Here is a 144,179-nt window from a genome sequence, read left to right on the forward strand (position 1 = left end):
CGCCAAAGAAGATTGGAAGAATGCAAAGAAAGAAGCGTGCGAGAATCCCGACAAGTGGAAGCAACAAAAGGTGGCAGCCAGAGCGCGAGTAGAGGCAGGGAGCTCGCATTACTTGGGGAGTGGCGGGTGGACATCATTTGAGGCCGATTTTGTAAGTGTTTTCGCATTGCTCTTTAGGTTTGATAGTTTAGGATTTAGGGGTTTTTAAATTCTAACATAATGGATTCTTTGTATGTTTTGACGGTGGTCGATGACAGGACGTGACCCCACACCGTACGAGCGCGAGTACGCAGGCAAGAAGGGCTTAAATGCCCTGATGGACATTCTAAGTTCTCGCAGCGGCATGGTTAGTATTAGGGTTTACTCTTTTCTATTTGTTGTTTATAAATTATATGTTTATACTTACAAAAAGCTGTCATATTGTTTTTTTTTACAGAATCCGACAGATACGCCGCTTGGATGCGATGAGACGTCTGATTAGACGACATCAGTTTAGCCATAGCTAGATAGCATTAGTTTCCTTTTGTCATAGCATATGTATCATGAGATGACGTTTATACGTCTTTTTGAAAACCAAGTATATTTTTTCAATAATGACAATGGTGTTGTAACTATTACATTTGCAAAGTTCAACAATCAAGTGATTTTGCCTATGATGTGTACAATTGTCATTGATTTACTTTCATCAATTTACTTTTGTCAGTTTTGTATCTTTATTCTGCAAACAATACTATGGATGATGGAGTTAATGGTTATATTGTCTTGTGGGTGACTACTTTGGGTCTATATCTAAGCTTGCACTTTCTTTCAAAGGTGAATCTGGGCTTATCTTGGATTCATTTAAGTTTACTCAATTATTAAAACATTCAATATGGTTGATGGGTGGCAAGGCATTCAATGCCCTGCCACCAAAAAAGAATTCTCTCGGGCGTTGCTATGACCGTCGCTATATAAGGCTCTGCAATGTCGCTATAAGTGGCCTATAAATGTCGCTATGATCATCGCTATAGCCATTTCTATATAGCGACGGCTATAGGGATGATCATAGAGACCATTATAGCGATGCTCAAAGCGACGTTCCCGTATCGACATTGGTAGGGACGGTCTTAGCGACGCCGGGGAGTATTAAAACCCAATGTATTTCTGTTGCTAACAGCGTCATAAGTGCACACAACCTCTTGTAGTGTGATGATCTTGGATCCCTGGTCTAATGTATTTCTCCCTGTTAGCAGCAAGCTAACACGGACACCATTTTTCAGAGTTCTCTTTGTAAAACATTTGTTATTTTGATAAATCGGGAATATTATAACTCCTATTTTCTCGGATGAACTTTGTAATTAATGAGCCGGGGCTACAAGCTTCCAGATTGTATTAGTCAGTCATTTTTCAGCTTTGGTAGAACTCCAGATTATTAGTTTTGACCACCCAAAAACCTTGGGTAAGGTATAAAAGCCAATTTTTGTAAGTTTTTGGATAAGAAATATACAGCGTGAGCTAACGGCGCTCACTTCTCTCCTTCTCGCGTTTCCTACTCTCTCTCCAGTTGTCACATTGCGATTGCGTTTGTTGCATTGCAACCGCAGGTAAGAGCTCTACGCATTGACGTAAGCCATTCACAATATTCCGTAGCTTTTGACGTCGCCAACCCACGGCCTAATTTCATCATAACTAGGAATTTACACTTTTAAATAAAAAACTAAACATAGGCGGGATATTGGGGCATCATTGATAAGCATTTAAATGCATTCTGGGTCGAAAACGACTAGGTCAAAATTCCACTGCTATTAATAATTACGATTTTGGAACTTGACCTAAAGTGGGATTTGAGACCATAAGCATGTGTGCTTAGGTCTTATAAACATTTCCTAGAAGTTTTATTACGTTTGGATGTCATCTGATGCTGTAACGGATGTGATTTGTTTGCCGATGAGCAATTGGCTTTTGGTGATTTCAGTCAGTTGAGTGTAGCTTGAGTTAAATGTGAGTTGTTAGTTGTTTTCCAAGAGATTGACAACCTCTTGTAGCCTCTATGCACTAGTCGAGTCAGCTTCGTTCCATGGTTTGACAAATTGATCGTGGTTCTTGCTAATACTGCAATAAAATAGGATGGTGAGGTTAGACATTCGTCCCACATTTGGTGCCGTTGCCGGGGATCAAAGAGACCTAAACTAAGAAAAAATACAAGCGTCTTGTATAGTTGTCCATCCACTTCCTCTAGGTTTGCCTAGAGTTCAAAACTTTCTTTTAGAAACTGCATAGCTTAAGATTGTAGTCTTTTGTTGTGTAGAGGTAGCTTGGAAGTAATCGTACTTGTCGAGTGCCTTTAGGATTTTAGGATTGTAGATTTAGATTAGGAATTGGAGAATGATTGGTAGACGAGACAAGTCTTAAGATCAAGGCTCTGAAAAACATAAAAACACACACAAGAAAACGAGTGTTTGTGGACACTTTCCACAACCCCATTGCATGAAAATCTAGGAGTAGGGTAAGTAGGATCCGAGGGGAATTTAGAACATTTCTCTCTCTGAAAGAATCAAGTGTGAGTTGTTATTGGAAGTTGCAAAACTTGAGGTCTACAGCTAGAAATAGCTCGAAAAGACTCGAATCCACTCAATCCGACTCGAGAGTAAGCCTAAGAGTTGTCTGAACCAGTTGGTAAGCTTAAAGACACTTCGAGGTAAAAATTTCAAGAGTTGGTCAAAACTCAAATTATTTAATTTTTCTTGATATTTTAGGACAAATTAAGTTTTGGCTTGATTCATAGGCTTAAAATAGCTCATATAAAGACTCTCTTTGAGAAAATTGCAAAAAAGTGCTCATTTCAAGCCTAAAGTTAATAATCGTGATTATTAACTTTCTACTCTAAATTGCCAAGGTTCATACCATTGACTCATTGCATGTGTACAAACAACTTTTGTAAAGACCCAAGAGATTTGGATCATTAAACTAGCAAAAGACTGGGTAAAAACTAATGTTTGTACTGACTTTTTGAATCTTGAGTATAAATTGGGGGAAAATTTATCCAAACTTGCTGAAATTTGATTCATAGGCTTATGTTGATGTGATAAAAATGTGTACATGCTCAGTTGACCAAAAAATTGTAAAAATTTGTCAGAAGTAAATAATCGCGATTATTTACATCTGCCCAATTTTTTAACTTTTTTTACCAAGTCAGCATACCTCTAGTTTCACCATGTTGTAATAAGCCCACAAAACAAATTTGGTACGATTTGGACCACTAGCGTGAAATTTGTGACTAAAATTGCAAAGTTAGTATGCAGACAAATAATTGATGACCATTTGACCAAAAATTGTCCAAACTTGATGAAAATTGGCTAGTGACCTTAACTAAGGGTGCTTAAAAGATCTGTGGCAAAGTTGGGGCAAAAATTTACAAAAATATAGCTGGAGTAAATAATCACGATTATTTACATCTGCTTCAAAACTTGATGATTTTGCAAATTTGAGTATACCACAAGGTCAAGCACATCAAGTAGACCTCACAAATCCATTTTGGTGAAATTTGGATCCCAAAAGTGAGACTTAAGCCAGATTCTTGAAATTAGAGTCCGCGGACACCAAATAGTTGATAAACTTGATCAGATTTTGTCCAAACTTGTTGAAACTTGTCCAGGAACTCTAGCAAGCTGCATACTTGCGAAACTAGTCAAAAAAGTGTAAAAAACTGATAAAAGTAAATAATCATAATTATTTACTTCTGCTATCCAGAGACATCAATTTTGACTTTTGAACTTATACAGTGATAGACCAACATAATATAAATCCACAGGGCAATTTTGGGTTCAATCAGATCAAAATTGATACATGTACACTCAGTTTACAAATTGCAAATTAGACCTTTGATTTTTTGTTAAAGTCAAATTTTGACTCTCGTAGCTCGATTTGAAGTGATACACAGAGATCAATCACGAGAATAGCAAAAACTCTACTGTCCTTATAGAAGAATAGCTAACTTGTTCAGATTTGTATAGGAATCAGGTTGCAGACGAGGCATCAGTGGCTTGACAGAAAGTTGTAATTGAATCAGGTGGAAATTGACGACAAGTCAATCCACAGGTCTATCCAGGGCTTCATAAGTCTATATGAACCTTAGATCTGGTCGGGTACTAGGAAATCAGGGCATACTCGGAGAAACCTCCAGTACAGTATCTACCGAAGAAAGCATTAATCAAGGCAATTCCTTGCACACAATTCCTAAAGAAGTTTCAGACACTTTTTCAGATTCAACATCCGAAATGTCTTCTTACTCGACTCACTCGGAAATCGGAATCACAGTGCGCTATAAGCATATACTATCTTTTTACAAGACTAATCGTCATGGAGCCCAGGTTTACTTGGACCCTAACGAGGAGTATGCTATTCGCATTGATGACCATGGTATTGAGTTCAAAGAAGAGGTTAGGGAAAACAAACAAGGAAAAATGTACATGGATCAAAACGGAACTCAGTATTTACAAGTCAAAAACCCTGACGTGATAGACAAATGGGGGTTAAAAGTAAACACCATAATCCTGGACATGTCAGCAAAAGAAGGATCACCAACTTTAGAATTCGAGGGATACGATCAAGTAGACTTGAAGCCCTTGAAACGGCTTAGTACGGATAATCCTAGGATCGGAGTCTATTGTTGGGAAGATAGAAACATAAAAGATCTTTTGTCGACTTCTCATGCCAAACTAGGACAATTAACGGTGATGAAGATCATCTATATCTTCAAGATCAAAGATAAGGTATCAACAGACCTACCAACCTACCTATTTAGGGATTGTTATAAGAACAACTTTTTTATGATGACTTTCGAGGAGGTAGAACAAACCAAATACCAAGGATATTCCATACGGGATTGGATATTGGGGCAAGGACCAGAAAAAATTCCAAGAGATGAACACCGTGAGAGATCATCTGAGAGTAATGTGAAGAAACCAGAAACCACCTCATCACGTAGAAAACCGGGTGACACTAAGACCAGTCCAGGGCTACATGAGTCACTATTTCCAACAGACTGGTTTGAAGGACTCGGAACAGGACCAACTCCCAGAAGACCTGGAGTTGAACCAAACAGACGCGTCAGACCAGTTGATTTCAAAAAATGGGTCAGAAAATACAGTGGATCAGGGGATCCATACGACCACTTAGCAAGCTTTAAGCAAGTGCTAAGAGCAGAGCGTATATTTGATTTCCATACTCAATTCGAGGGGTTTGGAATGACATTAGAAGGAAAAGCATTGACGTGGTTTCAAAACATTCCACCAAGGTCAATCATGGACTTGAACACATTAGCTCAAGGATTTGTAGCTGCTTGTTCCAAAACGGGGATCAAACATAATACGGTAGCTCAAATCTACAGCTTTAAATAGAAACATGGTGAGTTTGTTAGGGATTGTGCAACTCAAATGAAACAATACATTGCCAGATGCCCAGAGATGGAGATACCTACATAAGAATGACTTGTATATTTGTTTCTGGAGGGACTGCTAAACAATGAATTTCATGCTATACTCTATAGTAAAAAGCATACAACCCTAGAAGCGTGTGTGACTCATGCTATTGACCTAGGAGACAATTGTGAGATTTTCAATGAAGAAGATGTCCCTAAGGATAACCAAAGCAAGAAGAAAACATCCACAAAACCAGCACAAGTGGGAACGGCTGCTAGGGCACCACTCTTAGCCATAGAAGATATGCTAAAAAGGATGAATGACATGATGAACAACATGCAAAAAGCACCTATGAGAGGACCAGGACAAGGGATTCCTCCACAGGGACAACCAATTAGGCCACAAAAATGGTGTGCAATCGAGGGTAAATAGAACAACCATGAGACCCATGAGTGCTACTTCAGACCAAGTATAATGGGAATGTTCAGTACGTGCCCATGAGGCCACAAGGACAACCCATGTACGGATATCAGCCTAATATGGCCCAAGCTCAAAGACCACCAATGGGTATGGAAAGACCTCAACCTGTGTTGGGACAAAAACCTCCGTATCCACGACATAATGCAATGCCTATAAAGTACATGCACCCTGAAGGAGTTATAGATGAACAAGCATTAGTGCCTGTTACACCCTATGTAGAGCCTAGTTCATCTACAGTAATGGTAGAAGGAGATTGGTATAATCCACATCCACCACCAATGAAAGAGACCGTGACTTATGATCCACTAGAGCTAGCACCGGTGTATTATGCAGCTAATCAAGGTGTTAGACCTCCCATGGGAATGTTAAGTATGGAGCCTAATTTACCCTTGTAATTTTCTGTGGTAAAAGCGCACATTTGTAAGGCCCCCATTATGAGGAGAAGCCATCGTGCGTGAAGGAAAATCACTCACCAGAAACCAAAATTTTCACGGACAAGAATCAGGGGCAACTTTAAAGGCCTCGGGGACGGAGGCCCCCGAGACTTTTTTTTCGTCGGAATATTCTTTTTCACCGGAATATTATGGCCGGACGGCGACCGGAAAGTGGTCGAAAAACAACCGATCGGTTGGCCGGTGGCCGGTGGTCGGAAGTCAATGGCCGGTGGCCGGTGGCCGAATTCAAAAGCGGACTTGTCTTCTCAAGGGCGGCCACACATGGGCGGATTGGAGGGTCCGATTTGGACTTATTCGCACAAGGGCGGCTACACATGGCTTTCTCTCATAAGAGAGGGCAGCCCTTTTGGCCTATAAAAGGAGGCCATTTCTACACACATTTCATAGTGTGAAGTTGATGCAACAAGGTGAGTGTGAGGTGGTGAGAGTGAAGCAAGGCGGGAGCTCCATTAAGGGTATAATCCCTTTGTAAACTACTTCTTGTTTTGAAGTACTAAAGCCATTGAGTGGCTGCTTTCCCGTGGACGTAGCCCACATTGGGTGAACCACGTATATAGTGTGTACTCTCCCTCTCTCTCTCTCTCTCTACTCTATAATCTCGTGTATATAAATCTGTCTCTCTCCATTAAGTAATCTACTCAATTATCTATTTAGCTACGTCTTATTTCCTAACAACTGGTATCAGAGCAAGGTTTGCTCGTAGCTAAATTATCTCAAGGAAAGGATTCCTTGAATTGAGTGGGAGTTATGGCGGAGGAAGTGAAGCTCAAGATTGAGAAGTTCAACGGCAAAAACTACCAACATTGGAAGATGCAGATTGAAAACTATCTCTACCGGAAGGACCTCTATTTGCCACTAGGCGGTCTTGCGAAGAAGCCCGCAACAATGGCAGATGAAGCATGGATTGTCCTTGATCGAAAGGCACTGGGAACAATCCGGTTAAGCTTGGTGTCAACGGTGGCCTTCAATGTTTCGGAGATGAAGACCACGGAGGACTTGATGAAGTCACTTGACGATTTCTACGAGAAACCATCGGCATCCAATAAGGTATTTCTTATGAAGCGCTTGTTCAATCTAAATATGGCAGAGAATGGTTCAGTTGCAGAACACCTAAATGACTTTAACACAAACATAAGTCAACTGCGATCAGTGAAAATCAATTTCGATGACGAAGTGCGAGCTCTCCTTATACTATCATCTCTACCGGATAGTTGGGACAGCCTTGTGATGGCTGTAAGTAATTCTATCTCTGGCACAAATACTCTTAAGTTTGATGATGTTGTGGGTGTTCTCCTAAGCGAGGAAATGCGAAGGAGAAGCACAGGAGAATCATCAAGTGCTGCACTATCAATGGAAACAAGAGGAAGGCTTAAGGAGAGGTTCAAAAACCAAAAGAGTCGTGATCGCTCAAGGCGGAGCAAGTCACGCACAAAGTTAGTTCTTGAATGTTGGAACTGCGGCAAGAAGGGCCACGTCAAGAAGGATTGCTGGTCCAAGAAGAAGAAGGAGACAGAGTCTCAAGACAACAAGCCAACATCAGAGGCCAATGTGGCAAGTAAAGTAGAGCAAGATGCTCTAATTCTCTCATTAGACAATGTGTTTAATTCCTGGATAGTAGATTCCGGGGCTTCATTCCATGCGACACCACACAAGCAACATTTCCAAGACTACACCAAAGGTAATTTTGGGTATGTATACTTGGGAGATGATGAAGCTTGTGAGATTGTCGGCAAAGGTACAGTTTTTGTCAAAACTGCTAACGGAAATGAATGGAAGCTTAAAGATGTTAGGCATGTTCCTTCTCTTCGCAAAAATTTGATCTCTATAGGACAATTAGACGATGAAGGTCACAACATTGCATTCGGAAACAAACGGTGGAAGATCTCAAAGGGATATTTGGTGGTTGCCAAGGGTGAAAAAGTCGGTACACTTTACTTGTGTACTGTTAGCACGCAACCTTCAGCTTGTGCAGCAACTACAGAAGTTGACAGTGCGGTGTGGCACTACCGACTTGGGCATATGAGTGCCAAAGGAATGCAAATCCTTCAAACAAAGAAGCTTCTACCAGGTTTGAAAGAAGTGGACTTAGAGTTTTCTGAAGATTGTGTTTATGGTAAACAAAAGAGGGTAAAATTTCAAAAATCAGGAAATGAAAGAAAAAATAAAAAACTTGAGTTGGTTCATTCTGATGTTTGGGGTCCTGCAAGTACACCATCACTTGGTGGCTCATTGTACTATGTAACATTCATAGACGATGCGACTAGAAAAACATGGGTTTATGTCATGAAGAATAAATACGATGTATTTTCTATATTTCAAAGGTGGAAAGCCTTTGTGGAGAATGAAACAGGTACCAAGGATAAATGCCTCAGATCCGACAATGGAGGCGAATATTGCAGCCAAGCTTTTGAAAGCTTTTGTGCTAGCAATGGCATTCGGAGGCAAAGGACAACCCCAAGGACACCTCAACAAAATGGGATTTTGGAAAGGATGAACAGGACAATCATGGAACGAGCACGAAGCATGCTGCTACATGCAGGCCTACCGCTTGAGCTTTGGGCGGAAGCTGTAAGTACGTCTGTGTACTTTATCAATCGGTCACCCTCAACGGCATTGGATGGGGGAGTTCCAGAAGAGGCATGGACAGGTAAACCGGTGAATTATGCATTTCTCAAAGTGTTTGGGTGTGAGGCTTTCATGCACATAGATAGAAGCCTAGATCAAAGTTAGATGCAAAGTCCAAAAAGTGTTTCTTCATTGGCTATGGAGAAGGAGACTTTGGGTATCGCCTATGGAATCCTGAAGATGGTAAAATCTTAAGGAGTAGGGATGTAATTTTTAACGAACAAAATATGTACAAAGATTACTTGGAAAGAAAACAAACAAAAGAAACAGGTGATGAGTACATGGAGCTTGAGGACGGTGAAGACTCAAGGACTGCAAACGGTGACAATGTGCAACAACGTCAACCAAATGAGGAGCCTCAACCTATTCCCCGAAGATCTACAAGAGCAAGTAGACCTCTAGAAAGGTTTGTTCCTTCCTTCAACCATCTCTTGATCTCAGATTCTGGAGAGCCGGAATCATATGAAGAAGCTATGCAACATGAATCCAAAGAAGAATGGATGAAGAGCATGCAAGTGGAGATGGACTCACTACATCGCAACCAAACATGGGAGTTGGTTGAGTTGCCTAAAGGTAAGCGGGCACTTCAAAACAAATGGGTATGCAAGCTAAAGGAAGAAGAAGGTGGGAAGAAAAGGTACAAGTCTACGCTTGTGGTAAAAGGTTTTTCTCAAAAGAAAGGTATTGACTTCAATGAAATATTTTCTCCTATTGTAAAAATGAACTCAATTAGGCTTGTCTTAAGCCTTGTGGTTTCTCATGATCTAAATCTCGAGCAAATGGATGTAAATATGGCATTCCCTCACGGTGACTTGGAGGAGGAAATCTACATGCTTCAACCAAAGGGGTATGAAGTAAAAGGTAAGGAGAAAATGGTTTGCACATTAAAGAAGAGCTTGTATGGTTTAAAGCAAGCATCAAGACAATGGTACTTGAAGTTTGATCGATGGATGTTGGATCATGGATGTTGGATCATGGATTCACAAGATGCAACTCGGATCACTGCGTCTACACGGAGAATTTGGGAGATGGGAAATTCATCATCCTAATGTTGTATGTTGATGACATGTTGATTGCAAGTGCTAACATGCAGGACATCAAAGACCTAAAAGAGGAGCTGTCCAAATCTTTTTCAATGAAAGATTTAGGTGCTGCAAAGAGGATACTTGGTATGAAAATATCAAGGGATAGGACGAAGAAGACAATAAAGCTATCTCAAGAAGATTACATCAAGAAGGTACTAGAAAGGTTTGCAATGCAAAATGCAAAACTAGTTTCTACACCTTTGGCTGGTCATTTTAAACTAACGAAGGATATGTGTCCAAAGACACAAGAGGAGATAGCCTATATGTCTAAAGTTCCATATGCTGCAGCGGTAGGTTCTCTAATGTATGCTATGGTCTGGACAAGGCCAGACATTGCACATGCAGTGGGAGTTGTGAGTAGGTTCATGGACAACCCAGGTAAAGAGCGTTGGCAAGCTGTGAAGTGGATACTTAGGTATCCAAAAGGGACAACAACAAATGATTTGTATTTTGGAGGAACTGATATTTTTCTACAAGGGTATGCTGATGCAGATATGGCAGGTGACAAAGATACTCGAAGGAGCACTACTGGCTATGTGTTCACGGTTGGAGGCACAGCAGTAAGCTGGGCTTCAAAGCTGCAGAAAGTGGTTTCACTTTCTACCACAGAAGCAGAGTATGTAGCAATGACAGAGGCAAGCAAAGAAATTCTGTGGCTTCACAGATTCTTAGAAGAGCTTGGATTCAAACAAGACAATTGTGTCTTGTACAGTGATAGCCAAAGCGCTAAGAACTCAGCCTTTCATTCAAGGACAAAGCACATTGAGGTGAGATATCACTTCATACGCACTCTTTTGGAAGAGGGACAACTAAAGCTAGGAAAGGTGCATACAAGTGAAAATCCTGCAGACATGTTTACAAAGGTGGTCAACAAGGAGAAGTTGAGCTTTTGCTCATCTTAAATCGGCATTCAAGGATAAGAAGCCAGAATGGAAAGCAGTCACAGGTTTGGTTTGGAGATCAGTCTCCAAGTGGGAGATTGTTAAGTATGGAGCCTGATTTACCCTTGTAATTTTCTGTGGTAAAAGCGCACATTTGTAAGGCCCCCATTATGAGGAGAAGCCATCGTGCGTGAAGGAAAATCACTCACCGGAAACCAAAATTTTCACGGACAAGAATCAGGGGCAACTTTAAAGGCCTCGGGGGCGGAGGCCCTCGAGACTTTTTTTTTTCGTCGGAATATTCTTTTTCGCTAGAATATTATGGTCGGACGGCGGCCGGAAAGTGGTCGGAAAACAACCGGTCGGTTGGTCGGTGGTCGGTAGTCAATGGCCGATGGCCGGTGGTCGAAAGTCAATGGCCGGTGGCCGGTGGCCGAATTCAATGGCCGGTGGCCGAATTCAAAAGCGAACTTGTCTTCTCAAGGGAGGCCACACATGGGCGGATTGGAGGGTCCAATTTGGACTTATTCGCACAAGGGCGGCTACACATGGCTGTCTCTCATAAGAGAGGGCATCCCTTTTGGCCTATAAAAGGAGGCCATTTCTACACACATTTTATAGTGTGAAGTTGATGCAACAAGGTGAGTGTGAGGTGGTGAGAGTGAAGCAAGGCGGGAGCTCCATTAAGGGTATAATCCCTTTGTAAACTACTTCTTGTTTTGAAGTACTAAAGCCATTGAGTGGCTGCTTTCCGGTGGACGTAGCCCACATTGGGTGAACCACGTATATCGTGTGTACTCTCTCTCTCTCTCTCTCTCTCTCTCTCTCTCTCTCTCTCTATCTCTCTCTCTCTCTTTCTCTCTCTCTCTCTCTCTCTCTCTCTCTCTCTCTCTACTCTATAATCTCGTGTATATAAATCTGTCTCTCTCCATTAAGTAATCTACTCAATTATCTATTTATCTACATCTTATTTCCTAAGAGGGAAGACCCATGATGAAGCCTAGAACAGGAAACTGTCATAACTGTGGTGTTGATGACTGTTATGGAATTGATATCTTATTATTTATTGCAGCTGTGAATGACAGGTGGAAAAGGCTTGACTGAGCTAAGCTATTGCAAAAGGATATCATATTTTATGTACATTTTATTATTCAAGTGCTCTTTATGATCTTTGGCCATTTATGACCGGCCGGCCAGTTTGTACTCACTTTGACCATTCAAGAATCTATAAATTAAATACGTGCAAGACGGAAATGGTCACTCTTGCACGGGGGGATATTGCACCCAGTGCTTGTGTCTATTCTTCTCTCCTTCCCTCTCTTCTCTTTCGCCGTGCCAGGCGTAGCACTCCGCTCTCGGAGGTGGGCCTGCACATGTTCTCTGCCTCTGTTCTGCTCTCTATCTCTCTCTGTCTGCGTACGTCATTGGTTATGTGTGTTGCAACGATTCAAGTATATTGATTTATCGTTTTATGGTATGTATTGTGTTATTATGAGTATTTTGCAAGGCCATCGCGCTCCCTGATGTGGCAATGGTATCAGAGCTGAGGCTATGCTCCAAAGATTGCATATTCGGATAACCAAAAGCTAAGTGCTATTGTATTCTCCTGGTTTTAAAAATGTATAATTGGATGTCCTTGTTTTATATTATCTTTTTCAGGCAAATTTGGTGTTAATCCTTCATTAATTTGTAATTAGTGAAAGACATCTAAATAAGATAGTATAAATGACAATTTTATACTATAAACACGATAAATATCATCATAAGATTTGTATTGTAGACGAAGATGAACAGTAATAGGAGAAAAATTGGAGGTGCTTTGTCATAGGAAGGATCTTTTTGATGAGGTTTAAACTTGAGGCATTCTCCTTAAGCGGGAGATTCAATCACCATTCCACACATGATTGTTGAGAAGTAGAAGCGGGGCGATCACATAGGATGTTGTGGGACAACCCAAGAGTCAAGGGACATATATGTACCACTACAGAAGTGTCGAAGGGTGGCTGGCTCACATCGAGTAGTGTCGTATAAGAAAAGAAGTGGAGTGACAATAGTTGAGGAAGAAAACCCATTAAAAACGACCTTTTATTTTAATTGGGCAAGGCAGACTCTCGAAATCGGGCAAGAAGACGTCCCCTGAGCATGGCACTTTGTGTCTGCCTCTGCTACCCTCTACCCATGCAACTCTGCACAGACCCGCAAAAATTTTTTTTATTTGTATTTTTTTTGCCAGCATGCAATGGTCCCAGTTGCGCCGTCTCTGATGTGCCGCTAGCTCTCTCTCGACTATCAATTGCTCACCAAGAGCCGGCCTCATCACTTACGTGCTGCAGTGAGTCTCTCTCTCTCCCAATCTTTCACCCGTTCTGGTGGCATGCATGTCATCGACCATCCCTTTTGAGGGCATCTCTATCCCTCCCTTTCTCAACTAATCTTTCTCCCTCTCCCTTTAGTTGGCAGCCACCCCTTTGGTGGTATACCAACCACCAACCCACTCTCTCTCTCGCAGTCGTCGCCCTAGTCCTCAATCGCCAACCAGAAATCCTTCTCTCTCTCTCTCTCTCTCTCTCTCTCTCTCTCTCTCTCTCTCTCTCTCTCTCTCTCTCTCTCTCTCTCTCTCTCTCTCTCTCTCTCTCTCTCTGGCTCTCTTAAGTCGTCACCAGCATGCATTGGCTGCAAAACATCACTCGCATGCTGATCCCTGACCACACAACAACCCCACGCTTTCCCCCCTCTAGAGCAGCTGCAGCAAACGACCCCCCCTTCTCTCTCTCTCCACTTCCCTACGTCCTGCAGCAGCATCAACAACCTCCGTCTCCTTGATTCTTCACGCGGCTTAACCTGGCCTCCACTCACACAGCGCACTCAATCCTCCAACCAACCAGTGTAAATCTACTGCATGTTTCTCAGAACGAGCCTCGTGGCTTCGTATTTCTACAGAAACACCTCCGAGCGCGAATGGTTTGAGACTAATCTAGCTACTTTGCTACTTGTCTGATCACTGTCTCCCTCCATTTTCCAACCTCTCATATATATACATCATAGCTCTTATGGTCATAATGATATTGACGACATCTTGTGTGTTGACTAAGCTTCAACCGACTCCATAGATGCTACCTCTAGTTTGCACGTTCCCTCTCAATTGTGTTGTCCACATAGCAAGTAAGTTTCTCATCGTTATGGCTTGATCATCTTATACCCCTTGTTGCATTGCAAGTTGATACAATACTATCCTCACCAGGATAAATAAGTGTTTGCACCTTACAACACATGCCACACAGTAACCCATGCACATGAATATCTACATCTAAGAAGGACAATTGTAGGCATGGAGCTTGAACCTTTTGATATGATAGGCACACATCGATTGCTATCAGTTTATGTAGCTTTTTGCTCGGCAGCTCAAGTCTATCTAGGCCCAACAAAAAAAGTTTTACATGTAAGGTTGAGCATGGAAGCTACTTGGCACATCGTAGTAGTGATAGAGCCACTAGATATTGAGCAACAAATTGACAATGGCAATGGGTCTTGGTAATGGTCCGGTGCATGAAATATTATGGCGCCCACAAAACTGCGTAATGTGTTGGGCACATTGGTAGGTAGTGTTTTCAACTAGACAGTTACGTTTGCCAGTTTTCTCCAGCTGGACATAGCTCGCTAATGAGTACTCTTGCATATGGTGTAGTGTTTCTCTAAGATGAAATGAACGCTTTCCATGCTAAGGATCAAACTCCATAAATCATCATAAGCCTTGATCCAGCTAACTCACAGCAAAAGGCATTATCATTGTTGCTTAAACATAATAGCACTTGTTATTTTTAATAAAAGGAGGGCTTTTTTTTTTCTTTCTTTCTTTCTTTTCCACTTCAAATATCTCGAACTAAACCTAGCCCACACCAAGAAATTTGCCAATGAGCAATGAAGATGCTTTTGAGGATAAGGTGCTGCATCAACCCAATGGCCCAAGATCTCTACTTTCCTATAATCCTCCACCTCACTTTATTCCATCCTCATAACTTATTTTGGACGAAAGTGCAATTCGTCTTTTAATCCATAATTAGGAAGGTGTGTTTTGCGAGTATTGACACTCAAGGATCCCATGATGTTCAAGAATGACTTGTGAGTGGAAATTAAAATTTGGTTTTAGACACCCGATCCTTATAATGTATCCTTTTTAGTCTCAAATGGACTATCCCATCCCGAGAGTAACTTTCAATTCAAGTAGGGTTTTACTTTTCCCTTCTCTTGATTTCATGTAGTCATCAATTTAAGAAGAGAATATTAAGTAGACTCCTCTATATGACAATGAATTTTATTTTCTCTATGATGGTTAGATTGCTGTCTGCTTCAGCTCTCTTGCTTTTATATGATGTTTAAAACATAACTTTTTGAGCCAAATGACTTTAAGACTTTGAATATGTTTTTTCTAATGCCCAAGAGAACATTTTAAAGGCATGTGATTGCTTGCAATAGTCTTTATATTTAGGGAATGTATATAGAGATGAGTCATGATGGTTGAATTTTTTCACAAAGACGTTTTAGTGCTTTGTTTTTTAGAAAAAATAAAATAAAATTTGTAGATAAATCTAAATACAATGTCTCATATCAAGCTCCAGGTATGACATTTCTTAATGCACTCTCATAATTATACACCTCTTAAAACATCATTTCAATTATCCCTCATAAGTATGATCTACCTATGTATCTTTAGACCTAAAAGTAGCATTATCTAATTCACCACAAGTGCTTATCCCATCTCTTCTCTTATCTTGGCCCCTCCAAATTCTCCCACCCTTCACCACATCTGCTTATGCACAAATCCTCTAGTTTAATAGTGGTTTGATAAATTAATGTTTATTATATTTGATTTCTTTTAAGTGAGTCTTTTTGCAGATATCCTCACACCCTTATGAATACCCAAGCACCTTTGCAATAGGCAAGAATCTTCCAGATGCTTTTCCAAAGACATAACTCCCTTACTTGGTTACACTATGTTGCAAAATCCATTGTTTCTAATGTCATGGCTTCTACTTTCATTGATTGAACTCTTTTTTGAGATGACTTGTCATATCACTACTCACATGAGCTCAGTTGGTGTGCGATGATCGCTAAGATTTGGTACATGCTTCCACATTCCAATCTATTCCAATTTCATATCAAACAGGTCAATTATTTTTCTCTTTTTATGCCATGTCTAGTCCATTGGTCACAAGCACATAGATTCGTTGATTTAGGCAGTGTATAAATGCTCATCTTGGTGTAGATTCGTCGATCTAGGAAACACCAATTATCAGTGCAGATTCGCCGATTTAGGCAGCACAACAACACACTACAAATTCATGATCTTAAACAATACCATATGCAGACTCATCGATCTAGGCAGCATTAGTGCAGATTCGCCGATTTAGGCAGCACGTCGAGTGTAGATTCGCCCATTTAGGCAACACCGATCACAAAATCATGCTGCAGTGACTGGCCACCATTGCAATTGGTATGATTTTGTTACCCGGGTACATAATGAAAGTGATTTGGATTTGGATATATATTGTGGAATTGGAATTGGATTGGGAATTGGTATCTAATGGTTACTTTATCACGGCAGTGTTTACGTGATGAGACTTGACATTATGAGATTGATGATGAGTGTGACCAATGATATCCTGATTCATTAGGGTATGACATATACTGCTTATTCTAGTGGTATGGGACACTAGAATAGGTAGTATGTGGATGACGGCAGGCATAAGCTAATGTTGTTTAGTTTCATACATTTTTCTTTTATTATGTGATGTTTTTGATACAACATACTAATCACTGTTTTTAACAAGTATTGTTTGCAGATTTTTATCTTCGCAACTAAGGACAATTGCTTTCCAACCGAGAGGTATGTTATGGAATTGATATCTTATTATTTATTGCAGCTGTGTGACAGGTGGAAAAGGCTTGACCGAGCTAAGATATTGCAAAAGGATATCATATTTTTATGTACATTTTATTATTCAAGTGCTCTTTATGAGATTTGGCCATTTATGACCGGCCGGCCAGTTTGTACTCACTTTGACTATTCAAGAATCTATAAATTAAATACGTGCAAGAGGGAAATGGTCACTCTTGCACAGGGGGAGATTGCACCAAGTGCTCGTGTCTATTCTTCTCTCCTTCCCTCTCTTCTCTTTCGTCGTGCCAGGCATAGCACTCCGCTCTCGGAGGTGCGCCTGCGCATGTTCTCTACCTCTGTTCCTCTCTCTATCTCTCTTTGTTTGCGTACGTCATTGATTATGTGTGTTGCAATGATTCAGGTATATCGATTTATCATTTTATGGTATGTATTGTGCTATTATGAGTATTTTGCAGGGCCATCGCGCTCCCGGATGTAGCAATGACCATTGGAAAAACGAATGTCCAGAGCTTGAAAAAAATCTCAAACCAATTGAAGCCTATTGCATACAATGTTGCAAAAAGGGAGGAAACTTTCTGGAAGATTGTCCTAAAAATCCTTTGAACAAGGGAAAAACCATAGTAAACGTAGTCCAAGTGATGCCTAGTAGCTCATCAGAGAGTGAACCGATTGTTCCAATCAAGGTAATCACTAGAGTCCAGGCAAAGAAAAAGAAACACAACTCCTCCAAAGAATCAAAGAAACAAAAGGAACAGAAGGAAAAGATATTGGATGAGAAAACAAAAACAACGGGTTGAAATCGAAGAGAAAGCAAAGAAGCTAGCACAAGACAAGTTGAAAGAAGCTGGCAATGAATTCAAGGAAACAATCGTGAAATCTGGAGGATCCATTCTGGTTGATAAAATTTTTGGGCCTATTAATGCCACCTTGGAAGCCAACGAAGTAGGAATTAAAGCAGGCCAAACCATGGAAAACAAGTGGAAAAACTATCCATATCCAGACATGGAAGTAGCTAAGTTGGAAGCTTATCAAAATTTGGTAAGAGTCACATAATAAATGCTGGAAAAACAAAAACCCAAGCTTGAAAGTATTGCAAAACCTAAAGAGCTTTGCGGTAGAAGAAACGAAAGCAAAATCTGATGTGGTGGTAGAACCACACCTTGAAACAAATGAACCAGAGCTTATAGTGCCGGACAGCAAAGATGCCTTGGACGGAATCCCATTCGTAGAGGAAGACTAGCCAGGCCACTTATGGGAAAAAGTGAGAGAGATCAATGATGGGGGCCTAACTCTAAAGTCAGCTCCTATAGAGGAAGTCTGGTTGGATAACCTACCTTCTGATATGAACATGGATTTACAATCCTTGTATGGGGATTGCGGATCGGAAGCTTTAGGAATGTCGAAACCATTGACATTAAAAACATTACCTTCTTACTTGGGAGATAACGAAGATGAATCCATCGTGTGCAAGGCCGCTCAAGTAAAAAGAGTTGAGAAGACCCTAGAAGTAGACAACATTCATTCAATCATGTCTACACCCATCCAATGCACACTTACTTTGGGAGAACTGTTAAAACTCATACCATACTTGTGGAATGATTTACAGAAAACCCTAGAGAAGGTGGTGATAACGGGGTTAATCTCGAAGAATTTGGAAAATTTGAAAAATGAAATGGAAAACAAAGAGATTCGATCAGTTCCTATTGATAACCGGCTTTTGAAACCATGCCCGTGATAACCACACCCTAAGGAAGGGAGGGTTTGTTACCAAAAAAAAGGAAAAAAAAGAAACAAAAAAAGGTCCTTTAATTCACCATATCCCCCCCCCCCCCCCCCCCCCCCCCCTAAGGTTAACCACCAGTAGGGCGCCGCCAGTTTGGCCACACCCCTCCATTATCACCACAAGACTCTCTCTCTCTCTCTCTCTCTCTCTCTCTCTCTCTCTCTCTCTCTCTCTCTCTCTCTCTCTCTCTCTCTCTCTCTCTCTCTCTCTCTCTCTCTCTCTCTCTCTCTCTCTCTCTCTCTCTCTCTCACTGCCCAGCCCCGCCCATATTCTCTCTCTCCTACACACCCGCTGCATCATCCGGCCCGACAGGTGCCTTTGGTATCTCTATCACACTTCAGCCCCAGCGGGCCACCATAGATAGTATCCTCTCTCTCTCTTCCAAATATTCCCCCCCCCCTCTCTCTCTCTTCCAAATATCCCCCCCCCCTCTCTCTCTGCTTGTCCACACTCCAGCCCCGACGGACCATACCCCCACCTCCTCTTGTCCACACTCCCTTTGGCCTTAAGCACCCCCCCCCCCTGTTTTCTTCCCCCCCCCCCCCCCCCCCCCCCCCCCTCATAACCCCTATCTCTCTCTCTTCTTCTCCTCCCTTGGTGGGAACCACCCCTTTACTTACTCCCCCTCTCCTTCTCTCGTTGACTAAGCATACCGCCTCCCACCCCCCTTCTTGTCGCGCCCGCTGTCCATACCCCACCCCACTCCCGGGCCTTGCACTCATCCCCTCCCTGTCGCACGCATTTCTGCCATACACCACACCCCCAGCTCTATCCCCTTAACCCTCCCTCACCATCTCTTGCGCTCTCTCGTGCTCTCTCTTGCCTGCAAGCTGCACGGCTCCACTCCCACCGCATGCGCTCTCTGCACACACAGCCCATGCTGCGCCGCTTAACATACACACACATACCCCCCCCCCCCCCCCCCCCCCCCCCCCCCCCCCCCCCCCCCCCCCCCCCCCCCCCCCCCCCCCCCACCATCCTCATCCCATCTCTCTGTCGCCCACTACACTGCCGAAAAGCACTGAAAAAAAACTAAAATATATATATATATATATACATTATATACACACCACACCCCCATTCCCACGCACGGTCTCGTACACACCCGCTTCCATATACATATACACGCAGCTATACACACACACACACACACACACATATATACAAATATATTCACGTACCCATATATACACACGACACGTGTATAGGCACGCATTCTTTAAAAAAATCCAAAAAGAAGGATCTTACGCCATTAACATCAACAAAAAGAAGGAGGAACCCAAAGCATGCGCCGCCAACAACAAAAAGGAGAAATGCGTTGAAGGCATGGCCCGGTCGACCCCGAAAAGAAGTACGCATTACACCGACGCACCGGCAACACACCATTCGCCGGCATCACGCAACCACGATGCCATTTTCAGTAAATTCTAGGTTATGTTCATCATTTCTTCAGTTTTCACCCAAGCCTTATAAAATTCCCCAATTTGTAAATTCCTTCTCTCAAGGTGATGGTCACAAAGGCCCACCTAGAGATTCTCATCTTTTAATAACCTCCCAAAACAAAGCAAGGGTCAACCACACCGGGCCCACCACTTGCTTTGTCTCCTCGATTAGCTTACCCTAATCACATCGGGATTACCATAATCCAAGCAGCCAACACCTATAAATTGGCACTGAGAGGTCACTATCGGGGGGGGGGGGCAGTTCATGAGAGGTCAGCACTTGGTAGAGTGTAGTGGGAAGAGTTGACACTATTGGCATCACGGGGGAGGGGGCTTGTGTGTTGGTTTACCTTGGGAATTGCACCATGCAAAGGGAGCCACGTCTCGACTCCAATGGTTGATGCACACACGTATACATGCTCTTGGTAGCAAGCTTCACAATCATTGAGTCGTATTATAGAACGCACCAAGTAGTTGCACCATCTTCTCTCCCTACCTCTATATCACCACAGTGTGCTGCCTCGCTGGAAGGAAGGTCATTGTAAATACTGCAGAACTAATTCTCCCTCACACCCCGGAGGGTTTTCATCATTTGTCAATATCTCTCTCTCTCTCTCTCTCTCTCTCTCTCTCTCTCTCTCTCTCTCTCTCTCTCTCTCTCTCTCTCTCTCTCTCTCTCTCTCTCTCTCTCTCTCTCTCTCTCTCCCTCTCTCTCTCTCTGTGTGTGTGTGTGTGTGTGTGTGTGTGTGTGTGTGTGTGTGTGTGTAAGTTTGCGGTGTTCATATCATTGTGGTCTGCATCCTAGCCGCTCAAAGCTAGGTGGTGCCCCCCCTGTTCGCTTTATCGTGACAAGCTCGAGGCGCTCCATTCGGCCCCCGATGTTTTAGAGGTCTTCGGGGTTCGGGGTTCGCTTTGCTCCCGTCATTTGGTGCCCCCACGGAGGAGGGCTTCTAAGAACCCTTCGGTTTACAATGCTGAAAGTGACGCACGCCATCAATCATGGACAAATGGCTGAACGAATTTTCTAACTGGAGGACGGAAGAAGAGGAGACTAAGGAGGCACTAGCCGCCTTCATTGAAGTACTACTACCAGGCTGCAGTGTTGTCAGTATTCAAGAGGTAAATTCTCCATCTCGTGTTGCTCGTTCTAACCACAAATTGAGAGCATTAGGTGGGAGGTCAGTGAAGTGCCATCACTGTTGTCAACCAAAACACACTGTCAATGAGTGCCAGCAACAAAGGCAACAAAGGGGCTGAAATCGTCTACATCGACATTCATCGCGAAGAAGTCATTCACATCAAAGAAGGAAGGAAAATGGTAAGGCCTCTTTTCCCTAAAGAAACTGGAGTCAAAGTTATAACCTTCATTCCAAAATGGCCTAAGGGGGCTGCTCGAGACAAAGGTAAGGAGATGTTAAGCCAGTCTGGAAACACATGACCCTGAAGGGAGAAACATTTGGCCAAGCAAGTACTTCAAGCTCAGAAAGTCAGGTTGTCCCAGCTTGCCAAAGAGGAAGTCATCCGAAGCTAAGCGACGGAAGGTCGCCTACCGATTTGCATGACGCATGCGAGTGCTACCAATCCACTTCGACAATCCTGAAGAAGAAGTGGTAAGAAGATTCCCATGTCCTAGGGAAGAGTGGTTCGGCTACTGCTCTCGCTGTTTTGGAAGACGGGTAGAGGATCTTCCTCCTCTCCCTGTACAACTTATCCTGAAGAAGCTCTCTACCATGGGTGAAACCCAGTGGGCTGGAGACGAGTTGCAGGTGAATGGAGTAGAATTCATCCAACACGCCAACTACAAAAATTACCTGCAATTGCTACTAGCCAAGAGGCTGAGAGTGGTCAGACACGTCGCCATCACCCCATACGTGCTGAGCAACGAAGGAAAGGTAGAGCCCATGAAAGGCGACGACCTCCTGTTGATGTTCCAACTCATCAACACTGGCATGGTAAGAGTATAAGTAAGTATTCCACCCTCTGTGCATGATGGAAAACGGGCCGACAGCATTCCCGTTCAGATTCCCATAGCATATGCATGTGAATATCTATGTAGATAGGAAAGTCTTCTACCAACAGAAGATCGTGTACCTATTCAGTGAGGCGGTTCTAGGAGAAATCCTTAATTTCCCAAATCCTATCATTCTCCCCATATTGGATTACCATCATTTCTTTAATGTTTCTATCTTTATCATGTTTTAACCTATCCACCCAATCCTATAAAAAGCCGCTATGAGCCACTACTGTTGTTAAAAAAAAAAAGGTTTGTAATTTCTTGAGTCACTACCATGGCAAGTGTTTCTTTCCCCACTTTCAGTGGAAAGAAGGGAGAAGATCTCACCACCGACTTTTGGGATGATTTCGACATTGCTTGTGTCGTCTCCATAACGATTTCGACATTGCTTGTGTCGTCTCCAACAAAGATGACGACGCTTCACAACTTCGAATTTTTCCTCTACCGATGAAAGTAGAGGCCAAATCCTGGTATAATGCATTGCCCCAGGCTACCAAGAATGCATGGATGTGTTAAGGGCTGCTTTTGTAAAGAGGTTTGGTGGAGGCACAATCTCGGAGAAGCTATGGCAGCTACTGATGGAATTGAAGCGGGGAGGTCTACTAGAGTATGCCATGTATGAGTCCAAATTTGTGGACTTATGGGAGAGATGGGTTGCCTCACTGGAGGAAGGCGAAGGAGCGCCTAATTTCCTAAAGAAGAGCCGTTTCATTGCTGGTCTATGGTCGCCGCTTAGAGAGAAGGTGAAGGGAAGGTTTCCTGCAACATATGAGTTGGCAGTCGAAGTAGCCCGCCTTAAAGACAAGAAGCTGCGCATGCAAGCAAGAGTAAACGAGTCAGAGGAAACAAGCTCGGCCCGACCAACCCCAGTGACTGCAACAGCCAGTCATAGAACCCAACCACAAGAGGCATCAAAAGAGCAGCAAGACCTGCTGAGTCGCATCACCACCCAACTAGAGAGTTTATCCGTGCATCTGGTGCAGCAAGGCCATGCACCTGTCAGGAATCCAGAACAAGGAAGAGGACAAAGAAGGCAGAACCAAGAGTACCACTGTTACAACTGCGGGGAAGATGGACATGGTATGTACTACTACCCACATCCAAGGAGGCAGAATTTCAATAGAGGGGGAAGACAGAATCAGATTTCTCTGCCAAGAGCAAGACCACCACCACCTAGGCAACCAGGGCCCATCCCACCGGTCCAAATCCTTCAACCACCTGTACAACAACAACCACCACCCCAACCTCTCATTCCACCATTACCCCCACCACCTACTGTGACCCAAGCGGTGATTGTATTAGCTTGGAGTCTAAAGGGAAGGCAAGGTAGAAGAATCACTTCGAGAGAATCACAAAGGGAAAGCAAAGGTAGAATAAGTGGATGCTATGGGAGTGAAGCGCGCCAGGCACGAGGAGGCCTCTCAAAGAGAAGAGAAGAGGAAGGCCGAGTCTAGCAAGCAAGCAGCTAAACCACGATGGAAGATAGACATCGTGGACTTCTCACTAGGTGAGTATGCAAAACCCTATGACTTAGTTCAGATTTGTTAATGTAGGGCCCGAAGATAACTTGGCCCCAATTACTCCACCTTGCACCAAGAATGAGGAGGCAATGGAAAAAAATGATAAGTAACACGAAATCAAGACCCAGGATAGCTGGGGCTATCTCTGGAAAGGATCTCGACGACATCCTACCAACCATGGATGCTCACATCAAGGGGAAATGAATCTCAAACGTCTACATAAATGGTGGCACACAAATATGCGTCATGAGTGAAAAGATGATGCACCATCTAGGTCTAGAGGTAAGTAGGCTGGCACCCTAGGCCGGCACCCTGCCGAGCCAAAATGGAAAACAATGTAAGAGTAAAATGCGTAGGCATTGTAAATGCGATCAAAGCCCGGGGGATTCACCATGGAAAAATTACCGCACCACGTAAGTGCAAGGGAAGGGGTTTTTTTTACAAGTTACATAAGCGTATAAGTTAGGGGAAGGCCCGCAATAATTTATCTCTCAAGCCAAAAAATAAGGGAGGGGGTATCATATTTATTGGTTGGGGCAAGGGTGGGGGAGAAGTGAGAAAAGGGAAAAATGAGAGGAAGATTTTGTGTTTCAAAATCATGGCTGCTACAAAGATCCATGCAAGAACTAACACTTCTTTGTATCAATTGCTTGTTTTGTGATTACAGTTCCTTTGTTAAGGGATGAAAGCTATAAAGAGTTTTTATAGATGCAAATTTACACAAAGAACCTATCACAACTTTATGACCACGTTTTTTGAGTAACTTATATGGGGTAGAATTGGACGAGTAGCTAGAGTTCAAGCTGAGCGGGTACATAGTTTTAAAGTCAAACTAAAACACATTGAGGGTACAACTAGTTATCAACATAAGTGGTTCCTTAGTACGTTGCCAGTCACTATGCTAAACGCTCTTTGACTAGTTTTACTCAGTTAGATCATGTGAGACCTAAATTTTATATGTAAGATAGGGGTATGATAATTTTTTGCATTGATTGTTGTATAAGCGTAGGAAGGGGGGTCATATTCCCTAGGATGAGTCGTATATAGGAGTTTTATCAAAGTTGTCCGCTCGCAGGTGGCGTCCCGTTTTATATATAGAGTGAATTCCCCGGGGATCAAAGTAAAAGCATTCAATACATAAGTGGAGGTAGACATCTTCGTCATGCCACACAAAGGGGAGGGCTACCCCATCATTCTTGGGAGGCCTTGGCTTATGGCTATGGAGGCTAAACAAGACTAGAGCACCGGCATGATTAAGATGAAGGACGCTAAAGGGAAGTCCATATTCTACGACATGAGGATTGGAAAGCAGTGCAACATGATCTTGGAGGCTTCAGAAGATGAGTCCACCAGCAACTATTCGTCTACCTCAGGAGAAGAGACAACCACCACCGATGGAAGTGACAGTAGCATCGAAGTGATGGGGGTCATTCTTAAAGACCCAAAAAGATTGACACAATCTGAAACACACCCGACAAACGAAGAGGGATCATCAGGTACGAAGTCCTTGGAGGATGCAGGTAAGTTACAAAAAATGCTCTCAAAGGAGTTAACATATGAAGAAAGGAAGGAATATATCTCCATGCTAGGTAACTTCACTACTTTGTTCATTGATGGCTATGATAAGATCATAGGAATTACAGTAGTGCAACACCACATAAAACTCAAGGAAGGCAGTAAACCCATAGTGCAAAAGCTCAGAAGACTTGGAGTAATCCAACAAGAGGCACTACTTAAGGAAGTGAGAAGTTTGCTACAAGCAGGTTTCATCTACCCTATCGAAGACTCAGAGTGGGTCTCCCCAGTAGTAGTCACACCAAAACAAAATGGTAAGTGGAGAGTCTGTGTGGACTATAAACCTCTCAATGCAGCCACAAAAAGGGATCACTTTCCCCTCCCATTCCAAGATGAAATACTCAATGAAGTGGCGGGTCACGAACGATACACAGTGTGTGATGGCTACTCAGGATGCTTCCAGATTAGCATTGCGGAAGAAGATCAGAAGAAGACAACCTTCATCACACCTTGGGGATGCTTTGCTTACAGGGTGATGCCTTTTGGCCTCACTAACGCCCCGGCCACATTTCAGTGCTATGTGACCTTTGTTTTCCAACCCTACTTTGGAACGTCAATACGGGTTTTCATAGATGATTTTTGCATCTATAGTTCACGAGCCTTTCATTTAAGCAAAGTCTATGATGGCTTAACTACGCTACAAACCTTGGGTGGCCAGCTCAACGTGGATAAATGTCACATTGGTGAAAGCAAAGTCACTCTCCTTGGCCATGTAATTTCAACAAAAGGGATTGAGGCTGACCCTAGCAAGATTCAAGCCTTGGTATCTTTGTCGTCACCCACCACCGCTAAGCAGTTGGTTTCTTTCCTTCAGAAGGTAAGAAACTTAAGCAGGTTCATTCACTTGCTATCTCAAGTGGTCCTTCCCCTACAAAAACTCACCCAGAGGGATGTCACTCTCATGGAGTGAAGAGAATGAGCAGCAGTTTACTAAGGTAAAGAAAATCCTAGCTAAGCTTCCCACTATTTCACCTCCTAAGTGGGAGGAGCCATTTTATGTGAACCCACTATAGTGTAGGAAGTGATACACTCGGAGCCGTGCTAATGCAAAAGGACCCCCAAACTTCTTTCATGCGTCCTATTTACTTCTCTGGTCGTGTCATGAACCCATCAAAAAAGGGTTTTACCGAAGTAGAACACATGGTTCTGGCACTAATGTTTGCTACCACAAAGTTCCGCTCCTATCTCCTGCCTAGACCCTTTGTAATCCTGACAATGGAAGAGGTTCTCCCATATGTAATGTGACACATGGATGTCTCATCTAGGATCTCATAGTGGTTAATTAGATTACAAGAGTTTGACTACACCATGCAAGTAGAAAAATCCACCAGGGCTAGTTTAGCGGGAATTTACTTCAAATCAAAATCATACTCAGCCAACAATTCAATCCATCTCCTTTGTCTGTTGTTTAACAATGGCTGAGTGAAAATATACTTCAAACTTTGATGATCAGTACGCAATTCAAATTTGACACCAAGCAAAAGATGACGCCAATGTTTCAATGCATGAACAACAGCAAGCAATTCTAGATCATGTGTTGCATAGTTCAATTCATGTCGTCTTAATTTCCTAGACTCATATGCAACCACTCTTCCTTCTCGTGTCAAAACACAACCTAATTGTTCACCACTAGCGTCACATGACACAACAAATGGTTTGCCCATCTTAGGAACTTTTAAAACACAATTTTCGGCTATTTTAGCCTTCAAGGTCTCAAAAGCAGTCTCACAGGTAGAAGTCCACACAAAACCCTTGTCTTTCTTGGTCAATTCGGTCAAAGGACTTGCTATCTTAGAGAAATCTTTAATGTGTGCTCTCTCATATTGTGCTAGACCCATAAAGCTTCTCACATCCCTTAATGACTTATGTGTTGGCCACTCCACAATAGTCTTAACTTTGTCAAGATCAATGTGAATCCCCTCTTTAGAAATCACTCCTTTCCCAAATACACAATTTGATCCTTTGCAAAAGAACACTTACTTGCTTTGGCATACAATTTATGTTCACGCAAAACCTCAAATGTTTTCTTTAAGTGCAATGCAATGATCTTTTTCATTCTTAGAATACACAAAAATATCATCCAAGAATACCAGAATGAAGTCATCAAGATACGGGTGAAAATATTATTCATTAAGCACATGAAAGTTGCTGGTGCATTAGTCAAACCAAAAGCAAGAACTGTAATTCATAATGTCCATAACGTGTAACGAAAAGCAGTCTTTGGAATGTCCTCGGCCTTGATGCGGATTTGATGGTAAGCCAGAATGAAGGTCTACCTTTGAAAATATTGTGGCACCACTCAAATGGCTAAGAAATTCATCTATGTGAGGAAGAGGATATTGTTCTTAATGGTCTGTTTGTTTAATCCCCTGTAGTCAATGCATAACCCTATATGTAACAATCCTTTTTCTTTTGGAATAACACAGGACTACCCCAAGGAGATACACTAGGTTTAATGAAACCCTTTTTCAAAAGATCATCAAGTTGTATCTTGAGCTCTTTAAGCTCATCAATATTGAACCTGTATGAGCCCTTGAATAAGGTTTCTCATGGATATAGATCTAAATGGCGTGGTCTATCGCTCTAAGGCGGAGGCATACCAGAAGATCATCTGAGAACACATCCTTAAATTCATGTAAGAGATCCCTCACAAATTCTGGATTTGATATTCTTTCGTTTATTCCCAGATTCTTCTTTAATCTCGTTAGCAAACACAAAGAATGTCCTCACAACACCAACATGTCTCACGGTCTCCACCACCCTCACTCACATCTTCTCAAAAGTTTCATGGAATGAAATCAAAAGTGATTTAGTATTTCCTCCTCAGCTTTAATCATCACATGACCATCTCTGTTTTTAAAAACCCAATTATTCAAACACCCATTCACATTCCCTCTCACAATCAATGCAATGCATGATTCGCAGCCAACCAATCCATCCATTCACAGAAAAACATCCTACTTCCCGTACACCATCGCCAATAACATAAAATTCTCCCTTCTCGAATGTTTCTCTTTTGTTCATCAAAAAAGGTAAGTTTTAGAATATGACCCTATGTATAAAATGTTTCTTCCCATTGGCCAATTCTACAGTCTCCTAACGTGGAATCAGAATTCAATTTCAAAGGTTTGTGCAAGCTTGTTTAGACATAAAACAATCGTAATGCTATACTACCAGAATCAATGAGAAATTCACACAATTTCAGTCAGTCCTATCTTACCCCAAATTCTTATAACGGATGCCCTTAAATGATGGACAGACTTGTCAAACATTTCATAGGAATTTCAGAGCACTTACCTTCCTTGCTCACTTCCTCAATCGTGGTGTCCATCCGCATTCATATTGGCTTCCATTCGTGCAAGAACCCCCGCCTGATCGATCTCCTTATTTGGACATTCGAACGTCTTGTGACCTTGCTCACCGCAAGCAGGAAACATAACCCAAATTTCCTTGCTCGTTCTAGAAAAGCAGATGATGTATGTTGCCACCTACCACCGCCGGAGCGGTCGGTGTCGTCTTCTTTGATTCTGATTTGCAATCATTCTGACCCAAATTTTTGATTGCGTTGTTTACAGCATTCTGATTTGTACTCTGATTTTCGATTGAAATTCTGATTCGATTTGAAAAAATTAATAGGTTGTCTTCTCTGATTATTTGTAAAATTCCCTTTCTCGGGAAATTCAGTGTTTGTCTGAAAAGGCCTATTCTGTCGCGTTCTATTGCCCGTAGATATAATTCGCTTGGAGTAGGTTGTTGCGGCTCTCTCATACCTACTCAACACCTCTCTCATAATTTTTCGGCCTTCGCAATAGCATCCAAAAAAATCGGTAGCCCCCCGCACCCCATTGACTTGATAATACAAATCTTTAACACAGTCCTTCGATAAATTTGTTTGTCAAGGCCTCTCCTTCTACTTCCAGGTGCATACTTGTGAAGTCGCATAAACTTCTCCTTATATTCATGTACAATAAGACTTGGCTCGTCCTCAGGTTGCTGCTGGCTAAACTTGTAAAACTCTATCTTTTTAATATTTATCCATTTCATAGTGTGGAGAACAGTACCTTTTATACGCTTGCGTTTTAAATTCCTCCCCAAGTGATTGGAGTAACCTTTGTTCGTTAATTAAGTAGGTATTTTTTCCCACCAAAGCTTTGCGGTTTTGTCGAAGATGAACAACTGCAAAAACCTTTGCTTTTGCTTCTTCAGAGAACTTCTTCAATGCAAAAATAAAATCTTATAAACTCTTCAATCAATGCTGGAGATCTTTGCCAGTTTTTCCTCCTCTTTCAGATCGATGCGAATTAAAAATCGTTAATCTTTGCCTTCTTGAAGACTTGTTGTAGAGCTGCCCTTTCAGAATCTTCATCTGCATCTTCTTCATCCCGTCTCCTTCTTCGTCCTCTCCTTTCATTAGTTTTTGCTTTGTCGTCATCCCGTTCTCTTTCGTGTTGACGACCTCGACGTCCATCACCACTGTTCCCACCATCATCGTTTCCATCATCACCACCATCACCACCGCCAGGTGCCCCAGCACCGACACGTTGGTTATTGTTTACTGGTGGAATAGCATGGTTTCCGTCTACCTGTTCGTCATTAAGTTCCACATAGATATCAAGGTCTCGTGCTACCTTGCCTCGCAGAGCCTCAGCACGCTCCCGATTTGAAATTTCCACATCTTCTCGTAGTTGCCGAATCAGGTCTTCTTGCTCCTTTATCTTCTTCTCGTATCCGTCCATGTCCAGAATCAACCGCCTCGCTCTGATACCAATTGTCACAAGAACAGAATAATAGAGCTAGACAGCAAAAGATAGAGAAAGAGATCTTTGTATTGATAGAGTTTGATACAACAGAGGAGCAATAAAATAGAGTTTGATACAACAGAGGAGCAATAAAAAGAACAGAATAATAGAGCTAGACAGCAAAAGATAGAGAAAGAGATCTTTGTATTGATAGAGTTTGATACAACAAAGGAGCAATAAAATATATGGGCGCACTCCGTTGTACGGAGCTCGAACCTCCCGACCACCCCCGAGCTTCAGCTCGCTTGCATGCAGCGTCTCACTCGCACTCGCACTTGCACTTGTACTTGTAGAAGAAGAGATCGGTGAAGGATCCCCAAAACGCACCACCCGTCTTTCTATTCCGATTTTTCCTCCAAAAGCATGCGACCTCTCAAAATAGCCGCTTTTTTATTTTTGGCGTTCGGTCGACTCGACTTGCGCGCCCCCTAAACCTGCGAAAATAAGGTAAGAACGTGATCGCGAAGCGATCCGTAAAGGTTAGATTTTTTAAACTTTTTTTTTTCAGTTGTCTTCGACTGAACATAACTCCCAAACGGAGCCAAAACAGCCCAAGTCCGTCTCACACAATCTTGTTGCCCTCGTTGTGCTCTTCAACAGCTATGTGATGGAAAATTTCCATAGCCTGCTCTGATTTGCTAAAAATCAACCTGCAAAACAACATTTTCTACAAAAACGATGCAAAAACAGAAAATCCCATTTTTTTCTTAATCTTTGGCCCTCAACGAGCATCAAAACATCAAAATCTCTAAAGACTCAGAGAACCAAAGTTGTTCCTTATAACACAGGCTTCGATCGCTTCATACACCACTTTTTCAAAATCCCACGTTAACACCTTCAAAAATGCTCCAGAAAGTGTCTTCCGGATCAAAAAAATTTTATTGGACGAAAACAATCCACACATCCTTCTACACAGTGGACTAACTTTAAAACGACCAAAACTTCCTAGAAAAACAAAATTTATTGCTAAAACACCTCAAAATCAAGTCTTGTTAACAATGCATATATACGTGCGTGTATATGTGTGAGTGTATATGTGTGTCGACGGCCAATGTGCATAGGAACGAGCGTGATAACATATATGTATATTTATTTTTTTATATTTTTATTTTTTTTCTTAGTGTAGAGAATCGACGACGCAGAGGCGTGAGTGAGAGAGGGAGACTGTGTGCGAGGGGTGTGTGTGTGTGTCTGTGTGGTGGGTGATGGGGTGAGTAGGGGTGTGTGTGTGTGTGTGTGTGTGTTGTGTGTGTGTGTGTGTGTGTGTGGTGTGTGTGTGTGTTTACCAATGCGCCCACTGGGCTGCTCACGGCGGGGAGCGTGACGGGAGAGAGAACGGAAGATGGGCCAGCATGCGACGACGGGGGTGAGCTGGTGATAGGCCCGGATGAGGTGAGTGAGTGTGTGTGTGTGTGTGTGTGTGTGTGTGTGTGTGTGTGTGTGTGTGTGTGTGTGTGAGATAGAGAGAGAGCTTCCGGTTACTGTGTGCCCGTATGGGTTGCTCGATGCAGGGCGAGAGAGCGCGAGGGGTTGGGAGGGTGATGGTGAGGATAAGGAGTAGGGGGGGGGGGAGATAGAGTGCTTGTGTGGCTGTTGTGATGCAGAGGGTGCGAGTGAGAGAGGGTGTGGACGAGCGCGAGGCCCGGATGGGTGTAGCCCACAGAGGGCGAGGAAGGGGAAGAGAGAGGGGGGAGAGGGGGGGAGGGGGGGGAGGCGATAGTCACGGCGAGGGGGGGGGGGAGGGGGTTTAGGAGTTATAGAGAGAGAGTATGATGGCGGGTCCCACCGTGGGGGGGGGGGGGGGAGTGAGAGAGAGGGGGGAATGTGAGTGAGGGGGGGGGGGGGGGGGGGGGGGGGGGGGGGGGGGGGGGGGGGGGGGGGGGGGAGGATAGGGAAAGAGGTAGGGGGGGGTCCTCCGATGGGAAGAAAAACAGGGGGGGGGGGGGGTATAGGGAGGAGAGTGAGGCCGAGGGGGTGTGGACGAGAGGGAAGGGGGGGGTATAGTATGGCGGCCCGCTAGGGCTGGGATGTGGACAAGCAAGAGAGAGAGAGAGAGAGAGAGAGAGAGAGAGAGAGAGAGAGAGAGAGAGAGAGAGAGAGAGAGAGAGAGAGAGAGAGAGAGAGAGAGAGAGAGAGAGAGAGAGAGAGAATCTTTGAAAGAGAGAGAGAGAGAGAATATACAAAATGCATGGCGGCCCGCCAGAGGGGTGTGACAGTGGCATCCCGTCTTATGCGCCCACTGGGCCCGATGATGCAGCGGCAGAGTAAGTGAGAGAGAGTGTGTTGGCGGAGCCGAGCAGTAGGAGAGAGAGGCTCTGTCTTCTGGAGATAATGGAGAGGTGTGGCCAAATTGGTGGCCCCGCCAATGGTTAAGCCTAGAGGGGTGGTGAATGTTAAAGAAACCTCCTTTTCTCTATTTTTTTTTCTTGGTAATATGCTCTCCCCTTCTTGGGGTATGGTTCTCGCGGTCGCGGTTTCGAAAATCGGCTGTCATTAGCCCTCCCGTCTGGCTAGAGGCATTCATGCTTCTAGCCCTACCTCTGATTCCTTAGTCGTGGAGTTGGAGGGTTCTCCTGTTCTGGAATATCTAGCATGAGCTCTGGATCAAACCTAAGGAAATACCTTTTTAGCTTCCATCCATTGACTCTAGTCTTGTGAATTCTCCCATCTGCTTCCATCAGCTTATAGCTGCCATTGTCATAGCGCCTTTTGACAATGAATGGTCCTTCCCATCGGGGTTGAAATTTCTTGTCCTTCCTGGTGTCAAATCTGTTGTCGTATCTCAATACTAAGATTCCTTTTTCCATACCCTTTTCCTTAAGCCCTTGATTGAAGGTGAGCCGGCGTCGCTCTGCCTGTGCTGCATAGTGATTGATTGCATCTTCCCTATCTAGTTGGAGCCTTTCCAGATCCAAGATGTGGTTGCAGAGATTTACAATTGGGCGCTGTAATTGGCTAGCCATGACTCGTAAGCTGGCTATCTGTACCTCAATGGGTAGAATTGCCTCCTTTCCGTAAACTAGATGGAAAGGGGTGAAACCTAATGATGTTCAGAACGTCGTTCAGTAGGCCCATAGAGCGGCCATGAGATGTTTATCCCAGTCTCCTATGTGGTTATTCACCTGCTTTGTGATGATTTTGCAGATCATTCCGTTTACCTTTTCTACTGGGCCATTACACTATGGATAGTATGGTGTGGAATGTCGACGTGTAATGCCTAAATTTTTCATCAGTTCTCCCACCAGATCGCCTTTGAAACCTGGTCCCCTATCTGATATTATCTCAAGAGGAGTGCCAAAACCGCAACAGATGTGCTCAAATATGAACTTTGCTACCTCTTGGGCTGTAATGCGAGTGGTGGTTGCTGCTTGTGCCCATCGGGTCATGTAGTCTACATCAACTAGAATGTATAGTTTTCCTGATTGGGCCCTTGGTAGAGGACCGATTGCATCTATTCCCCATTTTTCAAATGGACCATATGAGATTATAGGAGTTTGTGGCTCATAGGTTAGTGTGCGATCACTAGCCACTTGACAGGCCTTGCATGTTTTACACCAATGATGTACATCCCTGTTTAGACTAGGCCAACAGTATCCTGCCTGTAGAATCTTCCTACTGGTGATATCTAAAGCAAAATGACCGCCACAGACACCATCATGGAAACTTGAAATTACCTCTGTGATCTCACTGGAGGTTAGCATTCGCCTAAGAATATGATTCTTGCCCTTACAATAAAAGTGTTCGTTTACAAGGCGGTATCTTGTAGCCTTCCTTACTAGCCACTATTTCAGGCCTTTAGTGTACCCTTTCGGACATTCTCATGTATCTAGAAAGCTAATGATATCAGGCATAGCATCACTACCTTGAAAGAGGGGTAGTTTCAGTTTGATTGCTCCTACGGTAACGTCTTGTATTCTTTCCTTGGCTCGAGCATCTGCCTCCTGATTTTCTGTCCTGGGGATATTAAATAGTTGCACTACTTCAAAATTCCTTAAAAGATCCTTAACTTGGCGTAGTTGACCAAGTAAAACTTGATTTTTACAAACCCAAGTGCCGTTTATCTGCTTTATCAGAAGCAAAGCATTGCCAAACACATTTAGGCGTTGAATCCCTTGCAAAATGCATTGTTCTAACCCAAGAATTAAAGCTGCATACTCTGCTTTGTTGTTGGAGTGGAAGTGTAATAGCTGCCCGGTGGAGAATACCCTTTCCTGTTGCTCATTGAAAATGACTATGCCAGCTGCTGCAGACTGGTCCATTGTTCTCTTGTATGCTCTGTCAAAGAAAAGAGAGTGAGATCTTTCTAGCTTAGGACTTTCTACCATTGGTGTCTATTCTTTTGCTTCCGTGTTGACCTTCAGCTTCTTCTCATAGTGGTGATAAGTAAGAATACCCGCTAGACTGGCCCTGGTGGAGTTTTCTACTTGCATGGTGTAGTCAAACTCTTGTAATCTAACCAGCCATTTAGAGATCCTAGATGAGACATCCATGTGTCACATTACATACGAAAAAACCTCCTCCATTATCAGAATTACAAAGGGTCTAGGTAGTAGATAGGAGCGGAACGTTGTGGTAGCAAACATTAGTGTGAGCACCATGTGTTCTACTGTGGTGAATCCCTTTTCTAATGGGGTCATGAAACGAGTAGAAAAGTAGATAGGATTCATGAAAGAAGTTTGGGGGTCCTTTTGCATTAGTACGCCTCCAAGTGTATCACTTCCTACACTGGGGTTCACATAGAATGGCTCACCCCACTTGGGGGGTGAAATGGTGGGGAGCGTGGCTAGGATTTGCTTCACCTCGGTAAATTGCTGCTAAACACGGCTCTCACCCATGCTGTCAATGCACACAAGCCGGGTTACAAGCAGCAAAATATATGCTTGAGGCTTGGCCTCTCACCATGAAAACTGCAAGAAGAGACTCCCATAACCAAGAAACTCCCCACACACACTCAAGGTATGAAGCAATGGCTATGGCACACAGAAAACCATCATCCCCATCATCCTCACTCTCTCCCTCACATTCCATGGATATGGCAAGAAAGCACGCAGAGAAGAGAGAAGCAAGAGTTGTGCCAATGCAAGAGAGTTTGAAAGATCCGTGAGAGAGGTTGATAAAGGAAGAGAGAGGTTCCAACTTCCTCAACCACCCTTCACACGGCTCCTCTCCTTTCCATTTTCTTTCTTGATATTCAAATTTTGAAATGAGTACAATATTGGCTGAGGTCTTTGACCTTTCATGTTGCAACTAAAAAAGAACTCCTAAAACCCTTCAATTTTTGAGATACACATGTACATGTTGGACATGGCATTTTATATTTTGCGGACCCGCTAAATATGCCAAGTCATATTACATCACATTTTACAATGGAAAGATCAATTTTATGAACGGTCGTAGCCAAAATGCTAAAGGTTTGCCGATGTAGTCCATAAAAATGTGCCAAAGTGCACAAAATACTAGGCGTCATCATTTCTCCCACACTTGAATGCGAAGTGTCCTCATGAGCAAGCTTGATGAAGAATCCACTATTCAGCTTCACTTTGTTGAACATCACTCAAACCCAAAGTCACAATCACTCATCTCCCACACTTAACTCAAAGACACATCTCTTACTCACACTCTCATAAAATCACTCACACTTCTTCTCTCACACTCACTTAAACTAACACCTACAAAATGATAGGGTTCCCTCACCAACCCAACACACGAAAACACCTAACACTCAAATGAGAAATCAATAAAAACACCCACAATGTAACCCAAAAATTTCCCAGCAAAAAGATATTATAATGAAGCTCGCCCTCATAAATGATATCACTTAGAAGCACTCCACCCGGATATTTGTAGTAAATGTATCTCTCAAATAGAAAAGCTTATTATTGATTAAAGTGAAAATAAAACTTGGATTTTTTATTTATTTTTTTAAAAGCCAAAGCTTTGACCTTGAATGTGTGCGAAAAGACTCCTTGGCCATGGAAAGTCTTGCTCTGCTAAAACTTTTGTCCTTGCAGAGAAAAATTATTAGGGCGTAAGGTTTTCTTTAGCATTCTAGAACTACGATTGCCCAAAAACATTTACGTCTCTGTCTGTAAAACCTGAAGATGACGTTGGCATCAAAAACCTTCAAAGAGAAACTTGGCAAAAGAGAAACTCCTTTAATGCTCTGTCGAATTTGGAATCGTACAGCTGGACCCTCTCTTCCTCCTGTTCATCTTCACCCGACGCTTGCTATTGTGTAAGCTGCAGGGCGTCTACGAGAAAACCATGGGCTCTTCAACCACATCCGCCACTGCTTCTATTTGTGGAACGTCGCCATCGCCTGCCACCTCCCTTAATTTCCTGCATCTAAACAACACCTCTGCCCTCATACCCAACGCTGCTTTACTGTTGCCGCTTGGCTTTCACCCATCTTCTTGACAATATTCTTACTCTCTAGCTCCCATTACGACCATCGATCTACAGCTGATCACGTCCCCTGTCATCTGAAGCCCTCTAACTGCTTGTGGCAGCATTCACCTCTGATGGAAACCTCCGCGCTCAGTCTTGCAGTCCTCATCCGCCATCTGCTTCTTCACCCACATTCTTGCTGGTTCACTCGCAGACATCTGCTTCGACACTTGCCGTCTACCACATCCGCTCTGCTTCACCCCCATTCGGCTCTGCAAACAATTTCCTACATTTCTTCTACTTCTCCTTGCTCTTTCCCACTGTCTGCACACCAAACCCCTTCTTTCTCTGCTTCCATTAGCCCCTCTCCTCTGGTGAAAACCTGCAACACTCTCGGCTCCTGCTATCTTCATCCTCCATCTTCTTGCCCCACAATAGCAACACGCTGCGCCTGAACACTTCATCATGAACCTCATGTATGCCTCCTTTCCCATCGACTCCAAGCCCTCGGCCTGCTGCAATCACGTCACAAGACTGTCTCCTCTTCTGTTGACTGCTCCTATACACCTACTAGAGGTAAGTTCCCATAGAACCATGTCTGAAGAACCCCATCCACCTCCTCCATTGAGGTTCAAGAATATCAAACCAGGGCAGCCATGCAGTAGACCAAGCTGGTGACTTCTATGTCACAGACTTCATCAGCATTCACAAGAAGATTTAGAAATTTTCTCATGTAGGAAAACTGAGTCTTTCAGTGTTTTTCATACCATGCATAACATCATGAGCTTCTGCTCGAGAGGCACCGCATACATAGCTAGGTGCGATTGGGGGCAGGGGACCCCGGCCCCCAATCGTACCTAGCTAGGTATGTGGCGCCTCCCTCACAGAAGCTCCTGATGTTGACACAATGTGGGAAATATTCTGAGAATTTGTCCAAAACTTTCTACACAGCCAACATAATGCAGCTTCCATGGTTACCTTGTCGCGGCAACGGAACCAAAATGAACACGGCTCTCACCCATGCTGTCAATGCACACAAGCCGGGTTACAAGCAGCAAAATATATGCTTGAGGCTTGGCCTCTCACCATGAAAACTGCAAGAAGAGACTCCCATAACCAAGAAACTCCCCACACACACTCAAGCTATCAAGCAATGGCTATGGCACACAGAAAACCATCATCCCCATCATCCTCACTCTCTCCCTCACCTTCCATGGATATGGCAAGAAAGCACGCAGAGAAGAGAGAAGCAAGAGTTGTGACAATGCAAGAGAGTATGAAAGATCCGGAAGAGAGGGTGATAAAAGAAGAGAGAGGTTCCAACTTCCTCAACCACCCTTCACAAGGCTCCTCTCCTTTCCCTTTTCTTTCTTGATATTCAAAATTTGAAATGAGTACAATATTGGCTAAGGTCTTTGACCTTTCATGTTGCAACTAAAAAAGAACTCCTAAAACCCTTCTATTTTTGAGATACACATGTACATGTTGGACATGGCATTTTATATTTTGATGACCCGCTAAATATGCCAAGTCAAATTACATCATATTTTACAATGGAAAGATCAATTTTATGAACGGTTGTAGCCAAAATGCTAAAGGTTTGCCGATGTAGCCCATAAAAATGTGCTAAAGTGCACAAAATATTAGGCGTCATCAGTTGCTCATTTTCTTCACTCCATGAGAAGACAACCCTCTGGGTGACTTGTTGTAGAGGGAGAACCACTTGAGATAGCAAATGGATGAACCTGCTTAAGTATCTTACCTTCTGAAGGAAAGAAACCAACTGCTTAGCTGTGGTGGGTGATGATAAAGATACCAGAGCTTGAATCTTGCTAGGGTCAGTCTCAATCCCTTTTGCTAAAATTACATGACCAAGGAGAGTGATTTTGCTTTCACCAATGTGACACTTATCCATGATGAGCTGGCCACCCAAGGTTTGCAGCCTAGTCAGGCCATCATAGACTTTGCTGAAATGGAGGGAGCGTGAACTATAGATGCAAAAATCATCTATGAAGACTCGTATTGACGTTAGTATGGTTGGAAGACAAAGGTCACATAGCACTGGAATGTGGCCGGAGTGTTGGTGAGGCCAAAAGGCATCACTCTGTAAGCAAAGCATCCCCAAGGTGTTATGAAAGTTGTCTTTTTCTGGTCTTGTTCCGCAATGCTAATCTGAAAGTATCCTGAGTAGCCATCACATACTGTGTAGCGTTCATGACCTGCCACTTCATTGAGAATTTCATCTTGGAATGGGAGGGGAAAGTGATCCCTCTTTGTAGCTGCATTGAGAGGTTTATAGTCCACACAGACTCTCCACTTGCCATTCTTCTTTGGTGTGACTACTATTGGAGCGACCCATTCTGAGTCTTCGACGGGGTAGATGAAGCCTACCTGCAGCAAGTTCCTCACTTCTTTGAGTAGTGCCTCTTGTTGGATTACTCCAAGTCTTCTGAGCTTTTGCACTACGGGTTTACTTCCTTTTTTGAGTTTTATGTGGTGTTGTACTACTATGATTCCTGTGATCTTATCATAACCATCAATGACCAATGTAGTGAAGTTACCTAGCATGGAGACATAGTCCTTCCTCTCCTCATCGATTAACTCATTGGAGAGCATCCGATGTAACTTACTTGTATCCTCTAAGGATTGTGTACCTGATGGTTCTTCTCGGTTTTTCAGGGGTCATTAGGAAAATTTTGAACTCATTTTTGGACCTTTTAAGAGTGCCACATCATCAAAGTTGTACAAAAGAAAGCAACCCTGTAGACCCCTCTAAATATTGCTTAGAACCCATGATATGACCTATCATTGGAAAGTTCTTGAAAAATGGATTCTAAAGAGCCAAGGTACGAAAAGTTTGGATGAATTCTATGAAAGTTATGCCAATTTTTTTCAATCAGCTAGGTTTTGTTACCGTTACAATAATCTAAAATCACCTTTTTCTAGATCTACATGAAGGCAATGTCCGATACGTACATGCTATATATCAATAGATAGCATTTGAAGAGTAGATTCTAAATATCCAACCTCCGACAAGGTTGGATCTTATTTGCAAAAAAATTACCGATCCCCACTTTTTGAAAGCTATGCCACATCAACACTTCTTACAAGGCCCATTTTTTAGTCCAAATTTTTCCTAATGGCTTCAGATTGTGTCAATCTTTTTGGGCTTTAAGGATGACCCCCATCACTTCGATGCTACTGTCACTTGCTTCAGTTGTTGTTGTCTCTTCTCCTGAGGTGGACGAATAGTCACTGGTGGACTTATCCTCTGAAGCCTCCAAGATCATGTTGCGTTGCTTCCCAGTCCTCATGTCGTAGAATATGGACTTCCCTTTAGCGTCCTTCATCTGGATCATTCCGGTACTCCAGTCTTGCTTCGCTTCCATAGCCATGAGCCAGTGTCTCCCAAGAATGCTAGGGTAGACCTCCCCTTTGTGTGGCATGACAAAGATGTCTACCTCCACTTCTGTATTGAATGCCTTTACTTTGACCGCATTCACAATGCCTACACATTTCACTCTTACATTATTTGTCATTTTGTCTTGGCAGGGTGCCGGCCTACTCCCTTCTAGACCTAGATGGTGCATCATTCTTTCACTCATGACGCATATTTGCACGCCACCATCTATGTAGATGTTTGAGATTCGTTTCCCCTTGATGTGGGCATCCATAGTTGGTAGGATGTCGTCGAGATCCCTCCTAGAGATAGCCCCAGCTATCATAGGTCTTGATTTCCTTGTACTTACCATCTTCGTCCATTGCCTCCTCATCCTTGGTGCAAGGTGGAGTAATTGGGGCCAAGTTATTTTCGGGCCCTGCATCAACACATCCTGAACTGAGTCATAGGGTTTAGCATACTCACCTAGTGAAAAATCCACGATGTCTATCTTCCATCGCGGCTTAGATGCTTGCTTGCTAGACTCGCCTTTCCCTTTCATTTTCTCTTCTTTTTGAGAGGCTTCTTCGTTCCTGGCATGCTTTACTCCCATGGTGTCCACTTCTTCTACTTTTCTTTCCCTTTGTGCTTCTCTTGAACTGGTTCCTCTACCTTTGCCTTCCCTTTAGCTTCCAAGCTAATAACACTCACCGCTTGGTTTACAGCAGGTGGTGGGGGTAGCGGTGGAATAAGAGGTTGTGGTTGTGATTGTGGTTGTTGTACAGGTGGTTGAAGGATTTGGATCGGTGGAATCGTCCCTGGTTGCCTGGGTGGTGGTGGTCTTGCCCTTGGCAGAGAGATCTGATTCTGTCTCCCTCCTCTATTGAAATTCTACCTTCTTGGATGTGGGCAGTAGTACATGCCATGGTCGTCTTCCCCGCAATTATAGCAGTGGCACTCTTGGTTTTGTCTCAGCTTCTTGTCTTTAAGGCGGACTACTTCTACTGCCAACTCATATGTTGCAGGAAACCTTCCCTTCACCTTCTCCTTAAGCGGCAACCACAGGCCAACAATGAAATGGTCCGTCTTTAGGAAATTAGGCGCTCCTTCACCTTCCTCCAGTGAGGCAACCCATCTCTTCCACAAATCCACAAACTTGGACTCGTAGGTGGTATACTCTAGCAGACTTCCCTGCTTTAATTACATCGGTGTAGTAGCTGCCATAGCTTCTCTGAGGTTGTGCCTCCACCAAACCTCTTCACAAAAGCAACATGTAACACATCCCATGCATTTTTGGTAGCCTGGGGAAAAGCATTGTACCAAGACTTGGCCTCTACTTTCATCAGTAGAGGAAAAATTCGAAGCCTTGATGCGTCGTCATCCTTGTTGGAAACCACACAAGCGATGTCGAAATCATCCAAAAAGTCGGTGGTGACGTCTTCTCCCTTCTTTCCACTGAACGTGGGGAAAGAAACACTTGCCATGGTAGTGACTCAGAAAATTACATTACATAAGATTAATGACAGTAGCGGCTCATAGCGGCTTTTTACAGGGTTGGGTGAATAGATTAAAACAGGAAAAAGATGGAAACATTGAAGGAGTGGTGGTAATCCAATATGGGGAGAATGATAGGGTTTGGGGAGCTAAAGATTTCTCCTAGCACCACAACGCCGAACAAATACACAATCTTCTGTTGGTAGAAGATCTTCCTATCTACATAAATATTCACATGCATATGCTGCAGAAATCTAAACGGGAACGTTGTTGGCCCGCTTTCCATCATGCACAAAGGGTGGAGCACTTACTTATACTCTTACCATGCCGGTGTTGATGAGTCGGCACATCCACAGGAGGTCGTCTCCTTTCATAGGCTCTACTTTTCCTTTGTCGCTCAGCACGTACGGGGTGATGGAGATGCGTCTGACTAATCCCAGCCTTTTGGCTAGCAGCAACTGCAGATAATTACCATAGTTGGCGTGTTGCATGAATTCCACTCCATTCAGTTGTAATTCGTATCCAATCCATTGGGTTTTACCGGTGGTGGAGAGCTTCTTTAGGATGAGCTGTACGGGGAGAGGAGGAAGACCCTCTACCCGTCTTCCAAAACAGCAAGAGCAGTAGCCGAACCACTCTTCCTTAGGGCATGGGAACCTTCTTATCACTTCTACTTCAGGATTGTCGAAATGGACTGGCAGTACTCGCATGCGTCGTGCGAATCGGTAGGCGAGCTTCCGCCGCTTAGCCTCGGATGACCTTTTCTTTGGCAAACTAGGTATGACCCGGCTTTTTGAACTTGAAGCACTCGCTTGGCCAGATGCTTCTTCCTTTGGGGTCATGTGTTTCTAAACTGGCTTAGCCTTTCCTTACCTTTGGCTCGAGCAGCCCCTTTCGGTCATTTTGGAGTAGAGGTTATACCTTTGATTGCTGTTTCCTTAGGGAAGAGAGGCCTTACCATTTTCTTTCCTCCTTAGATATGGACGACTTCCCCGCAGTGAATGTCGATGTAGATGATTTCAGCCCCTTTGCTGCCTTCGTTGCTGGCACTCATTGACAACGTGTTTTGGTTGATAGCAGTGACAGCACTTCGTAGGCCTCCCACCTAATGCTCTCAATTTGTGGTTAGAACGATCAACACGAGATGGGGAGCTTACCGCTTGAATACTGACGACACTACAGCCTGGTAGTAGTACTTCAATGAAGGTGGCTAGTGCCTCCTTACTCTCCTCCTCTTCCGTCCTCCAGTTAGAGAATTCCTTCAGCCATTCATCCATGATTGATGAGGTGCGTTGCTTTTAGCATTGTAAACTGAAGGTTTCTTGGAAGCCCTCCTCAGTGGGGGCACCAAATGATGAGCACAAAGCGCGAGACGGACCTCGACGGCCTCTAAAACACCGGGAGCCGATGCACGCCGCAAGCCAGTCACAATGAGGCGAACAGGGGGTACCACCTAGCTTTGAGCAGCTAGGACGCAAACAACGGTGATTTGAAATATCATGGACTCTACACACACACACACACACACACAAAATAGACAGGTGATGAAAACCCTCGGGGGTGTGAGGGAGAATTATTCTCTTGGAATATTTACAGCAACCTTATTTCCTGCGAGGTGGCGAATCATGGTGATAGAGAGATAGAGGGAGAAATAGTGAGCCTACTTGGTGCGTTCTTGTTAGCGGGTACGCCGCGACGAACGATGGAGCACAGCGAGAACACAGAGCAACAAACTGTCAATCCGAGGACGTAGCTGACCCGACTAGGGCATGGAGGCAATCTCTGGGTTGTCAACCCTGAGCTAGACACTGACAACACTCTACAGTCACTAATCCTACCACAACACTACCATAAAGCAAAGAAACAGACAACGCATCCTACGAAACACTACAAGCTCGAAACAGTCTCAAATCATATCGGAATGACTCAAAATCAGAGGGCAAGACTCACAAGGATATATCCTATATGGCCAAACACCTAAACCTTGAAAACCATAATTGTAAGACCTCTAATCGCTGTCGCGATAGACTCAAAACAACAATTTCCAAATTGTCCGGAACTGATCTAAAAAGACATCAATACGAAGAGCTTCTCGCCTTGATTCTAACGACTACTTGATCATTCAGATCGGATGTCGTTTGAGCTACTTACGACCAAATATAGCTCGTAGCAGGCGGGCTCGAAATGTGGTCCTCGGCTTGCATTGCTTGCGTTGATGCGGAGAGCTCCTCGATGCTAACACGCTCCTACTCTCATATCTGCAATGTGATTAGTGTGCGCGACGGTGTGTGTGCGTGAAGCTCACTATTGTGTGCTGTAGAATCCACGACTGTATATTATTTGAGATAACGTAATGTGTCCTTTACAAAGCCTTAGGTTTCAGCTTATATACCAAGCCTTCAAACCTAATGTCCTACCAAATGACCTGAATTGTCCCTAGGCTTCTACAGATCTTAATTACAAGAAACTAAGTTGGCTTTACTCATTATACAAGCATCTGCGGCCAAAATACAAGTGCCGACTTAAAATATGAGGTTCCCGTAAACATTACAAAAGTGGTCGTAATGGCTCAAAATAATAATAACGGGATATTCGATGACATCCATGAACTCGTATCTTCATGTTGCAGCATCCATCTTCATCTTTATTACTTCATCACCATCTTCATGTGGAATCTTTACAGAATCTTTGAGGAATCTTAATGGAATCTTTGTGGAAACGTTGTTGAAAGGGCGTCCTTTCAACACTCTCCCCCCCCGAATTCTTGTCGTCCCTGACAAGACCCTATGTCTTTGCTGGCCTTTACGAGTTCTTGATGTCTTAGTGTTGGTTGAAGTTGTTGTGGTAGCCTCTTCTGCAGTTGGTTGCTTTGCGTGATATTAAAGCTTCCTTGAAGTTGTACCTGTAGTGTATCTGAAGCCTGGAACTCTCCCTCTCCGATTGGTTGTTGTATCTTGAATTGCATGAGGTTGTATCGACTTGTTGGTGCAGCAGGTCGTTGTCATTGTAGCTCTAGTTTGTTGTTCTTGTGGTTGTTATCTGAAAGTCGTACCTGTAAGTTGACTTGAAGCTTTGTCAAGCTGTTTTTTGGCCTCTCCCTTTTGACTTGTCAGTAGATTTGCAATTAGTAGTGTGGGGATATCATGGTTCTTCTTGTTTTTGTTGTTATAAAAAGAGTAAAAGTAAAATGTAGCGTATATACAAAATGAAGGTCTTGGATACCTAGATAAGACTAAAGGGAAAAACCCAGTGGAAAAAAATGTCTTTAGTCATAATTAAATGTGAGGCTATATGTACTTAGGTTCTGATATTATAGAGTTATGCTGAGTTAAAGTACATATGGCCATATGGCTACTAGTATGGGCTTGATATACATGGATAAGTGTTAGTAGCTTGAAGTCAGAGTCGTTGTTGTTGAGCAAAGGCTCATAAAACCTGTTTCCGCTTGGTCATCGTCATTTGTTTAAGTGCATGGGTGGAATAAAAAAGAGTGCCTAATGCATATGTCCAATGATGGGACATCTATATACTTGCACAGAGTTATGCATGTTAAACAAGATACAGTGAGAGAGAAGAGTATTGATGGGTTCTTCATGGAGTTAGTGTAGCGAGCAAAACATATAGTATGAGTGCTTCAAAAGCTTTCACTACTCACAATAAGGGTTTTCGTTGTCGAGGTTTCTCCACTCTTCCTCACTGTGTCAAGTGCGTGAGTGTTTTTGTTTTGGACTACTCCGCCTTCTCCACCTTATATATTATATGGACTTTGACTCTTATGCTCACCTCTTCCAGCATGAGCGACATGACTTTATGTATGCTCAACTCTCCAGCTTGAGCTTATACCTATTAGCTAGACTCATAGACCACAGAAAAATATTAACTTGAAGCTTGGGTCTGGACACTTCGCTCATTTAGTGGATTAGCTGCCCGCGACTCTAGACTCTTATGCCATGTAAGTTTAATGGAGACTTGGACTTACCTGATCGCTGCTACAATCGGGAGCGTGGAGAACCCTGCAACATACCGAGAATCGTCCACTACAACCCATAAACGATAAATATTGCATACCTGGAAGATCCACAAGTAGGAAATAGAAGTTGTACGCGAACATAGAGAGACCGCAAGCGAGAGAGAGGAAGAGAACATGCGCAGACACACCTCCTAGAGCGGAGTGCTACGCCTGGCACGGAGAGAGAGGAGATAAGAGAGGAAAGAAGAATGAGACGGACACTGGGTGCAATCTCCCCCCGTGCAAGAGTGACCATTTCCCTCTTGCACGTATTTGTTATATAGATTTCTTGAATGGTCAAATTGGTTACAAACTGGCCGACCGGTCATAAATGGCCAAAGCTCATAAACGAGCACTTGAATAATAAAATGTACATGATATACATATCCATTCGCATAGGCCAAACTGGGTCTAGTCTTTTCCACCTGTCAGCTGCAATAAATAATGAAATATCAATTCTATAACATACCTCTCCGTTGGAAAGCAACTGTCCTCAGTTGCGAAGATAAAAATCTGCAAACAATACTTGTAAAAACAATGATTACTATGTTGTGTCAAAAACATCACATAATAAAAGAAAAATTTATGAAACTAAGCAACATTAGCTTATGTCTGTCGTCATCCACATACTACCTATTCTAGTGTCCCATACCAATAGAATAAGCAGTATATGTCATACCCTGATGAATCGGGATATCATTGGTCACACTCATCATTCATTAATCATTTCTCATCAATCTCAGATCCAATTTCATAAATACTATCATGACAGAAAAGCATCGACATATACCAAATCCAAATCCAAATCCAAAATATCTTTCATTTTCTATACCCGGGTAACAAAATCATACCAGTTACAGTGGTGGCCAGCCATTGCAGCATGATTTTGTGATCGGTGTTGCCTCATCCGGCGAGTCTACACCAATAAAGTGTGCTACCTAAATCGGCGAATCTGCACTAATGCTGCCTAAATCCGCGAATCTGCATTTGGTATTGTTTAAAAATCGTGAATCTGTAATTTGCGATGTGCTACCTAAATCGGCGAATCTGCACGAAGATGAGTATCTACACACTGCCTAAATCGGCGAATCTGTGTGTCTGTGACCAATGGACTAGGGTATACATAAAAATATTAACTTTATGTGTGACACCACTTTGGAGTATATCAAAGTACTTACAAATTGTTGTTCCGTATCCCAAAGCACCTTAGCTTAACTACATAGCTTGTTGACAAAGCATCTCAATAAAACTCCATGAGGGTATCCTGTATTTATACCATTAGTGGCATATGGGGAGAGGTACAAGTACTGCAACTGGTAATTTTGTGTTAGTAATTTGCAATGAAATAAAAGAATATCCAGTCTATTTAGAATTCAATTTAATATTAATGTGTGATTACACTTTTAAGATGTACAGTGCTGGCGCGGTGACTTGACAATTGGAATTTGAAAAGCAAGTAAACATGATTAAAATAGAAAGTTATCCATAACCTTACTGAAACTGAAGTGTGAGACAATGTAGCAAGAAGACATACTTTGCAGTTCTCGCATAGATCCACTAATGTCACAAACAACATAAAAAACAATGTAAGAACCAAACTAGTCTAAGTTGTTACAATGGGCCAAAATAAAAGAAGTAAGAATAAAATTTGGTAGAATCATTACAACTCGATCTGAAGGATAAAAGTATGTTGACTATTTACCGAGACCTACCATGACTAGTCTTGGATTGATGAGAAAGTGGGATTATTCTCCTTAGATTATGTAAGAAGATGGGATAGCCATGTCTTGTATAAAAAGGTCAGTATACGCAGTCGAATAAGCACTGATTTGTAGTTAATGATATGCTTATAATGAATTTGAAAGAAAATAGTGGCCATTCTGGTTTGTGTGGCTATATCCGAATGATTGGACATGAGATAAGTAGTGAAAATGCTCTCATGTGGGTGCATGTTGGCGGAACACATAGTCATATTTTCCTAAAGGTGTGGTGAGTGTAATAAAGATAGGCATGTTGACCAATTTTACTAAGAAGTAGGAAAATATGAGAGAATTTAGCAAGAAATTTTTTCACAAAGTTGCAAGTACATCAAATTTGAATCCCTACAAGTGAGTTCATGACTTGTTATAACCTAAACGAATCACAAAAGACGATGTAGTATCATGATACACATTGCAGAAAGTGGTTAAAACGGAGATTTTTAGTGGGGGTATTTGTAGATATGAGAGGATCAAATTTTATACTAGCTTGTGCTAATAAAATAAATAAATAGTACAATGCAGACAAAATTGCGAGAAATAATGTGTTTGTGTACGACGTATGAAAAAAATCATTTAAAAAAATAAACTAGACTACGTGTGCTACGAGAAGTATTGACAACTTAAAGCAAACCAAAACACTAGGTATGAACCCCTGTAGTTAGACGGGAGCCGACTACATTAGAGATCTATGAAAGGAGGGCAGAAGGGAGCCTTGATAGGATTATTACAAAATATATATATATATTTTTAAAAAAACGTGTCGATGGTGTAAGGTCGGGGAAAGTAGTGCTGCTAGGAGAGTCAAGACCAGGTTTTCTTGGTGTCACTGGAGGGTGTGCGTCGGAAGAGGTGTTTGGTGAGGCTCATTAAAATAGAGTTTAAGGCATGGACGGAGGCCTGCATATCCAAAAGTCGAAGGCAATGCTTTTGAAAGAGGTTTTCCACGCGTTGTAGTGACGTCGAAGTTGTGTGAGCTCATCTTGCAACGACCGGAGGGTGTCAAGGACACCGGGTGGTTCGTTGGGTGAAGACAAAGCCATATTGTCGGTGTAAGATGGAGAATCCCTCACAAATTGAGGTTCAAGAGGGGGGAGCCAAGACACAAGGAATAGAATCTGTACACCATCGAGAGGTGGAAGAAATTTTAAGGCAACCACCTTATCTCCTCCCACTCCAGCACATAAAGACTTTCCAAGCTTGCAGGCATGTCTTACATGCGACAAATGCCAGATTTTTGCAGAGATATATGATAGAAACCGTGATAGTCGAGGGTCGGGAGGAAGCTAATCTCAATCGTACATCTTCTGAGGTTTTCGACACCGGAATTTCAACTCCTGGATGCAAATAATATGTGGGAATTCGCAGGTGCATTCAGCGTGTAGAGACAAGCTTAGGTGTGGGTTTTCTGTATGCCTGCCGTGGAGGGATCGATCCCAATAGGTGTTACATATTTTTGAAAAAAATAAAAATAAAAAAATGCCTGGAATCATCTTCAGATGGCCGCCATTCGCTTGGAAGGTAGTGCAGTTGCTCGTCGAGGGTAAGATTGCAGACTTTCTTTGATTGTTGGGAGCTTGAGAATACTAAACACTCAAGAAAAGAGAGCTACGTTGCGAGCTTCATGTGCTCAGTCTGCAACCAGCAACAAATCAGTTTCGTGGCGACCTGTTCCAGGCTTTTCCCCTACTTCTTCTAGGATTGGCAGCCCCGCAGTGGGAGACGTAGAGAGAGAGAGAGAGACACCGGATGAGAGAGATGGATGACGATTGAACTAAGGTAGGGAGTGAGAGTTTCATTTTCTCTGGTGGATGAGACTCACGATAACTGATAGAGAGTGAGAGAGAGAGAAAGAGGTGGCCACTTGCGGCTGCATGGGGAGTTAGGTGGTGGGTGAGTGGAGAGGGTTCAAAGGTGGTGGTTGTCAAGTCGAAGGAGAGAGAGAGAATGGGATGGCAGCCTCAAAATATGGGCACCAGTGGTTGTTGAGGGAGAGAGTGGGTAGAAGCCGAGCGAACTGCAGCGAGAGAGTGAGATAGAGCCAAAGAGGGTCTGTGATGAGTGAATGTGCAACGCATGCATAGGTGATCAATAGTGAGGGCGGCTCGAGTTCAACTAGAAAGAGAGAGTAGAGTGGTTGATGTTGGTAAAGGTGGCGGTTGTGCGTGAGTGCCGTCACCATGCATGGGAGTAAGGGTGGGTGTATGAAACTAGTAGTTATTGCCACTATGCGTCTGAGTGAGGGTGGGTGTTGTCAGTATGCCGAAATAGGTGGGAGGCTGGTGGGAAAACAGGAAAGTAGGGAAGTCAAGGCAGGAGTTTATTTTTGAATGGTCTGCAAGTTTGCAGGAAGACGTTGAGGCTTGAGCAAGAGTTGGATCTGCATGCATGCAGTAGTTATGTGCCACAGTCGAAAGGTGTAGTTGGTTGGTCGACGGGCCTCCACCGCTGTGTTTGGTCAGAGCTGCATGTCGGTGAGCTTGTACTGTTGTTGGTGTTCCCACAACCTGCATTGCTCACGATGATGAGCAGTTCTGCTTGCACGGTGTTGAGTGCGAGCGTTGGATGCCTCGCATGCCTCCCCATACCGTCGGCAGACAGTGACGCGCTATAAGATTATATTGTAATTTTATTGTTTCTATTTTATTTATTATTAGTATTTTAATTAAAAAAAAACCTCTTGGAGGTGGTTCTGACCTTTGTGCAAATGTGATCCCTTCCCTTTGGAGATTATCCGGCCTTGCAGAAGATGGTTACTGTAGAAGAAATTTTATTTTGAATGTTGTGTCCAATTGGTATTCTAGTTCCTCTTCCTCTGAATACGCAAGGTATACGAAGCTAACTTCTCATTCTCCTTCTTCAAGCTACCTGAGCATCATTCACCTTGTCTATCTCTTCTACTACAATATATCTAGTGACCTTTCTCACACACACGCTCATATCTATTTATATATCAAATTTAATCAAATAACTCCCATAGTCAGATGTGATCACACGACTATATTAAAGAGTTTATTTCAATACAATCAATTGCCATGTTAATAATATCTAGGCTTTCCTAAGTGTTGAGAGTATCATTATTCTTATTGTCCTATCAGTGTTTGCTTGCTTTCATCACAAAGTTAATAAGGGTTATTATGAATTTTTCCCAGTGAAATATAACATTAGGGGAATTTAAAAATAAATAAATTAAAAAAACATATAAAACAAAATAGGAGTATATAATTGTACTTATCTGTGTTACACAATCGTGAAGAGCTATGTTGATAGAAGATCAATCTTGCATGGAGTGTTTTTCTCGTTACCAACAACATATCCTCGGCTCTGATACCACTACTACAATCGGGAGCGTGGAGAACCCTACAACATACCGAGAATCGTGCACTACAACCCATAAACGATAAATATTGCATACCTGGAAGATCCACAAGTAGGAAATAGAAGTTGTACGCAAACATAGAGAGACCGCAAGCGAGAGAGAGGAAGAGAACATGCGCAGACACACCTCCTAGAGCGGAGTGCTACGCCTGGCACGGCGAGAGAGGAGATAAGAGAGGAAAGAAGAATGAGACGGACACTGGGTGCAATCTCCCCCCGTGCAAGAGTGACCATTTTCCTCTTGCACGTATTTGTTATATAGATTTCTTGAATGGTCAAATTGGTTACAAACTCATAAATGGCCAAAGCTCATAAACGAGCACTTGAATAATAAAATGTACATGATATACATATCCATTCTCATAGGCCAAACTGGGTCTAGTCTTTTCCACATGTCAGCTGCAATAAATAATGAAATATCAATTCTATAACAATCGCGGCCTGAAATCCAATTCCATATGCTTTTGATTTCTAGGCCTTTCTCGTTACTTTCTGTTTGAGATGCCATGTTGTCCAATACATTGGCATATATCTGCTCTTCATTCCTTGGTAGCAAATTGTGGTTGCTTGATGAGACAGGTATTGATGTTGAAGCAATGGTCGATGAAGTCGTCTTCTTCCAGATAGTGTTCTTCAAAACTGTGACCTCCGCATTTACCGTTGCTTTTTTTTGTTGTTGTTAAGAGGCTTTAAAGGAGTTGTGTATCTTTCTTGTTGTTGAGCCTCAATCGCGGATTTTGGAACCCACATTGTTCTTGGGCCTGGTGTGATCTCCTTTGCCACTTGCCTTATTTCTTCTTTGACTTGATGGTACCTTGTTTTTAATTTCCAAATATAGCTATTACTTTTGTAAAATCCTTGCTCTTGTAGTAATTGACGAGGGTTCCATCTATAGGTTGTAGTACTCTTGGGTGTAGCGGGTGTCTGCTCTTCATTTTTTGATGTTTCTTGCTTTTCCTGGGTGATTCCTTGATAAGCTACTACCTTAGGTAACCATATTTGAAAGTTACCCTCATAGAATCCTTGTGCTTCGAGTAACACGACTGGAATGAATCTTTGGACTTTCTTGGAGGTGATCTTCACTTGACTTTGTTGGGTAGTCTGGTAGAATTTTGATTTCATTACCCAGACTTGTCGTATGGTTTGTCCAGTGGAAGACCTTCTCTTTTGCTTTTTGTACCTGTCCTTTCTCTTGGTTGAGTTATGTGATGGACGTTGACGGCTTTGTTGATTCCTGACTGAGTGGTTGGCATGGGATGGATATCGCCAGGCTGTTATCTTGGGCTTGTTGACCCAAACATCTGAATTTCCTTTCTTGTAGCCTTGTGCAATAATTGACTCGCTTGATGTGATCCATCTTGTTACCTTTGCTTGTTGAGGTTGTTCCTGTGATTGTATCCAAATTGGATCATTAACTTTAATCTGTGCCTTGGATACTAGCACTTGGTTGACCTGTTTTGACTTCCTTTGGAGACTTTCGGGCGATGGAAACTTTGGTTGATAGACTTTTTGCTTGGGTTTCCATTGTTTTGTTGATGGTTTGGCTGTTGATGTAGAGGCTTTGTCTTGCACTTGCATTGGCTGGGCTAGAGACTGTGGGATTACTTTAGCTTTTCCTTTTTCAATAGCCAAGAATCTTTGAACTGTTGTAGGCTTGACCTCTGTTGCCTCTTGATAGCTTGTCGTGATGACCATTGTTGAAGATTCAGGCTCGTCTTCAAAGACTTGTGCCCATGGCTTGGACAAAATCAAGTGTGTTCCCATTTGTCGAGAATCTACCACCAAGAATTTTTCTTTGACATTCTGTGAGTGTAGTTGGAGAGTAGCTTCTGCAATCCCCATACTTATAACATCCACTTCAGGTGAGAGATTTACCTTTATCTGAGTATCATAAAGCTTTGGCTTACCTAGAAGTAACCACATGCCATATGACATGACATTAGTTGTGGAATTTGTATCAACTTCTGCCATAAAATTCATCTTGACTCCGTCTTGTGCACTTAGCAAAAAGTTGATCTTCTTTGGTACTAGATTGCCTGTGTTCTCTTGAGTGACTTTAGCAATCTTTGGCCTGGACTCCTTGTCATCTTCTTCTTCATTGTTCACACTTCTGAGTTCATCTGTGTGTTATACCTCCTGCTTGACCACCATTTCCTCTGATATGTCTTTTGGAGAGACAACATTAGCATTTGGTTCCTGTAGAGTCATAGACTCTTCTTCCTCGACTTCAGCTATTGAAATGTCACCAATAGTGTCTGAACTTCCTGTCACTTGCTGCACCTCTTCTTTGATTGATTCCCAGTCTTCATATTGCTCGTTTGTAGGCGCTGGACCTGAAGCATCTTCTTTGGATCTTAGCCCTTCTTCCTGCAACTTTGCTTCGTTGACTTGCGGCTCCTCCTTTGTACTATGCATTCGAGTTGGACAGTTTGTAATCAAGTGTGTTATCGCACACAGATCGCAAAGAGCACCTATTTCTATATGACCAGTATTCGGGCTAGGTATCTAGTTTTGTGCTATCCCCATAGCTGATAACCCTGTTTCGAACTCATACTCAGATTCTTCATATGTCTCACACATAACGCTTAGCATGTAGTAGGGGACATGTCATACCCATTCTCATCGCAAAATTTTGTTGGTGTGGTCTCATTAACATAGACATCCAAAGTAGCCAATATCCGAGTCCACTCTAGCGGTTCTAACACCTCTTTCGGAAAAGGTTCTCGTATGTAAGCATCATCTTCTAAGACCCTCTCTAAGGCATTCTCATTTCTCCCAAAGTCACTACACTCCGATGCTCCGCACATCCAGATTTCTTTCTTTTTGCCCATCCACGGATGATCTGTTGATCCACTTTGTGTTGCAGAATCAAAATCTTCCACGGGTGTTCTAGTTACATCTTGGTAACTATGATTTCTCATATTTACACGTGTTGTGGTTTCAGCATGTCTCAAGTATAGATAATCATAACCCCAATCTTGTACCATCTTGAGTTGTCTCATGAATGGTCTTCCAAGGATGATTTCATAGTTATTTTTCTTGCCAAAGTCAACTATGGCAAAAGTATGCGCATTCTCTATACCACAAGAAGACACCACTATCGCTTCTAGCAATCCCATGGGTCTTTCCACATGCCCATCAGCTAACTGTAATTTTATTCTGGTTGTTCTAAAGGCGGGCCTACCCCATTTTTCCCATATTCGTTTTGTTGCTATGGAAATTCCTGCTCCGCGGTCAAGTATAGCTTTTGTTTCAATCCCATTGTACTCGACAGGCAAAGTGGCATTACCATCTTCTCCTTCACAGTACTCTCCTACTTTGTTCAGAGGTACCGGTCTTACATTTGATCTAGGCTTCTTGATCTCATCTAGCTCTTTTTCCAGGAACCTTAACGGGCTTTTGATCCCAATTTTTCCTTGGATAATTGAAAGCTCTTGTTTACCCACAACCTTCCAAAAGCAGTTCAATTTTTAGTGCCAAAGCATTTGTACGTGCACATCAAGTTCTTTCTCAACCAAAAAAGATTTTTTATGGCCCTTTGAACAAGTTCAATGGTTAGTGCTATGCAAGATTTTTCATTCAAATCAAGCACTAAGCTGCAACTAACAATGTCAAACACAGAATATTCTTTTAGTACAAAAGGACAGTTGCAATCACACCAGGCACTAAAATGTAGCGGTCAAATCCAATTTGGAGTACTTGTCTTGACCAAGCATGAATGTATCTCAATGTAGCTCTCAAAGAAATCTCACATGCATACCAAGAAGAATTTTTTATTTAGTGCAATGTAAACACCTGTCATGGATTGATGAAATGCAACGTTGCCACAAGACCCATCAAAAACAACTCAATCATTAGAGCTATACAATCATATGGTCTTTCAACACAAGCACAAAAAAATGCATGATCAACCACAACCCCAAAAGTCTCATGCTCTCTCTTGATCATTCAAGAAGCTCAATTTAGTGCTATACAATGATTTTTCAATAAAATCAAGCGCTGATAATGCTTCAAATAGTACCAAGACCAAAATTTTATGCACAATCTCAACCAAGCATCAATTTAGTGTCAATGTAGCTTTAGGATGAATCCACATGCATGCCAAAAAAGATTTTTTTTCCTTTTAGTGCAAAAAAAATCAATCAACACAAGCACTAGAAGTTCATTCTCAATCAAAATCTCAACATTTTGAATTCCTTCCATGCACAAAATATCCATGAATCATCATAATGGGTGGCATACAATTGATGGTTATATGCTTGCTCGTACGTATCTGTAAGGAGATGGGTCCTATGGGCAAGGCCACCGGCATGGCCGGTGGCCTTGCCCATAGGACCCATGTCCTTACAATATCATACATGGCATACATAGAAAAGAGACACAAAAACATATGATGACATAAATTTCCTCTCTACAAACGTAATCCACCCAAATTTTGTATCATTGACTAATACTTCTGCACAAGAGCTCAATAATTAGTGCATAAAAGCATTTGGCGTTCAAAAAAGGCACTAAAAGAGTCATAAGCATTGATAATCTAGTGCAATCCATGAAAAGTGTCATAAAATATAATATCTAACCAACCCAAATGATTTTTCGATATTAAACTGATCATTTAATATGGGAGAATAAACAGGACCTAGGGTTAAGATATAGACATGTGCTTATAGATATATCTCAACACGGGGCCAAAAGTAAGGGGACCCAAATGAGAGATGGTCTATCAAACAACAAGGCTAAACAATGGAGAATAAAGACTCTTATGATTAGCTTCATTGAAGACCTCCAATAGTTAGCGTTAAAAGTCCTTTGACCTTAGGTAATCTAGGGTTGTGCGTGAGGTGGGAACCCGGCCCAAGCTTAAGGTGCTTGAGGTGATTGTCGTTCTTGATGACTAAGGTGCTTGCGGTGCTTGCGGTGCTTGTCGTGCTTGATGAATAAGGTTCTTGAGGTGCTTGTCATGCTTGCTAACTAATGTGCTTGTCGCGCTTGCCAACTAAGGTGCTTGTGGGAACACCACCCAAGCTTGAGGTGCTTTGTTATGCTTGCTAACTAAGGTGCTTGAGATAAGGTGTGCCAAAAAGTTAATATTCAATCCCTACAAGGAGGGGGTGAACCCTACAGGAAGGGGGTTGAGAGAGAACAAAGACACACTCACACAAGGCATGCTTGGTACAAAAAAAGAAAAAGGGACACTTGTCAAGTTCCTCCTCATGTTGTTCTCATGGTGTGCCCGAAGCCTATTGGTTGGCCGTCCAAGGGTCCAATGATAATTTAAAAGATTTAATTAATTTCTTTTGCATTTATCAAGTTCTCTCTCTCAAAGGGGAAAGGGGGACACTTGTCCCAAGGCTACCCTTGTTACTTGATTTACCTCCTACTTGTGAATTGCTAGGCCTAGAGGGGTCCAATGAGCTTCAAGCATGAGCTACAAGGGGGGGTCGACCAAGAAGCTAGGGGCCTACTTATGGGGTATACTCTCCCACACACACTCACACACACTCTCATTGTTTGAAGTGCAAAGTGCAAGAGCTCCCTCTCCTTCTCCAAGCAAGTAGAGAGGTTGAGATCCTACTCCAACACTCTTGGCTACCCGCTTGGCTATGGAATGCAAATCCAACCAAGAGCCATGCTTCAATGCTTAATCTTGACATCTTCTCCATCTTCATTACTATGCTATTATATATGCTAGCAAGAAGAGTGATGATAAGTGAGGAACTAATTCTTTCTCCTATAAAATGTTTCTTCTTCCTCTTCCATACCCTCATTCCCTGCTAGCTCTCTCCACCTTGGAAGGTGTTTGAGATCTTGGGACTGAGGCTTGGGATAGTTAATGCTTTCCTCAAAGTTTATGCTATGCTTGTGATGCATGAATATTTCCATCTTCATTGCATCACCTAGGTCACAAGGAACACAAAGATTGTATTGTAACAAGTCTCTCTTGATGGGAGAAATCATAATACAAATGCCTATTGAAGGGGGGACCGGCTCACATAAATCCGGTCCTCAACTGTTTTCATGTTCTCTAAATTCTCTCTCTTGCAAAAGTATTGTTCATGACAAGTTAACTAGATGTTATGTTTATGTTGCTACCATCAATTATGTTCACCCACTATGCTCACAAAGTAGTTTCACAAAAGTACTCTCTCTAATTTCTGCTACTCTCAAGTTAATAGGCCAATTCCATTACACTGGTATCATAGCATTTGGTTTCTCTTTTCTTGCTTAAGAAGAGAGGTCCTTAAGTAGCCTATAAATGGTTGATTTTGTCAACTCTATTAGGGTAAGTGGAACTGAGATCTATTATCGGTTTTATTGAGTCCACTATGTGGGATATGGTGCACACCTCAGGATCTTTAGACTTAATAATGGAGTCTTTTTAGACTTGCCTACGGCTTTACCATTATTGAACCATAAGAAGTCCGAAAGGAGGTAGACCTCGTCAACTCTACTATGTTAGACCTACTCCACTACTCTCTATAATTAACCACGTCAAGCCGTGGGTGTAGATACTTAAGAGACAATTTTCAAAGGCTAAGAGGAGTGGCAACTAAGGTTGTGAATTGCCAAATCATACACTAAGTACATACAAAATTTTTATTAACATGGTTGACAATAACCAAGAGAGTAGAACGAACATTGATAGCTTTGATTTTGCACATGAAGGTGCTAATGAAGATGCTCCCATGTTTGTAATTATCTCATAACTAGGTTGCAGCAAGCTATGGGCAGCCCTACTTTGCAAGCCAAAGTTACTCAACAACTTCGTGCTTATGGGATCTCCCTTCCTCTCCAAGAGGAGAGAGAGCTCAGGAGGCCTCTTGAAGAGACCCCCAAAAGAAGACTCTCTTCCATACGAGAGGAGGAATCCAAAGAGCAAGAAAGCAATGAAACTTTAAGTTCCTTTGAAGATGTGGCTCCACAAAGACGGAGGTCTAGACGATCGCCAACTCCTCCCAAGAGGAAAAGATCAACACACATTCCTTCTCCTCGTCACTCTGAAAGGGAAGAGAGGAAACAAAGGAAGGAAAGGGCAAGAAAGAGTTCACACTCTTCTTCTTCTTCTTCACCTTCCTCCTCTTCTGACAAAAGCTATGGCTATTCTCCTAGAGAGTAAAAGAGGGGAGGACATTGTAAATCATACCATGTATGGCGAAGGTCACAAAAGATAAAGAAGTTCAAGGAGGGAGGAAAGAGTATCTCTTTTGTCACCTATGATGGCACCTTTGGTGCTACTGACAAAGTGTTCGCCTTCATCCAGCAATTTGATGTGGCCTTTGGAAACAAGGGCTTCACGAAGTCCTCCAAGCTATGCCATATCAACGGAGTTGGCCACCACGTTGGGCATTCAAGCTTTTGAGATGGGAGATATGGTAATGGGGACTAACATAGCTTTCAAGGGACAGCAAGCCTCCGTTACTCCCTTGATTCGGAATTTGAGGCTCCATGTCCAAATCTATGCCGACAAACAAGACTTTTTCATCTCTCCTCTCCAACATGAGAATGCTATCCTAGGGGCGCCATGGTTTGATCGAATGGCTGCCAATATGAAGTTCCTTGAAAGGATAATCTACTTCACCTACAGGGGAAAGAGCATGTATATAGATGCTAGTGAGTGTGGTCGCACTATTCCACTTGTAATCCTCCTGCTTTTGATAAATCAATGAAGAGCTCAGATTTTGCGCACATGATTTTTGTCAAAGAGTCTCTAAAAGATCCTAATGTTTCATCAAATGTAAATGATAGGAATCAAGAAGAGTAAGACTTGTCTAATTTTCTAAAAGGATTCCAAGACATGTTCATCGATGATATCCTTATGGACTTACCTCCAAAATGAGGGGATGATGACCATCACATTGAGCTCCTTCCAGGAAGCTCACCGCCTAACAAGCCTCCTTATCGAGTCTCTCAAGCTCAACAAGAGGAGATCATGAGACAAGTATAGGAATTGGTAGACAAAGGGATGGTGAGGCCTAGTTCCTCTCCCTTTTGTTCTCCAGTCCTTTTAGTGCAAAAGAAAGATGGTACATAACGTATGTGTGTGGAATATCGAAGCGCTAAACCATATCCCTATCAAAAACAAATTTCCCATGCCTCGGGTAGAAGATCTGTTTGATAAGCTACAAGGCTCTACTTACTTCAGTAGGATTGACCTTAAAAGTGACTATCATCGAATAAGGATTGTGGATGAAGATATCCTAAAGACCGCTTTTCACACAACTTTAGGTCTATATGAATATCTAGTCATGCCTTTTGGCTTGACTAATGCACCAGCTACGTTCAATCGTCTAATGGAGAAAAAAATTAGACCTTACCGAAAATTCACTGGAGCGTTCTTTGATGATATCATCATCTACTCCAAGTCTTTGGAGGAACATAATCAACATCTCCAAGTGATTTTTCAAGCATTGAGGGAGAACAAGCTTTTTCTCAACCAAAAGAAAAGCAATTTTTTCCTTCAAGAGATTCAATATCTAGGTCATATTATCTCTCAAGATGGTATCCGTATGGATCCATCAAAGTTAGAGGTAGTAAAACCATGGCCTAATCCAAGGAATCTACATGAGCTAAGAAGCTTTATTGGTATGTGCGCATACTATAGACGCTTCATAGCAAAATTCTCTCAAATAGCAGGACCACTACATGGCTTAACTAAGAAGAACGTTAAGTATGTATGGACTACTAAGGAGCAAAATTCTTTTGATAAGCTCAAAGAAAAGCTTACCTCCCAACCAGTCCTCATGCTTCCGGATCTCTCAAAGCCAATTTATGTCCAATGTGATGCTTGTGGTGATTGCCTTGGAGCAGTTTTGCTTCAAGAAGGGCATGACATAGCATATGAGAGTCGAAGGCTTAATACCGATGAATGAGTCGGGAATTTATGAGAAAGAGATTTTAGCTATTCTACATGCCCTAGAAACATGGAAGCACTACTTATTGGGGACTCAATTTATTCTATGAACCAACCACCAAAGTCTCAAGTATTTCATGACGCAAACCAAGCTTTCTGACAAACAAATGAGGTGGGCAGATTTTCTTTCGCAATTTAATTTCCATATTGTTCACATTGATGGGGTAAGCACAATGAAGTGGCCGATGCACTTTCACGACAACCAAAAGTTAATGTGGTGTCTGTAGCTACTCACAATGATCTATCTTTTATGATAGACAAGTATGCTACTGACCCTGACTTTAGAGACATAATGTCAGTCCTTGCTTTGGGGAAGAAAGAGGAACCATTCACCTTGCAAGATGGTTATCTTCTCCATGGTAATAAGCTATGTGTTACCCATTCCCTTTGTGAGAAAGTTATGTATGAATCCCATGCTCCTCCCTATGTGGGGCATAGAGGCATTCAACCTACTCTTCGAGGAGTAGAGACGTATTTCTGTTGGTCTACCATGAAAGTGGACATACAAGAGTATGTTTCAAAATGTGTAGTATGCCAAAAGACCAAGTATGATAGAGGGAAGCAACCTGGATTACTCCAGCCATTGCCTATCCCAAATTCACCATGGGAGAGTATATCCATGGATTTCATATTTGCATTACCTAAGTCTATCCATGGGAATACGGGAACATGGACAATAGTCGACAGGTTTAGCAAGCAAGCACACTTTATTCCTATCAAAAAGACTATTAAGGCACACCAAATGGCAACTCTCTTCATATCTCAGATTTTCAAACACCATGGATTACCAACATTCATCGTGTCAGATAGAGATCCTAGAATGACCAGTAACTTCTGGAAAGGTCTCTTTGAAAATCTAGGAACAAGATTGAATTTCTCTTCGGCCTATCACCCACAACCGGATGGCCAAAGTGAGATAGCCAATCTTAGGATACTCGATCTACTAAAGACTTATGTTACAGAAGTAGATCAACTCTCACAATGGGAAAAGTACTTACCTCTTGTAGAGTATGCCTACAATAATACTATACATACTTCTACGGGAAAAGCACCTTTTGAGATCATTGAGGGAATACCTAAAAGTTCCTTGCTACTCAAAGTACATGGAAATATCTTCACTGCCGATGAGTATAGCCGTGACCTACAAGAATCTTTGCAAAAGATTAAGCAGGCTATATCCATCTCTCAAGAAAGGAAAAATGCTACTGCTGACAAGCACAGAAGGACCTTAACATTCAAAGAAAATGATTGGGTCTTACTTAAGTTTCCTAAGGCTTGATTAAGGCAAACGCCGAGAAAAAATCCTACGGGCCATCAAAAGTATTATGCTAAGCTAGCAAAAAGATACTATGGTCTTTTCCAAATCTTGAAGCCTATCAATGAGACGGCCTACCAACTCAAGTTGCACAACCATTGGCTCATACACAATTCTTTCCATGTGAGCCTACTCAAGCCCCACAAAGGAGAGCCACCAAGTGAACCAATTACTGAAGACCCTCCCAATGATTGAAGACCCTCCCAAAGTTGAAGACCAACAAAAGGTGCTACAACCCGAAGCTATCCTTCGCATGAAGACGAGGTACTATGACATGGTAAAATTATCCGATGGTATCTTATTAAGTTCAAAAATTATCCTTTTGAAGATGCTAGTTGGATGCAAGGAATACAGCTTAAGGATAGTATGAACCTTGTCAATGCTTACAATGCTACATTAGAGTAAGCAAATGTTCAAATTTCTTTTAAATGACCCATGTTTTTGTATTATAAGACTAGTTCTCTTTTTATATTGTGCACAATTTAAATAGTATGCATGCTTAGAATCATGTTTATGAGATGACGACGTTTCTCAAACACCAAGTAGAATTTGTCACTCTACTTTGGGAGAATGAAATGGACTAAAGAGCAGACATGCTTGCGACAGCTATGTCTCCCAAGCACCAAATGGATTGGTCATCCATCTTGGAAAGATGTCGTAGGGTAAAAAGGGATCCTCTACCCCCTAGGTAAGATTGACTAATGACTAAGGCTTTATCTCTTCTACCTCATAGTCGAGGACGACTATGAGGTAGAAGAGAGACGACTATGATTTCAAGACAGAGGTAATGTCATAAAATCTAATATCTAACCAACCCAAATGATTTTCTCATATTAAACTGATCATTTAATGTGGGGGAATAAACGGGAACAAGGGTTAAGATATAGACATGTGCTTATAGATCTATCTCAACACGAGGCCAATATTAAAGGGGCCCAAACCCAGGGGATTCACTCTATATACAAAAAGGGACGCCACCTGCAAGCGTACAACTTTGATAAAACCCCTATATACGACTTGTAATAGGGAATATGACCCCCTCTTTCTATGCTTATATGACAATCAATAAAGAAAACTATCATACCCCTATCTTACATATAAAATTTAAGGCTCACATGATCTAACTGAGAAAAACTAGTCAAAGAGTGTGTAGCATAGTGACTAACAACATACAGAAGGAACCACTTCTATTGATAGCTAGATGTACCCTCATTGTGTCTTAGTTTGATTTTTAACTATGTGCTCTATCAGCCTGCACTCTTGATACTCATCCAATTCTAACCCATCCAAAGCTTGTTTAAATCAACCCTTGACCTACTCCAAATCAACCCTTATCTATGATCGACTTAATGCAAAATTTGATGTGTGACTTGATAAAAAACTTCCCCAAAATTCAATCAAGTTCTAGTGCACATTGATGACCAATCATTACAAGTAATCAACCTAAGTCAGGTTTTCTGCAACTTCTCGTACCCAACCAACAAGGTTTGAAGCATGAAAATGGACACCTGACAATGTAACGATCTGCCCACATTTAATAAATTGTTTTTGCCTTTCACCCCACGAGTTCATAATCTCTTACGCACTTGTTATTGTTCGGGTGCTCTCTCGTGATCTTGAATAGGAGGATTGGGGGTTATTTATGATCTTTTGGGATGGCTCTGAAGGAAATGTTCTTACTCTTGTGGGAGGATTTTTCAGTTATACACAAGGAAAGGGGAGAACTTTCTTGCTTCTTGACCTATGGCAGCTCTCTTGATCTTGGCGTAGTAGAAGTGAAGGGAAGGATTAATTCTCTCTCTCTCTCTCTCTCTCTCTCTCTCTCTCTCTCTCTCTATGTCTTTCTCTCTTTGAGGACTCACGGGCTCTCTTGGATCTCTCTCTTGGGAAATTGAAAGAGGGAAGGAGGCTTGCTTTTGTTGAATGTGAGGATCTTGGAAGAATTCTTGCTCGTGTTTAGGGGATCTCTTATGTAACCAAGGCTTGGGAAAGAGTTTGAATAGTTTTGGGTCCCGTTATAGCTTCAAAATCAATACACATTATTACTCAAATAACATGCTTATAAAGTTGTGTTAGGTTCTCCATGTAAATTTGCATCTATACAAACTCTTTATAGCTTCATCCCTCAACAAATGAACTATAATTGCAAAACAAGCAATTGATAGAAAGCAATGTTAGTTCTTGCATGTATCTTTGTAGCTATTGACTCACAAGTTTGAGGGCATACTCTTTTGGGAAGCCATTATTTTTTGAAACACAAAAAATTCCTCTCATTCTTCCCTTTTCTCATGCCCCCCCCCCCCCCCCCCCCCCCCCCCCACCTTCCCAACAAAAAAAAAAAGAAAAAAATGATACCTCCCTCCTTTATTTTTAATCTTGGGAGATAAATTGTTGGGGGCCTACCTCTAACTTATACTCTTATGTAACTTGTAAAAAACCCCCCCTCCCCTGCACTTACGTGGTGCGGTAAGTTTTCCATAATGAATCCCCAGGGGGCCCAAATGAGAGATGGTCTATCAAAGAGCAAGGCTAACCAATGGAGCATTAAGATCTTAGGATTAGCTTCATTGAAGACTAGAGTCTCTGTGTTTGAAGCTCCAAAAGAGGATGCTCATTGCCAAGGATTTCTCCTTTCCTATGATTGGGGAAAGATGCAAGAGCATGATGACTTTATTTTGTTTGACCCTAGTTCAACTCACAACTTCATATCCACGGAGTTGACAACTAAGCTAGGCATACAAGCCCACAAGATAGGAGATGCATTGAGAGCCAATGGAGCTATCAAGGGACAAGACGTCTCAGTTACTTCTCTAATTGAAAAATTAAAGCTTCATGTCCAAAGCCATGTGGAGAAAAAGGGTTTCTTCATCTCCCCTCTCAAACATGAGAATGTTATCATTGGGGCACCATGGTTTAATCGCATGGCTTCCAACATGAAGTTCCCTGAAGGAGAATCTACTTCACCTACAGGGAAAAGAGCATGTACATAGATGCTCCCTGCAATAAAGGGAATCAAGAGGAATTAGAGTTGTCTAGTTTCCTAAATGGATTCCAAGATGTTTTCATTGATGACATCCCTAGTGAGCTACCTCTAAAATGAGGGATGATGACCATGCAATTGAGCTCCTACCAAGAAGCTCACCGCCTAACAAGCCTCCTTATCGAGTTTCACAAGCTCAACAAGAGGAGATCATGAGGCAAGTGCATGAATCGATGGAAAAAGGGATGGTGAGGTCTAGCTCCTCTCCATTTTGTTCACCATTTCTTTTAGTGCAAAAGAAAGACGACACATATCACATGTGTGTCGACTATAGAGCACTAAATAAGATCACTATCAAAAATAGATTTCTTGTGCCGTTGGTAGAAGATCTATTTAATAATTTACAAGTTTTGGCCTGACAAATGCTCTAGACGCATTCAAACTCATGATGGACAAAAATCTTTAGGCCATTCAAATTCTCTTGAGGAGTACAAGCGACACCTCCAGATAATTTTTCAAGTTGTGAGAGAGAATAAGATTTTCATTACTCAAAAGAAAAGTGAATTCTTCCTACAAGAGATTCAATATTTAGGTCACATTATCTCTAAAGGTGGCACCCGTGATCCAACAAAGTTAGAGATAATAAAAGGATGGCCTAATCCAAGGAATCTACATGAGGTAGGAAGCTTCATAGGTATGTGTGCATACTATAGATGCTTCATAGAAAAAATTCTCGCTAATAGCAAGCCCATTACATGACTTAACAAAAAATAACATTAAGTATTCATGGACTGCAAAAGTGCAAGAAGCTTAAGGAGAGGCTTATCTCTCAACGTGTTCTCACACTATTAAATCTCTCAAAGCCATTTGAGGTCCAATGTGATGCTTGTGGTAATTGCCTTGGAGCTATTTTGCTTCAAGAAGGGCATGCCATAGCATATGAGAGTCAAAGACTCAACTTTGATAAGTGAGTAATGGGAAAATACGAAAAAGAGCTACTAGCTATTCTATATGCCATAAACACGTGGAAACACTGTCTCTTGGGGACTCCATTCATCCTACGAATGGATCAAAAAGCCTCAAGAACTTCATGATGCAAACCAAGCTCTTCGACAAACCAATGAGGTGGGAAATTTTTCTTTTGCAATTTAAATTTCATATTGCTCACATTGTTGGCAAGCACAATCAATTGGACGATGCACTTTCACAACGACCAAGGATAAATGTGGTGTCTATAGCAACTCACAATGATCTATCTTTTATAGATAAGTATGCTATTGATTGAGACTTTAAGTATGTAATTAGAGCCTTTGCATTAGGGAAGAAAAAAAAGAACCATTCACCTTGAAGGATGGCTATCTTCCAAATGGCAATAGGCTATGTGTTAATCACCCATACAATACAAAAGTCATGTATGAATCCCATACTTCTCCTTATGCGGGGCAAAGAGGGATTCCATAGTCTACTCTTTGAGGAGTAGAAATGTATTTCTGTTGGTCTACCATGAAAAGTAAACATACAAGAGTATGTTTCAAAATGTGTGGTATACCAAAGTTCAAAATTGATCAAGGGAAGCAACTTGGATTGTTTCAGTCGGACAGGCTTAACAAGAAAACACACTCTATGCCTGTCAAAAAGGCTATTAAGGCACATCAAATGGCAACCCTCTTCAGATCTCAAATTTTTAAGCATCATGGATTTCCAACATCCATAGTGTCGGACAAAGATCCTAGAATGACCAGTAATTTCTAGAAGGGTCTCTTTTGGAATCTAAGAAGTAGATTAAATTTATCTTTTGTCCTATCATCCACAAATGGATGACCAAAGTGAAATAACTAATCTAATGATTCTTGAATCTACTAAAAGCCTATTTCATGGAAGTAGATCAACGTTCTCGATAATAGAAGTACCTACCTCTTATAGAGTATGCGTACAATGATATTGTACATACTTCTATGGGGAAAGCACCTTTCGAGGTTAAAGAGGGAAGATCCAAAAGTCCCTTACTACGTCAATTACAGGGGAAGATCTTCGCTACTGATGAATATAGATGAGACCTACAAGAATCTTTTCCAAAGATTAAAGGGGTTATATCCATCTCACAAGAAAGTCAAAAAGGGTTGCTGCTAATAAGCACAAAAGAACCTTATCCTTTAAGGAAAATGATTGGGTCTTGCTAAAGTTTCTCAAGGCTCGTCTGAGGCATACTACGGGCAAGAGTTCTATGGACCACCAAGAGTATGATGCTAAACTAGCAAAAAGATACTATGGTCCTTAAAATTCTTAAGCCAGTCAATGAGATGGGTTATCAATTGAAGTTTCCCAACCATTGGCTCATGCACAATGTTTTCCATGAGAACCTACATAACCCTTACAAAGGAGCGCCATGAAAATAAGCAATAGTTCCAGACCCTCCAAAAATCGAAGAGCAAGAAGAAGTACTTCAATATAGTCCATCCTATGACATGAAGACAAGGTATTAAGAAACGGTAAGATTATTTGACCATATCTTATTAAGTTTAACAATTACCCTTTTAAAGATGCTAGATGGATGCAAAGAACCTAGCTTAAGGATAATATGAACCTTGCCAATGCTTACGATGTTGCACTAGAGTAAGCATATGAAAATGCATTTTAAATGAAAAATGTTTTTGTCTTATAAGACTAGTTCTCTTTTTATTGTGCACAAATTTAAGTAGTATGCATACTAAGATTCATGTTTGGGATGACGACTATGTCTCTCAAACACCATGTAGAATTTGTCACTCTACTTGGGAGGATGAAATGAACTAAAGAGCAGACATGCTTGCAGCAACTACATCTCCCAAGCACCAAATGGATTAATCATCCATCTTGGAATGATGTCGTAGGGTGAAAAGGGATCCTCTACCCGCTAAGACAAATTGACTAATGGCTATGACTTTATCTCTTTTACCTCATAGTCGAGGACGACTATGATTTCAAGAGAGAGGTAATGTCATTAAATATCTAATATCTAACCAACCCAAATGATTTTCTCATATTAAACTGATCATTTAATATGGGATAATAAACGGGAACAAGGGTTAGAATATAGACATGTGCTTACGAATCTATCTCAACACGGAGCCAATGGTAAAGGGGCCCAAATGAGAGATGGTATGTCAAAGACCAAGGTTAACTAATGAAGCTTAAAAGACCTTAGGTTAGCTTCACTAAAGACCTCCAATAGTTAGTGTTAAAAGTCCTTTGACCTTAAGCAAGCTAGGGTTGAGCTTGAGGTGGAAACCCGACCTAAACTTAAGCAAGCTAGGGCTGTGCTTGAGGTGGGAACCTTAAGCAAGCTAGGGATGTGCTTGAGGTGGGAACCTGACCTAAACTTAAGCAAGCTAGGGATGTTCTTGAGGTCGAGACCCAACCTAAACTTAAACAAGCTAGGGATGTGCTTGAGGTGGGAACTCCATCTTAGGTGCTTGTCATGCTTGATGACTAAGGTACTTGAGGTACTTGTCACATTTAATGAGGAAGTTGCTTGAGAAGCTTCCTATGCATGGGGGGTAAGATGCTTGAGTCAAAAAGAGAACCTACACACTTAATGAGGAAGTTGCTTGAGAAACTTCCTATGCATAAAAATCTCAAAGTTAGGGGAATTCTAAAAGAGCACATGGGACAGATGTCAGACTCTCACTAAGCTTAACCACATGGTGCACTTGAATGCTATTGTTTGGTCTAAAGAGGGGTCCAATGAGCTTGCAGAATGAAGAAATTTCTCCCAAAGCAAGGAAGGGGGGTGCTAGGGGGATATACTCCACACACACACACTCATTTGCAAGGGCATTCTCACTTGGTGAAAGTGGAGGAACACCACCTCCTTCTCCAAGCTTGTGAGAAGTGAGAGACTACATCAACACTCTTGGCTATGGAATGAAAATCCAACCAAGAGCCATGCTTCAATGCTTAAGCTTGCCATCTTCTCCATCTCCATTACTATGCTACTATGTATGCTAGCAAGAAGAGTAATGATAAGTGAGGAGCTATTTCTTTCTCCTATGGAATGTTTCTTCTTCCTCTTCCGTACCCTCATTCCCCGCTAGCTCTCTCCACCTTTGAAGGTGTTTGAGGCCTTGGGACTGAGGCTTGGGATAGTTAATGCTCTCTACAATTTTATGTTATGCTTGTGATGCATGAAGATTTCCATCTTCATTACATCACTCAAGTCACAAGGAACACAAAGATTGTATTGTACCAAGTCTCTCTTAATGGGAGAAACTATAATACAAATGCGTATTGGAGGGGGGACCGGCTCCATATGAATCTGGTCCTCAACTATTGTCATGTTCTCTAAACTCTCTCTCTTGCAAAAGTATTGTTCGTGCTAAGTTAACTAAGTACCATGTTTATGTTGCTACCATCAATTAAGTTCACCCGCTATGCTCACAAAGTAATCTCTCAAAAGTGCTTCACCTAATTTCCTAATTCTGCTACTCTCAAAGTTCATAGGCCATTTCCATTATAGTTTAGCTATTTTCCTTTTGGCCATCCGTTGGGAATAGTAGGCCGAGAAAAAGAGGGTTAATCTAGTTCTGATAGAGACTCTACCAAAAATTAGCGATCATGGTGGGATTTCTATCCAACGCAATTAGATGTTGGCAAGCCATGGTCCCTTTATCATACTTCGTCTTTTGGTATACCATACATTTTGAAACATACGCTTCTATGTTCTTGTTTCTTGGTAAGCCAATACAAGTATGCTTCTATTCCTAGATGAGTAGGTTTGAATACTTGTTTTCCCCGCATATGTGAGGAGTATGGGAAGTGATTAAGACACAGCCAAGGTATGGAAGATAACCGTCCTCTAAAGTGAATGGTTCTTTTTCTTCCCTTTGTAAAGGCTATTACCATATTCCTAAAGTTTGGGTTAGCAGCATATTTAAATTTCATAAAAGATGGCTCATTGTAAGTTGATATTGTTACCCTATCTACTCTTGGCCATCGTAAAAGTGCATTGGCCACTTGATTGTGCTTGCCAGCAATGTGAGCCACTATAAAAAGTAAATTGCAAAAAGAAACTTGCCCACCTCATTTGTTTGTCAGATAGCTTGGCTTGCATCATGGATGGAGTCCTCAAGAAGTGCTTCCATGTGTCTATGGCATGTAAAACAACTCGTAGCTGAAACCTTAGAAATTGTACAAAGCCTGATCAAATTAACTTGGTTGTTGTTAAGAAAACACTGTAGAATGATCCAATTATGGCAAATATTGGTATTTTTGGAACCGTAACCAGAGCTTTACTATGGTTAGAATTTCTCAGAACAGAATTCCGATAAAATTTGGAAAAGTTACGGGCTCTGAAAGGTTACACTATGAATTTAATTAGTAAAGTAAAATTGAAAGGTTTCAGTAATTCTTACTGTTAAAGACTTTTTATCCTAAAGTTCTAGAAATTGCAGATATTTCCAAGTTTAATCATTAAAAGTCAAGAAAAATAGCAAATATCAATTCTAGAAGCTGGGGGGGGGGGGGGGGGGGGCTGTGTTGGGCTGTGATGAACCTGCCCAAGATAAATTTAGCAGCAGGTGGTGCTAGATGGAAGCTGGGGCCTTGCTTGAGGTGCCAGGACCTGCCAGAAACAGCCCAGGTGCCCTAAAAGCTATGTATAGACCCCCCTTCTTCACAAAAAATTAGACTCAGAGCTTTGGCAAATTCTCTCTCATCTAGAGGGATCTCTACTCAGAAATCACTAGAGAGCAAAGCTCTAATTGGTTAATCAACGGTAATTAGCACTGACCTTGTTTAATTAGCAGAACTATGTTAATCTATTTATATTTTCTTGATTAATTCAATTAATTAAGAAGATTAAACCTATTTATACTCTAAAATTCTCTCCTAATTCTAAATTCTCTATTGATTATTGAGATTAAGCTTAGGGATACTAATCTAATTAATTGTTATATTATATTAGGACTGAAATTATTCGTTTTAACCATAAATTAATGATAATTATACTAATTAAACTTAGATTAAGATAAGATAATTATCCGAGCTATGTTAAACTTTCAATATGCTAGAAAAACTATCTTTTAATTTTTTGAATAATTTTGGTAATTATTTAAGCAGAATTACACTGTTTTTAAGAGAAAACTAAAGGAGAAAATGATCAAATGAATCCAAAAAGCTTTGAGATAATTATCAGAAATAAAGCTTTGAGATAATTTTCTGTTGAGATTACTTTTATCCGTGATAATTATCTTAACCTCAGATAATTAGTTTAACTACTTATCTCAATAGAAAAACATTGTTTTTAAGAAAAAATAAAAGGGAGAAAATAGCAAATTAATCCAAAAAGCTTTGAGATAATTATGAGAGGAAAAATACATCTTAAAAAATCCGTGATAATTATCTTAACTATAGATAATTAGTTTAACTAATTATCCTAGCAAAAAACACTGTTTTTAAGAGAAAATAAATAGGAAAAAATAGCAAACTAATCCAAAAAGATTTGAGATAATTATCAGAGGTAAAAGTCATCTTAAAAACCCATGATAATTATCTTAACTATAGATGATTAGTTTTACTAATTATCCCAGTATAAAAACACTATTTTTAAGGAAAAATAAAAGGAGGAAAATAGGAAACTTATCCAAAAAGCTTTGAGATAATTATCAGAGGTAAAAGTCATCTTAAAAAACCCGTGATAATTATCTTAACTACAGATAATTAGTTTAACTAATTATCTCAGTTGAAAAACACTATTTTAAAGAGAAAAAAAGAGAGAAAATATCAAATTAATCCAAAAAGCTTTGAGATAACTATCAGAGGTAAAACTCAACTTAAAAAACTCATGATAATTATCTTAACTACGAATAATTAGTTTAACTAATTATCTCAGCAGAAAAACATTGTTTTGAAAGGAAAATAAAGAGAGGAAAATAGCAAATAATCCAAAAAGCTTTGAGATAATTATCAGAGGTAAAATTTATCTTAAGAAACTTGTGATAATTATCTTAACTACAGATAATTAGTTTAACTAATTATCCTAGCAAAAAAACATTGTTTTTATGAGAAATAAAATGGGAAAATAGCAAACTCATCCAAAAAGCTTTGAGATAATTATCAGAGGTAAAAGCCACCCGTGATAATTTTATTAACTATAGATAATTAGTTTAACTAATTATCTCGCAAGAAAATACTATTTTTAAAAGAAAAAAAGAGAAAGAATAGCAAATTAATCCAAAAATATTTGAGATAATTATCAGAGGTAAAAGTCATCTTAAAAACCCGTAATAATTATCTTAATTATAGATAATTAGTTTAACTAATTATCTCAACAAAAAAACACTATTTTGAAGGGAAAGTAAAAGTGAAAAAGTAGCAAACTAATTCAAAAATCTTTGAGATAATTATCAGAGGTAAAAATTATCTTTAAAAACTCTTGATAATTATCTTAACTACAAATAATTAGTTTAACTAATTATCTTAGTAGAAAAACACTGTTTTTAAGAGAAAATAAAAGGAAAAAAATAGCAAACTAATGCAAAAAGCTTTGAGATAATTATCAGAGATAAAAATCACCCTTGATAATTATTTTAACTACAAATAATTAGTTTAACTAATTATCTCAGCTAAAAAATACTATTTTTAAAAAACAAAAAGAGAGAAAATAGCAAATTAATCAAAAAGCTTTGAGATAATTATTAGAGATAAAGCTCATCTTAAAAGACCTGTAATAATTATCTTAACTACAGAAATTTAGTTTAACTAATTATCTCAGTAAAAAAACACTGTTTTGAAGAAAAAATAAAAGAGAGAAAATAGCAAACTAATAAAACTTTGAGATAATTATCAGAGGTAAAAAATATCTTTAAAAATCTGTGATAATTATCTTAACTACAAAAAATTAGTTTAACTAATTATCTCAACAAAAAAGATACTATTTTTAAGGAAAAATAAAACGCAAACAATAGCAAACTAATCCAAAAAGCTTTGAGATAATTATCAGACATAAACCTCATCCTAAGAAATATGTGATAATTATCTTAACTAAAGATAATTAGTTTTACTAATTATCTCAATAGAAAAACACTATTTTTATGAGAAAATAAAAAGGGAAAAATAACAAATTAATCCAAAAAGCTTTGAGATAATTACAAGAGTTGAAGCACATCTTAAAAAACCCATGATAGTTATCTTATCAACAGATAGTTAGTTTAGCTAATTATTTTAACTAATATAAACGGTTTTTTTGTATAAATTGAGGAAATGAAATTAGTAAATTTATATAATTATTCGATAATTACCAGAGATCGAAAATAACTTTTGAAAGTTGGAAAAATTACCTTAGCCCAAATAATTAGTATAACAAATTATCTTCGCCCAATATTATTTCAACTAGACCATAAATCTAGAAGCAAAATCTATAAATCAATTTTATGATTTAGCCAAAAAATTATTAGAGATATAATATCTCAAACTCCATCTAGGGTAAATATCTCACTAGCAGATAGGTAACTCATAATTTACTAAGGCCAAAATAGGGTATTTTTGAACATAAATTAAAGAAGAAATTTAGAAAAACAACTCCAATAATTATACGATAATTGTGGGAGAATACTAATAGTACCAGAAAGCTACATGAGAAATATCTCATCCAAATATTTAACAAGGATACCTATTTACTCCAAAAATGTTTATTTTTGGATAAAAAGGAATAAAAGAGATTATTCATTTAATTCTCTAATCAATTAAGTCCTTTTATAAAGGCTGTCAGTATGGCTCCAAAAAGAACCAGAGGAAATACTCTTTCAGATAAAGAGGATAAAATCAACAAAAGAAATAGAGAAACTCATGACCATGAGGCTGGGCCTAGTCATAGGCCTATGGAGAAAAGTCTGCAGGTGTCAGTGCAGCAGCAAATGGCTGACCAATCAACAGGTGGATGTCTATTTTGTTCACTTGAGTCGTTAATTAGGTTAAAGTACATTTATAAATTAACATTGCATACGTAAGGACTAGGAAGGATTAACTGGCTGTAAATGGAAGGTGACTTCCAAGAAACCAATGAGCAATGGTTGTAAATAGGAAAGAAATGATTGGGCTACGACTGATTGATCCAGGAAAGAAATGTTTGGTCATCCTTAAGAAAGCTTGTGTCAAGACACCTCTGATTCCTTAGAATATTTTACTCCAGGTAATGAGTAATGATGGCTACTCCACCATGGATGAGTCGATTTCCTTAGTGCGCGTGGAGTCTTTAGCCGTGCTTGTTTGTGCTTATGGATATTACTTAGGATATCGAGTTTATCCTAGAGGAACCGCCCGGTTGTATGGGCGATTGGTTGGCGTATGGACGCCCAGGCTATGGGTGATAGCTTTTTCCATCCCAGTTTTTATAAATAAGGAATGGGTGCCGTTTTTCCACCCTGTATATGTGGTCTTGAGACAAGCCAGTATTGGTCAGAGTTACTCCAAAATGACAGTACCTTGTCTTAAGTTTAAAGATATCTGTTTGCTAAAAGAATGTTTTCAATATTGTTTTCAAGGGCTGTGTTAATGAAATTCAATTATGAAAGTTAAAAGAAATCATTATTTTAATTGTGACAAGAATGTGGTAGTAATTAAATAACAAAGCAACATGTGTGAGTGCGAGGTGGTAAGTGGGGATTGACTAAGGTTGTCAATCATGGATTGGTGGACTTGATTAGTCAGGTAACTATCCATTCCCGTGCACTGAAAGCATCTAGAAACTTCTCCACTTGGAAGAGGAGTCCACCAGCGGTTGTGCCCTCACATATGTTAGGGGGAAAAAAGCGTTGGCTAAGGAAACCTTAATCCGAATGATGGAAGTTATAGGGCCGGAATAGTTTTTTTAAATTCAACAAGTTGTCTCGTTTCCACTGCGAGAGAGGACTAGGTCTTCTTCTAGGGCTATAAACCTAATCCATTATTAATGGTAACGGTGAATTCCCTAGATTCTTCTTGTTTAGGGACTTAGATTTTATTAGGCCTAGAGACTTGTCAAGGATCCCATCCCGCTTTTTGGTGTCGGCGGGTTTGGGAACCTCACAAGTGGTATCAGAGCATTGTTTAACAAGGTCCTGACCCTAGAATGAAAAGTTGACAAAATAGGCACAATAAGTTATTTTTTATTTTTTATTATAGTATATTGTGAGATGAGAATTTTCTTATCAATACAGGAAAATGTCCGCCAAGCTTACCGAAAGTTTATGATCTTCAAAATCATATTCGAGGCTGCTTGCAACTCCAGTAAATTCTTATTTCGCAAGAGCATCATGCAATTATTAAACAAAATGTTTTCTACTCCTCCTACATGGGGAATCAGTTGGTCACAGTTTGGCGGAATTTTCTTGATTGATGCGAGATAGATAGAAGGTTTGGCACTAAATTTGAAGAGACTCAAATGGGTAGAAACACTTCGGACCATCGAAGTTTTCTTTTTCAGTGGGACTGAAGATCAAGATCAAACTATTACTATAGATGGAGTAGAGGTGTCTCAGAATCAGTGGGTATTTGATCAGGTAGCTAAAGTAATATACCGAGGTAGGATCAGACCCATGAGGGTAGTCCCTAAGTTTAGAGGACCAAAAGATGTTATATTTTTGATCCCTTGTCAGACCCACCAGTGGTTAAGAAGATTTTGGTATAGAGAGTTACATCTTGTATATAGTATGAGTCCATCTTGTACATAGTATGAGTCAGTGATTGTATTAACTCTTGTATATACCATGGTTTTATGAGAATGACATGCTTTGTGTAATTTAAATTGAATGGTTACAGTAATTGTTGGATTTTTGTTTTCATTCAAAGTTCTGAAAGTATATAGATTAGAAAAATTTCATGACAACACAAAATTACATGTTATCACTAAAAGATCTTCATTAATTAAAAACTCACGGTAATGCAAAAAGCCTTCACACTCCCACCCAGGAGAAGAAACTACTACTAAAAAAGGTTCAACTCCCAACTTTCAAGGGAGAGGGAACCAACTTAGAACGTGGTGCCGAAGCCTGGCTCGATGCCATGGATGATTATTTCTTGGCAGCAAGATCTGCTTCTGAAAATTAGGCAATGCTAGGAATGTTTCGACTCACTGGAGATGCTAAACTATGGTGGAAACATTACTGTAGAGATAATCCTTCCATTAGTCCATCCTGGGAAAGAATGAAACAGGCAATGAAAGAAAGATATCTTCCTCCGGCTCATCAAGCTATTAAAATGAATGAATTTTTTGCCCTCAGACAGTTAGGGCTTAGTTTGGAAGAATACTACACCAAATATGTGTCTTTACAGTGTTATGCACTACCAATGACAATGGAACAATAGATTGCTTGTTTCTGCCAGGGCCTAAACAAACCTTTAAGTACTCGTTTAGAAGCTATGAGACCCACATCTATTCAAGATGCCCTTCTCAGAGCTAAACCGCTTGCTGCTGAAGGAAACCCCCCTGCAAGGAACTATCATAACTACAATAGCTTTAGAGGAAGAACAAGGGGAAATTTCAACCAAGGAAATCAATGAAGGTCAGTGACAGCTTCAGCTACTATAGAACAGAATTTTCCAAATATCAGATGTTATGGATGCAATCGAATGGGGCACTATAGGAGCCGATGCCCGGAGGAGCAAAATCCCCAAGTTGTTGCTGGAACCACTCCTCAGACTCAGATAGGCCAAGGAAATAATCAAAGAGGTGGAAGAAATAGAGGACGAGGTAGAGGAAGAGGTAGAGGAGCCAGAGCTTATGCTGCAGTAGGAGACCCAACCTTGATGGATGAAGAAGATGAAAGAGCTACTCTTTTGGCCGCCATTGATAACCTTGGAGCTCGGCAATAGTATGCTGTCATCCAAACCACTGCAAACAGAGAAGGTGAAAAATTTGAACTACTTATAGATTGTGGTAGCACACACTCTTTTCTCTCCCCTAAATGCTTAAGGAAACTCAAATTAAACCAATATCCCACCAAGCAATTAGTGGTAGAACTAGCAAATGGGAAAGAGGTTCTATCTCAATTTACAGCCGGGGAAGTTGAGTTGAACTGGGAGGAACCCTTACTTCATCTTACTTTTGGACTCTACCAGTAGGAATCTATGACGGTATTCTAGGAATGGATTGGTTAATCAAAAATCAAGCCCATATTCACTGTGCTCAAGGGAACCTATCCTTCAAAAATCACTTAGGTGAATAAACATTAGTACAAGGATCAAATGGGAAGCCTAAAGGCTCATTTAGTTAAATCTAGTCGACTTTTGAAGGGTTACTGAAGGGGCAACAGATCTTTGTAGTAAAACTCAATAAGGAGGATGACTCAAAGGACAACACAACTCTAGAATGGCTTAAGGAATTTTTGGATATATTTTCGGAAGATCTCTCAAATTTACCTCCCCTAAGGGACATAGACCACGAAATAGAAACCTTTCCAATTAGTGAACCAATTTCAAAAAGACCCTACAAAATGTCACTCCCTGAAGCTATTGAATTAAAAGAACAGCTTCGTCAACTTATTGAACAAGGATTCATAAGACCAAGCATTTCACCCTGGGGAGCGCCTGTTCTATTCCAAAAGAAGAAGGATGGATCTTTACGTATGTGCATCGATTATAGGGGACTTAACCAGGTATCAGTAAAGAATAAGTATCCTATTCCTCGCATCGACGAATTACTTGATAGATTACATGGAGCCAAGGTATTCACAAAAATTGATCTCAGATTAGGCTACCATCAAATCCCGATTAAGGAGGCAGATATATATAAAACTGCATTCAACACCCGATATGGGTATTATGAGTTCATCGTGATGCCTTTCGGTCTTACGAATGCTCCGGCTACTTTTAATCGTCTCATGCAAGATATATTCAGAGAATATCTGAATGATTTTGTGTTGGTATTTTTCGACGATATCTGGGTATACTCCAAATATGAAAAAGAGCATGAAGGCCATGTATGTAAAGTACTTTATCTTCTACGCCAACATCAGTTGTATGCCAAGATGAGTAAATATGTGTTCTTCACGCCCGAAGTTAGCTATCTTGGATTAATAATAAACCCTGAAGGAATCTCTGTAGACCCCGCAAAGATTAAGGACATAATAGATTGGCCACAACCCAAGATGGTCAGTGAGATTGGAGGATTCTTGGGCATTACAAGATGGTATAGAATCTTCGTCAAAGATTATGCAGTTATCGCCGCACCCTTGACGCAGCTACTTAAAAAGACAGCCAAACTTACATGGGAAAAAGAACAAGAGGACTTCTTTCTCAAATTAAAAAAAAATCTCACATCAGCCCCCGTACTCAAACTCCCTGACTTCACTCAAGAGTTTGAAGAAGTAACCGATGCCAGCCGCCTTGCTATAGGAGGAGTCTTAAACCAAGAAGGTAGACCAGTCGCCTTTACTTCTCAAAAATTAAGAATCCATGAGCTGAATTATCCAACTCATGATCTAGAACTCCTAGCCGTCATCCATGCTCTTAAGCTCTGGAGGCACTATCTTCTAGCAGGAAAGTTTTAGTTAATCACTGATCATCAAAGTCTAAACTGGATTTTTTCACAAGCAACACTCAACATGAGGCAGCGAAGATGGATAGAACTCTTACAGGAATATGATTTTGAAATAAAATATAAACCAAGAAAGGAGAATGTGGTTGCTGATGTCCTTAGCCGTAAGGTTTTTCTTGGGGCCATTTCCACAGTCGACAATCCAATCCTAAACAAGGTTAAGGAAGCCTCCCTCGAAGATGAGGATTATCAAAAACTCCTACAGGTTATCAATCAACAGGACCTAAAAGAGAAAGAGAAAGACAGAATCAAGGATTATTCACTTGAATATGGGCTTCTCTATTATAAGTACGGGCTTTACATTCCTAAGAATCCAACATTAAAGGAGCTAATCCTTTATGAAGGACACAACGCTCCAGTCGTCGTCGGCCATCCTGGCTATGCAAAGACCCTTAATGCCATAAGAAAAAGCTATTTTTGGCTAGGAATGAAAGGGGATATACTTCGCTACATCAAAAAATGCCTTTCATCAAAGGATTAAGGCTGAACGAGTAATGATGCCAGGAAAACTTCAACCTCTTGACATTCCTCAAATGAAGTGGGAACTCATTAGCATGGACTTTGTAATAGGCCTTCCTACCGTTCAAGGGGGTTACGACTCCATTATGGTGGTAGTGGACATGCTGACTAAAGTGTCTCATTTGATGCCTGTGAAAACAACCTACACTGCATCAGACATAAGCCATTTATTTATCAAAGAGATCTTTAGATTACACAGGCTTCCTAAGAGAATAGTCAGTGACCGGGATGCAAAATTTACTTCAAAATTTTGGAAAGCTTTATTTGAATCTTTAGGTACCCAGCTATGTTTCAGTACAGCCTATCACCCTTAGACGGACGGCCAGATGGAAAGAGTGAATCAAGTTATTGAAGACATCCTTAGAGCCCACTATAGTAGAGAACCCCGAAAATGGATACAATTTCTTCCTCTGGTGGAATTCGCCTATAATTCCTCATTCCATAAAAGCATTGGGATGTCACCATTTAATGCACTTTATGGGCATGAATGTATATCACCCCTAAACTTTTCTAACCCCACTACAAGAGTAGAAGCTTCAAAACAAATGTTAGAGGAGTTGGATGCCCAAACCAAAGCCATACGACAGGACATCAAGCAGCTAAGGACAGCCAAAAACATTACACTGATAAAAAACAGTCTGATTGGTTTTTCAAACAAGGGGATAAAGTATTCCTTAGGGTACGGCCAAAGAGAAGCAATTTATCCTTGGGAAAATTAAAAAAACTAAGGCCTAGATATTGTGGACCTTATGAAGTGATAAAAGTAATCAGTGATAAAGCTTACAAATTAAAGCTACCTGAACACCTCAAGGTCCATAATGTATTCCATATCAGTCTTCTAAAACCCTATATTCCAAACCCCAATCACACTCTAGATGACGAACAGATTGTGATGCAGAAGCAAGGAATTCTTGAACGCCAACTAGATTGTATTCTCGATACTAGGGAAAGAAGTCTGCAAAACAGAGTAAATAGAGAACATTAAGTAAAATGGAAGGACTACCCCACCGAAGACGCCACATGGGAGGACGAAGTATCACTTCTCAAAGATTTTCCCAAATTCGATTGAGATGAGGACATCTCAATTCCTTAAGTTGGGGTGATTGTAAGGTTTTCAGTTTTTGAAACCTTAGAAATTGTACAAAGCTTGATCAAATTAACTTGGTTGTTAAGAACACACTATAGAATGATCCAACTATGGAAAATATTGGTATTTTTAGAACCGTAACCAGAGCTTTACTATGGTTAGAATTTTTCAGAACAGAATTTCGATAAAATCTGAAAAAGTTACGGGCTCTGACAGGTTACACTATGAATTTAATTAGTAAAGGAAAATTGAAAGGTTTCAGTAATTATTACTGCTAAAGACTTTTTATCCTAAAGTTCTAGAAATTACAGATATTTCCAAGTGTAATCATTAAAAGTCAGCAAAAAAAGCAGAAATCGATTCTAGAAGCTGGGGGGGGGGTTGTGTGGGGCTGTGATGAACCTGCCCAAGACAAATTTAGTAGCAAGTGGCACTAGATGGAAGTTGGGGGATTGCTTGAGGTGCCACGACCTGCCAAAAACAGCTTAGGGATCCTGAAAAGCTATAAATAGATCCCCCTTCTTCACAAAAAATTAGACTCGAAGCCTTGGCAAATTCTCCCTCATCTAGAGGGATCTCTACTCAAAAATAACTAGAGAGCAAAGCTCTAGTTGGTTAATAAACGGTAATTAGCACTAACTCTTTTTAATTAGCAGAACTATGTTAATCTATTTATATTTTATTAATTAATTCAATTAATTAAAAATATTAAACCTATTTATACTCTAAAATTCTCTCCTAATTCTAAATTCTCTACTGATTATTGAGAATAAGCTTAGGAATACTAATCTAATCAATTATTATATTATATTAGGATTGAAATTACTCATTTTAACCATGAATTAAAGATTATTATACTAATTACACTTAGATTAAGATGAGATAATTATCAGAGCTGTGTTAGACTGTCAATATGCTAGAAAAGTTATATTTTAATTTTTTGAATAATTTTTGTAATTATTTAAGCAGAATTATACTATTTTTAAGAGAAAATTAAAAGAAAAAATAATCAAATTAATCCAAAAAGCTTTGAGATAATTATCAGAGGCAAAATACATCTTAAGAAACCCGTGATAATTATCTTAAGCTCAGATAATTATTATAAGTATTTATCTTAGTAGAAAAATACCAATTTTAAAAAAAATAAAAGGAATAGCAAACTAATCTAAAAAGCTTTAAGATAACTATCAGAGGTAAAAGTCATCTTAAGAAATCCGTGATAATTATCTTAACTATAGATAATTAGTTTAACTAATTATCTTAGTAGAAAAATACTATTTTAAAGAAAAAATAAAAAAGAGGAAATAGCAAATTAATCCAAAAAGCTTTGAGATAATTATCAGAGATAAAACACATCTTAAAAAACCCATGATAATTATCTTAACTACAGATAATTAGTCTAACAAATTATCTGAGAAGAAAAACCCTATTTTTAAGAGAAAATTAAAGGAGAAAATAGAAATATAATCCAAAAAGCTTTGAGATAATTATCAGAGGTAAAACTTATTTTTAAAAACCCATGATAACTATCTTAACTATAGATAATTAGTTTAGCTAATTATCTCAATAGAAAAACACTATTTTTTAAGGAAAAAAAATAAAAAACTAATTCAAAAAGCTTTGAGACAATTATCAAAGGTGAAACACATCTTAAAAAACCCATGACAATTATCTTAACTACAGATAATTACTTTAACTAATTATCTTACGCTACTTTTAAGGGAAGGACATCTCAATTCCTTAAGTTGGGTTGATTGTAAGGTTTTCAATTTTTGAAACCTTAGAAATTATAGAAAGCCTGATCAAATTAACTTGGTGGTTAAGAAAACATTGTAGAATGATCCAACTATGGCAAATATTGGTATTTTTGGAACCGTAACCAGAGCTTTACTATGGTTAGAATTTTTCAAAACAGAATTCTGATAAAATCTAGAAAAGTTACGGGCTCTGAAAGGTTACACTATGAATTTAATTAGTAAAGTAAAATTGAAAGGTTTCAGTAATTATTACTGCTAAAGACTTTTTATCCTAAAGTTCTAGAAATTACAGATATTTCCAAGTTTAATCATTAAAAGTCAAGAAAAATAGTAGATATCAATTCTAGAAACTGAGGGGGGTTGTGTGGGGTTGTGATGAACCTGCCCAAGACCAATTTAGTAGCAAGTGGCGCTAGATGGAAGCTGGGGGCTTGCTTGAGGTGCCAAGACCTGCCAGAAACAACCCAGGGGCCCTGAAAAGCTATAAATAGACCCCCCTTCTTCACAAAAAATTAAACTCGGAGCCTTGGTAAATTCTCTCTCATCTAGAGGGATCGCTACACAGAAATCACTAGAGAGCAAAGCTCTAGTTGGTTAATCAACGATAATTAGCACTAACCCTTTTTAATTAGCAGAACTATGTTAATCTATTTATATTTTCTAATTAATCAATTATTTAAAAAGATTAAACCTATTTATACTCTAAAATTATCTCCTAATTTTAAATTCTCTGCTGATTATTGAGATTAAGCTTAGGGATACTAATCTAATTAATTATTGTATTACATTAGGATTGAAATTACTCATTTTAATCATAAATCAATGATAATTATACTAATTAAACTTAGATTAAGAAGAGATAATTATCAGAGTTGTGTTAGACTGTCAATATGCTAAAATAATTATCTTTTAATTTTTTGAATAATTTTTGTAATTATTTAAGCAGAATTACATTGTTTTTAAGAGAAAACTAAAAGGGAAAATGATCAAATTAATCCAAAAAGCTTTGAGATAATTATCAGAGATAAAACACATCTTAAGAAACCCATGATAATTATCTTAACCTCAGATAATTACTTTAACTACTTATCTCAGTAGAAAAATATTTTTTTTAAAAAAAATTAAAAGGAGAAAAATAGCAAACTAATCCAATAAGCTTTGAGATAATTATCAAAGGTAAAAGTCATCTTAAAAAACTCGTGATAATTATCTTAATTACAAATAATTAATTTTAACTTATTATCCTAGCAAAAAACGTTGTTTTTAAGCAAAAATAAAAGGGGAAAAATAACAAACTATTCCAAAAAGCTTTGAGATAATTATCAAAAGTAAAATTCATCTTAAGAAACCCGTGATAATTATCTTAACTACAGATAATTAGATTAACTATTTATCTCAATAGAAAAAAATTAATTTTAAAAAAAAGAGAGCAAAAATAGCAAATTAATCCAAAAAGCTTTGAGATACCTATCAGAGGTAAAACTCATCTTAAAAAATCCATAATAATTATCTTAACTATAGATAATTAGTTTAACTAAATATCACATTAGAAAAACACTGTTTTAAAAAGAAAATAAAAGAAAAAAAATAGCAAAATAATCCAAAAATCTTTGAGATAATTATCAGAGGTAAAACTCATCTTAAGAAACCTGTGATAAATATCTTAACTACTACAGATAATTAGTCTAACTAATTATCCTAGCAAAAAAACACTTTTTTTAAGAGAAAATAAAAGAGAAAAAATAGCAAACTAATCCAAAAAGCTTTGAGATAATTATTAGACGTAAAAGTCACCCGTGATAATTATCTTAACTACAAATAATTAGTTTAACTAATTATCTCTACAAAAAAGATTGTTCTGAAGGAAAAATAAAAGAGGAAAAATAGCAAACTAATTCAAAAATATTTGAGATAATTATCAGAGGTAAAAATTATCTTAAAAACTCCGTGATAATTATCTTAACTACAAATAATTAGTTTAACTAATTATCCTAGCAGAAAAACACTGTTTTTAAGAAAACATAAAAGAAAAAAAATAGATAATTATCAAAGGTAAAAGTCATCCGTGATAATTATCTTAACTATAGATAATTAGTTTAACTAATTCTCCTAGTAAAAAAATACTATTTTATGGAGAAAAAAAGAGAGAAAATAGAAAATTAATCCAAAAAGATTTGAGATAAATATTAGAGACAAACCTCATCTTTAAAAACCCATAATAATTATCTTAACTACAGATAATTAGTTTAACTAATTATCTCAGTAGAAAAATACTGTTTTGAAGGGAAAATAAAAGAGAAAAAATAGCAAACTAATACAAAACGCTTTGAGATAATTATCAGAGATAAAAATTATCTTTAAAAACCCATGATAATTATCTTAAATACAGAAAATTAGTTTAACTAATTATCTCAATAAAAAAAACTATTTTTAAGGAAAAATAAAAGGGGAACAATAGCAAACTAATCGAAAAATCTTTGAGATAATTATCAGAGGTAAACCTCATCTTAAAAATTACGTGATAATTATCTTAACTACAGATAATTAGTTTAACTAATTATCTTAGTAGAAAAACACTATTTTTAGGAGAAAATAAAAGAGAAAAAATAGCAAATTAATCCAAAAAGCTTTGAGATAATTATGAGAGTTAAAGCACATCTTAAGAAACTCGTGGTAATTATCTTATCCACAGATAGTTAGTTTAGCTAATTATTTTAACTAATATTAATTGATTTTGTGTATAAATTAGGAAAAGAAAATAAATTTATATAATTATCCGATAATTACTAGAGATCAAAAATAATTTTTGAAGGTTAGAAAAATTACCTTAGCCCAAATAATTAGTATAACAAAATTACCGTCGCCCAATATTGTCTAAATTAGACTATAAATCTAGAAGGAAAATTTATAAATCAATTTTATGATTTAGCCAAAAAATTATTAGAGATATAACATCTCAAACTCCATCTAGTGTAAATATCCTACTAGCAGATAGGTAACTCATAATTTACTAAGGCCAAAATATGATATTTTGAAACATAAATTAAAGAAGAAATTTAGAAAAATAACTCCAATAATTATACGACAATTATGGGAGAATACTAATAGTACCAGGAAGCTACATGAGAAATATCTCATCGAAATATTTAACAAGGATACCTATTTACTTCAAAAATTCTTATTTTTGGATAAAAGGAATAAAATAGATTATTCATTTAATTCTCTAATCGATTAAGTCCTTTTATAAAGGCTACCAATATGGCTCCAAAAAGAACCAAAGGAAATCCTCTTTCCGATGAAGAGGATACAATCAACAAAAGACCTAGAGCAACTCATGACCATGAGGCTGGGCCTAGTCATAGGCCTACGGAGGAAAGTCTGCAGGCGCCAGCGCAGAAGCAAATGGCTGACCAATCATGGGTGGATTTCTATTTTGTTCACTTGAGTCTTTAACTAGATTAAAGTATAGAAGCTTACAGCTACTGGTGATGTATTAGTTCAGACAGTAGACTGGACAAAAGAACAAAAACTGAACTAGAATACATCTACTGATATTCAGATTCAGATTCAGAGTTAGAGTCAGAGTAACTGAGTACAGAGTAGGTATAACTAGAATATATTGCACTGCTATAATTGGAATACAGATGAAGGATTACAATGAAGATGTTGTGGCTTATGGACCAAAAGATGAACAGAGTACAGCCGACAAATGACTTAATGTCTGCCTGTAACTTATGCCCGTAATTTTCAACAAAAGCTGCCAATCTGATTACAATGTAATGGGTCCTATTTATATGCCTTGGGTTTACCTTGGTAATTATCGTAGTAATTATTGACTGATCCACTGTCCAACAGGAGCCGGTTCCCACATAGTGAAACTGTCTCAGCCATCTACATCCTTCCCTCCTTTCTTGAATTTTGGCAAGATACCAAAAGTTTTGAAAAGAAAATTCCCTCGTCTGATTCGGGTTTGAAGAGAAAAAATCCACCGTCTGATTCTGATTCTGGAGACCGGACTTGACCAACAATAGAGAGACAGTTGAAAAGGCCAGTGTAGAGCTCTAATCATCTACACAGGCTGATATCAACCTTCCAGCTGAGAAGAAAAAGCCCTCGATTGAATTTGGAGATGGAACTACCCAGTATCCTTCCACTAAACCAGCTTCCGTTTACCCTTTGGCTTGGATGGCGTCTGAGAAGTCCCAGTGCCAGCATTCTCCTTCTGAATGAGTTTGTAAATGGCCTCCTTCTCAAGTTTATCCCGCCTTTCTATGGTGATCTCCACTTATAAGGTGTAAGAGGATGATAGGTTTTGGTGTCAGGATCATAGAGCGTGCGTCTGCATTTGGTGATCCTAGTTCTGGCCAGTTTGTGACAATGAGAAGCTGTATGGATCCATCCTTCTGGGAGAGTCTGATTGGTTTTGATCCAAGATTCAAAAAGAATCTCCACCATCTCTCTATACTGTGGTCCTAGGCCTGGTTTAGCCGTAATATCCTTTTCAGACAGTTTAGAGGACTCAACAGTAAGTTGCAGCAACAATTGATTGGTGATCTTGGTGAGGCCTCTGATCTGAATCTTCCACTGAACCATACACAGTCTGATCCTCTACACCTCCTGTTTTAGCTCCTGAAGATCATTTAGTTGGAGAGCATCATTGAACAGTGTTTGCCAAGTTTTCCATTCCACGGTCGATTGCTCATACCAATCCTGGAGGTCATCAATAATCTTGAAATATGTAAGGCGATCGACTGGTTCTGGATGTTGAGGGTAAAGTGATGGAAAAAATCTTGGCAATTCTGTCTCTCTTGCTGGTAAAGCATACAAGAGAATTGGGTAGAAGGCACAAATTCTAAGAAGTTGAGAACAGCCTGGTTCTCTTGCTGCATCATTTTTTTGGTTACTCTCACCAGCTGAAACAGTTTTTGGAGAGCAGTTGTCTGTTCTCCAACTAACATTCTAGTCTGAGGTCCTTTGCTGGTGGCCGTCTGATCTTCAAGAATGGCCCGCACCTTTTGATCCAAAACTCCTCTAGCAATTTGCATCTGCACCAAAACCTCTTTCAACTGATTCCTGACATCCTTCATACATTTGTATGTTGGCTTGTTGCCCAACAAAAGTTCTAATTCTATGGCTAGAGAGCGACAATCTGCAATAGACTATCGTTGCCAATGTGGATTGGTCACTCTCTCTTCAGCAGTGATTATCCATTCAGGCACCCTTTCCAACAGTTGGACTGTTCTGCGATGCGCAGGTAAGTGGCAGGTCTTTTGATCATGAAAAGCAATTGATTTCTAGTGCTCAACCATTTCCCTGGCGCCAACATACAGTCACTGAAAGCGTTTTAGATCATATAGGATATCATCATCCTCCAGATTGCCTGGTTATGGGAGCTTGCTAATGTCTCAATCTCCTATTTAGTGTGATAAGTTGTAATGAATGCTGCTTATCAGATGCTGGTCCCTCAGCCATAACTTTAATTTTCCCTTTATCCTCCCTACTGTGTTGTGACTGGTGTCCTGGTGGACCCCCAATGTTACTGGGTCGTTGTTCTTCTGGCTGCTGATTGCCTGACTTCTGTCCTTCATACTGGTCTGGCTGGTAACATTGGGTGTGCTGGTGGACCCCCAATGTTACTGGGTCGTTGTTCTTCTGGCTGCTGATTGCCTGACTTCTGTCCTTCATACTGGTCTGGATGGTTTTCCGGTGACTGACTTCCTCTAGTTGGCACTGTGCCACCAGTACCAAGTCTTAGAGGTGGAGATGGAGGAGAGGCATCATTATCATCATCATTAGTATGCCCTTCGTCCTGGTCATCCTCCTCCTTATCTGATTCTTCTTCCTTATCCTTATCTTCTTCAATAGAATTCTGTTGTTCAATATAGTCTAGGATCGCTTGATTTATCAAAGCACTATTATATTCAGCAACTTTGTCCTGCAAGTCACCCTGCATGGTCTCCATAATAGACTTCAAGTTATCCAAATCAAAGACAGCATTGCCTGATGGATTTAAAATCTTAGCCAAGTTATTATAGATATATCTTTCAGTAAGGGTAGTCTTCAGAGCTTTATGGCGAAGCATCAAGGCGTTGAAGTCAACTCTCTTCATTCTCAACAGAGTTTCGAACCGATCCGCAGCTCTTTCTGCTTCATCCTTTTCTTCCTTCATAATCTGCATATCAGACTCCGCCTTAGCTAGCTTCCTTTCTAGTAGCTTAATGGTTCTCTCTGAATGAGCTTCAAGTAAATTGTGGCATAGATTCTGGGATTCTCTTGCTTCCTCCAGCTTCTCAATGTGGTCCTAAGCCTCCTTCAATTCAGCTTTAACCTTATTCAGTTCATCTTCTGACCCTGCAACGTCTAGCATTTGTCCCATACAGTTGACAATAGTGTTTCATGAGGACTCAACATCCATCATTGAGTGTTCCTGAGTCAGAATCAGTTGGCTCATACACTGTAACAGGAGCCATATAGGGTAAAGCAGCATAATCAGATTTTTGTAGAAGGAGACGCGCTTTAAGTGGATGGGTTTGCAACTGCTGTAACCTATCCTTCTTCATCAGGTGTAGAGCTTCTTCATTGTTTGGGATGGAAACGCGGCCCAGTAGGGTTGGAGATGCTGGACCTTTGCCCTTATCCAACTATTCTTCTGACTTTTCAGGAGTAGTCTCTTTTGCCTGATCTTGGCCAGTACTGGTAGTGACTGTAATCTACCCTGCTGACTGGTTGATTTCAATGTTTTGATCAGTTTGTTTGTCAGCCTGGCTAACTAGAGTCTTGTCAGTAGTCACTGTTTTGACTTGACTCTCCAACTGCTTCAGAAAAGAACTGCTCTTCGTCAGTGTCGTCCTTGATTTCTTTGAGTTGCCAGATTCATCTTATTTCACCTTCCTTTTCAGTCGGAGTGGACTGAGTGTCCGTTGTTTTTTCATCTGAGGACAAATCAATATTTTTTGACACTAGAAATGGCTTTTGACTCCAAGCCATTCTCACCTAGTCATGGGAATCTGGAGCAATTGCCCAATACAAAACTTGCCAAACATACCAAGCTTTAAATACACTCTGGGATTTCAACTTGGCAGTTTGTTGAATCACATTATGTGACAATATTTTACAGAGATTGATAGACTTTTGAATCCAATATTTTTGCCAGCAGCATAGCAAAAAGCTTCCCTGACACATATGTCAGATTATTCTTTAAACTGACAGCTTCAGCCACAAACCTATAAGCAGCAGGAGCGTCCAGTCCTACCCACTGGAATCCCTTGACCACTGGCTTTTCTTTTTCTTTTGGAAGCATCATCCTCCTTCAAGATTGTGCTGATCTGCTCTAGAGTTGCCACAGACGGATTAGGCTCATTTGGCATTCAAAATGCAAAAGCTATGTTGTCTGGTGTGATAGACACCTTCTTGCCATATATCATAGCACTGCCATCTTCAACATTGAAAGAGTCTAGAACTTGCCTAATGATGGTTGTCTCAAAGTCAATTCTTGTGGCTTGCAGAACCACACGTAAATCCCACAGTTGCAGCAGAGCCATAGCTTGGCCAGTGAACACATAACACTGAATCTTGCTATAAGGGATAAGGGGAAGGCTTGCCTTTGCAGCATTGACAAGAGCTTGGGTTTCGTTGAGAGAGTCTTGAATCTTTTCGGAGTGTTTCCTTCTACATAACACATAACATTGAATCTTGCTATAAGGGATAAGGGGAAGGCTTGCCTTTGCAGCATTGACAAGAGCTTGGGTTTCGTTGAGAGAGTCTTGAATCTTTTCGGAGTGTTTCCTTCTACCCATACACTGTGAAGATGAGGAAACAGGTGAGGAAGAGGAAGACTTACTTGATTCTCCAAAGCCGTACCCAGGTGTTGCTGGCAAAGCTAGACAACAGGCCACTAGCTCCTCAGAAGACGAAGTCTGCACTGTAGCAAAGATACCTCAGAGCTTGGCAATGGCAAATGGACAACAGGAAGGAATCGGCACACAGGAGATTTGTGAGAAAAAATTTTGACTCGCCTTACTATTATACGCGTTCGTGCCATAAAAGCTCCACCACTTACCGTTCCTAGACTTTTGTGCAGCGCAATTGTCATGGTAGACATACATTGGACAAGACTTTCGCCCATCCTTGAAATGATTACCACTGTTGTTCCATCTACTCGTTGCCCGCCTAAAATTTGATAATTGTGTTCCCACTGATACTGGGCTGGGTCCCACTCTGGCTTGATCACACTGGTATTCATCCTGGTACCCGTCTGGGTTGGTCTCACTACCACTGGTTCTGAAACTGGAACTGGCTACACATGAAAAAGCCCAAAAATATCTGATTCTGGGATTTCTTGGTCTTCAGTTCCCAGCTCCCTAGTACCCTGTTCCTGGCCAGGCTCTCTAGCTTCAGAATAGTAGAGCTTGATCTTCCCGCCATTATACACCCCTGGCAGCAGTAATCCATATAAGTCTTTCAATCTTACCGTGCCATTGGAGAAAACCCAGTCTACCTCAAATGGTCCTTCCCAGGCAATCTTTAGGTTTGGCTTCTTAGGACCCAATCTGGACGGATATAGGAGTACCAGATCCCTTTTCTAAAACTCCCGGACCTTAATTCTACGATCATGCCAGTGCTTCCTTCGTTGCTGAACAATCTCTTGTTCCAGCATAGCTCTTTGCCTGAGTTCATCTAACTGCGTAAGCTCATCCAAGTGCTTTTTCAGATTGTGGTTGAAGTCTAACCCATATTTCACAGCCATTCTGAGACTTGGGATAACAAACTCCATAGGAACAACGACTTCAGTTCCATACACCATTCTGAATGGTGTCAATCCTGTAGTGACCTTGTAAGCTGTCATATACGCCCATAAAGCAGTGTGGGGCTTCAAATCCCACTGGTTTGGCTTCTTCTGCACAACCTTAGTGAGAATAGTCTTAATTATCTTGTTACTACTTTCAGCCTGTCCATTGCATCTGGGATAATAAGGGGTAGATTTCCGATGCTTGATCGAAAGAATATCTAGTAGTATCTTCATGGTGTGATTGATGAAATGTGTCCCTTGGTCCGACACAATCTCCACCGGATAGCCATAGTGACAGACAATATTCTCAAATAAAAATCGTGCAGTGGATTTGGATGTGTTGTCAGGAAGAGGTGACATAGCAAGAAGCTATCACTATATACTTATTCTTTCTGGGGGTAACCTTCTTAAAAGGTCCCATAAAATCCAAGCCCCATTTCATGAAAACACCCAATGGTTGTACTGGCGTTAAGGGAGTCATGTCTGCAGCTGTAGGTTTACCCGTTATTTGGCATATATCACAAGTTTTGCAAAAACTTCTAACATCAGTTATCAATGTTGCCACCATAAAACAACCTGCAGAATCTTCTTGTAGGTAACCTCATTGGAAAAATGTCCACCAGATTTGCCATTATGTGCCTTTGAGATGACTTGCATTCTCCCTTCCATAGGCACACAGCATCGAAGAATACCATCAACACCTAATTGATAGAGTGAACCCCCGATGATGGTATACTTCAAGCTCTTGATGACCAAATCCTTCTTCTGGTTCTGCTGGCAATCATCTGGGAAAGCACCCTGAGAAAGAAACTGATAAACGTCATACCATTCAGGGTCAACTGATTCACCTACTTCCAGCTGAAATAATTCAGCATCCACCCTCAATACTCCTAGAGAGGAAATCAGCGCCATAGTGATTCTTGCCAGGCTTATGAAAAATCCTGAATTCAAACGCTATGAGGAACATCATCCACCGTATTAGCCTACCTTGAATAATGACTTTATTAATCAAGAACAAAAGAGCCTGATGATCCACATAGAAATGAAACAGTTTGCCTAACAGGATAATCAGTCCTTCCATCTGGCTGGGCCAATATCGCCCCCATTGCCAGTCCCGAAGCATCCACATGTACATGAAAGATAACATTCTAGTTTGGTTGCCTGAGGACTGGTTTACTAACAATGGCTTTTTTTAAGTTTTGAAAACTTTCCTCACACTCAACAGTCCAATTGAATTTACTGGTTTTCTTTGTGAGCTCATACAATGGTACTGCTTGGGAGGCAAATTTATGCACAAACCTTCTGTAAAAGTTAATATAACCCAAGAAAGAGCTTAACTCAGATGCATATTTGGGCGCTTTGGCTTGCTGAACAAATTGGATTTTGTCGTTGGCCATTTCTATTCCATTGTGGGATACTATATGTCCCAGTAGTTGTCCCTTCCAGACTAGGAAAACGGATTTAAATGGATTCAAACAAATCCGCTTCTCCTGACAGCATTTGAAAACCATTTCCAGGAATAGTAAATGTTGTTCCTCATCTGAATATACAGTAAAATCATCCATGAAGAGGGCGAGGAACCAATGAAGAAACTCATTGAACATTTCCATCATGCACCGCTGAAAAGTTGCATAGGCCGAAGGGCATCACCAGATACATGAAAGCTCCCCACTCTGTGATGAAAGTGGTTTTCTCTCTATCCTCAGGAGAAATCTGAAACTGGTTGTAGCTACTGTAATCGTCCATAAAACTATACATTTCGTATCCTGCAATCTCATCAAGCAACATGTCAGTAAAAGTCAATGGGAATGGATCTTTGATAGTTTGGGCGTTGAGTTTCCTATAGTCAACACAGACTCTTAATTTACCATTCTTCTTGGGAACTACTACTATAGGAAACATCCAATCGCTCTACTGGCTACTTTTGTGATGAACCCAACCTTGAGAAGACTGTCAATCTCCTCCTTGACCTTCTTAGCATAGTTGGGGTTCATTCGGTATCTTTGCAGTCTTACTGGCCAAGCATTTGGCTTCAACGGTATCCTATGCTGGCATACTTAGGGATCCACACCTTTCAGGTCTGTGTGTTCCCAGGAAAATACGTCTTTGTAGTTCTGGAACATCTTGTGTGCCTTTTCCTTCATTGTAGGATTGAGATGCTTATTAACCTTGATCATCCTAGGACTATTCTCAGAGCCTAGGTTCCATTCTTCAACTTCTTGGTCATCTAGAAGCAACCAATTAGGCCCACCACCTTTTCTCTTGGTTGACTCTTCAACATAATCCCAAGATGGCCCGTTAAGTTCTGAATCAGCATTCTGATTCACTGTGTGCTCTCTAGAATACACTGGCTCATATGCCATGCCAGTTTCAGCCGATTCTTCTAGCCTCCCAGTTAACTGAACTGATCTTTCTCCTGTATTGATTTCAGACTGGTCTGGGAATTGCTTTTTCTTCTTGTCGGCCTGCTCTTTGTTCAGTAAAACCGCATCCAAGTCAATTTCTGCTAAAGGAAATATGTTTAGAGCTGCTAACATTCGTTCAATATTCTTTGCCTTGTACTTCTGGCATAATTCGTTAGGCCTCAGCTCTTTTCTCCAGCTCCTAGTATTGTTCGTCTGGATCTAAATCCTGCTTTGCTAGCCCCTTGTACAGTCAGAGTTTGATTAGCATAGTCTTGAACAGCTTGTGCCATTTGCAACCATGGGCGCCCAAGTAGCATCCCATATGCCCCTTGCACATCAAGAACTAGGAAGTTGGTTTTGAACTTCTCCTTGCCTACTCGTATCGACAGATTTTCAATCATACCAGTAGCTTGCACTACTCGATGATCTGCCATCCGCACTTTGAAAGGTGCTGGCTTCAAATTTGTAATGCCCATCCTCTGCTGAAGATGTACTCCCATTATATTGACTCTTGCTCCTCCATCCAAGATGACACTTGAAAGTGGTTCCCATTGTTTTCAAACTTTGTAATCGACCTGAATGAGCGGTACTTCATCATCTCAGACAGCCGTCAAATCAACTGTTCTGGCCTCCGCTTTAGCTTTCCTTCGCTGTTTGATGAAGTTCGCCACTTTAGGCAAAGTTCTTCTGATGACTTCTAACTCCACAGTGAGTTTCTGAATTCTATCACAGATCTTAACATGGATTTCTTCTTTCTCCTGATCAAACTGGTTGTCGGAGCTCGAAGAACTGGTCGTATCTTCACAATGCCATTCCTCTCTTGTAGTGCTTCCATTTATTCTATCAACTCCCAATTTTCCAATCATCCCTTATACTACAGCCAGCATGGTCTCAGGTATGCCAGGCTTTGACTGATCTTCCTCAGTAGATTGGGTTGGTATCTTCTTAATGACTCGTGCTTCAGAACTGGCTGCTCTGGCAGCTTCTTGGCTAAATCCTTCATGATTTTTTCCACTAGTTCTCTCTGCTCCTGCCATTCATCCACCACCTTCTCTTTACCCTTGGCCTTCCATACCTCTCTCTGTTGAGCCCATTTGCTGCTTTTAGTAGTAACTGGTTTTTCTAGAATCTTTGGAATTTCCTCAATTATTACTCCTTTGCTCCGTGTTACTACCCATACTGGAATTGGCTCTGGTGCCTTTGCCTCAGTAGCCATAGTTGCAGGTGTGTCTGGACATTGAGCTGCGAAATGCCCATACTTTCCACAAGTATAGCAATTCAAACTCCAGTTCTAGAAGTTACCATGCCCTCGGCCTCGGCCAGTACCCGCTTGGTATCTGCCGTGCCCTGGACCAGTACCACTGGTACCTGGTTTCTCCTCCTGAGAAACGTTGGCGGTTTCCACTCTTATTGGTTCAGTATATGCCACTACTGACAAGTCTTTACCCTTCTTGAAATGATGAATCCTGATGCCACAATTATTCCATAAATGGCCAAAGGCCTTACAATAAGTACACTGTGGGCACTCGTTGGAAACATGGTCCTTGGATTTACATTTTGAACACCAAGTCTCCATTTTTCTCACTGGTTGTCTGGTCTGGCTAATCTCAGCAATTTGCCTAGCCATCTCTTCAATCTTCTTAGTCCAGGACCCCTTTTTTGACTTATCCTTGGACCTCTCATTGGAGCTACTCTCAGAATTGCTGGAAACTTCACTGGAATCAGATTTCTCAGTAGAAGAACTACTGCTACTGGATCTTCTCTTCTTATGGCTCTTTTCCTTCGTAGCCTGTTGTTCCAGCTTTAGTGCTCGTTGTACCAGATCATTGAATTTCTTCGTTGGTGCTAGTACCTCATGCTCTCTAAGCTTCTTGCTACAAAAGCCATTCAGGAACCATGCACTCAGTCGCTTTTCTGACGGCGGTTCCTGCAACTGCCTTGTCAACTCCTTGATTTTCTCCACATAGATTCGGACTGACAAATTCCTCTGCTTGATCTTATCCAGTTCACAAATATCTTCATCACCTCTGTTGTCGAAATACTCTAGTCTGAAGTCTTTAAGTAGTTTATTATAGGATCTAAGCTGACATGCGGGGTAATGGTAGTACCACTTTCTCGCTACCTCCTTCAATGTTTATGAAAAGTATTCACCCCAGTCATCCTCATCAATGTTCTTCAACTCTGCATACTGCTCAAAAGCCTGGATGTGAACATCCGGATCATCCTTCTTGCCCCCTTTGAATACTGGAAAAGAGATTTTCAGTGACGATGTGTAATCATGCCGATTACTGTTGGTCCTTCCGCTTCTCTTCTTAGAGTCTGAACACCTCTTTGGAGTCTTCTTACAATTGTCAGTATCTGCATCCCAATTAATATCTGTATCTGTCTCTGTGTCAGTGTCCTCTCTGGCCTGTCTACTGGAAGTGTGGTGACTGCTTTTACTGCCTTTGGTACCCTCGTCCCCCTGCCTGGACCGAGAACTTTTGGCCTTGCGTGCTTCCCTTTCTACCCGTCTACGTCTAGAGTGACTGGAATGCTGTGAGTCTTGCGTCTCATCAGCCTGATTGTGCTCCTCATGGGATCTCATGGCCTCAATGTCAGTCACCCTCTCATGCTTAGGGTCAGAATCTCTTCCTGATTGCTCCGGAATAGGATCAACACGGATGGGTGGTTTCCGACCACGACTGGTTTTGGGTGCCATTGCTGTAGCTGATAACTTCCAACTGGGAGAAGAGTGTTCCAGTCAATGAGCTTCAGCTCTAGCCACCGTGATCGCCAAAATGGAATTGGAGCTGATCTCTTGAGATAGCTAATTCCAGTGTTAGAAGCTTACAACTACTGGTGATGTATTAGTTCAGATAGTAGATTGGACAAAGGAACAGAAACTGAACTAGAATACATCTATTGGAATAAGAACCAGACTAAGTACTGAGAATGATATTCAGATTCAGATTTAGAGTAACTAAGTACAGAGTAGGGATAACTAGAATATACTGCACTATTGTTATTGGAATTACAGATGAAGGATTACAATGAAGATGATGTGGCTTATGGACCAAAAGATGAACAGAGAGTACAGCCGACAAATGACTTAATGCCTGCCCGTAACTTATTCCCGTAATTGATGACAACAACTGCCAACCCGATTACAATGTAATGGGTCCTATTTATATACCTTGGGTTTACCATGGTAATTACCGTGTAATTATTGACTAATCCACTGCCCGTCTCACAGGAGCCAGTTACCACATAGTGAAACTATCTCAGCCATCTACATTCCACCCCAATTTTTATAAATAAGGAATGGGTGCCGTTTTTTCACCCCTGTATAGGTGGTCTTGAGACAAGCCAGTATTGGTCAGAGTTACTCCAGAATGACAATACCTTGTCTTAAGTTTAAAGATGTATGTTTGCTAAAAGAATGTTTTCAATACTGTTTTCAAGGGCCATTTTAATGAAATTCAGTTTATGAAAGTTAAAAGAAATCATTATTTTAATTGTGACAAGAATGTGGTAGTAATTAAATAACAAAGCAACATGTGTGAGTGCGGGGTGGTAAGTGGGGATTGACTAAGGTTGTCAATCATGGATGGGTGGACCTGATTAGTCAGGTAACTATCCATTCCCGCACACTAAAAGCATTTAGAAACTTCTCCACTTGGAAGAGGAGTCCACCAACGGCTATGCCCTCACATATGTTAGGGGGGGAAAAGCGTTGGCTAAGGAAACCTTAATCCAAATGATGGAAGTTATAGGGCCGGAATAGTTTTTTTTTATTCAACAAGTTGTCCCATTTCCACTATGAGATAGGACTAGGTCTTCTTCTAGGGCTATAAACCTAATCCATTATTAATGGTAAGGGTGAATTCCTTGGATTCTTCTTGTTTAGGGACTCAGATTTTATTAGGCCTAGAAACTTGTCAAGGATCCCATCCCGCTTTTTGGTGTCGGCGGGTTTGGGGACCTCACAGAGAGGAAACCATAGTGTGACGGTCGATATGGTCCTAGGCCTTTTCGAGTTAACATATTTGGCCATATCTTCAAAAAGACCCTCACAGAATTGTTGCTTTTGCTTCCCAAAGTCTATCTTTTTGTAGACAGTAGCTTTGAGATGTAAATCCCAAAACTTATCTACATACTTGTGAATAGACTCATGAGAGAGAAGCTTCAAGTTGCACCATTCAATAAGCACTTTATCCTTTGCAATGCTTGCAAGGAATTGCTTCGTGATGGAAACTTGTAGAGTTTTCCATTTCTTTGGGGCCTCGCAGTTGCATCAAAGGCTAGTCCACCACCATTGATGAGCTGATTTTTGGAAGTGGATAGCTACATGGTGTAGCTTGGAGGACTGTGTGAAGCCCTCGTCTCCAAAGGCCACATCATATTGTTGGATGAAGGCCAACACTTTGTTGGTAGCACCAAAGGTGCCATCATAGGTGAGAAAAGAGATACTCTTTCCTCCATCCTTGAACTTCTTGAGCTTTTACGACCTTCACCAGGCAGGGTAAGATTTGCGATGTCCTCCCCTCTTGTATTCTCTAGGAGAATGGTTGTAGACTTCATCAGAAGAGGAGGAAGGTGAAGAAGAAGGAGAGGAGGGTGACCTCTTCCTTGACCTTTTCTTCCTTGGTTTCCTCTCTTTCCTTTCAGGGTGACCAGGAGAAGGACTATGGTTCAAAAATTTCCTCTTGGGAGGAGTTGGCGATCGTCTAGACCACCGTCTTCTTGGAGCCACATATTCATAGGAACTTAGGGATTCAGTGTTTTCTCGTTCCTTGGATTCCTCCTCCCATATGGGAGAGAGCCTTCTTTTGGGAGTCTCTTCAAGAGGCCTCCTAAGCTCTCTCTCTCCTCTTGGAGAGGAAGGGAAATCCCATAAGCACAAAGTTGTTGAGTAACTTCGGCTTGCAAGGTAGGGTTACCCATGGCTTGCTGCAACCTAGTAACAAGGTAATTAACAAACATGGGAGCATTATCATTAGCACCTTCATGTGAAAAATCAAAGCTATCATTGTTCATTCTACTCTCTTGGTTATTGTCATCCATGTTAATTAAACTTGTATGTTTACTTAGTGTACTTTTTGGCAATTCAAAACTTCAATTGCTACTCCTCTTAGCCTTTGAAAATTTGGCTCTTAAGTATTTACACCCACGGCTAGAAGTGGTTAATTATAGAGAGTAGTGGAGTAGGGGAGTAGGTCTAACATAGCAGAGCTGCCAAGGTTTATCTCCTTTGGGACTTCTTATGGCTCAATAATGGTAAAGCGGTAGGCAAGTATAAAAAGACTCCATTATTAAGTCCAAAGCTCCAAAGGTGTGCACCATATCCCACATAGTGGGCTCAACAAAACCGATAATAGATCCCAGTTCCACTTATCATAATATAATTAGCAACATCAACCATTTATAGGCTATCTAAGGACCTCTATTCTTAAGCAAGAAAAGAGAAACCAAATGTGCTGATACCAATGTAATGGAAATGGCCTAATAACTTGTAGAATAGCGGAATTAAGAGAATTAGAGTGAGAAACTTTGTGAGATTACTTTGAGAGAATAGAGGGTGAACTTAATTGGTAGTAGCAACTTAATCATAACACTTGATCAAATAGGCATGAGAAATACTTTTGCAAGAGAGAGAGTTTAGAGAACATGACAACAGTTGAGGACCGGATTTATGTGGATCCGGTCCCCCCTCCAATAGGAATTTGTATTATAGATTCTCCCATTAAGGGAGACTTGATACAATACAATTTTTTTGTTCCTTGGGACCTCTTTGGCGGTATGAAGAAGGAAGCCTCATACACCAAGCTTTTGCTTAAGAGCAACAATCAATCTTAGCTTGAGAACAATCAAGAACTTGTGAACATCATTAGTCCTTGTGTTCCCTAAATCATTTGAATGCATGAAGATGTAAATTTTTATGCATCAACTTGTACCCAAAGCAACAATTAATATACTTTGCAATAACAATTAATCTACTTGCATTAAGTATTTGATCTACTTGCATTAATCCATTAGCCTTCTTGCAATAATCATAACATAAAATTTATAGAAAGCATTAACTATCCCAAGCCTCAGTCCCAAGACCTCAAACACCTTTGAAGGTGGAGAGAGCTAGCAAGGAATGAAGGTAGGGAAGAGGAAGAAGAAGTATTCCATAGGAGAAAGAAATAGTTCCTCACTTATCATCACTCTTCTTTCTTAGCATACATAATAGCATAGTAATAAATATGGAGAAGATGGAAAGCTTAAGCATTGAAGCATAGCTCTTGGTTGGATTTGCATTCCATAGCCAAGAGTGTCGGTGTAGGCTCTCAACTTCTCAAGGAGATTGGAGAAGGAGATGAAGCTCTTACACTTTGCATAGTACACAATGAGAGTGTGTGTGAGTGTGTGTGCGGAGTATACCCCCTAAGAAACCCCCTAGCTTGCTTTCATCGACCCCCCCTTGTAGACCCCCCCTAAGAAGCCCCCTAGCTTGCTTTCGTTGACCCCCCCTTGTAGCTCATGCTTGAAGCTCATTGGACCCCTCCAGGCCTAGCTAATCACAAGCAAGAGGCATTACAAGCAACAAGGGTAGCCTTGAGACAAGTGTCCTCTGTCCCCTGATAAATGAAAAATCAATTAATTAAATCTCCTAAATTATCATTGGACCCCTTGGATGGCCAACCAATAGGCTTCAGTCACACCATGAGGGCAACATGAGGAGGAACTTGACAAGTGTCCCCTTTGCTTTCTTTGTACCAAGTATGCCTTGTGTGAGTGTGTGGGTGTTCTCTCTCATCTCCCCTATTGTAGGGCTCGCCCCCTCCTTGTAGGGATTGGATCTTTGACTTTTAACACCTCAAGCCCCTCAAGCTTAGGCCCAATTTCCACCACAAGCCTGGCCCTTAAGCACTTCAAACTTGGGCTGGATTCTCACCTCAAGTACAACCATAGCATCTCAAGCATGTCAAGCACCTCAAGAATCTCAATCATCAAACACCTCAAGCATCTCAAGCACCTCAAGCATGTCAAGCACCTTAGTCATCAAGCATGACAAGCACCTCAAGCACCTTCAGGTTGGGTCAGGTTCCCATCTCAAGCTCAATCCTAGCTTACCTAAGGCCAACGGACTTTTACACTAATTATTGGAGGTCTTCAATGAAGCTAACCCTAAGTTCTTATGCTCCATTGGTTAGCCGTGCTCTTTGATAGACCATCTCTCATTTGGGCCCCTTTACCATTGGTCCTGTTGTGAGGTCCCTGCCCCTTTTTGAGAGGAGCGGAGTACCTTTGATAGGTCTCCAATCCTGAAAAAGAAAAACCAACGGACATTGCCTTAGCTACTACGTATCCATGGGCATGAACCGTTAGTGAAGGATTGGTCCTATCTCGCTATGGCGGAGCGTGACCACCATAACCCTATCTAAAAACTATCTATAATCAATTATACCTAAAAGTATAAATCTTAGAGTGACCAACATGTGCGCTTTTTTCCCCATGTTTCAGAAGCACAGCCGCCAAGGTTTGTCTCTTTTAAGATTTATGACTTTAAAAAAAAACATTCTAGCGTTGGAAAGTTACCCGACTCATCGGGTCCACCCGTCCATAGAATGATACCGTCGGGGTATCATTCTCCCAATTTCCACCCCGCACTCACCCTTCTTTTGTTATCTAATTACTACCACACTGTTTAAACATACATGTTCCTTTACTTTATTTATGATACTGGTTCGTTAAAACAACCCTTCAAACAGTATTACAAACAATAGTCAAACAAGAAGTCGTCCAATTTTAAACCAACAACCATTGGATTAGGTTCATTCAAGAATCTCTACTAGCTCTATTATGTCCGATCGGTATATACATTATTTATAAAAACCCTTGTCTTCATGAGCGTCCCATACCGCTCGACAAGTACTCGTTGTGCTAATCTGGACGTACTCCCACTACAACAACAACGGTGCCAATCTGGGCGTCATCCTCACGCCATGGCAAAACAAAACTGCAGTATTCAGCTGGGCTAATCTGGGTGTACTCCCACCACAGCATCAGCGGTGCCATCCTGGGCGTCATCTCATGCCTTGAAAACTGCCACATAATACCAGCGCTAATAAGTAGAGAGACTTGAGAGAAACCATACAGAAGGTTTTGGACAAGCATTCTTTCCTATAGCAACCAGTTTAACGAGACAATCTTTCCTACTTGTAAAACATATGCCGAGTTTCTTGGGGTTAAGACCCGTGGTTTCGGTCCGTGTTTTCTTTTTATAAGGTAAATATTATATTTCTATGGTCTCGCATATGCAATGATGCATAACTTGAAACTGCAATACTAACCTGTACCATAGCTCCAATTGGTCCGATTGGTGGAGACATAGCATGTTCCACAAGGGTTCCACCGTTACTTGTACCAGCTTCATGATCATTAGGGCCTTGGGTTCGAGCACGCTTTGGAGCCATTTTTTTGTACTACACTTATGTTATACACTTTGCACTTTAAATTGGTCAATTTCCCTAGCAATCTCTTGTTTCCAAAGAGAGTCTGTAATTTGAACCCTCGCCAACTCGGATTCACACTTATTGTTGTTGTTCTACATCTAATTTCTATACATCAAATATTTGCTAATCGTAATTAATCAAAAATAAAGTGTGTAAACTACGAGTGAAAGTTTAGGAATACATTACTTTTATGCTTCACATTTCTAATCCAATTCTAACTTCAATTTCTATACTTCAACTAAATCAATTTTTAGTATTATTCAAATTTCTACTTAATCTAATTGACAATAAAATTGGTGAATGAGAATTTCATCATGTATAATAAGAATATGATGAGTTCTCTTATGTATTAACTTTCAATTAATTATGCATAAGTTAATAGTGAAGATGTACTAACTAGAGAGAGTAGGTATACTTAGAGAGATTAGAGTAAGAGAAAACATATACACACATCTTTTCTAAAGTTAATTGAATCTTACTAATCCATTAGAAGATTAGAGTAAAAGAGAACACACACACATCCTTTTCTAAGAGAAAACATACACACAAATCTTTTCTAAAGTTAATTGAATCTTACTAATCCATTAGAAAATTAGAGTAAAAGAGAACACACACACATCCTTTTCTAAGAGAAAACATACACACACACATCTTTTCTAAATTTAATTGAATTTTACTAATCCATTAGAAAGATTAGAGTAAAAGAGAACACACACACATCCTTTTCTAAAGCTAATTGAATCTCACCAATCTATTAGAGAGATTAGAGTAAGAGATAGCACACATACACACATATCCTTCTTAAAACTAATTGAATCTTACTAATCTAGTAGAGAGATTAGAGTAAGAGATAAACACACACACACATAGCTAATTGATTCTTACTAATCTATTAGAGAGATTAGAGTAAGAGATAGCACATACACACACATAGCTAATTGAATCTTACTAATCTATTAGAGAGATTAGAGTAAGAGATAGCACACACACACACATAGCTTATTGAATCTTACTAATCTATTAGAGAGATTAGAGTAAGAGATAGCACACATACATTATTCATAAAGTTAATTGAATGCTTAATTAATACGCACCTTATTAGTCCACTAGAGTTTTTGCTCTCTTAGTGGTTTGTGGACGCTTTCTCTCTAAGAGAAGTAGCAGCACTTTGTGAGCACTATAGAGGCAATCTCTATGTTTAAAGTGTGAGCATGGATGCTCTATTTATAGAAGAAAAGAAAACGTCCAACTTTTTTTTTCCAAAAAAAATATTTTTTAAAAAAAATTATTTTTTTATAAAAAAATTCTCAAAAATCATACCCGCGTTTTTGGTACCCTTGTGGTATCCATCAGCTTGACCACTTTGTCATTATCATCAAAAGATAAGGCCACATAGGCCCCCCTCATTAAGATTAGTCAAGACTAGCCTCTCCTTTTCATGTGACAGTGTGTCCCACTTTGTCCCCTCCTATGTGAGTCCAGGTGAGTCCATGTGCCTCCATTTGTCATCCCTGTGTATTCTTTTGTCTTTATAACTATTTTATTTATTTCCTTAATGATAATTTACTTTACATTTTTAAGTTAAACTTTACAGTCTTATATTAACTTTACAATAGTAAAAGAAAATTCTACAATCAGTAAATAAGTCTTGCAATAAGTTAGTTATTGATTCATATAGCTAAACATGTCAGAATTTTGTAGCGTAAATTTTAAATTCTAGGTTTTCTCAACCTACGATTCATAATTTGAACTCGAATATCTTAAATAATGAGTGATGGTTAAAAAAATTCAAATGCGTAATAGAACTTGTGTGAAATTTGAAAGTAGAGACCTTACACCCGTGTTGAGATAGACATATAAGCACATGTCTATATCTTAACCCGTGTGCCCGTTTATTCTCCCACATTAAGTGATCAGTTTAATATGAGAAAATCATTTGGGTTGGTTAGATATTAGATTTTATGACATTGTATTTGTCAATGGGCATTGCCAAATTATTTTGAAAGAGTCATGTAGCTTGGTTCCAATGCTCCTTAGTATAGTCAAACACCTCCTGCATATTGATCTGATGTTTATACACTCCCAGATCCCAAGAGAATACATCAATGAACTCTTGCAACAACTTCTTAAGATCCTCCTGAAATCTGTCATCTATGTTGACACTGACTTTGATAATTTTTTGGTTAACTTTAGATCCTAGATTCAAATTTTGTAAATCATCCTCTATCACTCGTGAAACTTTCTCCATCAGCTTATCATACAAGAACTCGGCTCTAGTGATTGCCTCCTTTGAGGTAACCTACCCTTCTAAAAAATCCAAATCCTCTTTCATCTTAGACCTGTGACTGAATTCTGACTCATGAATTGAATTCTGATCTGCATATCCTTCTTCTGACTTATCAGATGACTCCTTAGAGTTTCCATGACAACACACAATTTTAGATGCAATAAAATATTAGAAAAAATATGAAACCTGTAAGGGCCCTTTGGGATTAATGTTAATTAGAGGCCAGTCAATAGGAAAAGGGTGGTGGACACACTCTATACCCTCAAAAAAGTAGGGGGACAAGGTAGCTTTATACCTCTTAATGGCCTCTTACCTAGTGAGAAGGTAAGGGAAAGGTATGGGGGGAGAGGGGAACCACTTTGACCTCTTTTCCCCAACTTTTTGGCTCGGATTTAATATTACACTAAAAAATTGAAAATTTAAAAAAAAATTCAAATTTCAAGTTTTCTCTCCGTAAAAGGTCCCCAAACCTATTTCATGGTCAAAAAAACATTTTTGACCTCCAAAAGTAAAAATCATGCATTAAATGATCCAAAAAATTGATTTTTTCCAAAAAAAAATCAAAACATCATTTTCCATTCTCCAAAGTCTTTCCAAACCTATTCTATAGCTAAAAAGTGATTTTCTCTCTTTATAAACCCTTTTTCAAGCTCTCCATTGCTGCAACAACCACATGCACCCCCTATAGTCCAGCATTATCTCTCTGCTAGCTTTCTCACATCTCCATTGTAGCACCAAGAAAGATCCTCCCCTATCTCTTCCCCTTGCCTACATAGTTTCACACCAAGCTAGCTCCTCTCCCTTCTCTCACCTCCAGTACAGCATGAAACAAGATTCTACTCGTTCTACTTTCATTCACTCACACTACATGGAAATCTCTACTCATGAAGGTGGAAAAAGTATGAGCTCACATGACTTGCATACCACAACAATAGGAAGTGTGAATAGTGCACGGGCATTGCAAGGGTTCATCTCCAACATAAAGATAGAATGGTAAGAAAACTACCGTGGTAGCTTACATTTAGAGCTTAACATCATATCCATCTTTAAGTTTATCATGCTGGAGAAAAATAATCTCTTTATGACTCTCGAGGTTTAGGCTTCACACCTCATAACATTGGGGTGTGCTATTTTGTTGATGTCTTTGGTGCGCCATCTATAGTTGTGTAGCATGTGATTGAGTCTCGCAATGTAAATAAGTTGTGTTATCTATGGAGAGTCATCAAAAATTTTCCTTCTAATTTCTTCTTTGTAAAGTTATCACTAGATTATTAGAATGATATCATTTTGTATTTTATAACTTTGTGCTCACAAAATTTGTTGTTTACTTACAGAGTCAACTTGTTTTGAGAGGACATGAGCAAGCAACCATGTGTAGAGATGGAAATCACTCTATTTTTTGTCCATGAGGAACCTTTCACTACCATGTTAAAAGATTTTGATAAGAATAGTAGGATTTGTGTAGAATCTTGAACCAATAGATACTCTCTAGGAAGCCATCCATAAAGTACTACTATCTTCCCTAGTGTCATAGGCACACAAATACTCAAGTATATGAATCTCTAGATGACGAAGACAAATACTTGTAAGAGAAGCCTGACAGCAACAACATTGTCTCCGTTTGTAATAATTTTCATGAGGTTGGATTCCTCTATAAATGCAATATAAATATTTTTTTTGGTTAAATGGTGTTGCATTGAGTGAGAGTATTTAATTTAGATTACTAGAGTTTCATACAAATTTGAGAAATATTGCTGACCTTTATGGATATTTTGATTTCCTGTAAGATGTTTATGTCTCAAGTCTTAATCACTCCACCATGAAGGAATTCAAGAAATATTTTGATTTCAATTTAATCATTAATGGTTATTCTTATTAAAGTCGATCATAACCTTTTTCAAGATGTCCTCATTTGGGGATGTTGAATATATATCACTAGCAACAAGTTGAGAAAGATAAATTCTTGCTTTCCAACATGTTATTGTTTCCATACTATGCCTATACCAAGATTGACTTAGAGAAATGACAACTTCAGATGGAGGTGTCGATGTATAGTGTGGTGACTTATTATTGATTCCTGTTTCAGCTACATATGGTGTAAAGCCTTTGAGTTTCCACCTTTTTGAGTAATTTTGATAAGTTTTTGGTATCAAATCTTATTAAACATCCCTATTCATTAGCTATTGGTAGCTATTTCTTTGGTATTACTAAAGACGATACCAATAGCTCTATCACCTTGTAAACTTAACTGTTAAATTGCGGATTTGATTTTTACTATGTGGGTGAAAGCATGATTAGGTGATACAAAAAGTGACGTCTTGAACAACACCTTGCATAGGTGAAAAAAAGGCATTTATGCAATTGTTTCTTAGAAGTTGAAGTCACTTTATTGCATGTTAATTGGTTTTAAGTTGGCTGCAGTCCGCCTTGCTAATGGACACCTTTGCAATTCCTGCTTTTTCCTACTTTTCATCATCGTCTTCTTCATTTTCCCTCTTTCTGTGGGCTACAATGCTTCTCCATTCATCATCTTGCTTCCATGCTGCTTCCCCTTCCCTTGATTCGTTGCTTCTTGTCTTCACATTTTTTGAATGCTTCAACCCTTCTTCCCCTTCCCCCCTCACTGCTTCTTCTTGCTTCAATCTGACATCTTCTTCTTCTTCTAAGTCTTCTTCTACTCGTACATCTTCTGATTTTGAGTTTCTACATCTCAAATGGAATCCAATGGTTGTAGCAATGACTGGAGCAACACGAATGACACATGTCGTGAGATTCAACTAGTGCCTCCATCGATTTTCATTCAGCCAATGCCATTTGAGCCTCATGAACCCTTTCATAATCTACAACAAAGTAACAAGGATATAGAATCAGCGGCCATTTCTAAGATCAGAGAGTATTGGGCTGAAAAGAAACGAGAAGAAAGAAGCAGGAAGAAGGGAGTTGAAATGTGTTGTGATAGTCATGTTATTAAGAAGAAGGCTGCCAAGACAGTTATCAGTTGTCAGTAGGTCACAAGAGGGATGGACATAGACATGAAGAAGGACATATTCAAGTTAATACTACAGCACCCTAGTTTCATGAACATTCCCAGTTTTGCAACATCTACAGTTGAGCGGTCTATTTTATCCAACATCCAAAACACCATGCGACAGGTCAAGGTTCCACGATTTGCAGCAGAGCTGGCTCTTAAAAGATCTGCATGCTTGATGATGCTTAATGGCAACAGTTCAACGCGAGTCAATCACACCCAAATTGAAAATTTCTTAGGCTTGCATCGTAGAAATTTAGTTGCTACGAGCGTCCATCTACAAGTCTCAGAAGATGGAGAGTTACCCTTGGAGTTGTGCCAGAAGCAACCTAAGGTAGGCCATGTCATATCTGATCAAATAAAGGACCTGGATCTTGCCTTTTGGACGAGCCGGACACGTGTGTCTCCAAACAAAAAATATGTCTGTAGAAAACGGGTTGGAAGAGGATCTTTCATTGAGTATGCGATTCACCTATTGGATAAACCACAGGTACATACCTTAGCACGTAGTAAATTTTTTGGTTGATTATAATTTATATTTTACTCTTGTCTATATATTCTTTTGGAAATGGTATTATTCACCTTACCTAATAGGTGAGAATTTCACCTGGAACATGAAAAGGAGTTCCTATAGGGTAAAACTTTAATTAATAGGTATGTTGTTAGGTGAAGATTTCACCGATTAAGTGAAACTTCTCCTAAAAAAATGAAAAGTATTCTTTTAAGGTTTTCCTAACATGTGAAAATTCCACCTAGAACTTAACATGAGAACCTATAAGGTAAAACATCACTTCTAAAGGTGAGAGTTTTTACTATTAATTTTACTTGAAAGATCTGCATGCTTGATGATGCTCAATGGCAACGGTCCAACACGAGTGAATCACACCCAAACTGCAAATTTCTTAGGCTTGCATTGGAGAAATTTAGTTGCTACGACCGCACTTCTACAAGTTTTAGAAGATGGGGAGTTACCCTTGGAGTTGTGCAAGAAGCAACCTAAGGTAGGCCATGCATATCTGATCAAATGAAGGGCCTGGTGCTTGCCTTTTGGACGAGCCAAACATGCGTGTCTCCAAACAAAAAAGATGTCTGTAGAAAACGAGTTGGAAGAGGATCTTTCATTGAGTATGTGATTGACCTATTGGATGAACCACAGGTACATACCTTAGCATGTAGTAAATTTTTTGGTTGATTATAACATAGATTTTACTCTTGTCTATTATTCTTTTAGAAATGATATTATTCACCTTACCTAATAGGTGAGAATTTCACCTGGAACATGAAAAGGAACTCCTATAGGGTAAAACTTTAAGTAATAGGTATGCTGTTAGGTGAAGATTTTATCGATTAAGTGAAACTTCTCCTAAAAAATGAAAAGTATTCTTTTAATGTTTTCCTAATAGGTGAAAATTCCACCTGGAACTTAAGATGAGAACCAATAAGGTAAAAAATCACTTCTAAAGGTGAAAGTTTTTACTATTAATTTTACCTAGAACATTAAAGGAAGCACCTAAAGGTTAAAGCATCTCCTAATAGGTATGCTATTAGGTGGAAATTTCACTTACTAAGTAAAACTTTTCCTAATAGGTGAAAAGTTTTTCTTTAATATTATGTAATAGGTGATATTTTTGCCTAGAACCTAAATGTAGAAACTATTAGGTAAAACATCACCTATTAAGGTGTACGTTTTTCCTTTAGATTTCTCCTAATAGGTGAAATTTTCACCTAGAAATTGAGAACGAGCACCCTTTAGGAAAACCATCAAATTTTAAGGTGAAAATCTTTCCTTAATATATTTCCTAATAGGTGAAAATTAAACCTAGGACTTGAGATGGAGCACCTATTATGTAAAACATCACCTATTAGGGTGAAAATTAGAGGTGAAAATTTCACCTAGAACTTGAGATGGAGCAGCTTTTAGGAAAAATCCCTCCATTAAAGTTTCTTTACCACCTAGACTCAATTGTTTAAATCCCATTTATGAATTTATAGTATATAAGGATGTCTCTTAATCACCGAAACCCCTTTAAAGAACACAAGGCTAATTTTTAACTATGTAGACCCCTCCGATGAAGTCGTATGTCCCTTACCTTTTCAGTGAGATACATACTATATTGTAATGAATACGTATTGATCGTACATTCCCCCCTCCTTTCATTCCCTCTATTTTGGGGTCATCTACTATGCGCTCCTTGCCACACTGTCGAAGCAAGGGACTTTCCAATACACCGTGTGCGAGCCACAAACGGCTCCAAGCACACAACAAGCCTAAACTAGCAAGCTCAAGAAAACAAAGGGTGTGTCACTCACTGCTCTACGCTCGCCTTCGTGGTGGATTCCTCGCCGCGATGAAGAAGAAGCTGCAGTCGTGCCGCGCTCAACCGCTTCGCCGCCGTCATGCCTTCGTAATGCTCGATCGCACACACACTCTCCCACTCTCTCTCTCTGTCTCACACACACACACACAAGGAGGTGAAGAAGAAGAAGATGGAGATGGAGCAAGAGCACTCTTCAATTGCACAAATGAGAGAATGAGTAAAAATTAGGTTTAGTTGGCTTTTATAGGAGCTCACCCCATTCACACTTGGGCGCCCATGCTTAGCCAACTAATCCCTTGAATGTTCCAGTTAAAGTGCGCCTCTCATCGACGATCACTCTACCTTTCCTTATTGGACCGACAAGCCCGGTACCTGACTCTACCAAATACATAATACACGTCCGTCGTAGGTGATGGGGTGTCCGTGTGCCGTGAGGGTTAACATGCCCCCCTTCCTGATGTAGATTCCGTCCTCGGAAGCTATTGAGTTGAAGCTGGTTCGTCGAGGTGGAAGAGCATTTGAGATGAATGTCCTTAGCCTTCTTCAGTCACTGCAAAATCAAACAACATTGGCACAGTAATTGCATTCTCTTAAAAAGCATATGCAGTTTTAGGTAGACACATTGATTGGTAAAAGAATTTCAAACAATTTGATAGCAATGAACATTAAATTGCAATGTAATCAAATGCATAAACAGATGTAAAGGTAGAAAATTAAACAAGTCTGGGGTCGCTAATTTGACGGTCGAAAGGCACTAGAGATCAAGTATTAATACCATGGGTAAGCTTCTTAATTTTCTGTGGTCAATTAAGTTGTTTAATCGCGAGAGCCAAGTATTCATGTTCGAGGGCTGACTAGAGGCTATATCTAGAAAACTTTGTAGTTAAGCTACCATAAAAGGAATTTCTCATGAAATCATCGCCTGACTAATTACTTTTTCTTTGACCCCCCAAGGTCTTTTCACATTGATTCAATTATGATGTGGGTGCTTATTTTGTATGCCTTGGGTTTTTTGCTTTTCAAGGAAAAGCGCCCACACTGGGAACCTCTAGGGCTCTAGTACCATAGGCAATACATGTGAGTGAAGTACCAAATCAAGCTGAGATTTCTCTTCCAGCTTAAAATTTTACATTGTGGCACTTTGATTTTTTGCTTGTTCATTTTCAGCATTTTAATTTTGTAACTTTGGGGGGCCATATAACACTGTTACCCTCCCCAGGCTCATCACATTAGTAAACTCCCTTTATAATACTTAAGCTAAAGGTCGATAGGGTTAAGCCCACTAGAAAGCCCTAGTATATTTCATACAATGCTGCCTAAATCGGATTAAGAACCTAAGTAACCATTGCTTATTAGGAAGGCATTCCCCATGGTATTAAGAGAAGATTTCTAATACCTAGCTTGGTCAAACTAGCTTAGTCGGACTGCTTGATTTTTAAACCTAGACAAGTGATTATGACAAAACATTACATTGAATTAAATGTTTGATACTAAGCAAATGCGCTGAATATTATGCTACCAATCACAATCAAGGCAGACAAACATGGATGCAAAAAGATAAGGGCAATGCTAATGGACAAGAAACACCTGTTTGTGTTGATGGTCGTGCTTGATTTGAAGGTTCCATGAAGGTCCAAATCCTATCAATAGCAACACGCTCCTGTACACACTAGGAAACAAAAGGAATACCTCCAGGAGGCACATTAGTGGGAAAAGAGAACTTCGCTAATCACTCAACTCTAAAACAGAAACACTCCTATCGTACTAATCTTACCTACCCTCCATCACTCAAGTGATGAGGATCAAAGGTGTTTTATGGCATAGGTTTCTGTTTCACTGTACCAAATGTGACATGTGTAGGTCTGAGTCAATGTTTTGACTTTTAATGTGCATACTCGCTTGCTAATTGCTCTTGCTCTTTTTTTTTTTTTTTGTCAGTATAAAGCTTTATATGTACATTCCCTAAGATTAGAATTGAGAGGTCAGGGAAAAAGGTTGAGAGGGAAACAAGTGAATGATGGATGTCCACAAACACTCCCCCCTTCCTTGGGTAGATCATACCGTTTGAAATGAGCTTGTCACCCTTTGAAACCAATTGTTCCAGTTGGTAATAGGTGAGGATTTTAACCAATAGTTTTCGACCGCCCTATGCATTTCATCTAGTTGCAAGGGTGGTAAGGTACTCTCCCAGGATCGAACTTGAAGTGGTTCATCAGGTGATTCTTGAACACTGGGAGGTGTGGATTCTTTTGTAGCTTCATTGAGGTCCACTACTATAGATGGAGGCTGTGTAGAAGCTTTTACCTCTATGGATGTATTACATGAGGAGCTAGAAGCTTCATGGGACTCCCCCCTTCCTGAGCTAGGTGGGACAAATCATTCTTTCTTTGGTACCCAAACTAGCTCGGGAGCGGGTGTGTAGCATTCTGTGATTTTTTTCTTTTCACGATCATTGATTCGTTTTGGAGCTACGGGATTGGGCTCACTTGGGTCAGGTGATAGGTAAGAGCACAATCTACGTTTTGGAACCCAGATTTGATCATTCCCTTGATAGTAGCCTTGGGCTTCCAATAGTCGTTTAGGGATCCATCGCAACATTTTCTTACTTTTCTTGGAGCGAGTGGTACGTTTCTTACAAGGCTTCTGTTTTTTAGCACTAGTTATGGTCACTAAAGAAGCTTTAGGGACCCACTTGTATGTTTTCTTCGTTACATTAGGATGAGTCTTGTCAGAAGCGATATGCATTGCTTGTAGCATATTTAAGGGTATAGGCAATTCATCCCCCTCAGGTGTTACCCAGGTCGTCCCCCTATTTCCCCAAGTGTCTATGGTTGATGCTAGGTGGACCCAGTCTACATTGTCTGATTCCGTCATACCCGCTAACACATCCATATAAGGAGAATCTTGGCCAATGTCTATATCCTTCTTACAAGTGTAACAATATTGTAGTGGGGCCGAGTGAACTGTGGTGTCAGAGCGATGATCAATAATGGTTTTACTCCCTAAGGGGTGTACCTTACCAGTCACCAAATCCACTCTAAGGACAGAGTCTTGGAATTGCAAATAGACATGATTTTTAGACCAATCATGAACCATTTGTGCTTCCCTCATGAATGGTCGTCCTAAAATCATTTCATATGACATAAGGTGTTTAGAGAAATCCATGACAATGAACGTATGTCGTACCTTGTGTCCTAGAACTTTGATCTTAAGATCCTTGAGCATCCCCATAGGTTTGGCTATGGTACCATTTGCCATCTTTACCACAATGTTAGTAACACTGAGGTGGGGTTTTCCCATGGATTCCCAACAATCTTTTGTAACGATGCTAACTCCCGCACCACCATCAAGAATTCCCTTTATAGTTAATCCCTTGGTAGTGATGGGTAGGGTCGCATTAGACTCGTCGCCTTCAAAATACTGCCCTAATTCGTTAATGGGTACCTCGATCACAGACTCGTGTCCATCTAAGTCAAGTGATTGCACATGATTTTCCTCATCAATCATAATGGAGTCAGGCCTATTTGGTTGCGCAAACTGCGGTAATCCCGTTCGTAGCTCTCCGTTAAGGAATGCTCGAAGTGCAAGGAATAACTCAGGATCTCCATACAGCTTTGCTATGATCGTGGTTCGGACCTCAGAAGACATGAAGTCCACTAGTTTGGCAACATTCATTGGCGTTTTGCAGGGTGTAGGTCCCTGACTAGGAACTGGTGAGGATGGAATCTCATATTCCTCAATGGGATCAGGTATTCCTTCGTTAAACATCCTTTCCAACAAGAAGGGTGTATGCTCACTTTCTGATGTCCCGTCCTCACTCCCTTCTTGGATGATACTAGATATGGCTAACGGTCTATGGTTCATGTGGGGTGGATGAACTTGCGTGGGAAACACTGTGTCATGAATTTTGACATGCATGGGTTCTGGTTCTAGTTTCCTTTGAGTCTCCTCCACTAAACCTCTTAGATGTTTCACCTGCTCAATCTCGTCTATTGGGTTTGGGTACGTCCCAATCTTCTTTTTACAATTCTTCCCTTTTGCCCCCTGCGGTTTATCTTGGGGGTCTTGGATTGGATTTGGAAACACTTGTGGTGTTTTCAGAGGCTCTTTATGGTTTTCTCTTATTCGGTTTTCATTTGGTTCCATGTTACGGTTTTCTTTGTCGGTCTTTCCCTTTGTGGTATTGGTTCTAGTCTCCATTGTCTCGACTGAATCTGAATCATCCTCGAGGTCATTCATATACACGGGGTCATCTCCTGTTCCTATGTTTGTTTTGGAACTTGGCTTTGAATTTTCCGTATTCTGCGACTTCTTCCTTCGTGTCTTCTTTTTCTTTGCTTGGATAACTGACGCGGTATCTCTCTCTTCGAGGATATGTCCTTGCCCTTGAAGCATGGACCGTGTAATCGCATAAGCGGGTGCGACGGGTGGTATTGGTGATGTCACACTAGCAATTTCGACCAAATTCAGGGGTGTGATTTTAGGCGCATTTGGGTTATAGGGGCATTGGGCAATCAAGTGATCTATGCCACAACGATTACATGTGAGTATTGGCATTGCAGACGTGCTCCCTTGATTCATTTGCATCTGTGCAGCATTCTTTTGCAGCCTAATAGGGCACTCCGCTGCTCGATGTGGTCCACCACACTCGTAGCATTGAAGAGGTGGCCTCCTAGCCTGGGTGTTGATATTTTGACCTCTGGATGCGAGAGCAGCAGCTTGATAAACCGGCTTGACTTGTCCCCAACAATCTTCCATGTAGTATATAGGACATTCTTCCAATGTATCAAGTCTGTAGGCAATACTAGTGTCTATTTCCTCCTCACAGCCATCTGCATAAGCATTTGATGGCTCGCAACCCACTTGGTTCATAGGGGCGACTCTTGGATGCGGGGGCTGCGGTCCTAGCACAGGAGGTGGTAGCGGTGTAGCTTGTACAACATTTTGAGATCTAGGGACCATGTGTTGCGGTAGTTGCTCAACAGGTGGAGTAGGCATCAATACAGGAGCTCGAGGCGCATCCGTCCAGGCTACAGGTGGTCTATTTTCCATCATACGTTTGATCATTAAACAATCCTTAGCTTGGTGACCATACCTACCACATGCGTTGCAAGTTCCATTAAATTTTACTCTAAACCTAGGGCACTCACTAGTGCTATGTGGACCTAAGCAAATGGAACACCATTGTTGCTCCCTTCTTGGATACATGTGACTATTTTGAGGGGGTCGATTATCCTTAAGAGACTCTTGGATTGCCTTGGTGAGGTCTGTCAAGAATGTCTCAAATACCTTTGGCTCATTGGCAATGGGCTTTGCAGTCATGGGTTCATACTCAATGGCTTGTGAGCTAGTGGATCTCGTGTCAGTAGACACCCTCATGCCTGCTATCATCAAGTTGTCCTCTAGTTGGATTGCATTGGCAGTGACATCTTCCCAGGTTGTGATACCTCTAATCACTAGTCCATTATAGATTCCTTCATTCCTCAACCCTCGAATGAATCGATCAAGCAGTTGGTTATTGTTGAAGCGCTCATTTACAGGGCAGCGAGAGTTTAAGTGCTTTAGACGACTAATGAAGTCCCTTACTGACTCTCCTTTCTTACGTTCGGCCTTCTGTAGCTGAGATGCTACACCCCAAAGCACACCTTCTCGTATGTACTCCTTTAGAAACAACCTTCGAAGGGTAGGGTAGATTGTTTTCTCGTCCACCCTTAGGGTCCTATACCAATCTCCAGCCTTCCCACTTAATGTCAAGCTTAAGGCATTGCACTTATGTAGTTCGTTGCGTTCCCCTAAGGAATCACATACTTGTTCAAACACTTCAATGTGTTTCCTAGCATCTTCGTCCCCATTGAATTTTTGCGTGAGTTTGGCAATTTGTACTGCCTTACTTCTAGGCTCTCTATCAGATGCGTGACGCATATTTTCCGCGATAGATCGACCTATGGTTTGAGCAAACGCTGCCAAGTCACCTATGTGAGGAGGTAGGGCCGGTGGAGGTACTCTTGGAATCATATGTGGGAGAGGAACGGGTGCCGGTCTTGTCATATGTGTGGATGATGCAGGATATGGAACATAACCGGGCATAGGTCCACTCGGATAAGAGCTAGGGAGCGGCACTCGAGGAGCATAAGCAAGTGGTACAATTGGAGGTGTGGGGGCCATGTGTGCATAAGGGGCTAGAGGCACATATGGTCGAGGCCCCATATTAGGTACTACAACACTAGGTAGTGGCACTGCGCTAACCGTAGATGTCATCGGTACATTCTCTGTTAGGCTTATCCCTGGAGTGAGCACTGTGTTTTCCTTAATAGAGGGTTGAGCCAAGTTAGGGAAGCTAAAGTTTTCGCTCGGAGGCTCAGATTGCATAGAGACCCCAGGTGAAATGACGTAAGATGGGTCCATGGGGCTCATTAGAGGAGTCTCCATTTGTGATAGAGTAGGCTGTTGAGCCTTGCTCGTATCCAGAAATCTCATGGGGCCAGTTGAGAGTATATTTACCCCTCGGTTTTGCCTTTCTGATTGAATAATGCCATGGATAACATTACAGATCATTTTCTGTTGATCTTCGATGCTCGTGGCACTAGAAGTGGATTGTACAATCTCTATCCATCCTACATGGTAGGCGTGGCCAGAGTGTAGATCCGTCAACACCTCAGTGTGGAGGTCGTATGTCCAATGATCACTAATGAAGAATCCTTCTAGAGTCGACGTGTTAATGGTTTCTTGTGAGGTAGAAGCAATGTTGCTCCCCGTGGTTTTACTTGTCACCAACGGTACTCTAGAGGGAACTTCTGAAGGAGGCAGCTCAACAGTGCCTTCTTGGTAAGAAGTTGGCAGGATATCCACATGGACACTCTTTGGGGGTGTGGGGTCCACGTGCGATGTGAAAGGAGATTCCACTTCCCCACCCCCTTCGTGTGCTTCATTTGCATCAGGTTCCGAGCGAGTAGCTCTACCTAATGTTTCCATGAAACGGCTAAACATACTAGTACTAGGCTGTGGAGCTTCGGGAGGTGCATGGCCTTCTCTCTCAGTGTTTTGGGTAGGGTATGCTTCCATGATTTCTGAGTCGGAGGAGGAATCACTAGCGGCTATTTTAGGGTCTTGGGTGGTGCTACCTTGTGTCCCCGCTGAGGGTCTAGAGCTTATCGTGGATGGGTAATGGGTGTCCGTATGAACAGAAGCACCCTCAATATGCTCGTGTTCTAGCACCCGCCCAGAGCGTAAGTGCATGTGCTTTTGATACCCTAAGGTGTCAAAAAGCTGCTCTAGGAGGCCTTGTGACTAGTTTTTAGCGTGTTTTTTGTTTGTTTTTTTGCTAGATTTTTTAGAGCGTGTCGTGGAATGGGCCGTGTGATAGCTCGAAACGAGCGTATCGGTCAGAGGGTCGTGCCGTGCTTTACAGCCCTCCGTTTGGTCACTCTATGCCCTCGAAATCCCTAAAACTGTCAATTTCCAGTAGGGAACTAGGCCCAAACTAGAAAGTCTAAGGGTGCAAGTGGGAAGAGAAAGGAGGAGAGTGGAGGACTTGTCCCACATGCTCTCATTCTCTCTTGAGGGAGTAGGGTATATATATAAGAGTCAGTCTAGTATATATCATAAGACTGAGGACTGAGGCCTGGGCTTGGGCTTGGGCTTGGGAAACCGATCCCGATCTATCTTTTATACAAACCAACCCGTCCGTTTTAAGAGTCACATTTTTTATTTTCGAAAAATTTAGCCGCCCGCTCGCTCGCGTTTTTAATTTCCGATTTTTATTTTTTTTTAATATTTTTTTCCCCGGAATTTTTTTTTTCTTTTTCTTTTTGGTGCAGAAAATACAGAAATTGAAAACGCAGATATGCAGAAATTGCAAAAATTGAAAACGCAGATATGCAGAAATTTCAGAAAACGCAGAAATTGAAAACGCAGAAACTGCAGAAATTGCAGAAACAACGCAGAAAATGCAAAAATTGCAGAAAATTAAAAAAACGCAGAAATGCAGAAAATTGCAGAAATTGAAAACGCCGAACTTGAAAATGCAAAAATTGCAGAAATTGAAAAAACGCAGACAATAGCAGAAATTGAAACTTGACAGCAAATGCAGAAAACGCAAAAAAAAGAAATCTCCACACACTCCTTCCCTGCCATTCCTATGATAGAAATTGCACCACAAGGAAGCGTAAAGTGCTAACCGAGCTTAGTGTAGGGCATATCCCCGGCAGCGGCGCCAAAAATGTGCGCTCCTTGCCGCACTGTCGAAGCAAGGGACTCGCCAATACACCGTGTGCGAGCCACAAACGGCTCCAAGCACACAACAAGCCTAAACTAGCAAGCTCAAGAAAACAAAGGGTGTGTCACTCACCGCTCTACGCTCGCCTTCATGGTGGATTCCTCGCCGCGATGAAGAAGAAGCTGCAGTCGTGCCGCGCTCAACCGCTTCGCCGCCGTCGTGCCTTCGTAATGCTCGATCGCACACACACTCTCCCACTCTCTCTCTCTCTCTCACACACACACACACAAGGAGGTGAAGAAGAAGAAGATGGAGATGGAGCAAGAGCACTCTTCAATTGCACAAATGAGAGAATGAGTAAAAATTATGTTTAGTTGGCTTTTATAGGAGCTCACCCCATTCACACTTGGGCGCCCATGCTTAGCCAACTAATCCCTTGAATGTTCCAGTTAAAGTGCGCCTCTCATCGACGATCACTCTACCTTTCCTTATTGGACCGACAAGCCCGGTACCTGACTCTACCAAATACATAATACACGTCCGTCGTAGGTGATGGGGTGTCCGTGTGCCGTGAGGGTTAACATCTACAAGTCTATCCAGTGCTCTGTAATTAATTTATAGAGGTTGATTCAGCCATCTACATACACCTCGAAACATCCAAAATCATCCCCGAAGGTTGACGACATCCCCTCAGCCAAGGTCCTCTCAAAAACAGTCAAAGCCTTCTTTTCAGCGAGTAAACTGTTTTATTTCAGTTATCATTGAAGGTGCATGCTTGCATAAGCATCAAGTATCTAGTTGTACAGTCATTGTTTATGCAATCTATATCTTGATGGTTGCTCTAATATCTATATACATTAGACTTTATAACTAGAATTGTCTCTATGTAGAATTATGCAGAACTAGGATATGGTATAAGGTTGAATTTTTATATATATTGGGTTTTTTTCTACTATATGTTTTTTAAATGAATATTACGCACCTAAAAAATTATAGTGCACAAATACACAAACAACACGTACTGAATACTTGCATTTGGCACGTACTAAACCACCTTGGCGAATTCTTAGTCACTAACCCATTTTTATCTTGTTTTGACAGGTTGAGCTGCATAAAAGATTTTTGCAGCAATATCCAAACCTCAAGATTTCCTTGAGGTCCTTGGAAATGATGAATCCGTTCTTTGTTCATAAATTGAAGGATAGGTATACATGTTGCTGCATCGAACATGTGTAGATGCTTTTCTTCAAAGATGCATTCAATCAAATGAGGCAGAGTAAATCTGGCCTGCACCTATCCTGTAATTGCAGATGTGGTATTTGTCTCCCTTCACCATGTCATGCTCATTGTGTTGCTAGCCATGCTTCATACAGTAGTGTTTCAAAGATATGGGTCCTTCTTATGTAAGAAGGTAGAGTCATCGATGTTCCATGACTTTCATGTTTATTGGGAGAGTGTGCTACCTATCTATCAAGAGGAGCACATACATGTCCAAAGGAGATTTCTAATAACAATATGATCCTCTCTGTGAAGCTTTTTGAAGATATAGAAACTGGCTATATTGATGATGCGGGTGGCAAGAAGAAAAGGAAGGATGTGATCATCAAGCATCTCCATTCCAAGCAATTCTTACCCATGTTCGAAGATTCATAAAGCACAACTTTATTGCACGGTGACAAACTCTACAATTTAAGGAATGCTTGACAAAGTTTCCATCTGGTGTGGTGGTTTCAGTAATAGACTTTGTTGAAAACTATTCGTTCAAGGAGCAGAACGAGATTCAATCAATGCATTGGTATTCAGCACAAGTCACAATACTAGTTCAAATTACATACATGCAAACACCAACCCAAGATATACTGAAGGTGATACACTTTTACATATCGGATGACAAAATGCATGATACACTTTTCGTGCAGCATTGCATGCAACTTCACTACAAATGGCTTAAGGAGAACTCACTTAGTGAATTAAAGAAACATTGGTTTTGGTCTAACGGTTGTGCTGCTCAGTTCAAATCCAAAAGGCCTTTTTATTTCATCGGCAGGTAATTTGCATCATTTGAACCAGTTATCACTGTCCTTGAGTCACCTAGCAATTTAGTTGAATTGCCTAATGTGCTAGCTTTGACAGCTTTCAGAACCACTTAATGCTACCTAACAATTTTTTTATTTGCAAGGTATGGTCTCCTAACTGGTCTTCAAATGACATGGAATTTCTTTGCATCTGGGCATGGAAAGGGTGAGCACGGTGTGGCTGGAGCTGTAATCAAAAGGACACTGACACACGAGCAGCTGAAACTTGATGTGTGGCCAATGAAGTGGGCTTCTGATATGGTTTTATTCTTGAAACAGAGGTTCGGGGGAGCATGTGGACAGGTGGGAGTGAATAGAGTATTTTGGGAGATCAAAACTGATGAGGTACCACGAGAAACTCAGTGGAATTGCAAACAAGTGCCTGGTTCAAGGTCTCTACATTGTGTGAATGCGTATTCTTCCTTTTCAAACCATGAACTCAGGGTGAAAGCACTTTCATGCTATTGTGAAGCCTACATGCATGAGCAATGGAGGAGATGTAACAATGCAGGTCATGTACAGGACTGGCAGTACATAACTTTAGAGCCTATTGTAGACAATGAAGTAGAGCATGATGAGCCAGATGAAGAGGATGAAGTAGACATGCCTCTATATGATGGGCACCATGATGCCTTGAGTGACGCACTATGCGTTGGCGACAACTTTGCCACCAATGCTGCTGAAATGGAGTATGATTTTTACATACTAAGATGCCACAAACCCAAGTACTTAGAAACAAAAGCAATGAATGAATCTTGGGGAAATTGTATAGCTGCTAATACATATGTCGTTGAGGGTCCCTATTATGAGAAGGTTGAGGGCACTGCTGACGTCTACTACATTCCTGACAATCATCCCAAGGTGCTTCTGCCTTACCATCTTGTACGATCTATAAAGTTCTTCATGCCTCCATTGCCTACAGAAAGAAACAAGTACATATTGTCGTCCGAAATTTATGAGTTGGTTTATAACAGTATGCCACTTGATATGTAACAGTTTGCCGAAATTCACCAGGCAACTCAGCAACATCAACCATTTTGGCCTTTTGATGACGTTAATATATCATTTCATTTCACTTCATATCTAACAAGTTCCAACATGTCTCCAATGCATCAGCTAGTCCTATGCATACCTCAAACAGAGCTCCAATAAAGAAACACACTCTCTCCAAAATACAAAAATGAAATACACACAAGTCTAGAGCAATACTTGGGTGTTCAAAAATTTCACTTTGATATCTTTGTGATTATAATTACATCTCCAGTACAAACGGCTGTAGCAATTGAAATTTGGGAAGTACATGTAGCATAATGAGCAGCAGCAGTGGCTGTGTAATGGAAAAGCCATTGTTTATATTTATCATTTTGTGCATGCTATAAACTGCAGATCAAGAATGTACATCACATAAACATACAATGTCGCAATAGACTTCAGTGGGGAGACCGTTGCCTCCTTTGCCATGTATTGTATTTCATCCTCCATCCACCTTCCATGTTTTTGGTGACAAAATAGTTGTCCTGATTTAGGCTTGGCTCTTCCCAAGACATCACAAATCTAGCTTGGTCCTCAGCAACCACCCATTGTTCCAACCCACAGAAGCAATCTGTCTACCATATAATCAGCCTTCTTCTCTTTTGGAAATATGACATATGTACTTGTCCTATTGTGCATATGCTTGTACAAAGAATCATCAATGGCCAAAGTATTGCCTTCATGATATTTAGCCCTATGTCTTTCAAAAAACACCAGTAATGCCTTGAAAAAAACTGGCTTCCCTCCAGGAAATTTAAAGCTTGCAACCTCACAACATTCTTGGCCAATCCAACCACTAAGACATTTAATTGCAACAGGAAAACAACTCTCTAACTTCTCTTCCAGGTTGCAAAGCTTCATCGAGCTCCAAATATAGACATCAGCTATTTGGCTAGCCCAAGCAAGGAATCTTGTTGCATCCTTACGCACATAGTTTGTTTTGTATTGCTCTTGTACTACATAGTGGTCATTTGAGTCCAGATCAGGGGGTTGCTCTTTCAAATGAGGGAAAAAAGTGTGTACAAGCACACCATTTAAATCAACTAGTAATGCAGGCCTGCCTGGAGTCTGGTTTGTTTGAACCGTGCTTGGAACCACTTTGGGTAATTCCCTGATTATAACTTCTTCTGGCTGTGCACATGGTTTTCTCTTATCTAGACAAAGACACAAGGGAAAACAATCATGGAAAATCATTGACCATACCTTGTAAAACCAGTGACAACTCATACAAATGAAACCGTATAAACTGAATTAGCATAACTTTAAAATGGTTACTCCAATAAGGCAAAAAGGAAAAAATCTTATTTCCAGAGGCTAATTTGACAATATTTAAGGAAACGGTCAAGTATCGCAAGCACATGGATGTTCACAAAAGGAATGATGTAAACCAAGGGCAAAAATAGAAGCACACATCCAAGAAGTTACAACTTCTTGCAAGCACGTGGTCTTGGATGAGCATCGTTCGAGTCAAATGAAGGCACAGTACAACTATTGGTTTGGAGATAAATACCAACATCTTTCTGCGTAGCAGATCTTGTTTTCTTTGATGGGCCTACATTTGCATTGCAAACCAGTTGAAGTTAGACGACTCACAAGTTTGCAAGAATGCCAAATTAGCTAATTGGTAACATATCTTACCTTCTCCAGGTGCAGTAGTTGTCGTTGTGCACTTGTTTTATTTGAACCTCTTCACAAAATCCACCAAAAACACAGACTCTGCATGCATGTACCATCTGAGCATTGCAGCCTGTGATGATGCACGACAGCCGACAGCGGCGGCAGCATGAATTTCTCTCTCTCTCTCTCTCTCTCTCTCTCTCAAAACCTCTTATGTTGCAATGCAAGCATGCCAATGCCTGCAATTAATGCTAACGATGTGTGTACTCCATGAAATTGATTCTTATGGTGTGCATTCAGAGGATGCTAAACATCAACTTGTTAGAAATGTCGGCCACCTCATACACTTTGTTCTATATCTTGGTAGTGTAACTCTCCGTCACAAGATGTGAAAAGCTAAGGAAAATCATATCGTATTCCAAATCTCAATTAATTTACTTAGATTCTTAGGAATTTAAAAATTTGAAAGCAAAAGACACCCGAACCGGTTTCCATCAAACCCTAGCACCATTCCCACGCATGACACAATGGCTGTCTTGCACACCAGGTAGTAGGCTGGACTGCCTACGCTGGTGCACTTTCTCCTTCCTTGGCGCACAAGATCTTTGCATTTGGGCTCAAACACACCATGCCCTCCAAGACGACCCCCCCCCCCCCCCCCCTCTCTCTCTCTCAACATCCACATCATCCTCTTACTCCTTTTCTCTCTCTCTCTCTCTCTCTCTCTCTCTCTCTCTTCGATACTCTCCATCTCGACTGTGAACTCTCTGCCTTCGTGTTAAACCACCCTTTTGACCTTCCCCTGCATTTGGTGCTTGCCTCCATTTGTCACCCGTATAGCAGCACGCGTGATGCGCCTCTCGGTCTCTTAGCTTCCGCTTGCTGCACTCTTGGAGCCCCTTGCTCGGCACGACCTGCCGTGCTCCTTCACCATCTTCACTTCCTTGTGCTTTTGCTTCGGTCGGCTCCCATTTAGAGCCCTTCAGCATCCTTCTCACACACGGACACACATAGGTGTTTGCGCTCCAGCCCGCCTCAAGGCATGTTCGCATTCGTGCGCACACGCACACACACGCACACATATGCGCGCCCTTTGCCAGCAGATAACCGCAACAAAAAAATGTCCTCTCTCTCTCTCTCTCTCTCTCTCTCTCTCGCGGGCCTAACACACACCCGTTGGTCACTATCACCCGCCAGGTGCCTCCAATCTTCCTCCACCCGTCATCTGGCTCAACTTCCATTTCTACCATCCATGCATCTGTGTTGAGAGAGAGAGAGAGAGAGAGGGGCTAGAGCGCATCTCCAGCCACAGATCCCAGCTGTAGACGAGCATGAGAGAGAGATAAGAAGATTGATTTGTTTATCAATACAAGATGCTAAAAATAGAACTTGACTCGGTTATAATTGCCTTTTTTTTTTTTTGCCAAGTGATTGGTGAGAAATTACAACCTCAAAAACGGATCTCAGTTTTAAAAAAGGAATAAAGATTAAAAAATCTTGAACAATCCAACCAAAATAGATACAAGGGGTTTTTGGGAATTTTTGAAATCTGAGGGGAATTTCAATGAATTAGAGGAGTATCTCCCTCTTTTTCTCCCTCTTCCTTAGCCCTCCCAAGTGTCCTTCCCCTCTCTCTCTCTCTCCCCACGAGGTGAGATCCTTGCCCTCAACTTTTCTTTTGATGTCAAAGAGGGTATCTTCAAAGATACCTTTTAATTCAACCCAAAAGTAAAATTGGCACGACCTATTGGCTTTCTCAAAAAAAATAAAAGGTATTTCTAATGGCTTCAAAAAATTAAAAGGCCAAAAACTTAAAGATTCAAGAATTTCAAAAAGACCTAGGTTTTGTATAATCCCACTTATGTAGGTTTTTTTTTCCATATAATCCCACTTATGTAAGATGGACGTTAACGAAGCATGGAAAATTTCTCTCTCTCTCTCTCTCTCTCTCTCTCTCTCTCTCTCTCTCTCTCTCTCTCTCTCTCTCTCACACACACACACACACACACACACACACACACACACACACACAACTGAGGCCTTATATCTTGTTCTTGCTGTGTGTCAGGAGAGTGGACACATACATGGCTTTCTCTCTCTATAGTCGTCTTACGATGAGGTAGCAGCCAATATATATTCATTCATTTTAGACTTAGAAAAGTAGACGTAGTAATCCCTAAAATGGACATCCACATTGATGTTGGCCTTAGGTATTTTCCTTAAACCTCTCTCTCTCTGCTCCCACGTCATCCACTTGGCTACTAGGTAAGCATTTTGGTTCTGCAATGAAAACCTTCTTTAAGAAGATACTTAGGAGGTTGAACCACATTAAAGTTATATGTAGTGATTACATTTACCATCTCATCACTCTAGCCCACCATTTTAACGTCACCCACTCATCGCTAATCAAAGGTCAAGCACTCTCTCTCTCTCTCTCTCTCTCTCTCTCTCTCTCTCTCTCTCTCTCTCTCTCTCTCTCTCTCTCTCTCTCTCTCTCTCTCGCGTATCTCTCGTCTCCGAGGTGTGCTTCCCCGCATTGTCAATTTTGACATGGCATGAGAGCTTAAGGCTCGTAAGAGAAGTCGAATTTGGAGCTGTTTTTTGGATGTAGACATTTAAAGTTGGTATATCTTTCTGCATTGCTACTCGGCCATTTGTGTGCCTGCTCCAAGACTAACAAAATCTATATGTGGTGCCATCGTGTACGAACAAAGACGACAAACTTGATGGAAAAAACTTTGCCCATTGAATATGAACATATGGTTTCTAACAAAAGGAGTTATGGGATATCGTGAATGACACACGCCTTGTCGACAGTAATCGATGGACCCGGCTCCAAGAAGACAAACATCTTAATTTAATGTTAAAAGTAGTGTTAATAATGTGCAGATGTGTCAGTATTTTGAGTCTAGACCCTTGTTTGTGGCCTAGCCACCTTGTAGAATAGTATGGCATTTTAGAGTCCATCTTCCTGTCCTCCCTCCATTTATTAGGTTGTGTCTCTTTTTGTAGGTCGTGTGCAATTTTCCCGACCAAGTGAGTAAACAACCTGTAAAAGGCTTCCCCCATTTCTCATTATTCAACATTGATTCCAAGAAGCCTCGCATGGGTTGTCCCTTACAAGGCCTCTCCCTTGCCATGCGTCATTCTTGAGTATTGACCTTGGATTCATCATTCTCTCTCTCCTCTACGCTTTGTGCTTGGACATTTAGTTCTGCTGCCATTCTTCACATGGTACCACAACATAGGCTCTAGTTCTTTGGTGATCACATGAGGGCTGCCGTAGATCAACACCAACATCAGCATTTTTTGACAAGGAGAGGTTAAAACTATGGTGTTTTTGGGTTCTTACCCCATGTTCAACAATTATCTCGGTCACACTGTGTTGTTGTGACACCTTTCATAAGTTGCTAGACACCTAGGGTACCCATCAAGCCTTTGTTTTCTCAGCAAACAAATTGTTTGGGTAGATTCCAAAGATGAGTCAGTGCTTCAATAATGCTCTCTTGAAACAAATTATCCAAAAGGCAAAAGCGCTCAATGAAAAGGAAACTTGCGAGGACTATCGGTGGAACTGACACTTTGGTGGCGTCAGGATCATGAGAATCCATTATTGTAGAGACACCAATCGGAGTGCATAGAGAGTTTGTCATTAAACCTTCTATACAACCTACACAACTCATGGTAGTAACGTGTGCTCAAGATTTTTTTTTGGACAAGCTAGCCATGACAACCATGTTGGACATAGACCATCCAACCAATGCTAAAGTACCTAAGAAACATGTCAACCAACCAAAGAGGAAAATGAAAGCTTTAGGTTGTGAATCATGATGAATCTGGAAGCTCACCAAAAATTAGAGACCACACAAGACACGATGCCAAATTCCATGAAGCAAGGTGAAACAAAATAGTGGGCACTTGTGCCTTTCTGAGATGTGATCTTGGGAGGTTCAATGATTGTAGATAAAGTGAACAAAATGATTGACACTTTAGTAAAATCTTTTCAAAGCCTACTAAAAGCACATGATCCTCTTCCAAAGAAGCTACAATGGTATCCAAACTCTATCTGAGAACACAATTGCAAGATGCTAAAAATGATCTCAAAAATGCACAACATGAGCTGGAAGCCACAAGGGTATTGCAAGCAAGCAAAGTGATGGTCAGTCCAGTTGTTTCGGCAATGCGACAGAAGCTGCATGATGTTGTCAATGAACTGTAGACTTTATTACAGAGATGTGATATAAATGCAAAGCAAAAAATGGAGCTCAAGGTGAAAATAGAAACAATGAAAGAGACACTCAATGATTTGGGGTTTCCTCATTGTGAGGACACCCTTGTTGATAGTTACATTGACATAACCTCTCATCTGGTAAGTGTTCATGATCTTCAAACTAGCATCGTATTTTTGGTACATGTGCACAACTAACCTATGACTTACCATGCTCTTTTTGTCCTTTTTTTTAAGACTGAGGTGGAGGTCAAGGAATCCAAAGTGCAAGCCGATGAAAGTCTACTGCACTTGCTGGTGCATATGCAATGCAGGCTACAAGGCTCTTTTCCCCCCTCTATCCTATGTAATTTAGCTATTGCAAGATTTATGACGGATAGAGGGGTGTGTGACGATACTGGGAAGGACCAGTGTACTGGCTGTGGTATGCCGCTTGAAGTACAGGAAATCCTTGCAATGGTCAAGTTGCCTTGTGAGCATAGCTACCACCTGCTCTACTTTGCAGTTGCCTGCTCCCTTGGGATTGAATGTAGGGATTTCACCTGCAAACAAAGGATACCAACAAAGTGGTTGTGCAAGATTGTAGGGCAAGAACATCCAATCCCACCAAACACTGGTAAGGTAATCATAAATGCCATGTATGCTAATCAGCATCTTCAAAACACTAACCATCATAGTGATAAGGTTAACTAGCACATATGGTATGCTAGCTAGCTAGCATACATAGAATTGTAATAAGAGTTTTGAGAATAGTAGTAGTATGCTACATAGCATACTGAGTATGCTAGTTAGCATATTGAACATACTAACTATCATATTTGGTGTGACAACTAAGCATGCTTGAAGGTATACAGGGTATGCTAACTAGCATACATGGAATTATCATTAGCATTATGATCAAGAAGTAGTATGCTACATAGCATATTGGGTATTCTAGTTAGAATATTGAACATGCTAACTAGCATATTTAGTGTGCCAACTAAGAATACATGCATATATGCAAGGTATGCTAACTATCATACTTGATATGCTAACTGGCATACTAGGTGTGCTAACTAACATATTGGTATGCTAACTAGCATACAAGATATGCTAACTAACATATTGGTTATGCTAACTAGCATATATGGAATCATAATAAGCATCGTGAGAATAGTAGAACTATTCTACATAGCATAGAGGGTATGCTAGTTAGCATATTGAAAATACTAACTACCATATATGGTGTGTGAACTATACAGGGCATGCTAACTAGCATGCTAACTAACATATTGGGTATGCTAACTAGCATACGTGGGATCATAATTAGCTTCCGGAGAATAGTAGAAGTATGCTACATAGCATATAGGGTATGCTAGTTAGCGTAGTGAACATACCAACTACCATATTTGGTGTGCCAATTAAGCATGCTTGGAGGTATACAAGGAATGCTAACTAGCATTCTTGGTATGATAACTAGAATACATGGAATTATAATAAACATTATGAGCAAAGTAGTAGTATGCTACATAGAATACAGGGTATGCTAGTTAGCATATTTAACATACTTACTGGCATATTTGGTGTGCCAACTAAGAATTCTTGGAGGAATACAGGGCATGCTAAACAAGCATACTGGGTATGCTAACTAGCATGCAAACTAGCATATTGGGTATGCTACCTAACGTACAAGGCATACTATGTTTGCTAACTAGCATATTGGGTATGCTAACTAACATACTGAGCACAGTAGTAGTATGCTACATAGCATTCTGGGTATGCTAGTTAGCATTTTTGTTGTGCCAATTAAGAATGCTTGCAGTCATTATGAGAAATATGGACTTTGCATAGGCCTTGTAAGGAATCCTAGTTTTTAGGGATTAAGGCTAATGTTGTGTAGGGTTAAGGGGACAAGGGCATTCAAGAAGCTAGTATCACGTAAGCTTTTCTAGCCTTTTTTTAAGACACATGTAGGATGTGGACCTAAGAGGTCACTTTATCTCTCTAGCTTTTTGAAATTGAAGGGAGTAAAGGGGTGTGGCTACATAAGTAAAAACGTGGGTCACTAAGAGACAAAATTTGACTTTTTTTTCAAACAAGCTATTTTTACTTACTTTTTACTTAAAACTCCCCCTCAACATATATATATATATATATATATATATATATATATATATATATATATATATCAAAAAATCATTTTTTGACCTCTTTTTAAACCTACAAGTATTGAAAGTCCACTTTTTCAAAAAAAATCCTCCCCCCCCCCCCTAAAAAAAAAAAAACCCTTTGTTCTCTCCTCCTCCTCCCTCTCCTCTCCATCCCTGCTGCCTTCTCTCCTCCTCCTCCCCTCTCTCCCCCTTGCCCCCTTCTCTCCTCCCATCTTCCTCCCCCCTCTCTCTTCTCATCCTTGCTTCCTCACGCAACAACTGCCATGGTGCTCACGGACATCACAAATTATATGCCTCCACCACCATGTATTCCACACAACAAAACCATACATATTCGCTTGTCCACGGAGTTTGCATCAAAGGCCACATGTGAGGGTGAGCAGAGGTCATCTCAGGAACGTCATACAGTCAGTGAGACGAATGTTGATGGTTCTTCAATATCTTGGGAGGGTAGAAGTAGGCTTGTTAGGCTATTTCAATTGGTTGTGTATGGGTATAGATGCTTCTTTGCATTTGTGGATGCATGAATGTCAAGCTCTTCAACTCAAAATAGAGGCATTACAAGAAAGTATTGCCTCTTTGAAGAGTGAGGTTGAAACTCTCCAACAACAATTTCAAAAAAAGGATGTGCAGATTATGAAGCTTACCAATACCATCACATATTTGAAAGAAACACCCCTTGGTGCAAGATAACAATATACTTCTTACTTTCGGTTGTGTTCTTCTTATCATAGACTTTGAAGTCTAAGGTGTTTCCTCTACTTGTTTTGTAGTGCTTGACACAAAGGTTGCTTTTGTGCACAAATAGTGAAAGGTTGAAGGTTAGAGAGGTCAAGTGTCACAACTTTTCCTCTAAAACAATCTTCTTTGTTACATCTTGCAGGTAGGTGCTTCAAATCCATGCTTATTAGAGGTGGGTAATCTCATCCTAATGTATATTTTATGATTGTTTATTCCCAATTAGATGGAAATACTTGCAAATTTAACAAGTGTCTTTATTATACAGCTTGCAAATATTGAACTCATACATGTTTTTGTTTGAAGAACAGGTCTCTAACGTGTCATGATACAAGGTGAACTCTTACTATGTTAGTTGAGTGGCGGTGTTTGCAAGAATGGCTCAAGAAACTGACATAATATGAATCTTTTACGGTGGCACGAAGCTATCCTCAAGTAATGTGGCTCCCACTACACCAAAAATCATTATGCTAACATGGAGAGATCCCTAGTAGAACAATACAACAACTTTTTATCAGCAACACACCCTTTCCTAACATGAGGGCACCCCCACCAAAGATATTTTTATGTGATAGGTTACCCCATGAGCATACTATGTCATAGAATGGATGCAGGAACTATGACCGCACTACCCCTTGGAGGTTTGTCACTCATGTATGTTTATCAAAGTTAATGAGAAATAATTTGGACTTTTTTGTTTGTTGATGTGTAAGAGCACGCTAAGTATACCATATTTTAGATTGTTTGATAAGTTAAAAAAGATTTGTAGTCTTTTAAAGTGTAAATTTGTTTTTGTTTCAGAAGATTGTACATGACAAGACATGATAAAGTACAAGAGACCTTTACGGAATAAACCTCGATGAGATTCCTACCATGCAACTTGTGATAACATATCTCTCTTTGAACCCTTTGATTTCTATCATTGTGGGAAGTCCAAGGGGGGCCTATTTTCAAAAAATTTGCAATAACTTTCTTTGAACAAAATTTTGGTTGTTTTAAAGTTTGTACACAGTCTAGGAGTTCATTTTGATTGTTTTCCTTAAGTTTTAAATTTTGACCGAGGGCACTCCTTGGAAGCCACTTTTGAAGGTGTTAGGGCGAGATTTTGGGAAAGTTTTGTATGTAGGAAATACAATCCTTAACACAATGAAAAACATTGGTTCTTTGAGTATTTTCAGATTCCATGGTTTTAATGTGCCTTGGAGCCCGTAGATTAAGGAAAAAGTAAAAAAATGTTTCTTTACATCTGTTTTTTAGAAATTGCCAACTTGCGCATTGATTTTTGGAGAATCCAAGCAAAATATGACTTTTTTACATCACACGATGGTCGAAGAGCGCGACAAGATAAACAAATTCATGTCAGACAAGCCCATACAGATTTGGAGCCGTTCGGAGCCGATTGGAAGCTAGAAGCTATTGAAAACTGCCTAAAAGTTCAACATTTAAAAAAATAATTAAAAAATAAATAAAAAATTAACCTTGTATCATGCTCAAGCACCTAGATTTTGAATTTTTTTGCCATGTAAAGGCCCCGGGGACCTCAACAAGAGTGGCCACAAGGGCGCACCAAATGCCCAAACAAGGACCCCTATTTCTCATGCATGCTCATGAGATAAGGATGTGGTGTTTGATGTACAGAGAGCAAGAGGTCCCCCCCCTCCCCGCCCCATTTTGCTATGTGTTCAAAGGCCTCACAAATCCCCCTAGAAATCAACGAAACAGGGAACCAATTTTTACTTCCTTGTGTCCACCCCCTGTTCTTGGGAATGTCTTGGTAAAGGCATGGCCAAATGTAAGGTTTCTAGTTTCTGAAACCTTAAAGATTGTATAAAGCTTAATTCAACCGATATGATTATTGAAAAAGCAATGTAGAATTGTCCGACCGTGGCAAATATTGGTATTTTTGAAATCTTAAGCACAGCAAACCCTGGGCTAGAAATTTTCAGAATCAGATTCCGATAAAATCTGGAAAAGTTACGGGCCCTGAAAGGTTACACTAGGAATTCAATTAGTTAAGTAAAATTGGATGGTTTCAGTAATTATTATTAACAAAGACTTTCTTATCCTAAGGTTCTAGAAATTACTGATATTTCCAATTTTCATCATTACAAATCAGTGAAAATAGTAAAAATCGGTTCTGGAAGTTGAGGGGGGTTGTGTGGGGTGATGATGAACTTTCCCAGACTAGATTTAGCAGCAGGGGGTGTTTTTTGACTTGATGGGGACTGCTTGAACTGCAAGCAACTGCCTTTTACAGCCTGTGAGAGCTTGTGAGTGCTAAAAAACTATAAATAGGATCCCTTGCTTCACAAATTGGACAGACTCGGAGCCTTGACACTCTCTCTCTCATATAGAGAGAACGCTATACAGAAATCACTAGAGATTAAGCTCTAGTCGATTAACCTAAACGATAATTAGCCTAATCCTTCTTAATTAGCAATGCTAGATTAATCTATTTTGTTAATAAATCAAAGATTAAACCTATGTATACTCATAAACCCTCTTTTAATTAATTATTCTTAGCTAATTTTTGTAATTAAGCTTGGTAATGTTAAGCTAAAATATCCTATCATATTAGGACTGAAATTAGTCAAATTAACCATGAATTAATGGGAAATATATTAATTAAGCTTCGATTAAGTTGAGGTAATTATCAAAGCTGCATTACACAGTCATTAAACTAGGAAAATTATCCTATAATTTTTTGAGTAATTTTACTAATTAATTACGCAGAATTACACTGTTTTTTAGAGAAAATTAAAGGGAAAAATAATCAAATTGATTCAAAATGCTTTGAGCTATTTATTAGTGGTTAATTACATGTTAGGAAACCCGTGATACTTACAAGAAGCTTAGATAATTAATTTACCTAATTATTTTTATCAGAAATACTCTATTTTTAAGACAAATTAAATAGGGGAAATTAGTAAATTGATTGCAAATGCTTTGAGTTACTTATCAGTGGGTTAATTATGTGTTAGGAAACCCATGATAATTAGGATAAGCTCAGATAATTAATTTACCTAATTACTTCGGTAGAAATACTCTATTTTTAAGACAAATTAAATAGAGAAAATTAGAAAACTGATTTCAAATGCTTTGACTTATTTATTAGTGGGTTATGTGTTAGGGAGCCCGTGATAATTAGGAGAAGCTCAGATAATTAATTTACCTAATTACTTTAGCAGAAATACTTTATTTTTATGACAAATTAAATAAAGAAAATTAATAAATTGATTTTAAATGCTTTGAGTTATTTATTAGTGGTTAATTATGTGTTAGAAAACCCGTGATAGCTAGGAGAAGCTCAGATAATTAATTTACCTAATTACTTTAGCAAAAATACTCTATTTTTAGGATAAATTAAATAGAAAAAATTAGCAAATGGATTCAAATTGAATTGATTTATCTATCAGAGGTTAATTACACGTCAAAAAACCTATGATAATTAGATCAAGCTCAGATAATTAATTTATCTAATTACTTTAGTAAAAATACTCTGTTTTTAGGACAAATTAAATAGGGTAAATTAGCAAATGGATTCAAATTAAATTGAATTATTTATTAGAGGTTAATTACATGTTAGGGAACCCGTGAAAATTAGGAGAAGATCAAATAATTAATTTATCCATGATAAATACCCCAATCTCAGATAAATAGTTTAGGTCTTTATCTTCAATAAAAGTAACCGATTTTGCGTATAAAATAGACAAGAGAAATTAGTAAAGGAATTTATCTAATTACCAAATAAATACCTGAGGTCTAAAATCACTATTGAAGGGTGGAAAAATTACCTCATCATAAATGGATGGTATAATAAATTACTATCAATAAAATTTTACCTAATTTAGACTATAAGTATAGGAGAAAAAGGTTATAAATCAAATTTATGAAAATTCCTAAAGATAGAACATATTCAATTATGATTTAGGGTGATTAATCCATTAACCGATAGAAATTTATAATTTACTAAGGCTAAAATGGAATATAGATTAACGAGAAACCTAGTTAAAGGGCTTCCCAAATTAAATGGTAATTATGGGAAATTACTTATAACATAAATAAGTTACAGGAGGATTATCTCATCAAATTGACTATTAAAGATACCTACTTATTCCAAAAATCCTTATTTTGGGTAAAAAAGGAAAAAGAAGATTATTCAATTAAACTTCTAATGGATTAACTCTTTTATAAGGCGGCCGACATGGCTCCAAAGAGAACCAGGGAAAATCCTATTACTGAGGAAGAGGATGTTAGCAACAAGCGAAACAAAGCCACTAATGACCATGAGGCTGGGTGTTTGGAGGTGATAACAACAAACAAGTGCCCACCTAGCCAAGGCGCCCGTTGGGTCAGCCAGCCAAAGTTTTGATATGGTCACATTATTTTTCCGATGTTTAATACATCAAACCCTATAAAAGCGTAATGACAATCGTCTATGTCAAGTCTCAGTCAAAGATGTAATTTTTCCAATGATGTATGTAAAGGTCCATGAGAAGTTTACCGCCGGCCACTTTAGAAAGCCCTAGGTATATAATACACTAAGGTTAGTGAGAAAGGGGGATCATTTTTTGAAGATAAGTGACTATTGCGTTACGCACAGAGAGCTACCTCTTTGCTTCAACTTGCATTCATCGCTTCTGTGGCTACGATAATCCAAATTCAGTTTTGTTTCTTGCATTGTGTTCCTCTTACTCTGCTCTTTCATTCAAGTGTAAGCATTCAAAATTCAGTGAAGGTTTCAGACGCATCCGTTTAGGCCTTAAATCGTTGTTTTGAGTGTTGATATGTGTATTTTATGTTGTTTTGACCCTAGGAGAGACTTTAGGGACCTAAAAACGACCCTTTAAGATCATCCGTTTTGAGTGTTGATATGCGTATTTTATGTTGTTTTGACCCTAGGAGAGACTTTAGGGACCTAAAAACGACCCTTTAAGATCATCCGTTTACTATTTTTGCGTATTGTGGGATGAACGATCGCGATCTTTGTACCTTTGCAGAATGTTGTGACAGTGATAGGATATGTTCCTGATAGTCCCCTGTAGCTTCCCTTCAAGTTTCGTGCGATTCCGATATGATTTGCATGGTAAACGGGCGTGATGACTGTAGAGCTGTGTAGAAGGACATAGGTAGATTACTTGGCTTTGGTGCGTTTGATTTGCTTGTAGAGTTAGTAGTTGCATCTCTTCGAGTTCACTTTATTAGGATTGACACCCTAGTGAGTTTCCATGCTTCATCTGAGTCGCTTCCCCTGTATCGATAATTTTATGTTGATGCTTGAGAGCTATGCTATGGACGTCCGTCGCGGCGACCCGCAAACATTGGCGCCGTTTCCGGGGAATGAATCTTAGGTGATGACTGACCGAGTGCGTATTCATAGTTTTCTTATTGTTCCAAAAGATAATTTCCATTCCATTTACATTTCAGTGAAGCATCTAGATAGGGGTTTAGTGCTTAGTGGAGTCTAGAGTCGGTGGACTGGCTAGATCTACTCTTGAGAGATATAGAGAGTTGGAAGTGAGGTTGCTTTAAGCATTTTTTCTATTCAAATTTCTTTGTATTGATTGAGTACTGATCCATCATCCATTTTTTATCTTGTTTGTTTTGTTTGATTCATTTTCTTATGTTCTTTCATTTTTTTACTTAGGAGTAGGATAAGTAAATCACATTCCAGTCAGATTTGGGGCTAAAGTCAGAGCCAAAAAAACAAAAAAACCATAACTTTGGCAAAAGTGCCATAAGACTCTGAAATTAGAAAATCTGACCAAACAGAGCTGAAATTGATTCAAATCACAAAGTGGTAGCACCAAACACTGGGAAATACTTGTCATAGAGAGCCTGTAAAATTTCATCAGATTTGGCTCTGGTACTACGATCGTGATCGGTGTACCTCAGTGTCAGAATTGTACAAGATTTGACATGTGCCTTCATGATAAGATTCTAAACAAGTTTGTCTAAAGCAACCACACCCAAAAACATCAAAAATCAAGGAAATCAGGCCACTTGGGTAAAACTAGCCTAACAGACCCAGAAACTGCAAAATCTTGACTTTTGGTGATCCAAATGCAAAAAGACTTGGGGGATAGCCTTAAAACATCAGTGTCTACAAGCATGCCAAATTTGGTCTCATTTGGGCTCAGAACTACGATTGCGATCGATGTACCTAAGTGCCAGATTTTGACCAGATTTCATATGTGGGATCCTTAGGTGTATACAAACATAAAATTCTAAAGGACCTAGAGCCAGAAACCTCTAAAAACTGTTCAAAACCATTAAATACAGATCCAAATCAAAAACTGCTAAATTGGCATAGAAATTGACTTTCAGTAGACCAAAACACATCAAAACTGGGACGAAACCATATAGAGGGATAGCCTGTACACAGGACAACCCCAAATAGCTTTCAAATCCCAAAACAAACACCAAAATCAAGTCAAACTGACAGATTCAGGAAAATAGACACTTCATACCAAGAAACTACAAATTCTTGACTTTTTTGAGTCCAAATACAAAAGTGTCTGGCAGGTAGTCTTATATTAGCCTAGTGAACAAGCTGGTGAAGTTTCATCCAATTTGGGCGCCAAACTACGATCACGATCAATGTACCTCAGTGCCAGATTTTGACCAGACTTTACCCACACATACACCTAGGTTATAAAAGATACCAGGAGTTTTCAAAATTCAAAAAAAATCACCAAAATAGCCAAAAATAGCAGACAGTCAGGAAACCACTGCAGCAGACCAAGATCTGGTGAAAACGTGACTTTTTCTTGTCCAAATTCAAAAAGATTTGGGGAGTAGACTATACACATCATTGTCTTCCATATCTACAAGTTTCATCCAATTTGGACTCCAAAGTACGATCGCGATCGGTGTACCATAGTGACATTTTGAGTTGAGACTTGGTGAGTAGGTAGCTGATAACTAGACAAACAACTTTCTCAAAAGAACCAGGGTCAAAAAACCAAAAGACAGTTGTCAAATAGGGCAAACACTGATCATTGATCCTTCAAACCAAAATTTTGAGAAAATTCAAGTTTTTGTGATCCAAATGCAAAGTGGGTTTGGGAATAGACTAATCATACCCATGTCTATCAACTCCTAAAATTTCATGCAAAAAGGAGCTGGAACTACGATCGCGATCGGTGTACCCCAGTGACATTTTGGATTGAAAATTTATGAGTAGGTAGCTGACATCTAGTGCAACATATTTTCCAAAAGGAGCAAGGTCAAAAAAGCAAAAGAAAGTGGTCAAAAGTCCCAGTTACACAATCAGGCCAATAACCACAAAACCACCTGGGATTTGGGTTTTCATTGGTCAAAACATCTCCAAATTCAAAAATACAAAGACACTTGGTATCAAGACATCAAGGGCTAGCTACTGTGCAAAAATATTCCAAATCTATGACATGGGGTCAACGATCGCGATCGGTGTACCTCTACATAGTGGGGGTATCTGACTTCATAAGTTTGTAGACCTACTTCAGTACATCCCAAATCTCAAGTTCGAGCTAAAAATACCCTCTGGAAGCCAAGATACAAGCCAAAGATCCTGTGTTCTGGTCTTGAGACTGTTTTGAGTGTTGTTTCAGGAGCAATTCACCAAAAGTGCTCTAACTCATGATAGACAACTCCAAATTGAGTCAGGTATAGCTAGGAAGAAATCTTTCTAGGTTTCCTAAATCCAAACTTTTAGGGTACCCCAAGACCAGTTTCCAGAGACCAAAAAGTCATAAATTCCTGACTTTTGAGAGACCTGACCAAGGGCAAAGAGAGATAAGTTTCACTAAGCCAAAGTGAGCTTGTCAAGGACTATCCTGAGAGATTTGAGTGATCCTTAATCATGATAAATCATTCACCACCAGGGTTCTCTACTCCACTCGGAGACATTAAAAATGCAAGAAACACTGCAATGTCTTCAACAAGGGGATTGGGAGAATACCTAGAGGAGAGGCATCCTCTAATCGACAAACCAAACGTGAGATTCATCAAAGCCAATGAATCCAAGAGAGTGCTTACAGATTAAACTCGTGAGGGATTATATAGATTCACAAACGGGGATCCATACATCTTCTACAGGTTTGTAGAGCCCAATGCCAGGGAGTTGACCACCCATAAGAACCTCTATGCATTCACGTATACAGATACCAATGGAGTGCAAGTTTTAATGGTAGATAAGTATGGAAGAGAGTACAAACTTGTCGATCCAATTGACTTAGAGAGATACATATACAAGGGTACTCCTATTCCTACTTACTTTCAGCCAAAAACAATGCCAGAGCGCATATCAAAGAGGATTCCACCAGGATTTTCTCCAAGACGAGAAGAAGGAACGAGGTATGTCTTTGTGAGAGACCCCAACACGCTAAGATACATGGTTGAACCAAAACCAATGAGACCATATCACTTGGCCATATGTGTCAAGAAGAAGTATGATGGATTAAGGCATCCTTGTTCAAAAAAGTGTTAAGAGTTGAACAAGTATTTTATTTTCATACACAGTATGAGGGATTTGGCTTAACCTTGGAAGGGATAGCATTGAATTGGTTCCAATCGTTGGACAAAAATGCCTTCTCAAACGTTGAAACAACTGTTGCGAGAATTTGTTGTGGAGTTCTCTAAAAGGGGAATCAAGCATAACATAGTGTCCCAAATCTATGAATTCAAGCAAAAAGAAGATGAGAGAGTGAAGGAAGCATCGCTACGCTTCAAACAATATATAGAGAGATGTCTGGAGCATGAGTTACCACATGATGAAAGATTATCAATTCTCTTCATAGAGGGTTTGAAAAATGAAACTTTTAAGAAAGATTTGCACTTAAAAGGATGTACTTTCTTTGAACAAGTCACGAGAGAAGCGTTATACCTAGTTGACAATTGTAAATCCTATGGCAAGGAAATTGGTGATACAAAGATCACTATGGACAATGCTCCTTTAGCATCTAGTGAAACCAACACAAGGCAAGTGGTTATGTCTCAATTAATGACCAACCTAGACCTAGATGAGCTAGCAGCGCAAGTAGCACAATGAATTAAATGGTGTGCCATTGAGCAAAAATGGACCAATCATGAGATGAGTGAGTGCTACTATAATCAAACCTGCACGAGGGAAACACTATTTGGACATCCAATAGAAAAACAAATGCCATTACCAAATCATCCATTATTTCAAAATAGGGTTGTATCAAGGGATTTTACAAAGAGCTGAGGTATCACAACCTAGGCTAGGGCAAGAACCTATCAGAAAACTCTATTCATTGAATGAGGAAACTCTGATGTTCATAGCCAATCAAGAGCGTAGACCAGAGACCATTCTGGCTAAGCAAGAACAACCATCAATTGTGCCACCAGTGACTCAACAAGATGGACCATGCTACAAGTGTGGAGGTAATCATTGGGCCAAGATATGTTCTCGTGTAGAGATAATTGGATATTGTTTGGAGTGTGCCATTACACACGTTGTTCCAAATTGTCCAAAACACCCAAACAAACAGGGGAAAACAACAATGAATGTTTGGGAGTGTTACCTTCTCCAAGTGGATCAGAGGCAGAACCCAAAATTCCTGTGAAGGTAGTGACTAGATCCCAAGCAAAAGAAAATGTTGAGGACCAAGCTAATGAGGAGAAAGATCAACAACCCAAACAAGGGGAAACAACTAGTGTGTCAGTGAGGACTGGGAGAAAATCTTGGAAAGCCAAAAGAGACAGAATTAAAGCAAAAACAATTACAAATCAAACTGCACTACAAACAGAATTACAAGAGACAAAGGAGCAGTTAAAACAAGAACGGGAAAACAAAATGGTGGTGAGCGATAAGAAACCAAGGAAGGCGTCTTCCTGAGGATCTGTGCTGGTAGACAAAGTCCTAGAGCCATTAGATGCTGCATTGGAAGCATATGAGGCTCGATTGAAACCCAACCAAACCCTAGAGCAACCAGGGATGAAATATCCTCATGCTGAGGTAGAGACTGAGAGGTTGAAAATATGTAAGGAATTGGTAAAAACTGCACAGGCAATGATGGAGCCTGAAGCACCAATTCCACCTCCAAAAACAAAACCAAAAAGTGTTGGATTTGAAATGCCTAAGGCAAAGGTTGTTGAAACATTAACTCAAAGAAACATTGTGCTAGAATCACAAAAGGATGTCCAAGCAAAGACTGCAACACAAGAAACCAACAACCTAGAAATTCAACTAGATGATCAAGTAGTGGCTAACACCACCAATGATGCAAGGTCAAGATCACAATTTATGGCACCTATCCCAGAGATAGATGATCCATGGCCAAATGAATTGTGGGAAGCAATTAGAAGTGTAAAAGATGGAAGTGCGACTTTCCAATCTGCACCCATAATTGAGGTCAATACAGGGCATGAAGTCTATCAGGGAGACATTCAATCTCTAAATGGAGATGTAGGGACGGAAGTTTCAATTGAAAGCAAACCAGAGTCCTTGAAGACCTTACCCTCATACATAGGAGAACATGAGGCAGACTCAGAGACTAGATTGGCGCCATCTCAGAGGAAATCCATATCCAAGATGATGGATACAAAGAGTATGCAAGAGTTGATGTGAGCTCCAATACAGTGCACCATTACTCTATCTGAACTGCTTAAGATTAGACCACATGTATGGGATGAAGTAGGCAACAATTTGGGGAAGATGGGTTTAAAGATACCTCTTCAAGATCTACCCTCAAATGAACAATCAAACAAAACTCAACAAGAAAGTGCAAAAGCTAAACCTGTGCCAATAAACAAGGTGGGGGAATATTGCCAAGGAGAAGAAGGAAACACCACCTTACTTGTGGAATACAAAGGATTTAAAACATTGGTTGTACTTGATAGTGGGACTGGAGTAGCCATAGCCACAAAAGACATTTGGGAAAAATGGGATAGACCAACGCTTAGGAAAACTAGAATGAAGCTGCAACTTGCAGATGGATACAGGGAAAAACCTCTGGGTATCCTAGAGCAAATTATTGTGACTTCTTGTGGAATTGAATATGAACATACATTTGCAATAGTAGATTTTGTAAAAAGGAACAATTTTGATATCATTTTAGGAAGACCTTTCATGCGTCAACTTAAGATGGTTCAAGATTGGGGCTATGACTATATCTACTTGAGACATAAAAAGATCACCACAAAAATAAGCATAAAAGACCATAGATATGGAGCTGTGAATAGAACTCCTTTAGAAGAAATTGACTCTACTATAGTCAATGGGAAAGAGATACCTACGTGGTTACAAACCAAACAAGAACTTTGGATGTGTGGTGCTTCGAAGTGTGGAAGCTCAGTGAAGGAGGATTGCATCCTAGAAAGATCAATGGATGATGAAGCTTACATACCGGAACCCTTTCCAGAGCAATTATTTGAGCCATTTGGATGGACTCAAATATTGGCAACCTTGGATGTGTGTGTAAATGAGCTAACTCCAACCAAGTTTTGCAATGAAGAAGGCTACGACCTAGTTTCATGTTTTATGTTGAAAGTGTTGAAGGAAGCTAATGAAGTTTGTGAGTGTGAAAGCAGAAAAAGTGAGACAGATAGCTACATCCTGGAGCATGAGGCAAAATTGAAAACGAAGGAAGCAGAGCAACCACAAGAATATGTCATTATTGACATACCTGAAGAAACAACAAAAGCTGTTTCAAAGAAGCCGACTCCAGAAAAAGTGCAAATAAAAGTAGATGAAGGAGAAAAGCTTCCAAGTTCAACGGAAAATCTTCAACAAACGCAAGATCAAAAGAAGAACAGGGACAATAAAGAAGATGGACTATCTCCTACGATGATCAACTTCAATTTATGCGGATAAACAGGGCTCAAGGTTACATGTTCGGCCGCAATAGATCCTAAAGCAACAAAGAATCTAATGACTTATGGAACGTGGATCATGATGGGAAAGCCACCAATCAATGAGCTAGAAGAAACAGTTTACACAAGTTCAAAAATGCCAATTCCTAGCTTTGGAGTGGCAGAAGCTGTACTCAAATTGAGTACCGGGGAGTATAAAGATACTTTCCACATAATCAACTCCCATCATATCAAAGAGAGTCTGGTCCTGACAGAAAGCTGGAGGAACATCTTCTTTCGACAACAATCAAAAGATTCAACAACAACAACGGTGAGACTCCATGAAGCTTCTCAAATCCATGCAGAGAATAAATCGCCAACCATCGCGGAAAAAGGTAAAGCAAAGGTAAACATTGAAGTATATCAACCTCACCAGACGACTTTACCTTCAACGAGCCTCCATCAAATTTCCCACGAAGCCTCTACATCAAGAGCCACACCATCAACAATGCAATGGAAACCAAAGCAAAAAGTCTATCAACCAAAGTTTCCATCACAAAAAAGCATCCATAAGAAGTCGAAGAATGTCAACCAAGTGTTGGTATCCAAAGAGCACATCCAAGTCAAAGACCCAGTTTGGATACATGAAACACGGGTTCAACCACAACAACAAACGGTGACAGGGTGGATAGCATCAAATGAGTCAATCACTACTCAAGGCTACTTCCAAGGAAATATTAATGTTTGGGCCAAAAAGCCTAAAGTAACAGCCTGGACCTACCCACCTCAACCAACGAGTTCTACAAGGAACAAGACGCGCTATCAACGGAATACAAAATACTCAGGCAAGCGAAAGAACACCAACAAAAGGCAAACAAAAAGACCTTCCAAGCGGGCAACGCGAAAAGTTTGGGTACTGAAATCGGATTTCAACAAAGATACCCAACACAAACAGGTGAATTAGCGGATGATTTCAGTGAAGCTACTTGAAGCACAAGGAGTTTATGAAGGTAACACTCCAATATGGTTACCAAAAATTGTAGCTCAATCGGGAACAACAAAGAGAAATCAAGCAGCACAAGCTTCTACCCCAAAGCAAGCAATGACAACCAAAAGCCAACAGAAGACAATTACAACCAAGGCTGCTACTGCAATCTACAGATGGATACCTTGTCATCAATTACAAAAGCAAGGCTTTTACAACGGAAATCATCAGGTTTGGATACCAAAGCCTAGTGCATTAGGAAAAAAATGGACTCTCCATGGGCCTTGTAAGAATCCCTAATTTAAAGGAAGCCTGCCAAGATTAAGGGGGACAAAGGCTTTGAATGGGGCTATTTTGGTAGGGTCTCCTCCACCTTTGACCCCTAAAAAGGTGGGGGGGGGGGTAACCATTTAAAAAGTAGGGAAGGGGGGGGTAAACCATTTGAAAAGTAGGGGGGTAGGGGGTCTTCTCTCTCTAACTTTTTGGTCAACTTGTAAGTGGCCTCTTAACTCTCCCATGCCACCTAAGCAAATCCGTGGGTCAAAGAGGTCAAAAAAATGACTTTTTTCACAAACTTTCAAAAAAACTCTATTCCCCCCTAAAAAGTACCCCCAACATATACACATAATAAAAAAAAGATTTTTAAGTTAAATTACTCAAAATTCAACATTTTTTGACTCCCTCCAAACTTTTAGGAAATTTCTCCCAAAATTGAAAACTTTCCCTCCTAATCTAAGCTCCTCTCCTACACCCATCCCCCTTGCACCTGCACCTGCTGCTGCGGGCCTACACACCATCCTTCAAGCTCCATCTCTCCATCCTACAAGCTCTATCTCTCCATCCTTCAAGCTCCATCTCTCCATCCTACAATGCCTCTTGACGACGTGACCAATGTCCCAGCAAGCTCTTCACGCGGTAGGTCTCCAGGGCTTTTCCTATGCCTACCTCAAGAGTATGTTCCGACAAAGAAAACATGCTTGGATACATTACCTTCAGCCAACGAACGCCATGCTCAAGGGGAGAAGAATGTGGATCTCTGGATAGACGGATGCTTGTATCCAAAGGATCCTTCTCTCAATGTTCATCCGTCTTTTACAAACATTCCATCACTGTTGCAATACGTTGGAAATGGAGAGCACGGTTTGTTGGGCTACTGCAAGAGCTTAACAAACACGAGATTGCGCGGTCCGAGATCTACTTGCGTCATTGGCAGTTGCTCAATGGGAGTTTCCACAATCTTCAAGATCAGATGCAAACAGCTACTAGTGCACTTGAGGAGGCAAAGAGCACCATCACAACCAAGGAAAATGTAATTAAAAAGCTTGAGGATACTCTTTCACACATGAAGAGTACTGGCATGGGAGGTAGGGTGAGGAAACGAGAGTTGTCCGAAATTCAGACTCTTGCACCACGTGGAGGTGCAAGAAAATGAAGGGTGACAGCTATGAGGTATCATGTTTTGTCCCTCATGTTGTTTAAGTCTAATACGGCTCATCATTGTTGTTTTGGGCAATAGGAACTTCGTCCAAGAAACGTACGGCAGCGAGAATGCGGAAGCTAGGGCTACTTTACTTCGTTCTTGTTTCAACAAAGAGGATTTTATTGGGATGCTTGATGCTCCAGAGGCAAAACACTTGAAAGACGCAATCACTAAGATAGTTCTTAGTGATTTTTCTAATATTGTCATTGATCTAGATGTTCAGGATATTTGTGATGTTGTTGGGATTAGTACCAAGGGCTATCAAGCAATACATCAAGTGTTAAAAGATGCATTAAGAAGTCGAGGAGTCATAGAAAACCTATTCCCACTTCCTCACAGAGTGCAGATTGCCAAGAAGGTGTCAAATGAAGATGTTGTTCATCGATTAGGGGACTACTTGTATATTGAAGACACGATGCCTCTTCAGCCGCTCCGTAGCAAATCACAAGGAAGGAAGGGCCGCGGGAAGGGAAGCGGTGCTATTTCTAACAGTGTGTTGCGGACCGAAGGGTTTGTTTACACCAAATTCAACAATATCTTTGTGGACTTGATACGATTGCAGCAGTCCATGGCTGTTTTCTACAATTTGAGTGATGCAGGTTAGTTTAGAGTTGCCTACATGCTCTATGATGTGTCATAACAAGCATTCTGAGGCTTTATGTTGTTGGCAGTTCTTGAAGGCAAGCTTGTGTTCGTGCTGAAGTTGGATGAGTGTGTAATTGTTAAAGGGAGAAAGTTGGAGAGAATGAGCATCACGCTTATGAATGAAGCCCTAGCTTATGCCAAGCAATCTTGCAGTTCGAGTGAAGCGACAAAGCCCTCTTTTAGTGTGCAATCAGAGAAGGATATATGGTGGCTTGGTGCAATTGAAGTTCCGAAAGAGACACATGAAGTCCTTGCATGGATTTTCAGTAGAATCCCATGGGTCACAGAGGTCATTAAAGCTCAAATAAACGGTGAGAAGCTCATGGTTCCAGGACATGGGGAGTTTGATGTTGAATGGCATTTAGGTGGTGATCTAAAGACCATAAAGTGCATGCTTGGATGCAAACAAGGTGCAAATTCTTTACTTCCCTGTCCATTCTGTACGAAAGGGCACAAGACAAGTCGAGCAACTCAAGTGGAAGGTCAGGACGAAGATAATGATGACCATATAAATAGGGAGTGGCAAACTTCGGTTCTTTCATGTGATATGCTGCAGGTGCCCAATAGGGATAGCAAAGATCCTGGGTGGAACCCCATAATTCCCTTCTCCCTCAACAATGTTCACTTTTGTACATTGCATGCGTTTATGCGAATATTTGATAGGATCCTAAAGCATCACATTGATTATGCTTTCACAATGAAGCCCCTTCAACGGTCAAAAGACTCCTTGCAGGGGGTGGAGACGCTCCTTAATGAGATTGGATGTCACCGATCAAGGGTGAACATTGTAGCAGAGACTTGTAGGGAGAAGACATATGAGGTGGCACAGAAGGTTTCCATGAATGGAGCCAAGGCACGTCGATTTTTCAAGAAGATGTCAAAGTCTCCAATGTAGATATCCAAGGCAAGTGTCGATCTAGCAAGTGAGAAGCGGTGGGAGTTGTGGAAAGATTTGTGTTCATGCACGACGAACAAAGATCCCAATGTGGAGGTTGCTAACCAACGCAAGCTAGTATGGTCATCCTTTCAAAAGGTTGTGCAATTGATGAATCTTTCAAGCACCACCGTTGAGCAGCGAGAGGAGTTCAAGAAGGTGCTTTATGAATTCACAAAGGCCGCTAAGGACGGATGGTCTGAAAGCAAGATTACACACTACATGGTTTGTTTTAACGGACTTAATACATATGCGATGATTGAAAATGCAACTTTTCTATTCGCTTATCTCCTTTTTGGTTGTTTTAGCACATTCTCTATGCGCATGGTGCATACTTCATGGACCGCTATGGTTCGCTTGATATATGGAGTACACAAGGCATGGAGAAGTCCCACTATCGAGCAAAAGGAGTTTACTTCAAGATTACTTGGCAAGGTGGTGGTAGTTCACACTCCAACTACCTCCAAGAGATGTTTAACTGGTTTTTTAGGCACAC

General features: G+C 40.4%; 1 protein-coding gene across 1 annotated transcript; it reads right to left on the bottom strand.

The window, feature by feature from the left end:
• Positions 1-35,026: 35,026 nt before the first annotated feature.
• On the bottom strand, positions 35,027-37,380 carry LOC147437664 (uncharacterized; the record flags this gene model as incomplete). Its single annotated transcript, XM_086487157.1, has 3 exons — positions 35,027-36,911; positions 36,991-37,037; positions 37,323-37,380. Coding segments are annotated over 3 exons (315 nt in total), but the record flags the coding sequence as incomplete, so codon positions are not given.
• Between the last annotated feature and the right edge of the window lie 106,799 nt (positions 37,381-144,179).

This window comes from Adiantum capillus-veneris, chromosome 17, assembly GCF_014529385.1.
Source record: "Adiantum capillus-veneris isolate H3 chromosome 17, ASM1452938v2, whole genome shotgun sequence".
NCBI lineage: Eukaryota > Viridiplantae > Streptophyta > Polypodiopsida > Polypodiales > Pteridaceae > Adiantum > Adiantum capillus-veneris.